At 37.5% G+C, this 144,179-nt stretch overlaps 3 protein-coding genes across 3 annotated transcripts; 1 reads left to right on the forward strand and 2 right to left on the reverse strand.

The window, feature by feature from the left end:
* Window positions 1–17,112: 17,112 nt before the first annotated feature.
* Window positions 17,113–70,372, reverse strand: LOC140158621 (dolichol kinase-like). Its single transcript, XM_072181782.1, has 11 exons — window positions 70,307–70,372; window positions 68,870–69,006; window positions 67,983–68,064; window positions 66,608–66,930; window positions 65,500–65,654; window positions 22,461–22,594; window positions 20,871–21,036; window positions 19,917–20,114; window positions 19,042–19,210; window positions 18,120–18,218; window positions 17,113–17,444 (listed from the first exon to the last, which is right to left on the reverse strand). The coding sequence occupies exons 2-11, from the start codon at window positions 68,979–68,981 to the stop codon at window positions 17,230–17,232; spliced, it is 1,653 nt and encodes a 550-aa protein (XP_072037883.1). The 5' UTR covers window positions 68,982–69,006; window positions 70,307–70,372; the 3' UTR covers window positions 17,113–17,229.
* A 217-nt stretch (window positions 70,373–70,589) lies between these two features.
* LOC140158622 (probable UDP-sugar transporter protein SLC35A4) lies at window positions 70,590–85,218 on the forward strand. Its single transcript, XM_072181783.1, has 8 exons — window positions 70,590–70,669; window positions 74,573–74,751; window positions 76,048–76,153; window positions 76,548–76,727; window positions 77,922–78,043; window positions 78,571–78,715; window positions 79,763–79,927; window positions 80,919–85,218. Exons 1-8 carry the CDS (start codon window positions 70,634–70,636, stop codon window positions 81,105–81,107), a joined length of 1,122 nt encoding a protein of 373 aa, XP_072037884.1. The 5' UTR covers window positions 70,590–70,633; the 3' UTR covers window positions 81,108–85,218.
* Window positions 85,219–112,760: 27,542 nt separating this feature from the next.
* LOC140158623 (uncharacterized) lies at window positions 112,761–138,544 on the reverse strand. Its single transcript, XM_072181784.1, has 2 exons — window positions 138,394–138,544; window positions 112,761–118,995 (listed from the first exon to the last, which is right to left on the reverse strand). Exon 2 carries the CDS (start codon window positions 118,993–118,995, stop codon window positions 116,497–116,499), a length of 2,499 nt encoding a protein of 832 aa, XP_072037885.1. The 5' UTR covers window positions 138,394–138,544; the 3' UTR covers window positions 112,761–116,496.
* Between the last annotated feature and the right edge of the window lie 5,635 nt (window positions 138,545–144,179).

Here is a 144,179-nt window from a genome sequence, read left to right on the forward strand (position 1 = left end):
TACCAGGTGCATTTGAATGGAAAAAAAAGTTTGAAATGAAGGTTGATGTGCCTATTTTTTGGTGATAGTTGTGCTCTTTGGATGTTTTTCTTATCATCCAAACATAAAATAATAAAAAATATTACAATTCTGACATTTTAGGAAGATTTTTTTAGTTCCATGCACCAAATGACGTCACAGCATAGAGGCGCTGATATGTAGGCTTTGGTATGGTTTACATCATGTGCAATGCACCACTGCGAAAAATCGAGCCACTCAACTACCAAAATAATGGTGGTTTTAGGGTAGAATATATCTCAATCTTCTAGAATTTTTTTGTTTTGAATGCCCTAGCACGTTCTAACCATGAGAAAATGACGATTTCTTAGGTACCTCTTAACACATAAAAGAATAGGAACTTGATTTAGTGGTGTGACCCCTTAAGACCGAGTTCGGTTAGGCCTGGCAGTTGCAGTAACGTCTGATTTCAATTTTGTGGGTTTTTTTTTTCAGTTGTGTGACCATCATGGTATCATGGATGGAGTAAAAGAAGGCACCATTCAAGCATTTATGACTATTTACAAGCAAGATTAATCAAGAAAACAGCAAACAAGAAAATCCTTTTAAAATGGATGCTGGGTTTCATTTAGTAATTTCAACTATACATGGCATTGCCTACTTGACAATAGATCTGGATATATAAGCATTTGTCTCAACTTTTACATGTGTCCTGTGACTAAATTAAAAACATCTGAAAGGTTGAGAAGCAAAAACTTAAACCCTGCCTGATTATCATATCTTAATGTTGCTATCTTCAGTAGATAGCGCATGATTAGCAATGCACATACTGCATTAATTTGACTCAGAATTATATTTAAACTTGAATTATTTCACTTTTAACTGATCAAGATATGCTAAGAAAGACTGAATATCATGTAAAATGGTCTTTTTAAACAATTTCTGCTCCCTTAAGAGATCACACCACTAAATCAGGTCCAACCTTATCTGACTGAAGAAATAACAACCGGTGTTTTTATTCGCTGACCATACCAGGTGCATTTGTTGAAATGAAGGTTGATGTGCCTATTTTTTGGTGATAGTTGTGGTCTTTGGATGTTTTTCTTATCATCCAAACATAAAATAATAAAAAATATTACAATTCTGACATTTTAGGAAGATTTTTTAGTTCCATGCACCAAATGACGTCACAGCATAGAGGCGCTGATATGTAGGCTTTGGTATGGTTTACATCATGTTCAATGCACCACTGCGAAAAATCGAGCCACTCAATTACCAAAATAATGGTGGTTTTAGGGTAGAATATATCTCAATCTTCTAGAATTTTTTTGTTATGAATGCCCTAGCACGTTCTAACCATGAGAAAATGACGATTTCTTAGGTACCTCTTAACACATCAAAGAATAGGAACTTGATTTAGTGGTGTGACCCCTTAAGACCGAGTTCGGTTAGGCCTGGCAGTTGCAGTAACGTCTGATTTCAATTTTGTGGTTTTTTTTTTCAGTTGTGTGACCATCATGGTATCATGGATGGAGTAAAAGAAGGCACCATTCAAGCATTTTTGACTATTTACAAGCAAGATTAATCAAGAAAACAGCAAACAAGAAAATCCTTTAAAAATGGATGCTGGGTTTCATTTAGTAATTTCAACTATACATGGCATTGCCTACTTGACAATAGATCTGGATATATAAGCATTTGTCTCAACTTTTACATGTGTCCTGTGACTAAATTAAAAACATCTGAAAAGTTGAGAAGCAAAAACTTAGGCCCTGCCTGATTATCATATCTTAATGTTGCTATCTTCAGTAGATAGCGCATGATTAGCAATGCACATACTGCATTAATTTGACTCAGAATTATATTTAAACTTGAATTATTTCACTTTTAATTGATCAAGATATGCTAAGAAAGACTGAATATCATTTTAAATGGCCTTTTTAAACAATTTCTGCTCCCTTAAGAGATCACACCACTAAATCAGGTCCAACCTTATCTGACTGAAGAAATAACAACCGGTGTTTTTATTCGCTGACCATACCAGGTGCATTTGAATGGAAAAAAAAGTTTGAAATGAAGGTTGATGTGCCTATTTTTTTTTTTTTTTTTTTTTTTTTGGATGTTTTTCTTATCATCCAAACATAAAATAATAAAAATATTACAATTCTGACATTTTAGGAAGATTTTTTTAGTTCCATGCACCAAATGACGTCACAGCATAGAGGCGCTGATATGTAGGCTTTGGTATGGTTTACATCATGTTCAATGCACCACTGCGAAAAATCGAGCCACTCAACTACCAAAATAATGGTGGTTTTAGGGTAGAATATATCTCAATCTTCTAGAATGTTTTTGTTTTGAATGCCCTAGCACGTTCTAACCATGAGAAAATGACGATTTCTTAGGTACCTCTTAACACATAAAAGAATAGGAACTTGATTTAGTGGTGTGACCCCTTAAGACCGAGTTCGGTTAGGCCTGGCAGTTGCAGTAACGTCTGATGTCAATTTTGTGGGTGTTTTTTTCAGTTGTGTGACCATCATGGTATCATGGATGGAGTAAAAGAAGGCACCATTCAAGCATTTTTGACTATTTACAAGCAAGATTAATCAAGAAAACAGCAAACAAGAAAATCCTTTAAAAAGGGATGCTGGGTTTCATTTAGTAATTTCAACTATACATGGCATTGCCTACTTGACAATAGATCTGGATATATAAGCATTTGTCTCAACTTTTACATGTGTCCTGTGACTAAATTAAAAACATCTGAAAGGTTGAGAAGCAAAAACTTAGGCCCTGCCTGATTATCATATCTTAATGTTGCTATCTTCAGTAGATAGCGCATGATTTGCAAATGCACATACTGCATTAATTTGACTCAGAATTATATTTAAACTTGAATTATTTCACTTTTAATTGATCAAGATATGCTAAGAAAGACTGAATATCATTTTAAATGGTCTTTTTAAACAATTTCTGCTCCCTTAAGAGATCACACCACTAAATCAGGTCCAACCTTATCTGACTGAAGAAATAACAACCGGTGTTTTTATTCGCTGACCATACCAGGTGCATTTGAATGGAAAAAAAAAGTTTGAAATGAAGGTTGGTATGCCTATTTTTTGGTGATAGTTGTGCTCTTTGGATGTTTTTCTTATCATCCAAACATAAAATAATAAAAAATATTACAATTCTGACATTTTAGGAAGATTTTTTTAGTTCCATGCACTAAATGACGTCACAGCATAGAGGCGCTGATATGTAGGCTTTGGTATGGTTTACATCATGTTCAATGCACCACTGCGAAAAATCGAGCCACTCAACTACCAAAATAATGGTGGTTTTAGGGTAGAATATATCTCAATCTTCTAGAATGTTTTTGTTTTGAATGCCCTAGCACGTTCTAACCATGAGAAAATGACGATTTCTTAGGTACCTCTTAACACATAAAAGAATAGGAACTTGATTTAGTGGTGTGACCCCTTAAGACCGAGTTCGGTTAGGCCTGGCAGTTGCAGTAACGTCTGATTTTAATTTTGTGGGTGTTTTTTTTCAGTTGTGTGACCATCATGGTATCATGGATGGAGTAAAAGAAGGCACCATTCAAGCATTTTTGACTATTAACAAGCAAGATTAATCAAGAAAACAGCAAACAAGAAAATCCTTTAAAAAGGGATGCTGGGTTTCATTTAGTAATTTCAACTATACATGGCATTGCCTACTTGACAATAGATCTGGATAATGCATTTGCAACCTGTCTTTGAATGGGTCTACTTTTCCTGATGCATGGAAGAAGGCTAAAGTAACTCCAATATTTAAATCGGGTGATAAAACTCATGTTAGTAACTATACACCTATCTCTGTATTACCAATTGTATCAAAGATCATTGAAAGAGCTGTCCATGATCAATTATATGAATATATGAGTAATGTAGGACTGTTATCAAATGCTCAATCAGGATTTCGTCCGAATCATTCCACAACAACAACAACCCTTCTAGATGTGCAAGATTACATATTAAAGAATATGGATACAGGTTATGCTACAGGTGTTTTATTTATAGACTTAAAGAAAGCATTTGATACTGTAAATCATGATATTCTGATTAGGAAACTTAAACAATATGGGGTATATGGGGATGAATTATTATGGTTTAAATCATACTTAAACAACAGAGAACAAACTGTTAATGTTAACTCAACTCTTTCTGACTTTAGGCCAATTGATATTGGTATTCCTCAGGGCTCAATTTTAGGTCCTTTACTGTTTATCATTTTTGTTAACTGTTTACCTAATGCTGTGTCTGAATGTAAACTGTAATGTATGCTGATGATACCTCTTTAATGTGTAAAGCTAAAAATGAATCTGATCTTAAAATTCAAATGGAGTCATGTCTAAGTAGGGTAGCTGAATGGTTCAAAGTAAACAAACTCACTTTAAATGTTGAAAAGACTAAGTTTATGATCTTTGGTACAAACAAAATGCTTGAAAAGTTCAACAATGTACATTTATTATATAACAACAATGATATTGAAAGAGTAGATGAGTTTAAATATCTAGGTGTAAAATTTGATAGCAAGATGTCTTGGTCAGCTCATGTTGATAATGTTAGTAAAACTATTTCCAAAATAACTGGCATAATAAAACGTATAAAATATTTCCTTCCACACAAAACCACTGTAATGTTATCCAATGCTCTTGTTATTCCCCACTTTGATTATGGCAGCATGGTCTGGTCAAATTTTAGTGTAGAGTACCATAATAGGCTTCAGGTACTTCATAATGATTTAGCTAGAATAATTCTCTCAGCAGATATAAGGACACCAACTAATGATTTAATGAATACTTTGCAGTGGGTTAAACTTGATCAAAGATGGCATAATACTCTATTAATGACTGTTTTCAAATGTTTAAAGAATGAATATCCATCATACTTATCTTCTCAATTTGATTTTGTTCATGATAACCATAATCATATAACTAGAAATCATACTTCTAATACATTGATTGTTCCAAAATTTAAATCAAATTCAGGTCAACGTACTTTTCACGTCAGGGCAGCCTATGCATGGAATTCTTTGCCACCGACAGTAAGAGCGCAGATGGAAAATATGACTTTAGGCCAATTTCAGTCAAAAATTAAAGAAATTTAGGCCTGTCTTTATCTACATTTTGTTCATTTGCTTGCTTATTTTTGTATAAATATAATTATTGTATTTCTGTATTTTGAATCATGGTACTTATAATTTTCTTGTATTTGATGATACCATTATACTTATTTGTAATACTAGTATATTATGTATGCTATTTTTGTAAATATTGTGTATCGTAATATATTTTGTTGCTATAACATGTATACAATGAGGGCCTGCTTGAAAAGCAGTGCTTGTCACTGAAGCAGTATTACCCTCAATAAAGAAAGAATAAATAAATAAAATAAATATAAGCATTTGTCTCAACTTTTACATGTGTCCTGTGACTAAATTAAAAACATCTGAAAGGTTGAGAAGCAAAACCTTAGGCCCTGCCTGATTATCATATCTTAATGTTGCTATCTTCAGTAGATAGCGCATGATTAGCAATGCACATACTGCATTAATTTGACTCAGAATTATATTTAAACTTGAATTATTTCACTTTTAATTGGTCAAGATATGCTAAGAAAGACTGAATATCATGTAAAATGGTCTTTTTAAACAATTTCTGCTCCCTTAAGCGATCACACGACTAAATCAGGTCCAACCCTATCTGACTGAAGAAATAACAACCGGTGTTTTTATTCGCTGAGCATACCAGGTGCATTTTAATGGAAAAAAAAAGTTTGAAATGAAGGTTGATGTGCCTATTTTTTGGTGATAGTTGTGCTCTTTGGATGTTTTTCTTATCATTCAAACATAAAATAATAAAAAATATTACAATTCTGACATTTTAGGAAGATTCTTTTAGTTCCATGCACCAAATGACGTCACAGCATAGAGGCGCTGATATGTAGGCTTTGGTATGGTTTACATCATGTTCAATGCACCACTGCGAAAAATCGAGCCACTCAACTACCAAAATAATGGTGGTTTTAGGGTAGAATATATCACAATCTTTTAGAATTTTTTTGTTTTGAATGCCCTAGCACGTTCTAACCATGATAAAATGACGATTTCCTAGGTACCTCTTAACACATAAAAGAATAGGAACTTGATTTAGTGGTGTGACCCCTTAAGACCGACTTCGGTTAGGCCTGGCAGTTGCAGTAACGTCTGATTTCAATTTTGTGGTGTTTTTGTCAGTTGTGTGACCATCATGGTATCATGGATGGAGTAAAAGAAGGCACCATTCAAGCATTTTTGACTATTTACAAGCAAGATTAATCAAGAAAACAGCAAACAAGAAAATCCTTTTAAAATGGATGCTGGGTTTCATTTAGTAATTTCAACTATACATGGCATTGCCTACTTGACAATAAATCTGGATATATAAGCATTTGTCTCAACTTTTACATGTGTCCTGTGACTAAATTAAAAACATCTGAAAGGTTGAGAAGCAAAACCTTAGGCCCTGCCTGATTATCATATCTTAATGTTGCTATCTTCAGTAGATAGCGCATGATTAGCAATGCACATACTGCATTAATTTGACTCAGAATTATATTTAAACTTGAATTATTTCACTTTTAATTGGTCAAGATATGCTAAGAAAGACTGAATATCATGTAAAATGGTCTTTTAAAATAATTTCTGCTCCCTTAAGCGATCACACGACTAAATCAGGTCCAACCCTATCTGACTGAAGAAATAACAACCGGTGTTTTTATTCGCTGACCATACCAGGTGCATTTTAATGGAAAAAAAAAGTTTGAAATGAAGGTTGATGTGCCTATTTTTTGGTGATAGTTGTGCTCTTTGGATGTTTTTCTTATCATCCAAACATAAAATAATAAAAAATATTACAATTCTGACATTTTAGGAAGATTTTTTTAGTTCCATGCACCAAATGACGTCACAGCATAGAGGCGCTGATATGTAGGCTTTGGTATGGTTTACATCATGTTCAATGCACCACTGCGAAAAATCGAGCCACTCAACTACCAAAATAATGGTGGTTTTAGGGTAGAATATATCACAATCTTTTAGAATTGTTTTGTTTTGAATGCCCTAGCACGTTCTAACCATGAGAAAATGACGATTTCCTAGTTACCTCTTAACACATAAAATAATAGGAACTTGATTTAGTGGTGTGACCCGTTAAGACCGAGTTCGGTTAGGCCTGGCAGTTGCAGTAACGTCTGATTTCAATTTTGTGGTGTTTTTTTCAGTTGTGTGACCATCATGGTATCATGGATGGAGTAAAAGAAGGCACCATTCAAGCATTTTTGCCTGAAGAAATAACAACCGGTGTTTTTATTCGCTGACCATACCAGGTGCATTTTAATGGAAAAAAAAGTTTGAAATGAAGGTTGATGTGCCTATTTTTTGGTGATAGTTGTGCTCTTTGGATGTTTTTCTTATCATCCAAACATAAAATAATAAAAAAATATTACAATTCTGACATTTTAGGAAGATTTTTTTAGTTCCATGCACCAAATGCCGTCACAGCATAGAGGCGCTGATATGTAGGCTTTGGTATGGTTTACATCATGTTCAATGCACCACTGCGAAAAATCGAGCCACTCAACTACCAAAATAATGGCGGTTTTAGGGTAGAATATATCACAATCTTTTAGAATTTTTTGTTTTGAATGCCCTAGCACGTTCTAACCATGAGCAAATGACGATTTCATAGGTACCTCTTAACACATAAAAGAATAGGAACTTGATTTAGTGGTGTGACCCCTTAAGACCGAGTTCGGTTAGGCCTGGCAGTTGCAGTAACGTCTGATTTCAATTTTGTGGTGTTTTTTTCAGTTGTGTGACCATCATGGTATCATGGATGGAGTAAAAGAAGGCACCATTCAAGCATTTTTGACTATTTACAAGCAAGATTAATCAAGAAAACAGCAAACAAGAAAATCCTTTAAAAAGGGATGCTGGGTTTCATTTAGTAATTTCAACTATACATGGCATTGCCAACTTGACAATAGATCTGGATATATAAGCATTTGTCTCAACTTTTACATGTGTCCTGTGACTAAATTAAAAACATCTGAAAGGTTGAGAAGCAAAAACTTAGGCCCTGCCTGATTATCATATCTTAATGTTGCTATCTTCAGTAGATAGCGCATGATTAACAATGCACATACTGCATTAATTTGACTCAGAATTATATTTAAACTTGAATTATTTCACTTTTAATTGGTCAAGATATGCTAAAAAAGACTGAATATCAAGTAAAATGGTCTTTTTAAACAATTTCTGCTCCCTTAAGAGATCACACCACTAAATCAGGTCCAACCCTATCTGACTGAAGAAATAACAACCGGTGTTTTTATTCGCTGACCATCCCAGGTGTATTTTAATGGAAAAAAAAGTTTGAAATGAAGGTTGATGTGCCTATTTTTTGGTGATAGTTGTGCTCTTTGGATGTTTTTCTTATCATCCAAACATAAAATAATAAAAATATATTACAATTCTGACATTTTAGGAAGATTTTTTTAGTTCCATGCACCAAATGCCGTCACAGCATAGAGGCGCTGATATGTAGGCTTTGGTATGGTTTACATCATGTTCAATGCACCACTGCGAAAAATCGAGCCACTCAACTACCAAAATAATGGCGGTTTTAGGGTAGAATATATCACAATCTTTTAGAATTTTTTTGTTTTGAATGCCCTAGCACGATCTAACCATGATAAAATGACGATTTCCTAGGTACCTCTTAACACATAAAAGAATAGGAACTTGATTTAGTGGTGTGACCCCTTAAGACCGAGTTCGGTTAGGCCTGGCAGTTGCAGTAACGTCTGATTTCAATTTTGTGGTGTTTTTTCAGTTGTGTGACCATCATGGTATCATGGATGGAGTAAAAGAAGGCACCATTCAAGCATTTTTGACTATTTACAAGCAAGATTAATCAAGAAAACAGCAAACAAGAAAATCCTTTAAAAGGGATGCTGGGTTTCATTTAGTAATTTCAACTATACATGGCATTGCCTACTTGACAATAAATCTGGATATATAAGCATTTGTCTCAACTTTTACATGTGTCCTGTGACTAAATTAAAAACATCTGAAAGGTTGAGAAGCAAAAACTTAGGCCCTGCCTAATTATCATATCTTAATGTTGCTATCTTCAGTAGATAGCGCATGATTAGCAATGCACATACTGCATTAATTTGACTCAGAATTATATTTAAACTTGAATTATTTCACTTTTAATTGGTCAAGATATGCTAAGAAAGACTGAATATCATGTAAAATGGTCTTTTTAAACAATTTCTGCTCCCTTAAGCGATCACACGACTAAATCAGGTCCAACCCTATCTGACTGAAGAAATAACAACCGGTGTTTTTATTCGCTGACCATACCAGGTGCATTTTAATGGAAAAAAAAGTTTGAAATGAAGGTTGATGTGCCTATTTTTTGGTGATAGTTGTGCTCTTTGGATGTTTTTCTTATCATCCAAACATAAAATAATAAAAATATTACAATTCTGACATTTTAGGAAGATTTTTTTTTTCCATGCACCAAATGACGTCACAGCATAGATGCGCTGATATGTAGGCTTTGGTATGGTTTACATCATGTTCAATGCACCACTGCGAAAAATCGAGCCACTCAACTACCAAAATAATGGTGCTTTTAGGGTGGAATATATCACAATCTTTTAGAATTTTTTGTTTTGAATGCCCTAGCACGTTCTAACCATGAGCAAATGACGATTTCATAGGTACCTCTTAACACATAAAAGAATAGGAACTTGATTTAGTGGTGTGACCCCTTAAGACCGAGTTCGGTTAGGCCTGGCAGTTGCAGTAACGTCTGATTTCAATTTTGTGGTGTTTTTTTCAGTTGTGTGACCATCATGGTATCATGGATGGAGTAAAAGAAGGCACCATTCAAGCATTTTTGACTATTTACAAGCAAGATTAATCAAGAAAACAGCAAACAAGAAAATCCTTTAAAAATGGATGCTGGGTTTCATTTAGTAATTTCAACTATACATGGCATTGCCAACTTGACAATAGATCTGGATATATAAGCATTTGTCTCAACTTTTACATGTGTCCTGTGACTAAATTAAAAACATCTGAAAGGTTGAGAAGCAAAAACTTAGGCCCTGCCTGATTATCATATCTTAATGTTGCTATCTTCAGTAGATAGCGCATGATTAGCAATGCACATACTGCATTAATTTGACTCAGAATTATATTTAAACTTGAATTATTTCACTTTTAATTGGTCAAGATATGCTAAAAAAGACTGAATATCAAGTAAAATGGTCTTTTAAACAATTTCTGCTCCCTTAAGAGATCACACCACTAAATCAGGTCCAACCCTATCTGACTGAAGAAATAACAACCGTGTTTTTATTCGCTGACCATCCCAGGTGTATTTTAATGGAAAAAAAGTTTGAAATGAAGGTTGATGTGCCTATTTTTGGTGATAGTTGTGCTCTTTGGATGTTTTTCTTATCATCCAAACATAAAATAATAAAAAAATATTACAATTCTGACATTTTAGGAAGATTTTTTAGTTTCCATGCACCAAATGACGTCACAGCATAGAGGCGCTGAGATGTAGGCTTTGGTATGGTTTACATCATGTTCAATGCACCACTGCGAAAAATCGAGCCACTCAACTACCAAAATAATGGTGGTTTTAGGGTAGAATATATCACAATCTTTTAGAATGTTTTTGTTTTGAATGCCCTAGCACGTTCTAACCATGAGAAAATGACGATTTCCTAGGAAACTCTTAACACATAAAAGAATAGGAACTTGATTTAGTGGTGTGACCCCTTAAGACCGAGTTCGGTTAGGCATGGCAGTTGCAGTAACGTCTGTTTGTTTGTTTGTTTACCCAAAAACAAAAACAAACAAAACAACATAATTCATAGGCCTACCCACTCAAAAATAGTAAGTTTAAAGTTGACTAGATTTATATAGTTCAATTGTTTACTACCTGGATGAATGACAGGCCTAATCTTAGGGACCATTCAAAAACAATTGTTAGGGGGGACCTGATGTAAAAAAAATTCATCACAAATTTTTTTTTGCCCCCCCCCCTTTTTCAGATCTCAAAAATTTCAGGCTCCCCTCCTTTTTGACATGAACATTATGGGTCAACCCCATAGAATAGCATATAAACTCAATTTTCCCAGGAAAACCCACAAAAAAAGAAGGAAAAACAACAACAACAATAAACTCTTAGTAATGGAGTGTTCAGAAATACTTTGGGGGGGGGGGGGGGGCTGGTAAAAAGGGAGGGGGCCGAAAGGTTTTGGACCTTAAAAGAGAGGGGACCAAAAAAGTTTTAGGTGGTAGGAAAGGGGGGCAAAATGTTTTCCGCTTCAAAACCCAAAATTGTCGCGCGCTTTGTGCGCATTAGGTCCCTCTATATCACTTTTAACATGGGCAAGTTTTGGTTTTCAGTGCTTTTGTTTGAAAAAATGATGGCACTTAGCTTATACATATCTATTAATTAATATAACATTCAAGATGATCAGCAACATGTAACATCTGGGTTGGTCTAAGAAATACAGTTTTTATCATAGAATTTTATATCTCTTCAAAGTAGGCTACAAATATGATTATGTACCAATCTCATCAAAATACAACTAAATCAAGAAAATATTGCAAATAAATTGGATTTCTTTGCATGTTAACTGCACACTTCAGTTTACTATTTCTCATTGCAAATAATTATTTTGTATACATAGGCCCATGGGTAGATTTACCATAGGGCAGAGTGGGCACAGGCCCAGGTACCACAGTCTTTGGGGGCCAAAACTGATACCTGTGTACATTTGCGTGACCAAATTAATCTCATATTTGACTATTTTAGCTTTTTGCATAAATTAGTTCCAATTTTAACAATATTTGACCATTCAAGCTTCAATATGGCCAAATTTTGTATGCGATTCGCGCGCATTTGTACTATCATAATAGCCACAGATCCAAATTATGCTGATGTGCCTATGAACCTCCAAATAAATCCTCTATTTCATTTATCCCTGTAAAATCAGATAAACACCCTGATTTGGGACAAATCTAAATTAAGTATAAAATGAAAATTTCCTTGTGCTTGTATTTAATGCACAATTGTCCCACTGGGAATGTTTCAAACATTTGCCTCCCTCAATGACATGTGACCCAGATACCACACCACTAGAAACAACACTATTAAGTATGTTTGTTATCACGATAATGGGGGGGGTCAAAAGTTTTGTCTGGGAAAAGAGGGGGTCAAAAAGTTTAGCGGTCCATTGAGGGGGGGGGGTTAAAAAGTTTTCGAGCGAAAAATTGGAGGAAGACCAGCCCCCCTACCAAAGTATTAATGAACACTCCCTAAGTTAGGTCATTTTGAATGAAGTTGTTTATTTTTTAAGTCATCTTCCTTTTCTTTTAGGGGTGGTGCAAGGGAATTTCCCCAGGTAAATCAAACTAGGCGCTGTGCAATCAGGAGGAATGGAGGAAGGACAAAAACATTTTGGGCAGGCAAAAGGGGGCAAGCAATGTTTGGTACACATTCATGGGGCGCCTATGCTTAAAATATGTGCTCTAGATTTGCAAATTGGTATCCCAATAATTTGTCATGTGCAAACAAGGGGGGAGGGGGCAAAGATTTTTCAGCAGGCGGGGGGCGGGGCATTTTTGGCTGGCCGAGGTGGGGGAACATTTTTTGGCACACCACTGACCACTGTAATTTACCCCAGGGGTTTCATAATTATTGCCTGACTTCCAGGCCCATAGTGGCTCATAGCCCTCTCAGCAAAACTTTTCTGAAACCTCTAATATGCAGTGGCGTAGCGTCATAGGGGCACATGCCCCCCATCGATCTGAAATTTTAAAAAATCCCATAGGAAAATTGCCGAAAAAACAGCTTGTGCCCCCCATCAGACCCGGTGCCCCCCAAATCATGGTTGGTGCCCCCCATGTGATGACCCACGCTACGCCACTGCTAATATGGTATGCAATCTATTATAAATGATAAATGACAACTTTAAAGTAATTATTGTAAAATCATAAGTGTATCATATGTATAGTTTATTCAATCTATACACTGTAGCTCATTGTAACACAAGTACCCAGTGGGCACATAACGCAATGTATATTTGATCATATACTTTGGTTCCCATCAAGTTTGTTAGTGATGTCAATGCTTTTTCACGGTTGTGCAGCAACAAACCATCGTATGCTCTGCACAATAACTTTACATGCGCTATTTGATATTGTTTCCACTACCAAACTTGAGGTGAATCAAAGTATAGAAGCCATTTAGTAACTGGTCATTTTGTTCTCTTTGGTCAAAATATGTTTAAAGACATTTTAAAACAATTATTTCGGGTGATAAACAACTTTTGGAATCAAAGATTGTGGTATCATACATGTTCAAAACAACCAATATGGTTATAACCTTATACATATCTTGCCTACATTCTTTTCACTTCATCAAGATATGTATAAAGTGATTTTTTTCAAGTTTCTGAAATACTTCAAATAAAGCCTCCAAATTGAAAACTTTATTTAATGCCCAGTACCCAGAGACGATATCTTATACTTCCCACAATGCATTACTTCCATTTGAATTTACTGTACTGATTTGGTATCTAGTGCATCATAGTTCGATAGTAATAAAAATTACCTCAATGAACAGAGCACATCCATGTCTTGGAAAATGGGCTTATTTCTTGACTATCTATATACCCAAGTTTAGCCAGTCTTTTCTCAACATGAAAACAAAGGAAACCAGTACTATAATCAAAGTAACAGGAGTGTCCTTAGATTATTAATACACAGATTGGAATTTTCCATGCCTGTGCCCTCTAAGCGTACTCGAATTCAGCTGACGCCGGTACAGCGTACAGACCTGGCGACATCGCTTATCTTACTGCCAAGTTTCTTTTTAGTGTACGCTTTCGCTGTTTTGCGCTTATTTTTGAGTTTGCTCACGCGGTACCTGACTTAGCGTCGATCCCCTGAGGCAACATGCCATGTTTCCGCGGTATGGGAGTGTCATTTGATGTAGTGAGGTGATGCATCACATTGCAAAGGATTCTGGGAAGGGTAAGACATCTTCCATGACCAGTGCCTATATAATTAGAAACTAATATATTGTTGCTAAACATGTTTTACTCAGATGTATCTACATAAGAACCCTGACGACATCATGCACATTTTATAGGAGCAGAGGTGGATTTCACTAACATTAATTTAACCCATCATATTTGATAAAGTTATTGGGCTATTTGCTAGACCAGCTCACCCCAAAATTCCAAAATTATTGCCTTTTTGTGAATAAGCATGTGTTAATAAGCTGAACAAATGGCAGTGATGGCAACCTGATGAAGACAGAATCTGACATCAAACTGAAATCGTCATTCAGACGAGATTCAAAATTCTCAAACCGTGGCTAGCACACCTACGTATTTGAGCAGTTGTGGTTATTTGCACATACAGAGCAAAATATTTGCAATATTGTATCAAATGAGCCCATTTATGATTGTAGCTCATTTTGTGGAGCAGTTCTAAAGTTCATACAGAAAATCTCTGATAATCTCTACCTAAGGAACTCATTAATTTAACTCTTTACCTATAATTGCAATTTCTTATGCCAATGCCAACTTTTTCACATATCCCAAGTAGTAGAAGTGGCATAGAAAATCACAAAGCTCAAATAATTAATAAAGATGACCTTCTGTTACATATATGTATTACTTTAAAGCCATAATGTACGATCTTATAATATGAAATTGGTTAATTTTTTTCAAATCTGATTTTTTTGCATATTTGTAATGTTTACACAGGTCCCAACTTGCACCTAAATGGTATCGGCCAAATTTTTGTAGGTCAACAGAGCAAAATTCGACATATTATCATAATTTATAAATTATGATAATATGTCCTCTCATAGAACTATGTGTTAAATGGCCAAAATAACCAGTGGGGTTTCTTTCACTTTACCTTGTTATTTCAACCTAAAATGGACAGCAACCCTTCCCGTCAGTTATTACTATTATTATTTCAACATTTTGAATAAAGAATAACAAAATCAAAATTTGACGGAAATCGTACATTAAGGGAACTGGAATGAGCGTTTTGAGCATTTCGACAGTATTTTTTGTGGGACATGAGAGCACATCAGATATATATCGAATTGCATTCTGAATACGAAGAATGTCTTTCTGATATAAAATAATTTTATGAAATTTACGATATAATACAAATTTTATGACAAATTGATCAAATTTGATATTTTTCACATTTTTGAGATATAACAGTCCTCGAAGTAAATTTTTATAACTTTAATGATATATTCTTAAAGTGTATGTAGCTGGGAGGAAAAGCCGACGATCGATTGACAATTTTGACCTTTCATATTGAAGATATGGATTTTTTTTCCCAAAAGACCTTTTTTTTTTGGTGTTTTGGGAAAAAAAATCCATATCTTCAATACGAAAGGTCAAAATTTTCATTTGATCGTCGGCCTTTCATCCCACCTACATAATACTTCAAATATAAATCATCAGATTTACAAAGTTTACTTCGAGTACTGTTAAATATCAAAAATATCAATTTTTAATGATTTGCTATAAAATGTGTATTACATTGCGAATTTCAAAAAATCAAAATTATTTGATACAAGAAGGACATTCTCCATATTCAGAATGCAATTCGATATGTCTGATGTGCTCTAAAGTCCCACAATAAATACTGCCCAAACGTTCATACCCCTTCCCTTAAGGCTTTAATGATGCACCATATAATTCCATCTACAAGCAATACCTCTAAACATTACAATAGATTGGTCATATAATAATCCATGTTTGTGAAGCTGCGTGTATCAGTAATACTTGCTCAAACTCCAAATAATGTTTTTGTGTCGAGGTGTCTGCCTTTCGTCTCTTCCATCCAAATAAACCCTAAACCCCTCATTTAGAATTATACTTGTTGTAGATGAGATTCTCTCATGGTATAGCAACTGTAACTCTCATTGGCAAACTTAAATTAATAAACATATGATGGATGTGGGAACTTAAATAAATTTCAGCATCTGTGATGCATATCAATGTTAGTGAAATCCACTCAAGGTCCCGTAATTTAAAACCTAGCACTTCCCTGAGATTTCATTCATAATCAACATTAAATTGGTGCAAATTATTAAATGCAAAATACAATACAATAAAAACGTAGATCTTTTATATAATATTTATCTTAATCTTATACAAATGTGTGCATTGTTGGTATCATAAAGGAACATAAAAATACATAAAAATGAGTGTCTACCATCCACAGCTATGAGTGCCATTCCACAGGTAATGGTTGACCTTTTAACATAATGAATATAAAAGCCTGGTAGGGTGCATTCTTTCAACCCAGTTGAGTTTCAATGATGACATGCAGAATATTATAAGCTCATCAGGAGTTCATTATACAGAGAAGAACGGCAGCCCTTGCTCAGATTGTCACAAGCACCCTGTTAATGAGCAACATATGTGGAGCTTTGCAAGAGTGCCGATCTGCGCCGACCAACGTAATCAGCCAATCAGTTTATCGGTCTGTTGTTATGATTGTCAGACGATTGAATCAGCCAATCAGAACACCACTTCTGTGTTTGTGCTGTGCACGCTCTCAAAGTGTAAACAACTGCCGTTCTGGTATGAACATTCCTGATGAACATCTTCAAGAACTGCCGTTCTTCTCTACCACAAACTGTAGGTCAGCATAGAGTCTTATCTCTTTCAGGCTTTTTTTATTAATATAGTCTTGAAATCCAGCTTCTATCTACTGATCTCTTTCCATTTTATTATGGTATTAAGGACTTTCCAAATTTAAATCATTGACATTAACGCTCCTTTCAAATCTTTTTGGAATGTTTGAATGATTTTCATATGCATGAATCAATGCAAGAAACTGATGGAATGGATAAAATCTAGATATTCATAATTATGTGACATGATCTGATGCAATCAAACCAAAGTCTGCAATAATGAAACTGAGATGTAGGCAAAAATAATAAGCAAAATGAGGATTTGAACATCAGTAAGTGCAGGACAGAAAGATACAATGGTAATAACCTAGTTTTCAAAATGTCTGACTTTGGTCTGAGTGGATAGATCAAGTCACATATTACAATAAAGTTCATGTTACAAGTAAACAGTACATAAACAGAGGTAGCACCAAGTTGTCTATTTGTAATGTGAATGCTTCCAGCAATGATGTGAGGACGATAGCCCATGAGATAGAGAAGAAGTGAGATGCCATAGATGGGAGGATACCGATGTATGACAGCAAGTAACAGGCTGGAATCTGAAACAGGATGGCTGACACGGTCCCTAAGATTGTCTTTTTGGTTCCTGCAAAAAATAACACAAAGCACAAGTAAGTATTATGTGAATCAGGAAACCACAATTTTAAAACATAAGTAGGCCATGGTATTATTAAGTTGAAAATCACTTCAAATTGTCCTAATGATGATACAAGATATGCACCATTTTTCTGTCAATTTTAACAACCAACCCATTTTAGCCTTTTTGATTACATTAAACATATGCAGTTATATAATACACCAGCAATGTGTTCCGAATACAAGCATATCTTGCATATTATTATTATTATTATAATGCTTCATTCTTAGGTTAACTTGATTTAGAAGCCTAGGCCCTGTACTATGACCAAGATTTGCCTGTTAATCCTTTGATGTCATGCAAACAAATTGCCTGCCATGATACAGTATTTAAAACAGCAGATGAACAGCATCTATAAAGCAAACTGAGAGATATCTTATCAAAGCTTGTTTGTTTGTTTGTTTTTTACATGCAAAGTCCTTGTCACATACATGGGCAGGGTTTCACATGCCAAGGGTTTAGGTTTTCAGTTACCCAGACTGATACCCTGACTCAAACAGAAGACACACCATGTAACAAATGATGTAAACGTCTCCCCACTGGGTGTGACTACCCCAGCTGGTCGATAAAAGTGGAGGTATGTGGTGCCCTTTTGTGATGCCACTGAATGATTGTCTGACTTACCAGGCCATTTGATAACACCATATTTTGAGCCAATCACTGATGCAGCTGTATCTCCTATTCCTACAGATAGTACACCACTAAATAAGGGTAGGGTGGATTCTGTTGGAAAATTAAATATACATTAGTACATGTCTGAATTTATGATTTCATTACTGACAATAACTTCAAATAATTTCAAATAATTATGTTTATCTTGCAGTATATAGAGAATCTTCCAAGAAACAAATAAAGCAAAAACATAACCTTGCAAAAAACATAGCTTTCAGCATGTTATAAGATGCAGTTTTACTAGCTGCAAATTCTGTGCAGTGTGCAACCACAACATATAAGTACTTGCCAAACCAAAATATGCCATAAAGGACGACTAACACCTTTCTTTTGACCCATCTCAATCCGGGGATACTCAAGTTTGATTTTGGTAGGGGTGTGCTGCTGAGAATTTGAAAGTGGACCCATAAATATACCAAATTTTTAAGATATTGGGACCCATTGATATACCAAACTTCACAATATTTGGCCGAATTTAACCATATTGTCTTAGTTTTTACAAATTTTCCAGAATTTTTTTTGGATAATTTCGAAATTTTGGCTAGATTGAGGCAAAATTGGGCTATTTTTTGAGAAAGTTGAAAAAAAAAAAAAAAAAGGACCCATTCATATACCAAAATTGGCTTAGAAAAAGGGGTCATTGATATACCAAAAGGCCGAAAATGCTACCCATATTTGCGGCACGTCCCCGAATGGTCATTTGTACTACGTATCCCCCCTGGGATCTCAATATTACCTTATATTTAACAGTATACATATCAACTGAGTGACATGCACAGGTTTTCAAAAGTGGGGGGGGGGGGGGCTATGCTGGTTACTGGAAATCCTGCCCACGTCCCAACTCAAAGTATGACGGTCTTTATTGCATACATACCTATATGATATCCATGTACTCCTGTGTATAACCAAACGGGTACTGCCAAGCCGAGTAACAAATATAAATGAGACAGAAATATGACCCCAGTATCCTGGGCATCACCTAATGTTTGTGACGCTGACTGAAGAGCCTCTCCTAATGGCCACACTTGATGGATTCTGAAAAACTGGAAAAATAAATAATGCAAAAGGTTACATCACAAAAATAATTATTCTAAATGAATAATTTGTCAATCTCATATCCAATAATTTGGTTTTAGCAGCGCATATGAAAAAGTGTACCGCTGTGCATGTTGCAGCAGATAGTAGTGTTATTTGACTTGAATAACATGGCCAAAGACCAACAAAATTGCAATAAGCTTCTCAAATTTCAATAAAAAAGAAAGAATGCAAATATACTTTTCTTATTGAAAAATCAATGTCAAATCATGTTTGCATTTAGAATGAGAGATATTCAGTCTTGAACTCAATTATTTACTTATTCAAAGATCCTGAACAGAAATTGTATCTTAGAAACTCTGGATATATATTTGAGAAAGAGTTGGCTATCTCACACTCTACGCATGTTTATTCAATACCTGCATTGATAATGAAAAAGAAATGTCTGGAAATAAATGGTGATTGTATCATTTCGAGTGATTTTGCATAAGTCAAAGTATCATCATATTTATAGTATCACCTTGTTTTATGATTTGAATTCAGAAGTCTATTCTAACTTACAAAAGAATTATAACAATGTCCCAAGAAAACTAGTTATGCATCACAAAGTAATTATTAAGAGCAAATCAGTTATAACTATACTGCATCACAAAGTTAGTTTGCAAATTGTCATCATATTTAATAACTGAAAGTCATGAAAATAAATATACTTACTTCCAACAGAATTGCAATAAAGAATGTGCCAGCTGTCGCTAAGAAAACTAGTTCCACATCAAAATATATTCCAGGTAGAAATGCCGCTACTGTAAACAGGTGGAAGTACTTTCTAGTCACTGTGGATGAGGTTTGCAGCCAGAATACCATGGTGATTGCTGTAGAGATGAGACCTGCCCAGATAAACACTAAACACGTCTGTTAAAATGTAAACAGGGGAAACAAGAATTAACCAATTGATTAACAAATTTGACCTTACAAACATTAATCATTAAAATTAAGTTTTTCAGGGGCTATAAAGACAGATAATCCAGCATAATCCAATCATATTTTCTTTCATATAAGGCCAAAAAAAATGGTTTGTCTCAAAGCTTTGAAAACAAATGCGAAATGCGATTTTTTTTATTTTTATTCCCAACTTTTTTCATGGTATTTGGAGAAAAAATCGAATTTTGCGAAAAAATTAAAAAATTCCGATTTCTTTTTTTTCCAAATCTCACGATTTTACAAATCTTGATGCTGAGCTTTGAGACAAACCTTTTTTTTTTTGGCCTAAGAATATATGTTTACAGCATATGAAATTTATTTTGACTAAATCTGAGTCTAAAACATGGAGGAGGAAACCACATGGATTTCATAATCTGTGCAACCTTTGAGACATATATTTTTGCCTAAATTATGAGTAATATATCATGCATTTAACACAACAGCTAACATCTTTATACTAGCAGATAAATAGATAAATCCCACATATATATCCAAGATGGTTGAAATCATCCAAAGGTAAAGTGCTCAACCAAAATGGGAACTAAATAATTAATTAATTTGGACTTGATACAGCTACATTACTTTGCAGATCTGTTTCGTACGGCCACAGAGCATCACTCATCAGAAACACATAACTATATACCGGCAGATATGTCTGTTTTTTTTGCACCCGTAACATATCCTTACCCTTTTTTCAGAGGTCATCAATGTAAATTTGAGTCCAAATAAGAGTGGCCATGATTTGATCATGATTCCTAGCCATGGTAACAATATACATATAATAGAAGCTGCTATTGCTATATAAAAGAATGCAGTAAGCTTCCACGAGAACGGACGAGGAATGTCTTGAATTCTGGAAAATAAATGATATATATTGTAAGAGGCAAGAAATTAATATCACGATCTGGGAATCCTTTTTTGAAGTGTTGTGCCATCTTGTGTTTCTCACCATGCACTATGATGGATTACTCAGGAGATCAAGTTCTTTTCTTTATATTGCTACCCTGTTTGACTTTGGTTATAGGTATTGGTTGGGAATAAAGATGTGATGATGTGCAAGAATATAATTAATTTCACATTGTTGGTGATGTCATATCTCAATTAAAACATTATCTATATTTATGAACTACATGCAAGTTGAAACCTTTTAGTAAACAGTCTATTTTAACCTTTTTTTACCAATTCGTCGGCTGTATTCCATAGTGGCGTATAGTGATTTTTGGTTATTTTTTTGAAAATTGGCATATATGTTTTTAATGATGTTCTCTTTCATTTTTCTAAGTCTCATCAGTCAAAATTAGTTAATTAATTAGTAATTAATTAATTAAATGTGGCGTATAGTTACAAAGTGAAATTTTGTGTTTTCCATAGTGGCGTATCGACCATACGCCACTTTTTATACATATTTTATAATTATGAAATATCAGCAAAAATGAAAAACATTGTATGTCATAGTGGCGTACATGTATCGGACCTATACGCCACTATGGAATACAGCCGACAAAAAGTAACGCCATAGGGATTACACGACGACCGAGGTGGCGTATGGTTAACGTTAGGTTAGGGTATTGCGTTTTGCATGTTTTCCATAGTGACGTATAGTTTTGTGCCTTTTGTTTTCAGTTTGCCAGCAATATTATGTATTTATTTCTTTTGAAAAATATATAAAAATAAAATCTATTTAGTTTACTACAGAAATTTCACATCATTTACAAAATATAATGAATGTCTGATTTACACAACTCGATTTTAAATTGGCATTCCTTCAAACCCAATTTTCTCGAAAAGTTGTTTATTCGCGGCGCCCCACTATACGCCACTATGGAATACAGCCGACGAATTTGGCTATATTGCTATTTTATTAAAAGCCATAAAAGTTCTGATTTTACACAATTGTAATGTACTTTACTAACATACCCTGTAAAAATCAAGGCTTTAGGTGCTATATTTGTGACAAAATCTGAGATTTTGAATAAAAGACAGAGTACAATGTATGTTACAGTTGTTATAATCAAAATAATAGTCTAACATGCACAAAATGTTTCTAAAAAAGGACTGAGCTCAGTCATGATGGATTGAGTGACACGCATTGGCAAGATATGCGCTGGAATTAATTTGCCTAACCTGTTTGGTTCAAAATTCAAAGGAGATATATCTTGAAAAAAAAAACCCAATTCTATTTCTTATGGAAATGTTGCAATATGGCTTTATAATAATATCTAAGTTACGGTATTTTTTTCTAATTATGTGAATGAGAATGTTAATTGAGTAACCTACCTATTTGAGTGATTGGCTCCATTGCCCTGTTGTTTATGCTTTCCTCTAGAAACATTTATTGAATATATTGTTGGCATCTTCTGTAGTACTGGTTTCATTGTTAAACCAATAATTATACCCCCTAAAATTAAAACCTGGAGGTACAAAACAAACAATGATTATGTATCATTAGTTATAATTGCCGAGATTAACAATCTTGACACAGTATGTTCTTATCATCAATGGTCACCTACCATAAGAATGATTACATCTAGATTACAGATTACCCAAGGCTCAGCGGCACAAAGACACATGTCCATTAGCTACCATAAGAATGATTACATCTAGATTACCTAAGGCTCAGCGGCACAAAGACACATGTCCATTAGCTACCATAAGAATGATTACATCTAGATTACCCAAGGCTCAGCGGCACAAAGACACAAGTCCATTAGCTACCATAAGAATGATTATATCTAGATTACCCAAGGCTCAGCGGCACAAAGACACATGTCCATTAGCTACCATACGAATGATTACATCTAGATTACCCAAGGCTCAGCGGCACAAAGATACAAGTCCATTAGCTACAATAAGAATGATAACATCTAGATTACCCAAGGCTCAGCAGCACAAAGACACATGTCCATTAGCTACCATGAGAATGATTACATCTAGATTACCCAAGGCTCAGCGGCACAAAGACACATGTCCATAAGCTACCATGAGAATGATTACATCTAGATTGCCCAAGGCTCATCGGCACAAAGACACATGTCCATTAGCTACCATAAGAATGATTACATCTAGATTACCCAAGGCTCAGCGGCACAAAGACACATGTCTATTAGCTACCATAAGAATGATTACATCTAGATTGCCCAAGGCTCAGCGGCACAAAGACACAAGTCCATTAGCTACCATAAGAATGATTACATCTACATTGCCCAAGGCTCAGTGGTACAAAGACACATGTCCATTAGCTACCATAAGAATGATAACATCTAGATTACCCAAGGCTCAGCGGCACAAAGACACATGTCCATTAGCTACCATAAGAATGATAACATCTAGATTACCCAAGGCTCAGCAGCACAAAGATATATGTCCATTAGCTACCATAAGAATAATTACATCAGATTACCCAAGGCTCAGCGGCACAAAGGCACATGTCCATTAGCTACCATAAGAATGATTACATCTAGATTACCCAAGGCTCAGCGGCACAAAGACACATGTCAATTAGCTACCATAAGAATGATTACATCTAGATTACCCAAGGCTCAGCGACAAAAAGACACATGTCCATTAGCTACCATAAGAATGATTACATCTAGATTACCCAAGGCTCAGTGGCACAAAGACACATGTCCATTAGCTACCATAAGAATGATTACATCTAGATTACCCAAGACTCATCGGCACAAAGACACATGTCCATTAGCTACCATAAGAACGATTATATCTAGATTACCCAAGGCTCAGCGGCACAAAGACACATGTCCATTAGCTACCATAAGAATGATTACATCTAGATTACCCAAGGCTCAGCTGCACAAAGACACATGTCTATTAGCTACCATAAGAATGATAACATCTAGATTACCCAAGGCTCAGCGGCACAAAGACACATGTCCATTAGCTACCATAAGAATGATTACATCTAGATTGCCTAAGGCTCAGCGCACAAAGACACATGTCCATTAGCTACCATAAGAATGATTACATCTAGATTACCCAAGGCTCAGCAGGACAAAGACACATGTCCATTAGCTACCATAAGAATGATTATATCTCGATTACCCAAGGCTCAGCGGCACAAAGACACATGTCCATTAGCTACCATAAGAATGATTACATCTAGATTACCCAAGGCTCAGCTGCACAAAGACACATGTCCATTAGCTACCATAAGAATGATTACATCTAGATTGATTACCCAAGGCTCAGTGGCACAAAGACACATGTCCATTAGCTACCATATGAATGATTGCATCTAGATTGCCCACGGCTTAGCGGTACAAAGACATACATGTATGTATGTCCATTAGCTACCATAAGAATGATTATATCTAGATTACCTAAGGCTCAGCTGCACAAAGACACATGTCCATTAGCTACCATATGAATGATTGCATCTAGATTGCCCACGGCTCAGCGGCACAAAGACACATGTCCATTAGCTACCATAAGAATGATTATATCTAGATTGCCCACGGCTCAGCTGCACAAAGACACATGTCCATTAGCTACCATATGAATGATTACATCTAGATTGCCGACGGCTCAGCGCACAAAGACACATGTCCATTAGCTACCATAAGAATGATTACATCTAGATTACCCAAGGCTCAGCTGCACAAAGACACATGTCCATTAGCTACCATAAGAATGATTACATCTATATTACCCAAGGCTCAGCGGCACAAAGACACATGTCCATTAGCTACCATAAGAATGATTATATCTAGATTACCCAAGGCTCAGCGGCACAAAGACACATGTCCATTAGCTGGCATAAGAATGATTACATCTAGATTACCCAAAGCTCAGCGGCACAAAGACACATGTCCATTAGCTACCATAAGAATGATTACATCTAGATTACCCAAAGCTCAGCGGCACAAAGACACATGTCCATTAGCTACCATATGAATGATTGCATCTAGATTGCCCACGGCTCAGCGGTACAAAGACATATGTCCATTAGCTACCATAAGAATGATTACATCTAGATTGATTACCCAAGGCTCAGCGGCACAAAGACACATGTCAATTAGCTACCATAAGAATGATTACATCTAGATTACCCAAGGCTCAGCGACACAAAGACACATGTCCATAAGCTACCATGAGAATGATTACATCTAGATTGCCCAAGGCTCATCGGCACAAAGACACATGTCCATTAGCTACCATAAGAATGATTACATCTAGATTACCCAAGGCTCAGCGGCACAAAGACACATGTCCATTAGCTACCATAAGAATGATTACATCTAGATTACCCAAGGCTCAGCTGCACAAAGACACATGTCTATTAGCTACCATAAGAATGATAACATCTAGATTACCCAAGGCTTAGCGGCACAAAGACACATGTCCATTAGCTACCATAAGAATGATTACATCTAGATTGCCTAAGGCTCTGCGGCACAAAGACACATGTCCATTAGCTACCATAAGAATGATTACATCTAGATTACCCAAGGCTCAGCAGGACAAAGACACATGTCCATTAGCTACCATAAGAATGATTATATCTCGATTACCCAAGGCTCAGCGGCACAAAGACACATGTCTATTAGCTACCATAAGAATGATTACATCTAGATTGCCCAAGGCTCAGCGGCACAAAGACACAAGTCCATTAGCTACCATAAGAATGATTACATCTACATTGCCCCAAGGCTCAGTGGTACAAAGACACATGTCCATTAGCTACCATAAGAATGATAACATCTAGATTACCCAAGGCTCAGCGGCACAAAGACACATGTCCATTAGCTACCATAAGAATGATAACATCTAGATTACCCAAGGCTCAGCGGCACAAAGATATATGTCCATTAGCTACCATAAGAATAATTACATCAGATTACCCAAGGCTCAGCGGCACAAAGGCACATGTCCATTAGCTACCATAAGAATGATTACATCTAGATTACCCAAGGCTCAGCGGCACAAAGACACATGTCCATTAGCTACCATAAGAATGATTACATCTAGATTACCCAAGGCTCAGCGACACAAAGACACATGTCCATTAGCTACCATAAGAATGATTACATCTAGATTACCCAAGGCTCAGCGCACAAAGACACATGTCCATTAGCTACCATAAGAATGATTACATCTAGATTACCCAAGACTCATCGGCACAAAGACACATGTCCATTAGCTACCATAAGAACGATTATATCTAGATTACCCAAGGCTCAGCGGCACAAAGACACATGTCCATTAGCTACCATAAGAATGATTACATCTAGATTACCCAAGGCTCAGCTGCACAAAGACACATGTCTATTAGCTACCATAAGAATGATAACATCTAGATTACCCAAGGCTCAGCGGCACAAAGACACATGTCCATTAGCTACCATAAGAATGATTACATCTAGATTGCCTAAGGCTCTGCGGCACAAAGACACATGTCCATTAGCTACCATAAGAATGATTACATCTAGATTACCCAAGGCTCAGCAGGACAAAGACACATGTCCATTAGCTACCATAAGAATGATTATATCTCGATTACCCAAGGCTCAGCGGCACAAAGACACATGTCCATTAGCTACCATAAGAATGATTACATCTAGATTACCCAAGGCTCAGCTGCACAAAGACACATGTCCATTAGCTACCATAAGAATGATTACATCTAGATTGATTACCCAAGGCTCAGTGGCACAAAGACACATGTCCATTAGCTACCATATGAATGATTGCATCTAGATTGCCCACGGCTTAGCGGTACAAAGATATACATGTATGTCCATTAGCTACCATAAGAATGATTATATCTAGATTACCTAAGGCTCAGCTGCACAAAGACACATGTCCATTAGCTACCATATGAATGATTGCATCTAGATTGCCCACGGCTCAGCGGCACAAAGACACATGTCCATTAGCTACCATAAGAATGATTATATCTAGATTGCCCACGGCTCAGCTGCACAAAGACACATGTCCATTAGCTACCATATGAATGATTACATCTAGATTGCCGACGGCTCAGCGGCACAAAGACACATGTCCATTAGCTACCATAAGAATGATTACATCTAGATTACCCAAGGCTCAGCTGCACAAAGACACATGTCCATTAGCTACCATAAGAATGATTACATCTATATTACCCAAGGCTCAGCGGCACAAAGACACATGTCCATTAGCTACCATAAGAATGATTATATCTAGATTACCCAAGGCTCAGCGGCACAAAGACACATGTCCATTAGCTGGCATAAGAATGATTACATCTAGATTACCCAAAGCTCAGCGGCACAAAGACACATGTCCATTAGCTACCATAAGAATGATTACATCTAGATTACCCAAAGCTCAGCGGCACAAAGACACATGTCCATTAGCTACCATATGAATGATTGCATCTAGATTGCCCACGGCTCAGCGGTACAAAGACATATGTCCATTAGCTACCATAAGAATGATTACATCTAGATTGATTACCCAAGGCTCAGCGGCACAAAGACACATGTCAATTAGCTACCATAAGAATGATTACATCTAGATTACCCAAGGCTCAGCGACACAAAGACACATGTCCATAAGCTACCATGAGAATGATTACATCTAGATTGCCCAAGGCTCATCGGCACAAAGACACATGTCCATTAGCTACCATAAGAATGATTACATCTAGATTACCCAAGGCTCAGCGGCACAAAGACACATGTCCATTAGCTACCATAAGAATGATTACATCTAGATTACCCAAGGCTCAGCTGCACAAAGACACATGTCTATTAGCTACCATAAGAATGATAACATCTAGATTACCCAAGGCTTAGCGGCACAAAGACACATGTCCATTAGCTACCATAAGAATGATTACATCTAGATTGCCTAAGGCTCAGCGGCACAAAGACACATGTCCATTAGCTACCATAAGAATGATTACATCTAGATTACCCAAGGCTCAGCAGGACAAAGACACATGTCCATTAGCTACCATAAGAATGATTATATCTCGATTACCCAAGGCTCAGCGGCACAAAGACACATGTCCATTAGCTACCATAAGAATGATTACATCTAGATTACCCAAGGCTCAGCTGCACAAAGACACATGTCCATTAGCTACCATAAGAATGATTACATCTAGATTGATTACCCAAGGCTCAGTGGCACAAAGACACATGTCCATTAGCTACCATATGAATGATTGCATCTAGATTGCCCACGGCTTAGCGGTACAAAGACATACATGTATGTCCATTAGCTACCATAAGAATGATTATATCTAGATTACCTAAGGCTCAGCTGCACAAAGACACATGTCCATTAGCTACCATATGAATGATTGCATCTAGATTGCCCACGGCTCAGCGGCACAAAGACACATGTCCATTAGCTACCATAAGAATGATTATATCTAGATTGCCCACGGCTCAGCTGCACAAAGACACATGTCCATTAGCTACCATATGAATGATTACATCTAGATTGCCGACGGCTCAGCGGCACAAAGACACATGTCCATTAGCTACCATAAGAATGATTACATCTAGATTACCCAAGGCTCAGCTGCACAAAGACACATGTCCATTAGCTACCATAAGAATGATTACATCTATATTACCCAAGGCTCAGCGGCACAAAGACACATGTCCATTAGCTACCATAAGAATGATTATATCTAGATTACCCAAGGCTCAGCGGCACAAAGACACATGTCCATTAGCTGGCATAAGAATGATTACATCTAGATTACCCAACGCTCAGCGACACAAAGACACACGTCCATTAGCTACCATAAGAATGATTACATCTAGATTACCCAAGGCTCAGCGCACAAAGACACATGTCCATTAGCTACCATATGAATGATTGCATCTAGATTGCCCACGGCTCAGCGGTACAAAGACATATGTCCATTAGCTACCATAAGAATGATTACATCTAGATTGATTACCCAAGGCTCAGTGGCACAAAGACACATGTCAATTAGCTACCATAAGAATGATTACATCTAGATTACCCAAGGCTCAGCGACACAAAGACACATGTCCATAAGCTACCATGAGAATGATTACATCTAGATTGCCCAAGGCTCATCGGCACAAAGACACATGTCCATTAGCTACCATAAGAATGATTACATCTAGATTACCCAAGGCTCAGCGGCACAAAGACACATGTCTATTAGCTACCATAAGAATGATTACATCTAGATTGCCCAAGGCTCAGCGGCACAAAGACACAAGTCCATTAGCTACCATAAGAATGATTACATCTACATTGCCCAAGGCTCAGTGGTACAAAGACACATGTCCATTAGCTACCATAAGAATGATAACATCTAGATTACCCAAGGCTCAGCGGCACAAAGACACATGTCCATTAGCTACCATAAGAATGATAACATCTAGATTACCCAAGGCTCAGCGGCACAAAGATATATGTCCATTAGCTACCATAAGAATAATTACATCTAGATTACCCAAGGCTCAGCGGCACAAAGGCACATGTCCATTAGCTACCATAAGAATGATTACATCTAGATTACCCAAGGCTCAGCGGCACAAAGACACATGTCAATTAGCTACCATAAGAATGATTACATCTAGATTACCCAAGGCTCAGCGACACAAAGACACATGTCCATTAGCTACCATAAGAATGATTACATCTAGATTACCCAAGGCTCAGTGGCACAAAGACACATGTCCATTAGCTACCATAAGAATGATTACATCTAGATTACCCAAGACTCATCGGCACAAAGACACATGTCCATTAGCTACCATAAGAACGATTATATCTAGATTACCCAAGGCTCAGCGGCACAAAGACACATGTCCATTAGCTACCATAAGAATGATTACATCTAGATTACCCAAGGCTCAGCTGCACAAAGACACATGTCTATTATCTACCATAAGAATGATAACATCTAGATTACCCAAGGCTCAGCGGCACAAAGACACATGTCCATTAGCTACCATAAGAATGATTACATCTAGATTGCCTAAGGCTCTGCGGCACAAAGACACATGTCCATTAGCTACCATAAGAATGATTACATCTAGATTACCCAAGGCTCAGCAGGACAAAGACACATGTCCAATTGTCCATTAGCTACCATAAGAATGATTATATCTCGATTACCCAAGGCTCAGCGGCACAAAGACACATGTCCATTAGCTACCATAAGAATGATTACATCTAGATTACCCAAGGCTCAGCTGCACAAAGACACATGTCCATTAGCTACCATAAGAATGATTACATCTAGATTGATTACCCAAGGCTCAGTGGCACAAAGACACATGTCCATTAGCTACCATATGAATGATTGCATCTAGATTGCCCACGGCTTAGCGGTACAAAGACATACATGTATGTCCATTAGCTACCATAAGAATGATTATATCTAGATTACCTAAGGCTCAGCTGCACAAAGACACATGTCCATTAGCTACCATATGAATGATTGCATCTAGATTGCCCACGGCTCAGCGGCACAAAGACACATGTCCATTAGCTACCATAAGAATGATTATATCTAGATTGCCCACGGCTCAGCTGCACAAAGACACATGTCCATTAGCTACCATATGAATGATTACATCTAGATTGCCGACGGCTCAGCGGCACAAAGACACATGTCCATTAGCTACCATAAGAATGATTACATCTAGATTACCCAAGGCTCAGCTGCACAAAGACACATGTCCATTAGCTACCATAAGAATGATTACATCTATATTACCCAAGGCTCAGCGGCACAAAGACACATGTCCATTAGCTACCATAAGAATGATTATATCTAGATTACCCAAGGCTCAGCGGCACAAAGACACATGTCCATTAGCTGGCATAAGAATGATTACATCTAGATTACCCAAAGCTCAGCGGCACAAAGACACATGTCCATTAGCTACCATAAGAATGATTACATCTAGATTACCCAAAGCTCAGCGGCACAAAGACACATGTCCATTAGCTACCATATGAATGATTGCATCTAGATTGCCCACGGCTCAGCGGTACAAAGACATATGTCCATTAGCTACCATAAGAATGATTACATCTAGATTGATTACCCAAGGCTCAGAGGCACAAAGACACATGTCAATTAGCTACCATAAGAATGATTACATCTAGATTACCCAAGGCTCAGCGACACAAAGACACATGTCCATTAGCTACCATAAGAATGATTACATCTAGATTACCCAAGGCTCAGCAGCACAGAGACACATGTCAATTAGCTACCATAAGAATGATTACATTTAGATTACCCAAGGCTCAGTGGCACAAAGACACATGTCCATTAGCTACCATAAGAATGATTACATCTAGATTACCCAAGGCTCATCGGCACAAAGACACATGTCCATTAGCTACCATAAGAACGATTATATCTAGATTACCCAAGGCTCAGCGGCACAAAGACACATGTCCATTAGCTACCATAAGAATGATTACATCTAGATTACCCAAGGCTCAGCTGCACAAAGACACATGTCTATTAGCTACCATAAGAATGATAACATCTAGATTACCCAAGGCTCAGCGGCACAAAGACACATGCCCATTAGCTACCATAAGAATGATTACATCTAGAATGCCTAAGGCTCAGCGGCACAAAGACACATGTCCATTAGCTACCATAAGAATGATAACATCTAGATTACCCAAGGCTCAGCGGCACAAAAGATTGCATCTAGATTGCCCACGGCTTAGCGGTACAAAGACATATGTCCATTAGCTACCATAAGAATGATTATATCTAGATTACCCAAGGCTCAGCGGCACAAAGACACATGTCCATTATCTACCATAAGAATGATAACATCTAGATTACCCAAGGCTCAGCGGCACAAAGACACAAGTCCATTAGCTACCATAAGAATGATTACATCTAGATTACCCAAGGCTCAGCGGCACAAAGACACATGTCCATTAGCTACCATAAGAATGATTACATTTAGATTACCCAAGGCTCAGCTGCACAAAGACACATGTCCATTAGCTACCATAAGAATGATTACATCTAGATTACCTAAGGCTCAGCGGCACAAAGACACATGTCCATTAGCTACCATAAGAATGATAACATCTAGATTACCCAAGGCTCAGCGACACAAAGACACATGTCCATTAGCTACCATAAGAATGATTACATCTAGATTACCCAAGGCTCAGCGGCACAAAGACACATGTCCATTAGCTACCATAAGAATGATTACATCTAGAATGCCTAAGGCTCAGCGGCACAAAGACACATGTCCATTAGCTACCATAAGAATGACAACATCTAGATTACCCAAGGCTCAGCGGCACAAAGACACAAGTCCATTAGCTACCATAAGAATGATTACATCTAGATTACCCAAGGCTCAGCTGCACAAAGACACATGTCCATTAGCTACCATAAGAATGATTATATCTAGATTACCCAAGGCTCAGCGGCACAAAGACACATGTCCATTAGCTACCATAAGAATGATTACATCTAGATTACCCAAGGCTCAGCGGCACAAAGACACATGTCCATTAGCTACCATAAGAATGATTACATCTAGATTACCCAAGGCTCAGCTGCACAAAGACACATGTCCATTAGCTACCATAAGAATGATTACATCTAGATTACCCAAAGCTCAGCGGCACAAAGACACAAGTCCATTAGCTACCATAAGAATGATTACATTTAGATTACCCAAGGCTCAGCTGCACAAAGACACATGTTCATTAGCTACCATAAGAATGATTACATCTAGATTATCTAAGGCTCAGCGGCACAAAGACACATGTCCATTAGCTACCATAAGAATGATAACATCTAGATTACCCAAGGCTCAGCGACACAAAGACACATGTCCATTAGCTACCATAAGAATGATTACATCTAGATTACCCAAGGCTCAGCGCACAAAGACACAAGTCCATAAGCTACCATAAGAATGATTACATCTAGATTACCCAAGGCTCAGCTGCACAAAGACACATGTCCATTAGCTACCATAAGAATGATTATATCTAGATTACCCAAGGCTCAGCGGCACAAAGACACATGTCCATTAGCTACCATAAGAATGATTACATCTAGATTACCCAAGGCTCATCGGCACAAAGACACATGTCCATTAGCTACCATAAGAATGATTACATCTAGATTACCCAAGGCTCAGCTGCACAAAGACACATGTCCATTAGCTACCATAAGAATGATTAAATCTAGATTACCCAAAGCTCAGCGGCACAAAGACACAAGTCCATTAGCTACCATAAGAATGATTACATCTAGATTGATTACCCAAGGCTCAGCGGCACAAAGACACATGTCCATTAGCTACCATATGAATGATTGCATCTAGATTGCCCACGGCTCAGCGGTACAAAGACATATGTCCATTAGCTACCATAAGAATGATAACATCTAGATTACCCAAGGCTCAGCGGCACAAAGACACAAGTCCATTAGCTCCCATAAGAATGATTACATCTAGATTACCCAAGGCTCAGCTGCACAAAGACACATGTCCATTAGCTACCTTAAGAATGATTACATCTAGATTACCCAAGGCTCAGCGGCACAAAGACACATGTCCATTAGCTACCATAAGAATGATTATATCTAGATTACCCAAGGTTCAGCGGCACAAAGACACATGTCCATTAGCTACCATAAGAATGATTACATCTAGATTACCCAAAGCTCAGCGGCACAAAGACACATGTCCATTAACTACCATATGAATGATTGCATCTAGATTGCCCACGGCTCAGCGGTACAAAGACATATGTCCATTAGCTACCATACGAATGATTGCATCTAGATTACCCAAGGCTCAGCTGCACAAAGACACATGTCCATTAGCTACCATAAGAATGATTATATCTAGATTACCCAAGGCTCAGCGGCACAAAGACACATGTCCATTAGCTACCATAAGAATGATTACATCTAGATTACCCAAGGCTCAGCGGCACAAAGACACATGTCCATTAGCTACCATAAGAATGATTATATCTAGATTACCCAAGGCTCAGCGGCACAAAGGCACATGTCCATTAGCTACCATAAGAATGATTACATCTAGATTACCCAAAGCTCAGCGGCACAAAGACACATGTCCATTAGCTACCATATGAATGATTGCATCTAGATTGCCCACGGCTCAGCGGTACAAAGACATATGTCCATTAGCTACCATAAGAATGATTGCATCTAGATTACCCAAGGCTCAGCGGCACAAAGACACAAGTCCATTAGCTACCATAAGAATGATTACATCTAGATTACCCAAGGCTCAGCTGCACATAGACACATGTCCATTAGCTACCATAAGAATGATTATATCTAGATTACCCAAGGCTCAGCGGCACAAAGACACATGTCCATTAGCTACCATAAGAATGATTACATCTAGATTACCCAAGGCTCAGCGGCACAAAGACACATGTCCATTAGCTACCATAAGAATGATTACATCTAGATTACCCAAAGCTCAGCGGCACAAAGACACAAGTCCATTAGCTACCATAAGAATGATTACATCTAGATTGATTACCCAAGGCTCAGCGGCACAAAGACACATGTCCATTAGCTACCATATGAATGATTGCATCTAGATTGCCCACGGCTCAGCGGTACAAGGACATATGTCCATTAGCTACCATAAGAATGATAACATCTAGATTACCCAAGGCTCAGCGGCACAAAGACACAAGTCCATTAGCTACCATAAGAATGATTACATCTAGATTACCCAAGGCTCAGCGGCACAAAGACACATGTCCATTAGCTACCATAAGAATGATTACATCTAGATTACCTAAGGCTCAGCGGCACAAAGACACATGTCCATTAGCTACCATAAGAATGATAACATCTAGATTACCCAAGGCTCAGCGACACAAAGACACATGTCCATTAGCTACCATAAGAATGATTACATCTAGATTACCCAAGGCTCAGCGCACAAAGACACATGTCCATTAGCTACCATAAGAATGATTACATCTAGAATGCCTAAGGCTCAGCGCACAAAGACACATGTCCATTAGCTACCATAAGAATGACAACATCTAGATTACCCAAGGCTCAGCGGCACAAAGACACAAGTCCATTAGCTACCATAAGAATGATTACATCTAGATTACCCAAGGCTCAGCTGCACAAAGACACATGTCCATTAGCTACCATAAGAATGATTATATCTAGATTACCCAAGGCTCAGCGGCACAAAGACACATGTCCATTAGCTACCATAAGAATGATTACATCTAGATTACCCAAGGCTCAGCGGCACAAAGACACATGTCCATTAGCTACCATAAGAATGATTACATCTAGATTACCCAAGGCTCAGCTGCACAAAGACACATGTCCATTAGCTACCATAAGAATGATTACATCTAGATTACCCAAAGCTCAGCGGCACAAAGACACAAGTCCATTAGCTACCATAAGAATGATTACATTTAGATTACCCAAGGCTCAGCTGCACAAAGACACATGTTCATTAGCTACCATAAGAATGATTACATCTAGATTATCTAAGGCTCAGCGGCACAAAGACACATGTCCATTAGCTACCATAAGAATGATAACATCTAGATTACCCAAGGCTCAGCGACACAAAGACACATGTCCATTAGCTACCATAAGAATGATTACATCTAGATTACCCAAGGCTCAGCGGCACAAAGACACAAGTCCATAAGCTACCATAAGAATGATTACATCTAGATTACCCAAGGCTCAGCTGCACAAAGACACATGTCCATTAGCTACCATAAGAATGATTATATCTAGATTACCCAAGGCTCAGCGGCACAAAGACACATGTCCATTAGCTACCATAAGAATGATTACATCTAGATTACCCAAGGCTCATCGGCACAAAGACACATGTCCATTAGCTACCATAAGAATGATTACATCTAGATTACCCAAGGCTCAGCTGCACAAAGACACATGTCCATTAGCTACCATAAGAATGATTAAATCTAGATTACCCAAAGCTCAGCGGCACAAAGACACAAGTCCATTAGCTACCATAAGAATGATTACATCTAGATTGATTACCCAAGGCTCAGCGGCACAAAGACACATGTCCATTAGCTACCATATGAATGATTGCATCTAGATTGCCCACGGCTCAGCGGTACAAAGACATATGTCCATTAGCTACCATAAGAATGATAACATCTAGATTACCCAAGGCTCAGCGGCACAAAGACACAAGTCCATTAGCTCCCATAAGAATGATTACATCTAGATTACCCAAGGCTCAGCTGCACAAAGACACATGTCCATTAGCTACCTTAAGAATGATTACATCTAGATTACCCAAGGCTCAGCGGCACAAAGACACATGTCCATTAGCTACCATAAGAATGATTATATCTAGATTACCCAAGGTTCAGCGGCACAAAGACACATGTCCATTAGCTACCATAAGAATGATTACATCTAGAATGCCTAAGGCTCAGCGGCACAAAGACACATGTCCATTAGCTACCATAAGAATGACAACATCTAGATTACCCAAGGCTCAGCGGCACAAAGACACAAGTCCATTAGCTACCATAAGAATGATTACATCTAGATTACCCAAGGCTCAGCTGCACAAAGACACATGTCCATTAGCTACCATAAGAATGATTATATCTAGATTACCCAAGGCTCAGCGGCACAAAGACACATGTCCATTAGCTACCATAAGAATGATTACATCTAGATTACCCAAGGCTCAGCGGCACAAAGACACATGTCCATTAGCTACCATAAGAATGATTACATCTAGATTACCCAAGGCTCAGCTGCACAAAGACACATGTCCATTAGCTACCATAAGAATGATTACATCTAGATTACCCAAAGCTCAGCGGCACAAAGACACAAGTCCATTAGCTACCATAAGAATGATTACATTTAGATTACCCAAGGCTCAGCTGCACAAAGACACATGTTCATTAGCTACCATAAGAATGATTACATCTAGATTATCTAAGGCTCAGCGGCACAAAGACACATGTCCATTAGCTACCATAAGAATGATAACATCTAGATTACCCAAGGCTCAGCGACACAAAGACACATGTCCATTAGCTACCATAAGAATGATTACATCTAGATTACCCAAGGCTCAGCGGCACAAAGACACAAGTCCATAAGCTACCATAAGAATGATTACATCTAGATTACCCAAGGCTCAGCTGCACAAAGACACATGTCCATTAGCTACCATAAGAATGATTATATCTAGATTACCCAAGGCTCAGCGGCACAAAGACACATGTCCATTAGCTACCATAAGAATGATTACATCTAGATTACCCAAGGCTCATCGGCACAAAGACACATGTCCATTAGCTACCATAAGAATGATTACATCTAGATTACCCAAGGCTCAGCTGCACAAAGACACATGTCCATTAGCTACCATAAGAATGATTAAATCTAGATTACCCAAAGCTCAGCGGCACAAAGACACAAGTCCATTAGCTACCATAAGAATGATTACATCTAGATTGATTACCCAAGGCTCAGCGGCACAAAGACACATGTCCATTAGCTACCATATGAATGATTGCATCTAGATTGCCCACGGCTCAGCGGTACAAAGACATATGTCCATTAGCTACCATAAGAATGATAACATCTAGATTACCCAAGGCTCAGCGGCACAAAGACACAAGTCCATTAGCTCCCATAAGAATGATTACATCTAGATTACCCAAGGCTCAGCTGCACAAAGACACATGTCCATTAGCTACCTTAAGAATGATTACATCTAGATTACCCAAGGCTCAGCGGCACAAAGACACATGTCCATTAGCTACCATAAGAATGATTATATCTAGATTACCCAAGGTTCAGCGGCACAAAGACACATGTCCATTAGCTACCATAAGAATGATTACATCTAGATTACCCAAAGCTCAGCGGCACAAAGACACATGTCCATTAACTACCATATGAATGATTGCATCTAGATTGCCCACGGCTCAGCGGTACAAAGACATATGTCCATTAGCTACCATATGAATGATTGCATCTAGATTACCCAAGGCTCAGCTGCACAAAGACACATGTCCATTAGCTACCATAAGAATGATTATATCTAGATTACCCAAGGCTCAGCGGCACAAAGACACATGTCCATTAGCTACCATAAGAATGATTACATCTAGATTACCTAAGGCTCAGCGGCACAAAGACACATGTCCATTAGCTACCATAAGAATGATTATATCTAGATTACCCAAGGCTCAGCGGCACAAAGACACATGTCCATTAGCTACCATAAGAATGATTACATCTAGATTACCCAAAGCTCAGCGGCACAAAGACACATGTCCATTAGCTACCATATGAATGATTGCATCTAGATTGCCCACGGCTCAGCGGTACAAAGACATATGTCCATTAGCTACCATAAGAATGATTGCATCTAGATTACCCAAGGCTCAGCGGCACAAAGACACAAGTCCATTAGCTACCATAAGAATGATTACATCTAGATTACCCAAGGCTCAGCTGCACATAGACACATGTCCATTAGCTACCATAAGAATGATTATATCTAGATTACCCAAGGCTCAGCGGCACAAAGACACATGTCCATTAGCTACCATAAGAATGATTACATCTAGATTACCCAAGGCTCAGCGGCACAAAGACACATGTCCATTAGCTACCATAAGAATGATTACATCTAGATTACCCAAAGCTCAGCGGCACAAAGACACAAGTCCATTAGCTACCATAAGAATGATTACATCTAGATTGATTACCCAAGGCTCAGCGGCACAAAGACACATGTCCATTAGCTACCATATGAATGATTGCATCTAGATTGCCCACGGCTCAGCGGTACAAGGACATATGTCCATTAGCTACCATAAGAATGATAACATCTAGATTACCCAAGGCTCAGCGGCACAAAGACACAAGTCCATTAGCTACCATAAGAATGATTACATCTAGATTACCCAAGGCTCAGCGGCACAAAGACACATGTCCATTAGCTACCATAAGAATGATTACATCTAGATTACCTAAGGCTCAGCGGCACAAAGACACATGTCCATTAGCTACCATAAGAATGATAACATCTAGATTACCCAAGGCTCAGCGACACAAAGACACATGTCCATTAGCTACCATAAGAATGATTACATCTAGATTACCCAAGGCTCAGCGGCACAAAGACACATGTCCATTAGCTACCATAAGAATGATTACATCTAGAATGCCTAAGGCTCAGCGGCACAAAGACACATGTCCATTAGCTACCATAAGAATGACAACATCTAGATTACCCAAGGCTCAGCGGCACAAAGACACAAGTCCATTAGCTACCATAAGAATGATTACATCTAGATTACCCAAGGCTCAGCTGCACAAAGACACATGTCCATTAGCTACCATAAGAATGATTATATCTAGATTACCCAAGGCTCAGCGGCACAAAGACACATGTCCATTAGCTACCATAAGAATGATTACATCTAGATTACCCAAGGCTCAGCGGCACAAAGACACATGTCCATTAGCTACCATAAGAATGATTACATCTAGATTACCCAAGGCTCAGCTGCACAAAGACACATGTCCATTAGCTACCATAAGAATGATTACATCTAGATTACCCAAAGCTCAGCGGCACAAAGACACAAGTCCATTAGCTACCATAAGAATGATTACATTTAGATTACCCAAGGCTCAGCTGCACAAAGACACATGTTCATTAGCTACCATAAGAATGATTACATCTAGATTATCTAAGGCTCAGCGGCACAAAGACACATGTCCATTAGCTACCATAAGAATGATAACATCTAGATTACCCAAGGCTCAGCGACACAAAGACACATGTCCATTAGCTACCATAAGAATGATTACATCTAGATTACCCAAGGCTCAGCGGCACAAAGACACAAGTCCATAAGCTACCATAAGAATGATTACATCTAGATTACCCAAGGCTCAGCTGCACAAAGACACATGTCCATTAGCTACCATAAGAATGATTATATCTAGATTACCCAAGGCTCAGCGGCACAAAGACACATGTCCATTAGCTACCATAAGAATGATTACATCTAGATTACCCAAGGCTCATCGGCACAAAGACACATGTCCATTAGCTACCATAAGAATGATTACATCTAGATTACCCAAGGCTCAGCTGCACAAAGACACATGTCCATTAGCTACCATAAGAATGATTAAATCTAGATTACCCAAAGCTCAGCGGCACAAAGACACAAGTCCATTAGCTACCATAAGAATGATTACATCTAGATTGATTACCCAAGGCTCAGCGGCACAAAGACACATGTCCATTAGCTACCATATGAATGATTGCATCTAGATTGCCCACGGCTCAGCGGTACAAAGACATATGTCCATTAGCTACCATAAGAATGATAACATCTAGATTACCCAAGGCTCAGCGGCACAAAGACACAAGTCCATTAGCTCCCATAAGAATGATTACATCTAGATTACCCAAGGCTCAGCTGCACAAAGACACATGTCCATTAGCTACCTTAAGAATGATTACATCTAGATTACCCAAGGCTCAGCGGCACAAAGACACATGTCCATTAGCTACCATAAGAATGATTATATCTAGATTACCCAAGGTTCAGCGGCACAAAGACACATGTCCATTAGCTACCATAAGAATGATTACATCTAGATTACCCAAAGCTCAGCGGCACAAAGACACATGTCCATTAACTACCATATGAATGATTGCATCTAGATTGCCCACGCTCAGCGGTACAAAGACATATGTCCATTAGCTACCATATGAATGATTGCATCTAGATTACCCAAGGCTCAGCTGCACAAAGACACATGTCCATTAGCTACCATAAGAATGATTATATCTAGATTACCCAAGGCTCAGCGGCACAAAGACACATGTCCATTAGCTACCATAAGAATGATTACATCTAGATTACCCAAGGCTCAGCGCACAAAGACACATGTCCATTAGCTACCATAAGAATGATTATATCTAGATTACCCAAGGCTCAGCGGCACAAAGACACATGTCCATTAGCTACCATAAGAATGATTACATCTAGATTACCCAAAGCTCAGCTGCACAAAGACACATGTCCATTAGCTACCATATGAATGATTGCATCTAGATTGCCCACGGCTCAAAGCGGTACAAAGACATATGTCCATTAGCTACCATAAGAATGATTGCATCTAGATTACCCAAGGCTCAGCGGCACAAAGACACAAGTCCATTAGCTACCATAAGAATGATTACATCTAGATTACCCAAGGCTCAGCTGCACATAGACACATGTCCATTAGCTACCATAAGAATGATTATATCTAGATTACCCAAGGCTCAGCGGCACAAAGACACATGTCCATTAGCTACCATAAGAATGATTACATCTAGATTACCCAAGGCTCAGCGGCACAAAGACACATGTCCATTAGCTACCATAAGAATGATTACATCTAGATTACCCAAAGCTCAGCGGCACAAAGACACAAGTCCATTAGCTACCATAAGAATGATTACATCTAGATTGATTACCCAAGGCTCAGCGGCACAAAGACACATGTCCATTAGCTACCATATGAATGATTGCATCTAGATTGCCCACGGCTCAGCGGTACAAAGACATATGTCCATTAGCTACCATAAGAATGATAACATCTAGATTACCCAAGGCTCAGCGGCACAAAGACACAAGTCCATTAGCTCCCATAAGAATGATTACATCTAGATTACCCAAGGCTCAGCTGCACAAAGACACATGCCCATTAGCTACCTTAAGAATGATTACATCTAGATTACCCAAGGCTCAGCGGCACAAAGACACATGTCCATTAGCTACCATAAGAATGATTATATCTAGATTACCCAAGGTTCAGCGGCACAAAGACACATGTCCATTAGCTACCATAAGAATGATTACATCTAGATTACCCAAAGCTCAGCGGCACAAAGACACATGTCCATTAACTACCATATGAATGATTGCATCTAGATTGCCCACGGCTCAGCGGTACAAAGACATATGTCCATTAGCTACCATATGAATGATTGCATCTAGATTACCCAAGGCTCAGCTGCACAAAGACACATGTCCATTAGCTACCATAAGAATGATTATATCTAGATTACCCAAGGCTCAGCGCACAAAGACACATGTCCATTAGCTACCATAAGAATGATTACATCTAGATTACCCAAGGCTCAGCGCACAAAGACACATGTCCATTAGCTACCATAAGAATGATTATATCTAGATTACCCAAGGCTCAGCGGCACAAAGACACATGTCCATTAGCTACCATAAGAATGATTACATCTAGATTACCCAAAGCTCAGCGGCACAAAGACACATGTCCATTAGCTACCATATGAATGATTGCATCTAGATTGCCCACGGCTCAGCGGTACAAAGACATATGTCCATTAGCTACCATAAGAATGATTGCATCTAGATTACCCAAGGCTCAGCGGCACAAAGACACAAGTCCATTAGCTACCATAAGAATGATTACATCTAGATTACCCAAGGCTCAGCTGCACAAAGACACATGTTCATTAGCTACCATAAGAATGATTACATCTAGATTATCTAAGGCTCAGCGGCACAAAGACACATGTCCATTAGCTACCATAAGAATGATAACATCTAGATTACCCAAGGCTCAGCGACACAAAGACACATGTCCATTAGCTACCATAAGAATGATTACATCTAGATTACCCAAGGCTCAGCGGCACAAAGACACAAGTCCATAAGCTACCATAAGAATGATTACATCTAGATTACCCAAGGCTCAGCTGCACAAAGACACATGTCCATTAGCTACCATAAGAATGATTATATCTAGATTACCCAAGGCTCAGCGGCACAAAGACACATGTCCATTAGCTACCATAAGAATGATTACATCTAGATTACCCAAGGCTCATCGGCACAAAGACACATGTCCATTAGCTACCATAAGAATGATTACATCTAGATTACCCAAGGCTCAGCTGCACAAAGACACATGTCCATTAGCTACCATAAGAATGATTAAATCTAGATTACCCAAAGCTCAGCGGCACAAAGACACAAGTCCATTAGCTACCATAAGAATGATTACATCTAGATTGATTACCCAAGGCTCAGCGGCACAAAGACACATGTCCATTAGCTACCATATGAATGATTGCATCTAGATTGCCCACGGCTCAGCGGTACAAAGACATATGTCCATTAGCTACCATAAGAATGATAACATCTAGATTACCCAAGGCTCAGCGGCACAAAGACACAAGTCCATTAGCTCCCATAAGAATGATTACATCTAGATTACCCAAGGCTCAGCTGCACAAAGACACATGTCCATTAGCTACCTTAAGAATGATTACATCTAGATTACCCAAGGCTCAGCGGCACAAAGACACATGTCCATTAGCTACCATAAGAATGATTATATCTAGATTACCCAAGGTTCAGCGGCACAAAGACACATGTCCATTAGCTACCATAAGAATGATTACATCTAGATTACCCAAAGCTCAGCGGCACAAAGACACATGTCCATTAACTACCATATGAATGATTGCATCTAGATTGCCCACGGCTCAGCGGTACAAAGACATATGTCCATTAGCTACCATATGAATGATTGCATCTAGATTACCCAAGGCTCAGCTGCACAAATACACATGTCCATTAGCTACCATAAGAATGATTATATCTAGATTACCCAAGGCTCAGCGGCACAAAGACACATGTCCATTAGCTACCATAAGAATGATTACATCTAGATTACCTAAGGCTCGGCTCAGCTGCACAAAGACACATGTCCATTAGCTACCATAAGAATGATTATATCTAGATTACCCAAGGCTCAGCGGCACAAAGACACATGTCCATTAGCTACCATAAGAATGATTACATCTAGATTACCCAAAGCTCAGCGGCACAAAGACACATGTCCATTAGCTACCATATGAATGATTGCATCTAGATTGCCCACGGCTCAGCGGTACAAAGACATATGTCCATTAGCTACCATAAGAATGATTGCATCTAGATTACCCAAGGCTCAGCGGCACAAAGACACAAGTCCATTAGCTACCATAAGAATGATTACATCTAGATTACCCAAGGCTCAGCTGCACATAGACACATGTCCATTAGCTACCATAAGAATGATTATATCTAGATTACCCAAGGCTCAGCGGCACAAAGACACATGTCCATTAGCTACCATAAGAATGATTACATCTAGATTACCCAAGGCTCAGCGGCACAAAGACACATGTCCATTAGCTACCATAAGAATGATTACATCTAGATTACCCAAAGCTCAGCGGCACAAAGACACAAGTCCATTAGCTACCATAAGAATGATTACATCTAGATTGATTACCCAAGGCTCAGCGGCACAAAGACACATGTCCATTAGCTACCATATGAATGATTGCATCTAGATTGCCCACGGCTCAGCGGTACAAGGACATATGTCCATTAGCTACCATAAGAATGATAACATCTAGATTACCCAAGGCTCAGCGGCACAAAGACACAAGTCCATTAGCTACCATAAGAATGATTACATCTAGATTACCCAAGGCTCAGCGGCACAAAGACACATGTCCATTAGCTACCATAAGAATGATTACATCTAGATTACCTAAGGCTCAGCGCACAAAGACACATGTCCATTAGCTACCATAAGAATGATAACATCTAGATTACCCAAGGCTCAGCGACACAAAGACACATGTCCATTAGCTACCATAAGAATGATTACATCTAGATTACCCAAGGCTCAGCGGCACAAAGACACATGTCCATTAGCTACCATAAGAATGATTACATCTAGAATGCCTAAGGCTCAGCGGCACAAAGACACATGTCCATTAGCTACCATAAGAATGACAACATCTAGATTACCCAAGGCTCAGAGCACAAAGACACAAGTCCATTAGCTACCATAAGAATGATTACATCTAGATTACCCAAGGCTCAGCTGCACAAAGACACATGTCCATTAGCTACCATAAGAATGATTATATCTAGATTACCCAAGGCTCAGCGGCACAAAGACACATGTCCATTAGCTACCATAAGAATGATTACATCTAGATTACCCAAGGCTCAGCGGCACAAAGACACATGTCCATTAGCTACCATAAGAATGATTACATCTAGATTACCCAAGGCTCAGCTGCACAAAGACACATGTCCATTAGCTACCATAAGAATGATTACATCTAGATTACCCAAAGCTCAGCGGCACAAAGACACAAGTCCATTAGCTACCATAAGAATGATTACATTTAGATTACCCAAGGCTCAGCTGCACAAAGACACATGTTCATTAGCTACCATAAGAATGATTACATCTAGATTATCTAAGTCTCAGCGCACAAAGACACATGTCCATTAGCTACCATAAGAATGATAACATCTAGATTACCCAAGGCTCAGCGACACAAAGACACATGTCCATTAGCTACCATAAGAATGATTACATCTAGATTACCCAAGGCTCAGCGGCACAAAGACACAAGTCCATAAGCTACCATAAGAATGATTACATCTAGATTACCCAAGGCTCAGCTGCACAAAGACACATGTCCATTAGCTACCATAAGAATGATTATATCTAGATTACCCAAGGCTCAGCGGCACAAAGACACATGTCCATTAGCTACCATAAGAATGATTACATCTAGATTACCCAAGGCTCATCGGCACAAAGACACATGTCCATTAGCTACCATAAGAATGATTACATCTAGATTACCCAAGGCTCAGCTGCACAAAGACACATGTCCATTAGCTACCATAAGAATGATTAAATCTAGATTACCCAAAGCTCAGCGGCACAAAGACACAAGTCCATTAGCTACCATAAGAATGATTACATCTAGATTGATTACCCAAGGCTCAGCGGCACAAAGACACATGTCCATTAGCTACCATATGAATGATTGCATCTAGATTGCCCACGGCTCAGCGGTACAAAGACATATGTCCATTAGCTACCATAAGAATGATAACATCTAGATTACCCAACGCTCAGCGGTACAAAGAGACATGTCCATTAGCACCCATAAGAATGATTACATCTAGATTACCCAAGGCTCAGCTGCACAAAGACACATGTCCATTAGCTACCTTAAGAATGATTACATCTAGATTACCCAAGGCTCAGCGGCACAAAGACACATGTCCATTAGCTACCATAAGAATGATTATATCTAGATTACCCAAGGTTCAGCGGCACAAAGACACATGTCCATTAGCTACCATAAGAATGATTACATCTAGATTACCCAAAGCTCAGCGGCACAAAGACACATGTCCATTAACTACCATATGAATGATTGCATCTAGATTGCCCACGGCTCAGCGGTACAAAGACATATGTCCATTAGCTACCATATGAATGATTGCATCTAGATTAACCAAGGCTCAGCTGCACAAAGACACATGTCCATTAGCTACCATAAGAATGATTATATCTAGATTACCCAAGGCTCAGCGCACAAAGACACATGTCCATTAGCTACCATAAGAATGATTACATCTAGATTACCCAAGGCTCAGCGGCACAAAGACACATGTCCATTAGCTACCATAAGAATGATTATATCTAGATTACCCAAGGCTCAGCGGCACAAAGACACATGTCCATTAGCTACCATAAGAATGATTACATCTAGATTACCCAAAGCTCAGCGGCACAAAGACACATGTCCATTAGCTACCATATGAATGATTGCATCTAGATTGCCCACGGCTCAGCGGTACAAAGACATATGTCCATTAGCTACCATAAGAATGATTGCATCTAGATTACCCAAGGCTCAGCGGCACAAAGACACAAGTCCATTAGCTACCATAAGAATGATTACATCTAGATTACCCAAGGCTCAGCTGCACATAGACACATGTCCATTAGCTACCATAAGAATGATTATATCTAGATTACCCAAGGCTCAGCGGCACAAAGACACATGTCCATTAGCTACCATAAGAATGATTACATCTAGATTACCCAAGGCTCAGCGGCACAAAGACACATGTCCATTAGCTACCATAAGAATGATTACATCTAGATTACCCAAAGCTCAGCGGCACAAAGACACAAGTCCATTAGCTACCATAAGAATGATTACATCTAGATTGATTACCCAAGGCTCAGCGGCACAAAGACACATGTCCATTAGCTACCATATGAATGATTGCATCTAGATTGCCCACGGCTCAGCGGTACAAGGACATATGTCCATTAGCTACCATAAGAATGATAACATCTAGATTACCCAAGGCTCAGCGGCACAAAGACACAAGTCCATTAGCTACCATAAGAATGATTACATCTAGATTACCCAAGGCTCAGCGGCACAAAGACACATGTCCATTAGCTACCATAAGAATGATTACATCTAGATTACCCAAGGCTCAGCAGGACAAAGACACATGTCCATTAGCTACCATAAGAATGATTAAATCTAGATTACCCAAAGCTCAGCGGCACAAAGACACAAGTCCATTAGCTACCATAAGAATGATTACATCTAGATTGATTACCCAAGGCTCAGCGGCACAAAGACACATGTCCATTAGCTACCATATGAATGATTGCATCTAGATTGCCCACGGCTCAGCGGTACAAAGACATATGTCCATTAGCTACCATAAGAATGATAACATCTAGATTACCCAAGGCTCAGCGCACAAAGACACAAGTCCATTAGCTCCCATAAGAATGATTACATCTAGATTACCCAAGGCTCAGCTGCACAAAGACACATGTCCATTAGCTACCTTAAGAATGATTACATCTAGATTACCCAAGGCTCAGCGCACAAAGACACATGTCCATTAGCTACCATAAGAATGATTATATCTAGATTACCCAAGGTTCAGCGGCACAAAGACACATGTCCATTAGCTACCATAAGAATGATTACATCTAGATTACCCAAAGCTCAGCGGCACAAAGACACATGTCCATTAACTACCATATGAATGATTGCATCTAGATTGCCCACGGCTCAGCGGTACAAAGACATATGTCCATTAGCTACCATATGAATGATTGCATCTAGATTACCAAAGGCTCAGCTGCACAAAGACACATGTCCATTAGCTACCATAAGAATGATTATATCTAGATTACCCAAGGCTCAGCGGCACAAAGACACATGTCCATTAGCTACCATAAGAATGATTACATCTAGATTACCCAAGGCTCAGCGGCACAAAGACACATGTCCATTAGCTACCATAAGAATGATTATATCTAGATTACCCAAGGCTCAGCGGCACAAAGACACATGTCCATTAGCTACCATAAGAATGATTACATCTAGATTACCCAAAGCTCAGCGGCACAAAGACACATGTCCATTAGCTACCATATGAATGATTGCATCTAGATTGCCCACGGCTCAGCGGTACAAAGACATATGTCCATTAGCTACCATAAGAATGATTGCATCTAGATTACCCAAGGCTCAGCGGCACAAAGACACAAGTCCATTAGCTACCATAAGAATGATTACATCTAGATTACCCAAGGCTCAGCTGCACATAGACACATGTCCATTAGCTACCATAAGAATGATTATATCTAGATTACCCAAGGCTCAGCGGCACAAAGACACATGTCCATTAGCTACCATAAGAATGATTACATCTAGATTACCCAAGGCTCAGCGGCACAAAGACACATGTCCATTAGCTACCATAAGAATGATTACATCTAGATTACCCAAAGCTCAGCGGCACAAAGACACAAGTCCATTAGCTACCATAAGAATGATTACATCTAGATTGATTACCCAAGGCTCAGCGGCACAAAGACACATGTCCATTAGCTACCATATGAATGATTGCATCTAGATTGCCCACGGCTCAGCGGTACAAGGACATATGTCCATTAGCTACCATAAGAATGATAACATCTAGATTACCCAAGGCTCAGCGGCACAAAGACACAAGTCCATTAGCTACCATAAGAATGATTACATCTAGATTACCCAAGGCTCAGCGGCACAAAGACACATGTCCATTAGCTACCATAAGAATGATTACATCTAGATTACCCAAGGCTCAGCAGGACAAAGACACATGTCCATTAGCTACCATAAGAATGATTATATCTCGATTACCCAAGGCTCAGCGGCACAAAGACACATGTCCATTAGCTACCATAAGAATGATTACATCTAGATTACCCAAGGCTCAGCGGCACAAAGACACATGTCCATTAGCTACCATAAGAATGATTACATCTAGATTACCCAAAGCTCAGCGGCACAAAGACACAAGTCCATTAGCTACCATAAGAATGATTACATCTAGATTACCTAAGGCTCAGCGGCACAAAGACACAAGTCCATTAGCTACCATAAGAATGATTACATCTAGATTACCCAAGGCTCAGCGGCACAAAGACACATGTAGACACATGTCCATTAGCTACCATAAGAACGATTATATCTAGATTGCCCAAGGCTCAGCGGCACAAAGACATATGTCCATTAGCTACCATAAGAATGATTACATCTAGATTACCTAAGGCTCAGCGGCACAAAGACACATGTCCATTAGCTACCATAAGAATGATTATATCTAGATTACCCAAGGCTCAGCTGCACAAAGACACATGTCCATTAGCTACCATAAGAATGATTACATCTAGATTGCCCACGGCTTAGCGGTACAAAGACACATGTCCATTAGCTACCATAAGAATGATTACATCTAGATTACCCAAGGCTCAACGGCACAAAGACACATGTCCATTAGCTACCATAAGAATGATTACATCTAGATTACCCAAGGCTCAACGACACAAAGACACATGTCCATTAGCTACCATAAGAATGATTACATCTAGATTACCCAAGGCTCAGCAGCACAGAGACACATGTCAATTAGCTACCATAAGAATGATTACATCTAGATTACCCAAGGCTCAGCTGCACAAAGACACATGTCTATTAGCTACCATAAGAATGATAACATCTAGATTACCCAAGGCTCAGCGGCACAAAGACACATGTCCATTAGCTACCATAAGAATGATTACATCTAGAATGCCTAAGGCTCAGCGGCACAAAGACACATGTCCATTAGCTACCATAAGAATGATAACATCTAGATTACCCAAGGCTCAGCGGCACAAAGACACAAGTCCATTAGCTACCATAAGAATGATTACATCTAGATTACCCAAGGCTCAGCTGCACAAAGACACATGTCCATTAGCTACCATAAGAATGATTATATCTAGATTACCCAAGGCTCAGCGGCACAAAGACACATGTCCATTAGCTACAATAAGAATGATTACATCTAGATTACCCAAGGCTCAGCGGCACAAAGACACATGTCCATTAGCTACCATAAGAATGATTACATCTAGATTACCCAAGGCTCAGCTCCACAAAGACACATGTCCATTAGCTACCATAAGAATGATTACATCTAGATTACCCAAAGCTCAGCGGCACAAAGACACATGTCCATTAACTACCATATGAATGATTGCATCTAGATTGCCCACGGCTCAGCGGTACAAAGACATATGTCCATTAGCTACCATATGAATGATTGCATCTAGATTACCCAAGGCTCAGCTGCACAAAGACACATGTCCATTAGCTACCATAAGAATGATTATATCTAGATTACCCAAGGCTCAGCGGCACAAAGACACATGTCCATTAGCTACCATAAGAATGATTACATCTAGATTACCCAAGGCTCAGCGGCACAAAGACACATGTCCATTAGCTACCATAAGAATGATTATATCTAGATTACCCAAGGCTCAGTGGCACAAAGACACATGTCCATTAGCTACCATAAGAATGATTACATCTAGATTACCCAAAGCTCAGCGCACAAAGACACATGTCCATTAGCTACCATATGAATGATTGCATCTAGATTGCCCACGGCTCAGCGGTACAAAGACATATGTCCATTAGCTACCATAAGAATGATTGCATCTAGATTACCCACGGCTCAGCGGTACAAAGACACATGTCCATTAGCTACCATAAGAATGATTACATCTAGATTACCCAAGGCTCAGCTGCACATAGACACATGTCCATTAGCTACCATAAGAATGATTATATCTAGATTACCCAAGGCTCAGCGCACAAAGACACATGTCCATTAGCTACCATAAGAATGATTACATCTAGATTACCCAAGGCTCAGCGCACAAAGACACATGTCCATTAGCTACCATAAGAATGATTACATCTAGATTACCCAAAGCTCAGCGGCACAAAGACACAAGTCCATTAGCTACCATAAGAATGATTACATCTAGATTGATTACCCAAGGCTCAGCGGCACAAAGACACATGTCCATTAGCTACCATATGAATGATTGCATCTAGATTGCCCACGGCTCAGCGGTACAAGGACATATGTCCATTAGCTACCATAAGAATGATAACATCTAGATTACCCAAGGCTCAGCGGCACAAAGACACAAGTCCATTAGCTACCATAAGAATGATTACATCTAGATTACCCAAGGCTCAGCGGCACAAAGACACATGTCCATTAGCTACCATAAGAATGATTACATCTAGATTACCCAAGGCTCAGCAGGACAAAGACACATGTCCATTAGCTACCATAAGAATGATTATATCTCGATTACCCAAGGCTCAGCGGCACAAAGACACATGTCCATTAGCTACCATAAGAATGATTACATCTAGATTACCCAAGGCTCAGTGGCACAAAGACACATGTCCATTAGCTACCATAAGAATGATTACATCTAGATTACCCAAAGCTCAGCGGCACAAAGACACAAGTCCATTAGCTACCATAAGAATGATTACATCTAGATTACCTAAGGCTCAGCGGCACAAAGACACAAGTCCATTAGCTACCATAAGAATGATTACATCTAGATTACCCAAGGCTCAGCGGCACAAAGACACATGTAGACACATGTCCATTAGCTACCATAAGAACGATTATATCTAGATTGCCCAAGGCTCAGCGGCACAAAGACATATGTCCATTAGCTACCATAAGAATGATTACATCTAGATTACCTAAGGCTCAGCGGCACAAAGACACATGTCCATTAGCTACCATAAGAATGATTATATCTAGATTACCCAAGGCTCAGCTGCACAAAGACACATGTCCATTAGCTACCATAAGAATGATTACATCTAGATTGCCCACGGCTTAGCGGTACAAAGACACATGTCCATTAGCTACCATAAGAATGATTACATCTAGATTACCCAAGGCTCAACGGCACAAAGACACATGTCCATTAGCTACCATAAGAATGATTACATCTAGATTACCCAAGGCTCAACGACACAAAGACACATGTCCATTAGCTACCATAAGAATGATTACATCTAGATTACCCAAGGCTCAGCAGCACAGAGACACATGTCAATTAGCTACCATAAGAATGATTACATCTAGATTACCCAAGGCTCAGCTGCACAAAGACACATGTCTATTAGCTACCATAAGAATGATAACATCTAGATTACCCAAGGCTCAGCGGCACAAAGACACATGTCCATTAGCTACCATAAGAATGATTACATCTAGAATGCCTAAGGCTCAGCGGCACAAAGACACATGTCCATTAGCTACCATAAGAATGATAACATCTAGATTACCCAAGGCTCAGCGGCACAAAGACACAAGTCCATTAGCTACCATAAGAATGATTACATCTAGATTACCCAAGGCTCAGCTGCACAAAGACACATGTCCATTAGCTACCATAAGAATGATTATATCTAGATTACCCAAGGCTCAGCGGCACAAAGACACATGTCCATTAGCTACAATAAGAATGATTACATCTAGATTACCCAAGGCTCAGCGGCACAAAGACACATGTCCATTAGCTACCATAAGAATGATTACATCTAGATTACCCAAGGCTCAGCTCCACAAAGACACATGTCCATTAGCTACCATAAGAATGATTACATCTAGATTACCCAAGGCTCAGCGCACAAAGACACATGTCCATTAACTACCATATGAATGATTGCATCTAGATTGCCCACGGCTCAGCGGTACAAAGACATATGTCCATTAGCTACCATATGAATGATTGCATCTAGATTACCCAAGGCTCAGCTGCACAAAGACACATGTCCATTAGCTACCATAAGAATGATTATATCTAGATTACCCAAGGCTCAGCGGCACAAAGACACATGTCCATTAGCTACCATAAGAATGATTACATCTAGATTACCCAAGGCTCAGCGGCACAAAGACACATGTCCATTAGCTACCATAAGAATGATTATATCTAGATTACCCAAGGCTCAGTGGCACAAAGACACATGTCCATTAGCTACCATAAGAATGATTACATCTAGATTACCCAAAGCTCAGCGGCACAAAGACACATGTCCATTAGCTACCATATGAATGATTGCATCTAGATTGCCCACGGCTCAGCGGTACAAAGACATATGTCCATTAGCTACCATAAGAATGATTGCATCTAGATTACCCAAGGCTCAGCGGCACAAAGACACAAGTCCATTAGCTACCATAAGAATGATTACATCTAGATTACCCAAGGCTCAGCTGCACATAGACACATGTCCATTAGCTACCATAAGAATGATTATATCTAGATTACCCAAGGCTCAGCGGCACAAAGACACATGTCCATTAGCTACCATAAGAATGATTACATCTAGATTACCCAAGGCTCAGCGGCACAAAGACACATGTCCATTAGCTACCATAAGAATGATTACATCTAGATTACCCAAAGCTCAGCGGCACAAAGACACAAGTCCATTAGCTACCATAAGAATGATTACATCTAGATTGATTACCCAAGGCTCAGCGGCACAAAGACACATGTCCATTAGCTACCATATGAATGATTGCATCTAGATTGCCCACGGCTCAGCGGTACAAGGACATATGTCCATTAGCTACCATAAGAATGATAACATCTAGATTACCCAAGGCTCAGCGCACAAAGACACAAGTCCATTAGCTACCATAAGAATGATTACATCTAGATTACCCAAGGCTCAGCGGCACAAAGACACATGTCCATTAGCTACCATAAGAATGATTACATCTAGATTACCCAAGGCTCAGCAGGACAAAGACACATGTCCATTAGCTACCATAAGAATGATTATATCTCGATTACCCAAGGCTCAGCGGCACAAAGACACATGTCCATTAGCTACCATAAGAATGATTACATCTAGATTACCCAAGGCTCAGTGGCACAAAGACACATGTCCATTAGCTACCATAAGAATGATTACATCTAGATTACCCAAAGCTCAGCGGCACAAAGACACAAGTCCATTAGCTACCATAAGAATGATTACATCTAGATTACCTAAGGCTCAGCGGCACAAAGACACAAGTCCATTAGCTACCATAAGAATGATTACATCTAGATTACCCAAGGCTCAGCGGCACAAAGACACATGTAGACACATGTCCATTAGCTACCATAAGAACGATTATATCTAGATTGCCCAAGGCTCAGCGGCACAAAGACATATGTCCATTAGCTACCATAAGAATGATTACATCTAGATTACCTAAGGCTCAGCGGCACAAAGACACATGTCCATTAGCTACCATAAGAATGATTATATCTAGATTACCCAAGGCTCAGCTGCACAAAGACACATGTCCATTAGCTACCATAAGAATGATTACATCTAGATTGCCCACGGCTTAGCGGTACAAAGACACATGTCCATTAGCTACCATAAGAATGATTACATCTAGATTACCCAAGGCTCAACGGCACAAAGACACATGTCCATTAGCTACCATAAGAATGATTACATCTAGATTACCCAAGGCTCAGCGACACAAAGACACATGTCCATTAGCTACCATAAGAATGATTACATCTAGATTACCCAAGGCTCAGCAGCACAGAGACACATGTCAATTAGCTACCATAAGAATGATTACATCTAGATTACCCAAGGCTCAGCTGCACAAAGACACATGTCTATTAGCTACCATAATAATGATAACATCTAGATTACCCAAGGCTCAGCGGCACAAAGACACATGTCCATTAGCTACCATAAGAATGATTACATCTAGAATGCCTAAGGCTCAGCGGCACAAAGACACATGTCCATTAGCTACCATAAGAATGATAACATCTAGATTACCCAAGGCTCAGCGCACAAAGACACAAGTCCATTAGCTACCATAAGAATGATTACATCTAGATTACCCAAGGCTCAGCTGCACAAAGACACATGTCCATTAGCTACCATAAGAATGATTATATCTAAATTACCCAAGGCTCAGCGGCACAAAGACACATGTCCATTAGCTACCATAAGAATGATTACATCTAGATTACCCAAGGCTCAGCGGCACAAAGACACATGTCCATTAGCTACCATAAGAATGATTACATCTAGATTACCCAAGGCTCAGCTCCACAAAGACACATGTCCATTAGCTACCATAAGAATGATTACATCTAGATTACCCAAAGCTCAGCGGCACAAAGACACAAGTCCATTAGCTACCATAAGAATGATTACATCTAGATTGATTACCCAAGGCTCAGCGGCACAAAGACACATGTCCATTAGCTACCATATGAATGATTGCATCTAGATTGCCCACGGCTCAGCGGTACAAAGACATATGTCCATTAGCTACCATCAGAATGATAACATCTAGATTACCCAAGGCTCAGCGGCACAAAGACACAAGTCCATTAGCTACCATAAGAATGATTACATCTAGATTACCCAAGGCTCAGCTGCACAAAGACACATGTCCATTAGCTACCTTAAGAATGATTACATCTAGATTACCCAAGGCTCAGCGGCACAAAGACACATGTCCATTAGCTACCATAAGAATGATTATATCTAGATTACCCAAGGCTCAGCGGCACAAAGACACATGTCCATTAGCTACCATAAGAATGATTACATCTAGATTGATTACCCAAGGCTCAGTGGCACAAAGACACATGTCCATTAGCTACCATATGAATGATTGCATCTAGATTACCCAAGGCTCAGCTGCACAAAGACACATGTCCATTAGCTACCTTAAGAATGATTACATCTAGATTACCCAAGGCTCAGCGGCACAAAGACACATGTCCATTAGCTACCATAAGAATGATTATATCTAGATTACCCAAGGCTCAGCTCCACAAAGACACATGTCCATTAGCTACCATAAGAATGATTACATCTAGATTACCCAAAGCTCAGCGGCACAAAGACACAAGTCCATTAGCTACCATAAGAATGATTACATCTAGATTGATTACCCAAGGCTCAGCGGCACAAAGACACATGTCCATTAGCTACCATATGAATGATTGCATCTAGATTGCCCACGGCTCAGCGGTACAAAGACATATGTCCATTAGCTACCATCAGAATGATAACATCTAGATTACCCAAGGCTCAGCGCCACAAAGACACAAGTCCATTAGCTACCATAAGAATGATTACATCTAGATTACCCAAGGCTCAGCTGCACAAAGACACATGTCCATTAGCTACCTTAAGAATGATTACATCTAGATTACCCAAGGCTCAGTGGCACAAAGACACATGTCCATTAGCTACCATAAGAATGATTATATCTAGATTACCCAAGGCTCAGCGGCACAAAGACACATGTCCATTAGCTACCATAAGAATGATTACATCTAGATTGATTACCCAAGGCTCAGTGGCACAAAGACACATGTCCATTAGCTACCATATGAATGATTGCATCTAGATTACCCAAGGCTCAGCTGCACAAAGACACATGTCCATTAGCTACCTTAAGAATGATTACATCTAGATTACCCAAGGCTCAGCGGCACAAAGACACATGTCCATTAGCTACCATAAGAATGATTATATCTAGATTACCCAAGGTTCAGCGGCACAAAGACACATGTCCATTAGCTACCATAAGAATGATTACATCTAGATTACCCAAAGCTCAGCGGCACAAAGACACATGTCCATTAACTACCATATGAATGATTGCATCTAGATTGCCCACGGCTCAGCGGTACAAAGACATATGTCCATTAGCTACCATATGAATGATTGCATCTAGATTACCCAAGGCTCAGCTGCACAAAGACACATGTCCATTAGCTACCATAAGAATGATTATATCTAGATTACCCAAGGCTCAGCGGCACAAAGACACATGTCCATTAGCTACCATAAGAATGATTACATCTAGATTACCCAAGGCTCAGCGGCACAAAGACACATGTCCATTAGCTACCATAAGAATGATTATATCTAGATTACCCAAGGCTCAGCGGCACAAAGACACATGTCCATTAGCTACCATAAGAATGATTACATCTAGATTACCCAAAGCTCAGCGGCACAAAGACACATGTCCATTAGCTACCATATGAATGATTGCATCTAGATTGCCCACGGCTCAGCGGTACAAAGACATATGTCCATTAGCTACCATAAGAATGATTGCATCTAGATTACCCAAGGCTCAGCGGCACAAAGACACAAGTCCATTAGCTACCATAAGAATGATTACATCTAGATTACCCAAGGCTCAGCTGCACAAAGACACATGTCCATTAGCTACCATAAGAATGATTATATCTAGATTACCCAAGGCTCAGCGGCACAAAGACACATGTCCATTAGCTACCATAAGAATGATTACATCTAGATTACCCAAGGCTCAGCGGCACAAAGACACATGTCCATTAGCTACCATAAGAATGATTACATCTAGATTACCCAAAGCTCAGCGGCACAAAGACACAAGTCCATTAGCTACCATAAGAATGATTACATCTAGATTGATTACCCAAGGCTCAGCGGCACAAAGACACATGTCCATTAGCTACCATATGAATGATTGCATCTAGATTGCCCACGGCTCAGCGGTACAAGGACATATGTCCATTAGCTACCATAAGAATGATAACATCTAGATTACCCAAGGCTCAGCGGCACAAAGACACAAGTCCATTAGCTACCATAAGAATGATTACATCTAGTTTACCCAAGGCTCAGCGGCACAAAGACACATGTCCATTAGCTACCATAAGAATGATTACATCTAGATTACCCAAGGCTCAGCAGGACAAAGACACATGTCCATTAGCTACCATAAGAATGATTATATCTCGATTACCCAAGGCTCAGCGGCACAAAGACACATGTCCATTAGCTACCATAAGAATGATTACATCTAGATTACCCAAGGCTCAGCGGCACAAAGACACATGTCCATTAGCTACCATAAGAATGATTACATCTAGATTACCCAAAGCTCAGCGGCACAAAGACACAAGTCCATTAGCTACCATAAGAATGATTACATCTAGATTACCTAAGGCTCAGCGCACAAAGACACAAGTCCATTAGCTACCATAAGAATGATTACATCTAGATTACCCAAGGCTCAGCGGCACAAAGACACATGTAGACACATGTCCATTAGCTACCATAAGAACGATTATATCTAGATTGCCCAAGGCTCAGCGGCACAAAGACATATGTCCATTAGCTACCATAAGAATGATTACATCTAGATTACCTAAGGCTCAGCGGCACAAAGACACATGTCCATTAGCTACCATAAGAATGATTATATCTAGATTACCCAAGGCTCAGCTGCACAAAGACACACATGTCCATTAGCTACCATAAGAATGATTACATCTAGATTGCCCACGGCTTAGCGGTACAAAGACACATGTCCATTAGCTACCATAAGAATGATTACATCTAGATTACCCAAGGCTCAACGGCACAAAGACACATGTCCATTAGCTACCATAAGAATGATTACATCTAGATTACCCAAGGCTCAGCGACACAAAGACACATGTCCATTAGCTACCATAAGAATGATTACATCTAGATTACCCAAGGCTCAGCAGCACAGAGACACATGTCAATTAGCTACCATAAGAATGATTACATTTAGATTACCCAAGGCTCGGTGGCACAAAGACACATGTCCATTAGCTACCATAAGAATGATTACATCTAAATTACCCAAGGCTCATCGGCACAAAGACACATGTCCATTAGCTACCATAAGAACGATTATATCTAGATTACCCAAGGCTCAGCGGCACAAAGACACATGTCCATTAGCTACCATAAGAATGATTACATCTAGATTACCCAAGGCTCAGCTGCACAAAGACACATGTCTATTAGCTACCATAAGAATGATAACATCTAGATTACCCAAGGCTCAGCGGCACAAAGACACATGTCCATTAGCTACCATAAGAATGATTACATCTAGAATGCCTAAGGCTCAGCGGCACAAAGACACATGTCCATTAGCTACCATAAGAATGATAACATCTAGATTACCCAAGGCTCAGCGGCACAAAGACACAAGTCCATTAGCTACCATAAGAATGATTACATCTAGATTACCCAAGGCTCAGCTGCACAAAGACACATGTCCATTAGCTACCATAAGAATGATTATATCTAGATTACCCAAGGCTCAGCGGCACAAAGACACATGTCCATTAGCTACAATAAGAATGATTACATCTAGATTACCCAAGGCTCAGCGGCACAAAGACACATGTCCATTAGCTACCATAAGAATGATTACATCTAGATTACCCAAGGCTCAGCTCCACAAAGACACATGTCCATTAGCTACCATAAGAATGATTACATCTAGATTACCCAAAGCTCAGCGGCACAAAGACACAAGTCCATTAGCTACCATAAGAATGATTACATCTAGATTGATTACCCAAGGCTCAGCGGCACAAAGACACATGTCCATTAGCTACCATATGAATGATTGCATCTAGATTGCCCACGGCTCAGCGGTACAAAGACATATGTCCATTAGCTACCATCAGAATGATAACATCTAGATTACCCAAGGCTCAGCGGCACAAAGACACAAGTCCATTAGCTACCATAAGAATGATTACATCTAGATTACCCAAGGCTCAGCTGCACAAAGACACATGTCTATTAGCTACCATAAGAATGATTATATCTAGATTACCCAAGGCTCAGCGGCACAAAGACACATGTCCATTAGCTACCATAAGAATGATTACATCTAGATTACCCAAGGCTCAGCTGCACAAAGACACATGTCCATTAGCTACCATAAGAATGATTACATCTAGATTGATTACCCAAGGCTCAGTGGCACAAAGACACATGTCCATTAGCTACCATATGAATGATTGCATCTAGATTGCCCACGGCTTAGCGGTACAAAGACATACATGTATGTCCATTAGCTACCATAAGAATGATTATATCTAGATTACCTAAGGCTCAGCTGCACAAAGACACATGTCCATTAGCTACCATATGAATGATTGCATCTAGATTGCCCACGGCTCAGCGGCACAAAGACACATGTCCATTAGCTACCATAAGAATGATTATATCTAGATTGCCCACGGCTCAGCTGCACAAAGACACATGTCCATTAGCTACCATATGAATGATTACATCTAGATTGCCGACGGCTCAGCGGCACAAAGACACATGTCCATTAGCTACCATAAGAATGATTACATCTAGATTACCCAAGGCTCAGCTGCACAAAGACACATGTCCATTAGCTACCATAAGAATGATTACATCTATATTACCCAAGGCTCAGCTGCACAAAGACACATGTCCATTAGCTACCATAAGAATGATTATATCTAGATTACCCAAGGCTCAGCGGCACAAAGACACATGTCCATTAGCTGGCATAAGAATGATTACATCTAGATTACCCAAAGCTCAGCGGCACAAAGACACATGTCCATTAGCTACCATAAGAATGATTACATCTAGATTACCCAAAGCTCAGCGGCACAAAGACACATGTCCATTAGCTACCATATGAATGATTGCATCTAGATTGCCCACGGCTCAGCGGTACAAAGACATATGTCCATTAGCTACCATAAGAATGATTACATCTAGATTGATTACCCAAGGCTCAGCGGCACAAAGACACATGTCCATTAGCTACCATAAGAATGATTACATCTAGATTACCCAAGGCTCAGCGACACAAAGACACATGTCCATTAGCTACCATAAGAATGATTACATCTAGATTACCCAAGGCTCAGCAGCACAGAGACACATGTCAATTAGCTACCATAAGAATGATTACATTTAGATTACCCAAGGCTCAGTGGCACAAAGACACATGTCCATTAGCTACCATAAGAATGATTACATCTAGATTACCCAAGGCTCATCGGCACAAAGACACATGTCCATTAGCTACCATAAGAACGATTATATCTAGATTACCCAAGGCTCAGCGGCACAAAGACACATGTCCATTAGCTACCATAAGAATGATTACATCTAGATTACCCAAGGCTCAGCTGCACAAAGACACATGTCTATTAGCTACCATAAGAATGATAACATCTAGATTACCCAAGGCTCAGCGGCACAAAGACACATGTCCATTAGCTACCATAAGAATGATTACATCTAGAATGCCTAAGGCTCAGCGGCACAAAGACACATGTCCATTAGCTACCATAAGAATGATAACATCTAGATTACCCAAGGCTCAGCGGCACAAAAGATTGCATCTAGATTGCCCACGGCTTAGCGGTACAAAGACATATGTCCATTAGCTACCATAAGAATGATTATATCTAGATTACCCAAGGCTCAGCGGCACAAAGACACATGTCCATTATCTACCATAAGAATGATAACATCTAGATTACCCAAGGCTCAGCGGCACAAAGACACAAGTCCATTAGCTACCATAAGAATGATTACATCTAGATTACCCAAGGCTCAGCGGCACAAAGACACATGTCCATTAGCTACCATAAGAATGATTACATTTAGATTACCCAAGGCTCAGCTGCACAAAGACACATGTCCATTAGCTACCATAAGAATGATTACATCTAGATTACCTAAGGCTCAGCGGCACAAAGACACATGTCCATTAGCTACCATAAGAATGATAACATCTAGATTACCCAAGGCTCAGCGACACAAAGACACATGTCCATTAGCTACCATAAGAATGATTACATCTAGATTACCCAAGGCTCAGCGGCACAAAGACACATGTCCATTAGCTACCATAAGAATGATTACATCTAGAATGCCTAAGGCTCAGCGGCACAAAGACACATGTCCATTAGCTACCATAAGAATGACAACATCTAGATTACCCAAGGCTCAGCGGCACAAAGACACAAGTCCATTAGCTACCATAAGAATGATTACATCTAGATTACCCAAGGCTCAGCTGCACAAAGACACATGTCCATTAGCTACCATAAGAATGATTATATCTAGATTACCCAAGGCTCAGCGGCACAAAGACACATGTCCATTAGCTACCATAAGAATGATTACATCTAGATTACCCAAGGCTCAGCGGCACAAAGACACATGTCCATTAGCTACCATAAGAATGATTACATCTAGATTACCCAAGGCTCAGCTGCACAAAGACACATGTCCATTAGCTACCATAAGAATGATTACATCTAGATTACCCAAAGCTCAGCGGCACAAAGACACAAGTCCATTAGCTACCATAAGAATGATTACATTTAGATTACCCAAGGCTCAGCTGCACAAAGACACATGTTCATTAGCTACCATAAGAATGATTACATCTAGATTATCTAAGGCTCAGCGGCACAAAGACACATGTCCATTAGCTACCATAAGAATGATAACATCTAGATTACCCAAGGCTCAGCGACACAAAGACACATGTCCATTAGCTACCATAAGAATGATTACATCTAGATTACCCAAGGCTCAGCGGCACAAAGACACAAGTCCATTAGCTACCATAAGAATGATTACATCTAGATTACCCAAGGCTCAGCTGCACAAAGACACATGTCCATTAGCTACCATAAGAATGATTATATCTAGATTACCCAAGGCTCAGCGGCACAAAGACACATGTCCATTAGCTACCATAAGAATGATTACATCTAGATTACCCAAGGCTCATCGGCACAAAGACACATGTCCATTAGCTACCATAAGAATGATTACATCTAGATTACCCAAGGCTCAGCTGCACAAAGACACATGTCCATTAGCTACCATAAGAATGATTAAATCTAGATTACCCAAAGCTCAGCGGCACAAAGACACAAGTCCATTAGCTACCATAAGAATGATTACATCTAGATTGATTACCCAAGGCTCAGCGGCACAAAGACACATGTCCATTAGCTACCATATGAATGATTGCATCTAGATTGCCCACGGCTCAGCGGTACAAAGACATATGTCCATTAGCTACCATAAGAATGATAACATCTAGATTACCCAAGGCTCAGCGGCACAAAGACACAAGTCCATTAGCTCCCATAAGAATGATTACATCTAGATTACCCAAGGCTCAGCTGCACAAAGACACATGTCCATTAGCTACCTTAAGAATGATTACATCTAGATTACCCAAGGCTCAGCGGCACAAAGACACATGTCCATTAGCTACCATAAGAATGATTATATCTAGATTACCCAAGGTTCAGCGGCACAAAGACACATGTCCATTAGCTACCATAAGAATGATTACATCTAGATTACCCAAAGCTCAGCGGCACAAAGACACATGTCCATTAACTACCATATGAATGATTGCATCTAGATTGCCCACGGCTCAGCGGTACAAAGACATATGTCCATTAGCTACCATATGAATGATTGCATCTAGATTACCCAAGGCTCAGCTGCACAAAGACACATGTCCATTAGCTACCATAAGAATGATTATATCTAGATTACCCAAGGCTCAGCGGCACAAAGACACATGTCCATTAGCTACCATAAGAATGATTACATCTAGATTACCCAAGGCTCAGCTGCACAAAGACACATGTCCATTAGCTACCATAAGAATGATTATATCTAGATTACCCAAGGCTCAGCGGCACAAAGACACATGTCCATTAGCTACCATAAGAATGATTACATCTAGATTACCCAAAGCTCAGCGGCACAAAGACACATGTCCATTAGCTACCATATGAATGATTGCATCTTGATTGCCCACGGCTCAGCGGTACAAAGACATATGTCCATTAGCTACCATAAGAATGATTGCATCTAGATTTCCCAAGGCTCAGCGGCACAAAGACACAAGTCCATTAGCTACCATAAGAATGATTACATCTAGATTACCCAAGGCTCAGCTGCACATAGACACATGTCCATTAGCTACCATAAGAATGATTATATCTAGATTACCCAAAGGCTCAGCGGCACAAAGACACATGTCCATTAGCTACCATAAGAATGATTACATCTAGATTACCCAAGGCTCAGCGGCACAAAGACACATGTCCATTAGCTACCATAAGAATGATTACATCTAGATTACCCAAAGCTCAGCGGCACAAAGACACAAGTCCATTAGCTACCATAAGAATGATTACATCTAGATTGATTACCCAAGGCTCAGTGGTACAAAGACATATGTCCATTAGCTACCATATGAATGATTCCATCTAGATTGCCCACGGCTCAGCGGTACAAAGACATATGTCCATTAGCTACCATATGAATGATTTCATCTAGATTGCCCATGGCTCAGCGGTACAAAGACATATGTCCATTAGCTACCGTATGAATGATTGCATCTAGATTGCCTAAGGCGCAGTGGTACAAAGACATATGTCCATTAGCTACCATAAGAATGATTGCATTATGAATGATTACATCTAGAGTACCTAAGGCTCAGCGGCACAAAGACACAAGTCCATTAGCTACCATAAGAATGATTACATCTAGATTGATTACCCAAGGCTCAGTGGTACAAAGACATATGTCCATTAGCTACCATATGAATGATTGCATCTAGATTGCCCACGGCTCAGCGGTACAAAGACATATGTCCATTAGCTACCATATGAATGATTTCATCTAGATTGCCCATGGCTCAACGGTACAAAGACATATGTCCATTAGCTACCGTATGAATGAGTTCATCTATATTGCCCAAGGCTCAGCGGTACAAAGACATCTAGATCCAATCATTATTATACAAACTAATGGACATGTGTAATACATCTTTCAGCTGCTGAGCTGATAATGATTGGTAGTTGAAATCAAAACTCATCCATTCTGATGTTGGAGCAACATATGAGGGACTCTTTGACTTCCCACTATGTAGACTTACTTCTATTTTGGTTGGAAGAGGTCAATAAAATGTTATTATTTCCCTTACTTACAAATGATGGTCAAGGTCCAATGCTCTTTAACCTTTTCCAAATTGGGCTGCAATATGGTAAAATAATACATACCTGAAGACAAGCTATAAGCTCTCTGCCTGTATGATATACTGTTGTGTTGACTGCCTCTAATGTTAGCAAGGTAAGACCTTGTGCTACAACCATAGCTTCTCCTATTGTAAAACTTTCCTCCAAAACATACAGAAGACCTAGTAGAAACCAAACACCTGCACACACAATGAAAAGTAATCCATATACTAGTTTGGAGCACTTTGTAACGTGTGTGTAATGTGTATGTCTGTCCAATGAGGTCATCGCTCAGAATAGAGGAAAGGCAAGAATCTGTGCCAAGGCAAGAATCTGTGCCAAGATTCAAGTTTATATTAGGAGCACTGCCAAGAATCTGGGGCAGGTTTAGACCTGTCTACTGGAGAAAGATTGAGTGAGTATAAAATTAATTGGCAGTTTTTGACATAATTGCTATTTATAAATGAAATCCAATGTATCCCTATGGTCATATTTACAAAACATCATTAAGGGAGGGGAAGTCCACTGTGGTATCCCTAGGTCAAAGGTCAGGTCAAATTAAAAGTTGCTCCGTTTGGGCTGTAACTCGGGGAAAACAATCTCCGGCACTTGGGGAGTATGAAAACGCAAAGGTCATCTGAGGTCAAAGGTCAGGTCAAATTTAAAGTTGCTCCGAATGGGCTGTAACTCAGGGAAAACAATCTCCGGCACTGGGGGAGTATGAAACTGCAAATTCAATGGGGTTTTCAGCAAAATGCAGCTTTGTAAATGATTTTTACTATCCTATAAGAAATTGAAAATTTAATATTTCCGAGTTCCGACTGATTTTGCTTGATCGCATCACATATGTCAGACATCCACACTAATTTGACAAATGAAGCAATTTGTAGGTCACAACACATAGTGGCGTACGTCAGAAGGACAAAATGTGTTTGAAAGATATGTTACTTTAACAGAGTCGATACTCCTCCACTGTTATCTCTCAGTGACCCGATTCCATTTGAAATTGAGTTAAAGGTTGAAACTATTAAACTGTATCTTTAATAGTTAAAAAAGGAATAACTATTATAGGATATAGCTTGTTCTAAGCCTTGAAAATGTGTAAAAATTACTCTACACAACTATGTGTTGCGACCAAGAATTGTATACTTACATGTAACTGATCCTCCAAAGGAAACTGCTAGAGCTACAACACCTTGCAATGGTACCTTATGAAGTATGACCATCACTGCAACCCAGGACACAACCCATCTAACTGATATGAGTCTCTCAAGTACTGTCACTGACATCTTACACCTTGTAAGCCACACACACAGTAGACAGGCAATGCTGAATACCAGGCAAGATGCTGCTAGGTTATTCCCATCATCATCTGTGAGATGTATTGATGATGAGTTATATTGAGATGACTGGGTAGAGATGATGACTAGTGGTAGGAGGACACTTCCAAGTAAAATACCACTACTGGAAGATGGTCTGCATGGAGCAAGAACAATGCAATCTATATGGGTTAAGGCAAGCAGATGGCAGTTGCAATATTTGAGTGCTAGCACCGATAGGTCATGGCTACCATATGACCCACCTTAATACAATTATGCATTATGCTTCTAAATTGTATCCATCTGATAATCAAACAATCAAGTTATTTTAAAGCCATAATGTAAGATCTTGTAATATGAAATTGGTTAATATTTTTTCAAACCTGTTTTTGTGCTCTATCTGTAATGTTTACGCATGTCCCAACTTACACATAACTGAAATCAGCCAAATTTGTTGTGACTGTAGGTCAATATTCAAGTTCCTCATAGAAGGAACTTCCTCACAGAGCGCCAAAATAGCCAGTAGGGTTTCTTTCACTTTACCTCATATTTCTGTTTAAAAATAAAATGCACAGAACCCCTTCCTAGTAATAGTTAGCTGATGTATGTGCACGTCGCACGATTGCTTGGGATGTACATAATTCACCAAGAATATATTGTACTCATGCACCTATCCAGGTAAAATGCATTGAGTGAGCTAATAATGCATATCATAAGCAATCATACACACATCAGCTAATGGAGATATGTCTTTCTGTCGCTGAGCCATGTATTTCTTTTGATATCACCATTCTTTATGTACATGATTGATGAGCACTTACTACTACTACTACAAAGTTCTTAGGGCGCAATTAGCAAAGAAAGCATGATTGCGCTTACAATAAAAAAACAAATACATAAGAAAACCAGTTCAGAATAAAACAGTTCAGAATAAATAAGTTTTGAGTCTCTGTTTGAAAAGAGTGACCGATGGCGAAAGTCTGATTTCTGTTGGTAATGAGTTCCAGCGCTTAACACCAGCTACAGGGAAACGCATTTATCACCGGCGACACTGATGGATCTATCAGCCAGGAGACGCGTGGTGTCATTACTTGATCTGAGAGTCCTTTGAGGAATATAAGGAGTCAGTTTGTTGGAGATGTACTTCGGAGCAAGGTTGTTGAGAGACTTGTAGATATACAGAAGAATTTTGAAACTGATGAAACTTACCTAAGAATGAGGTCATAGCAATAAGAGATTTCTTCTGTTGCTTCCCTCCATGTTAGTTGTATAAACAAAGCTAACATATAAACTGTAAAATACAAATAAATCATGTGAAAATTTACAGTGTGGAAATTCTGTATTATTTTAAATGCCAAATGTATTGTTAAGTAGAAGTTTCATTTTGAATTCTGGATTGGAAAAAAATCTATTCGCATCAGTCTTTTCACTTTTCAAGCAAATCTTTTCCATTAAATAAGTAGCTAGGTAGGATTAACCAACATAATAAAAAAAATAGAACTTATAGTCCTAATTTCTCTTAGTTTTTGATCTTATGAAATAGTATATATTGAACTCTAAAATAACATGCTAGCACATTGGTAGGAATTTAATAATGAAAAAGAAATGAAGATTAAGATTGAATTTAAATCTGGTCAACCAGACATACTTATTTTTTATTTGCCGAGTGAACCGACATTGCGACTGACCCGTCTTCAGCTGGGTTGTAATGCAAATGACCTTGAGCAGCTTCCAGTATAGATGACAATCAGCGAGGGAATGTCCTTTATGATTCATAAAGGACATTCCTCACTGATTGTCATCTATACCGGAAGCTGCTCAAGGTCATTTGCATCAGACTAGCTGAAAACTGCAGGTTTCAGACGCAAGGTTGGTTCGTCCTGTCAAAAACACAATAGTTTGTCTGGTTGACTGGATTTAAATTATATCTTAATTTCAACATATACCCAGATGAATGAGTCTACACAGTTTGAAATATACGAAGAGTTCCAAGAGATTTTTACTGATTAAAATCTTAGCACAATGAATCCCTTCTCATTACGAGTTACAGGTACCAGTAAGTCTTACAAATCTATGATGGAAGGCATCATCCATACCTATAATAAGACCTACAGATGAAGTCAGATCATTAATGCTGCATATTACTGTAGTCACCCCAGCACCTATGATGACAGCCTCCACAATATCTGTATTGAATTGACCACCCATATCTTGTGTGTCTGGTAAACATCAGCTGAAAGACAAATTACACAATAAATTTGGTCATGTACATCGATAAATTCTTGCCAATTTTTACTTATTTAGGGGTTCATTCATATATTTTCATGACTAATGCTTGTTCAATATGCCCTCGGGACGGACATAAACAAGCGTTCATACATACGCGCTATATAACACCATGCGCGAGTGATGTCCAAACACCATGGAATGAGTAAGTAAACATTTTTTCACAATTAGTGATGGAAAAACTTTAAAAAAGGATAATAAACTGGTAGTTTTAAGTCAAAAATGACAGTATTTTTAGTTGTGGAATAATATGACAGCACACAGAATGTTACGCATATAACCGGTGTTCATCATATATTTTCATGACTAAACGTTGCTTATGCCCTCTGGCTAAAGCTCTCGGCATAAACAATCCCCGGAAACAATCGTTTAGTCATGAAAATATATTAATGAACCCCTAATTTAATCATGAAAATATATGAATGTGTGGATTCTTTAATATTTCATCAAAATAAGAATATCAATTTCGGAAAATGGATATTTCCAGAGTAAATTGTTATGTAGTAAATTGCTATTCCTTAAATTACAAGAGCATAGGCCTACTTTACTGTGTTAAATGCACTTGTCTCTGATTGGCTGCTGACACGATATGCTGTGGTTGAGTCAATGATATACATATTAGTGTGTAGTAACGTGACGAGAGCATTGTGAGTATGTTTAATTTCTAAAAGGAACTATATAGACAACACGTACATTATAGCATTTAAACTATCAAAAGAATAAGCAAAGTACACAAACGAAAAGAAAAATACATTCAAAAACAAATATTATTTAAGTAATACAGTTATACAGTTAATCTTTGGTGAACATAAAAATCTATTTCTATAATTAATAGAAATTTTGAGAGCGATGGGCAAATGGCCAATTTTGTGATGCATCGCTTGTCGCTTACATTTTTTACATTTACACTTTAAATCACGGAGAATGCGATTCGCACTGACTGATCGTGTTTAATATTTAAGAACTAGTTACTATAGTTTCCGGGACTAGTTTACACGAGGTGCGTCACACGATTCCAATGTGATATCGACATGTACAAGTGTTGTATATCTGCATGATTCAATTTAGCCAATATCATCAGAATTGGATAGTGCAAAAAGTCTTTGCCACTTTGGCACACGTCACATGCACATTATTAGTGAGTACATTTAAGCTTTCATGAATCATGGAATAAGCTTTCATTTCTACAATAAGTCATGCTGCATGATGACTGCATGATACAAAATTTACTGGTAGAACATGATTACCATGACAACAGCTTCATCAAGGTGAATCTCTACTAGCATTCTTCATGGATGAAACAAACACAGTCACAGTTAATATTGTATCAGCTGAGATTGTTTACTTGTTTACCTTATCTGCTGCCCCCTATTTCGACCACTTAACATTTCAATTTTAAAGTGATATTCTGTAATTTTGCCAATATATTAGATATAAAAGCAAACATAAAACTTTTAATGACCATACATAATTACCATTACATCGTTAAAAATAGTTATTTCAACCATATAATGGGTAGAAATTGTAATTTAATGATGATGACAATTTGACGTAACCTTTGACATCACATCAAAATGGATGCGCCCATGGACTCAGAAGATGAAGAAACGGTGGGTAAAAATGTTCAAATTAGACACTTTGAGAAACAATTGCATGCAATTTTTTGCTTCCAAATGTATTCCACATATTTATAGTCAACGATAACTGAACTTGCATAGTTTCTATTCAATTTGCGAAAGGATAAAACTTTGGTAAGCTTAAATTTAGTACACTGTAGCCCTGTAGGTATGCTAGGTGAATTCAAATTTGCCATCAAACTGCATCATTTTACATATCAAATTAAAGCCATTGAGTAAAGAAAGCCAAAACTGAAAACATTTTTGTCATAGCACTTTCCGTAACAAAGTTACCTCTTGTCAAAGATTGACTTTCATCAAAAAGATTCTGCTAGTAAAATTCCCCAAAACGGCATTTAGGGGTGTTTCTAGATCTTAGTCTCATGGCGATAGCAGCTTTTTTTAATGGAACTGCTATCAAAATCCTCTAAAATTCCATGTGCGACTTTGATTATCACCATAAAAATCATATATTTGGGTCAAGTGAAGTATAGAAAACATAAATGTAGGTTTCCTTCACCGCCTATTCTCGAAAAAAAATTCAAATTTCTATGTAAATATGCATTGTGTTTGGGCCCCGGTCTCGGCGAATTTCGCTGACTAGCAAATGTGTTAACTAATACCCCGTTTACATTGAGCAAAAGTCGTAATCGAATTCACTAAAGTCGTAATCGACTTAAGTCGTATCATAAGTGTAAACAGGTACAGTCGTATTAGTCGTAATTCAAAAGTCGTAATTCCAATGATGACTTGTATCATCATTCATTTCAAGTGAATTCGAATAAGTCGTCATTAATTACGACTTTTCGCTAATGTAAACGAACACGTTGTTGAATTCAGTATTTACCTGCCGTAACCATTGGTTACAAACGAATTCGATATTCGTGAATGCGAATTTGAAATCGAATTAAGTCGATGCAGTGTAAACACCCACCAAACGAATTAATCTGCTGTCGTAATTCAAAATACGGCTTAAGTCGATTACGACTTTTGCTCAATGTAAACGGGGTATAAGGTTTGCCTGGGATACCTATACACTGTACAGCCTACAGGCGTGACTAGTGTAAATGAACTCATACGGGAGCTAGATTGGGACATGTTATCAACAAGGAGGAAGATTAATCGCTTATGCATTCTACAAAAAGCCATGGGGGACATCTAGCGCTGCCAGTCCAAAACTACCTGCACCCGCCCCAGAGGACCCCCAGAAGATCAAGTTCATCATCATACATTGAGTACCACACACGATCGACCCATTCAAATTTTCATTTGTGCCAAGAACAATTAAGGATTGGAACGATCTACCACCAGATATTACAAGCATTACAAACCCCAACCAGTTCAAAACAGCAACAAGCAACCTAATTAAAGCACAAGACTCCAACATCAAGGACTAAGTCTAAGCACAGCACACGCCAAGCACACCATTATTTCCTGCTCGCTAGTTCCATAAGGAACGCTGTGCAGTATCACAAAGAAGAAGAAGACAGGGATCTATACCTGATACGGTGACTTTTATTTTGGGTGGATCACCGTTTAGGCATTTTACATTGAAAATACATGTCACCCATGCACCCCGCAATTGAATAGCAGCCCGATACTGCACAGGTTCGCTGTTTACCAGTTGCTCTCTTCTAATGTAATCGGCAAGCGCAGGGCCTAAAAAATGTGGCGCACATATCATGACATCGGGAATTGATGCAAATTTTACAGTAAAAGCAGTCATGAGTTTGATAATTAATGAGTTTGACAAAATATCATCACAGCATCACCATCTGCTGAAGACGCTAGTCGAACTAGTGAAAACGTCTGGACCAGGTGAGCGAAAAATAGTGTAGTGTTGAAGTTCAACTCTTTAATCAAGGTTAAACATCTGTGAATTTTGTTCATTTTGAACAATTCCAAGTCAAAACGAAGTTGTCCTTAACAAGGACGAGGGGGCCTACTCACTCAACAACATCTTTGACCAACTCATCACGCCTTCTACGGTGCAAATAAAAGCAAGCAGTCAGATGTGATGAGTTGCCAGTCTGATGAAGCCACTAGTGTAGTGGTGAAACGTCACTAAAACGTGAGTAAACCAACTTCGTTTTGACTTGGAATTGTTCAAAATGAACAAAATTCACAGTTGATATCAACATTCCTAATGAACTTGTTCAAAGACAAGGTTAAACATGTTTTCAGCTGTACAAACATACCTTTTATTCCATTGAACAAGCTTTATTAATGTTCCAAAAGCTATTTTTGACGTTTAAAGAGCTGGTAACAAAATCGGTGATGCCAGCTCCGAAGTTTTTGCGTAGCACAAGCGCTTGTTGTACGCTCGTTTTGACAGTAATTTACGCTAGCGTATCATGCATTTTCAAGCGCGTTTGACATCGTTTTATTGCGTGACACAATTCTGCATTTATTCAAGATGGCAAATTTCTCTAAAAACGTAATGTATTTTCCTCCGTAATTTCCCTCATTACTCAAAGCGATGCCCTCTTTCACAATATTTAGCTTCTTGGATATCTGGTTGCTACTGCGTAAACACCTGGTAGGTTATCTCACACAGAATTTAGCGCGTCAAGGAGTCGGAGGGCTAATTTTTGCTACTCGGTCGTTTGTGCAGTTTGTCAATGTCGATGGTCTGTAGCTGGTCCTTGAAGTTTTGTAGTGTTGGGGTGCATCTTAGGTGGTCGGGTAAAACATTCCAGGTGGGTATAGTTCTTGGGTATAGTGATCTAAGGTAGCAGTTCTTGTTTGCAGAAACATGGGTGTAGATGAAGTTTCCAGCACTTTGTCGAGTCTTCGGTCTGGATGTCTGGTCTTGGGTTTTGAGTAGTGCCGTACTATTACGCTGACTTTCGTATTCGACGAGGAGGACGATTTCGACCTCCTGGTTTGTTTACAAACAGAGAGGTAGACAAAAGACCGCTCCGCTTGTCCAAACACTCAAGTATCAGAAGGATGGTCCACAATAGCGTGATTCACGTAACATGAATAGGGATTAAAAAGCTGTCACGTAGAACCATGTGCTTCTATTGTCCAATTTGCCATCAAGATTTCATATGGAAACAGTTCAGACCCAGTACACGATCATGTCAGAAATTAATATTTTGTTCTGGGTCTGATTATTCGGCTAGGTTTTGAGGAGATGACTAATGTTGTTTGGTACAAGTCCATGAGTTTCTTTATACACAAGCTGAAGACGGGCTCTGGTGCGACGATTTAGTTTCAAGGCTATCCCAGTCAAGTTTGCCAGGCATATTTGAGACGCTTGAGTGGCGACTGTAGTCATTAAACACGAACCTGGTTGCTCGTCTTTGAACTTTGTCAATGGTATCTTTATTTGTTTGTTGATAAGGATATCATCATCGGAAACATAGATTAGTAAGGAGCTGTGCAATAATTATGAGCCCGGGGGGGGGTAAAATTTCCGAACGGCCCGCCAAAAATCGATTGCCCCCCCTCTCGGCCTGCCAAAAATTGCTTGCCCCCCTCTCAGCCCGCCAAAAAGTCTTTGCCCCCTGCACATGCCAGATTGTTGGGATCCCAAAGGTCAGGTGGGTTTAAAAAAAAAACACCCTTAAGCGGTCTGCCAATTTGGCGCAGTTTATGGTGTATACAGAAGTGGGGTTCTGAATTGGCTAATTGAATCACTTTATCATCACATCGTCATCGGCACTTCATTTGCTGGTCCAGCTGCGTAGCAATGCATGACCTTGTACACAGTCTTCATAATATAGTCATCAACAATGAATTATTTTATACTAATTATAACACCATGCTATAGCTGGATCAACTTGTAGCTATTTAACTTGCCGATGATGTCAGAATCATGCACTTATGTGCTTCAAAAATGATTTGATAATAATGACAATAATGCATGTTTCCAATTTTTGTTTGTTTCAGACCAACCTCCTACCACTTTTTTTGATGCCACATAGAGAAAAACAACACCGCAAATCTCGACTGAAAACCTATGACAGCAAGAAACGAGGATCGCTTCAGAAGCGCCATCATCCTGATGTCATAGAGACCGCCTTAGAGAGACTAGCCTCTCTCTTATGGCCTGTCTTGTTAATAACAGCGTGAGTTTAAGTTATAATTATTTAAGGTGTCTAGTTCTTTACTATATCTGGCCAAAAGACAATGTGAGAAAACTTCCTATTAATTTTGTCATCATTATGCATGGAGTCTTCTGAAGAGTGAGGGCCTAACAGCCTTTACGAAACAGATCTGTCAAGACATGTAGTAGTACAAGTCCAAAATTTATGTTTTTATAAAGTTACGTCTACAAGCAGACTTTTTTTCTTTGGTGAAATCAATGTGATATACTCTTGCAAACATTGCTATAGTCTATATACCTTCCTCGAGTCAGTAAAGTAACACCTAATTTTGAGATTTTCTCAAAAACTGTTAATTTTTGCAGGAATCTGTTATGCTAGTTGGATTCCTTGCATCATTTCCTTTCAGAAAATGTATACTTTTATGTAATTCTCATCATTACATTTAGAGATACAATGAAAAACAATATCTAAATTACTGACTCGAGGAAGGTACATTATACAGACTATATAATGGGTAAAGAGACATGGATGCAACCAGGATAAGTTAAACTCAGGCCATTAACCAAATTTGAATTTAACTGCATAGGCTAATTTTGTGGATAAGCTGTTTCAAATAGCTCCTTTTGACTAGGATAAGTTAAGGTAAAACCACCATTGGTTTATTTTTGTTTTGTTTTGTTTGCATCTGTTGGCATGAACAAATATTACCCGATTAGTTAAAAGTAAATTGTCAGCAAACACCATACTATACTTACAATTCCAGAAACATACAGTACTCATTTTTTTGGATTGAAATAATATTATCCTATTTTGCCAACTGAAACATAACTTGATCCTTCAGTTGGAACTAACTGGCAATAAAGTGAAATGTACATAACTTATGCAGAGATACTATAATAATGAGATAAGACACTCTCTACAAACTGCCTATACCATGCTATACCACTGTTGAAGACAGGCAATTCGCAAGCGTCGTCGCCGGCCAAGTCTTACTACAAACGTGTAATGAGAAGATACCATAGAGTCCTACATAGAGGTCTGGGGAAGAGACGGTCCGAATTGACCTACTGTACCTTGACCTATAATTAATCAGAGAATCACATTTTTGTACCGCTCACAAAACAAAGAGTATAAGTCCGCCCACCGCTGTCAATCATTCTAATGAACAAATAAACAAGCTCTGGCAATGACGTAATCCTAATTATAAATGAGAAAATCACATTGTACATGTACTGTCTGCTGTACTAGATGTCTTCCAACAAGTGCCGGAGTGTCGCGGTCCTGACTTATGTAACTTTGTGTGATTTCTTTCTACAGGGTTCTTGTGTATGGCTCCCATTCTGTGTTAATCAATTTAAGCAAACGATATGGTAGAATTCAGTACAGCTCTGCTTCAGTAGTATTTATGATTGAAGTAACAAAGGTAAGAAACATAAAACCTCACTGACTATTCTTTCAACTCTTTCAGAAAATACATACACAAGTGTATAAAAGGCACTTTCCGGATATGTAGTGAAGATTTGCTTAAAGTGACATTTTAATTTTTGTTTCTAAGTTTTAAGAGTTACGCCATGTTGGATTTGCAGTGGCAGATTTGATTCAGTGCATTTACGTGATTGCTTTGCCAGGGCGTGAGCAAATCGCCATTCTACATGCCTCCACAGGGTTAGGTTGTGCGCGCAATCTAATCTACCACTGCAAAATCCAACCTGCCGTTATTCTCAACTTGAGACAAGACAGACTATAGTCCTTGTGGCTTATTGTAGTCAGTAACAAAAAGCACTAAATCTATGTTTATTTTGCTTTTATCTCCATAGCTTGTTGCTTCAGTAATTTTATGGATTTCCCAGCCAATAAATGAATGGTCTCTCGCAGGATTCCGTCGTCACATATCGTTAAAGAAAAGCTTGCCATTTGCTGTCCCAGCTGTGCTCTATGCATTAAATAATAACATTGTAGTACATATACAAATGTACATGGATCCTGCCAGTTTCCAGGTAAATAAAATGAAAGAATAGATTCCTCAATTATTTTCAGATTTAGTTGATCTCCTGGGACTAAATTCCACTTAGACCAGGTCTAACTTTAGACCCAGACTCGTTTGGGCATACAGGCCAATAAGTCTATTTTAATACCTTCACAGCATAAGTATTAAATAGAACATAAAACTGATCAACTGGATTCACAGCATAAGCTTGTACCCATTACACTTTGAAGGAATCAAGATTAAACACTAAATTGGATTTTCCAGTTGAAATATGTATACACCCCCAATGAAGGACATGACCTTAATCGTAGAGTTCAAATAGAGTCACTCATTCAGGTAACCCCATTTGAAATTCACACTCCCTGTGTAGAAGATTAAGGTTGTGTCTTCCATAGGGATTTCAACTGGAATAGCCCAATATTATGTGAAAACCAAAGGAGCAGTATAATATATTTAAAAAATGTGTATACTACTAAGACACATTAAGAGCTGCATACTTATATCAGCAATAAATAAGAAACATTTTATATTAATATGTTAGGAACTGGTAATGTAATGGACAAAAATATTTGTGGGAAATCAGTGTCATGTGCCAAATGACTCATCTACACTGGGTTTCAGAGAAGAACAGTAGTCCCTTGCTCAGGTTGACGCGAGTGCTCTGTTAATGAGCGACATACGCCGAGCTTTGCGTTCACTTCAAGGGTGCTGATCTGCGCCGACCAACGATTTGACGCACAATCGACCAATCAGATTATCGGTCTATTGCTATGATTGTCAGACGATTGATTCAGCCAATCAGAACCCAACTTCTGTGTTTGCGCTCTGCACACTCTCAAAATGTAAACAAGTGCCGTTCTTCTCTGGCAAAAACTGTAGCTTGGTTGTGGATTGTTTCAGATTATTAAAAAAATCACAAATATTTACTCACTTTTCTGAGCTTTTGATGACAGCTTATATCATCTTTATCGCATATGTTTTCCAAGGTTAATGTCTCTCTGCTCAAACAGTAAACCATGGGAAAGAGACTGCCAAGTCCCTCAAGAAGTGCAGTGACCTCGAAACATTGAAAGCTCAGAAAGCAAATAGAATTATTGGCTTTGCCTGGCCAAAAAATATCCCAAATTTGCCAAAGCAAGGCATTCTATGTTTTGTGTAAATGTTTTATATATATTATAATTTCATTCTCTTTTCTTTTCTATAGATGCTGAGTAACCTTAAGATTGTATCTACAGCATTTTTATATAGATTAATCATCAAGAGACGGCTGACCAGCGTCCAGTGGTTTGCTATTTTATTGCTCATTATGGCAGGAGCAAGTAACAGGTAAAGCAAAATCTGGGAAATTTTGAATTTTAGTGCATTATGGTGGTGTTTTTTTTCATATTTCGTGGATGTTAGTTGAAATGTTTAAATTTTATAGTTGTCAGGGGAAAAAGTTAGTGGCCAGAAAAAAGTTGACCAAAAATGCAATTTACTGATCTTGTTGGGGTGCTTATTTATTAGTAATGATGATAATAATACAAAGTACTTTATAGCGCATTACAACAGAAAAGCTCTCAATGCACTTTACGAACATCTTAAAAATACAACATAAAGCATGCAAGTGAAAATATACATGATAGCAGCAACTTTAAAAACCACCAGCATAATCAAATACAAAGTATCATATTTAAGCATGCAAGGCAAAACATGTAGATAGAATCTTATAACACGAAATGAGAATTATTACGCATACAAGGCAAAATATACATAGCATTCGTAACAATAATATCAACTTAAATTTGATTAGTGGAGGGTGCATATTAAGTCGATTACAGTAGATAATATCTGGAGTTATTTTCTTATTTCAGTTATGGAAGCTTAAATCCGTCTAATATGTATGAAGAGTCTACTGTTTATGTTACTACATCAGGGCTGATACTGATGACTATATACTGTACTATATCTGGTCTAGCTGGAGTCTTCACAGAATATATACTTAAAAGGCATCATAAAGTAAGTTCAGTTTTACTCTGCTTTACATGGTTTGTGGGAGGGTGCCATCAGTGGGTTAGATTTCTTTTTGACATTGGGGGATGGGGTTGGAAAAAATTTCTTGTACATGTAGTATAGTGAATCCAGCACCTTTGGGCGACAGAATAAGTTATTAGTACAAATGCACACAAAGTGCACAAAACATTTTGAAGCTAAACTGATGAAATATGTTGCAATAGTGGAATAAATTTGTGCAAAGCATGCAAAATGTGCACTTTTGGGGCTAAAATGACCAAATATGAGGTTAATTTGGTCAGAAACCCACATACTGGCTTCAACATTAGATGATTGTATGGACCATCCCCCTGGTAGACTTTGGACTTTCAATTTTAAATGGGATTTTGAACGGGCAAAGTCCCTAACACTCACACTGTCAATCATACTTGTTTATCAATCAAATTTAACCGCATAAGCAAATACAAGACGCCACTCATGCACTCACTGACGTTCATGCAATTACACAACACAAAAGCCGCATACTTGTGTACCATGTAGTTATTAATGGTAATGACAGGTACCCAGAGAATTTAAACCATAACGAGATCTGGGCGACCAATCACAAGCCAGATCCATTTAAAGATGCATTACATCATGGCCAATTTTAGTAGGCCAGATTTCCGACAATCTCATCCATAGAAGCTCATAGACAGCCGTGTTAAGCATGAAAACCACAATCCAAAGTCAGTAGTCCACTTGGGAAGCTAACAAACAGAGGGAGTAGGGTGACTGAAAAGATCAGATGTGAAAATCTATCAATTGTGAACACATTAATTAAATCAGAGTTTTAAGCTTAAATACAATATCCAGAGTATGCACAATGGGCAAGTGGACTACGGGGTAGTCTATCCCCCTGGCAAAATATTGGAAGGGAATTTATCCCCCATCCCCTGGGATCTACGCCTATGCCTGCTGTAATGGCTTCTGGGAAGGGCCTGATTTCTTCTCCTATCTTAACCATCCTAAAGGATTGTTTCACAATAATGAACTGAATTTTATGTTTTATTTCAGACACCATTATCGGTTCAAAACTTTTTACTTTACTCGTATGGAATCCCATTAAATTTGTTGGCGTATTTGGTATCATCGCGGGCTAGCATGGAAGATGCCGATGATGAAGCTCAAGGATTATTTGAAGGATATAATACATGGACAGTAATTATTATTATAACACAGGTGAGATTGTGAACAAAGTAAGAGATGGAGGTTACATATTTGCATCCAGATGAATTTACACTCAGTGGCTGAGTGACAAGTGTCTTGTGATTACTACCAATCCATTTCTAGACCAGTAAAAAGTACTCTTCCACATTGGTCAAACAACAGTGACTTGTAGCTGCTCAGCTAATGAGTGTAAAGTCAGCTTAAGATTCATTATCGTCCATTATCGTCAAATGCATTTTCCAGTCCCAAGAGCAAACTCCCCATTCAAAATGATGGGCAGGTGTGTGGCTAGCTAGGGCACTGTTATTATCTTACATGGGTTAGGTGGGAGAAGACTTCCTGTGAATCGTAATCTGAAAATCCAAGTTGATTGCATTCACTTGCCTGTCTCCCCCAAGATATGTATACAGTCAGTCAGTTGTGTCATTTGCTTACAACGCCTAAATAAAGTTTGTATTGTCCTTCAAGCACCAATGTTAGGATTGGTTAATCAGTTTACTGTGTTATATTTACCACATACAATATTAAAACATGCAAATTTGTGCAGAATGAATTACAAACAGACCAAAACATTTTGCAAATTTTATACCAAATATATATAGGAATTCAAATATGAAAAAATGTTCAGCCCATTTCACAGGTGAAATGTCGCACAAATTTTCAAAAATCTTCTCAAAATATGACTTTTCAGAAATCAATTTTAGAGGGCATTGTGAGACAAAGTTGGTTTGAAATTGTATTATTTTCTGTGAATTATATTCATCTTCAAAAACTTCTTAATTTGTTGTTTTTGAAGCAAAAGTCATTGAAAATGGGCTAATGTAACACAAAAGTTTCTAAATTGCGGGGGCCATTGTCAAGTTGTGGGACAATAGTTCAAAGTCTAATTGGGCTACTAACTCTCAAGGTTGGCAACCCTATCTGCCCATGAGCCAAACAAAAGTGTTTATTTTAACTTTTTTTCTTACCTTTGAGCTAAATATTGATTTTGTTTTGTTTGCAGGCTCTAAATGGTCTGATCATGTCAGCAGTAATGAAGCATGCCAGTAACATCACCAGATTATTCATCATCTCATGTGCAATGGTAGTCACAACTCTCCTATCTGTGGAACTATTAGAACTAGAACTCAATACTTATTTCTGCTCGGCTTTTGCTTTAGTATTTTTTGCTCTGCTTTTGTACAATTCATGATTGTAAGTCAATATTAGTAGAATTTTATTTAAATTTTAATGCATTTGGAAAAATTTTCCTGGAGCTGTATTCCCTGAAATACAGATTAACTTATACCTCTTGGTGTTTATTTGTTTTACAATGCATTGCACGGTCACTCAGAACATAATTGAGGTAGCTTGAGTTTTTCCTGGACAAAGTGCTAGTATTTAAAACTTAAGAAGCTGATTTTTCTCAAATGTGATGCGATCAAGCAAAATCAGTCGGAACGCGGAAATATTATATTTTCAGTTTCTTATAGGATAGTAAAAAGCATTTACAAATCTGGATTTTGAAGAAAACCCCATTGAAATTGAACAGGTTCCAAAGATATGAGTAATTAAAGATTTTCCAAAACAGCAGGAAACAAAAAGGAACAATTTCCTTTGTATGGCTATATCTCAAAATCAATATTTCCAAGTTCCAACTGATTTTCCTTGATCGCATCACAAATATAAAGTGCAATTGTGACTAATAGCCCAACGTACATTAACAAGGTCAATGAACAGAATGATTATGGAATCAAACTGGTTAACTCTTAAGAAGAGCTCTATAATGGGCCAATCAAATGAAACAATGGGTTCCAAAATTGGCCTTTAATGGGACTAAACAATGGTGGAAATTACCTTTAACAGGGCCCAAATGTGATAAAAGAGACAAATTTCATAAACTTTCTGGAACTTTTGCAGAAAGAAATTGGTTTTTTTTAGTCTGTAACTTGCATTATAAGTTTGATACCTATATCTTTGACAAACACAGCAAATTTGATATCTTTCCAGGACTTAGTCCCACACTAATTTATGACCATGATGTGAAACCTGACCCCAAGTGCAAGATCCTCTGGATGTGTTCTTACAACTCAGTAGCAGTTAATCTAAATATAGTGTCTTGAGAGTGGCAAAGCTTAACCTTTTGAAATATGTATCAGGTTTGATGATCAACAATTTATATAAACTTGAGACTGATAGGTCAAACTATAAATTTTCTGGAATTGTATTTGACCCAATCTACCACTCAACTCTGGGGACTGTTATATATCAACTTTGATTCGATCATATAACTCAGTAGTACTATGAATAATCTATATCTAGTGAGTTGAGTGTCCCAAAGCTTAACCTTTAAAATATGAATGAAATGGCAGATATCAGGTTTGATGATCAACAATTTATGTAAACTATAGTCCTCACCAGGTAAAGAATTATTTTGTGCAGGCAGTAAACAACCAATAGAAATTTGACTTGAATCAAGGCATGTGTCTTTATAAACTTCCCCGCCAGCTGCTAAGAGTAGCTGCTGTTACAAACTTATAATGCGGGCACGGTGTGTGATTGGTTTTTCTGATGAATGGCAGTGCCACATTCGTAATGGGAAAGAAACATACCTTTTTATTGTACAGGTAATGTGCTTAGCCTGAGTCGCTTGCCTATCTCAAACAAAATCGCCATGCATAGCTGTTGAAGAACTAGTTGATTCGCTCTACTATCATGGCAATTTTTGACACAAAGATATGGGGATGATGATGGCATGATGATGCTGTGTATAGGGATTTTGCAAGGTTATTCAAACTTGAAACTGAACAAGTAGCATCTTGCAAGTCATCTATCTAAATAAATTATAAAAAGTAATGCACTTTGTTCTAACCTTGGGCACCACAATGCAATATTCATTATATATCAAATTAAAATTTTGCTTTCTTGTTATGTATTAATTCAGATTTATTAAAAGCATGTTATTTCTACTAAAAATATAACAAAAATACTTGAAGGTTAAAATGATAATAGCATTATGCCATGCATGTCATCACTTTAGTATATTAATTAGTTTAACTGTAAGTGGTGCCTGCTCTGGCTGGTAGATTATTAGAGTTTCATCAAAATTCAAGATGTCAAATCAAATTTGATGTAAAAATGTGGCAGATATTACCTAATTACTTCAAGGTGGAAATGATATACATGTAATAGGATTATGCATTGTCATTAATAACAGCATTATCTTATTATCATAGGTCAATTACCTTCGTTCTTTATTAAATGTCCTGGGGGCATTGCATTTTTGAAAATGGGATATATTAGAAGTGAATTTTCAATGAAAAAATTTCATTTTATGATTTCTGGTTTGAAATCATACATAGTGGCACCTATACAGGGACCACATACATGTATGTGATGTGATCAAGCAAAATGAGTTGGATATCTGGAATCTTGATTCTGAGTTATAGGCAATAATAGTATTCAACTTCCTTTGTATTTTATTGTTCTGAGCAACATTAAAATGGCCATATCTCTGGAACTGTAGGTCTAATGAGTATAATGGGGTTTCAGCAAAATAAAACTCAGTGAATGGCTCATGTAATGAAATTGAAAACTAAATTTGATTTTGATGGACATCGGACTCATTTAGCTTGATCGCATCACATATTATTGGAAATACTAAAGAATTAGATCTGTACGTATTTGTTTAGTTAAAAATATGAACATTCTACTATGACGTGGCGATGAATTGGATGGAAGTGTAAGTTAGAATAGGATTTGTCCATGCAATTGTGCAATCATGACATGCCAGTTTTCAGCTTACTTACAATACTTACATGCTATAGCATGGAAATTTCTGCATTTCACATTAGGTTTCACTGCCTGAACGGAATTGATCATGTCTCACCTCCTTTTTCAACCATATCGACAGTAATAATAAGGGATCAACATTTAACCACAAATTGCCCCAGGCAAAACTCACTTCCTGGGAACTAAATACCACACAAGATCATTTTTATGTAATTCACAGGCCCATTTGTGCCATATACTGCCTCTACCTATAATGACAGCCTGGTGATCTGGTCAATTTATTAACTGATACTAACCTCAGCAGGGAATTCAATTTTGATCAATTCTCTTCAGGTAATGAAACGTAATGAGTCACTTTTTCTTTGAAAACAGATGGGGCATTTGATAGAGTAAATATAGTATTTGATAGAATCATGTTGGCACTAAGACAAGCACAGACTACAACAGACTAACCGCAAACAGTCAAAAGTCTCAGCATAATCTTATAATAATCAAGGCCGATCATTAGCTATCCTTCCATGAAGTGTGACAGGTGAGAATTCCCATCATGCAAAGTACGGGGACTTTGACTGTTGATGGATAGTGTGTATTAGTGTGTGTAGACAAGGCACTTAACTGCCATTGTTTCTACCCCTAGGTGTATAAGAGAGTATGATCTTAATAATTATAGTGCTGTGAAGGTCAAACAGACTCATTATGTGTGAGGAGTAGTGAACCCCTTACAACATGAACAGCTCATAATAAGTTGATTCTTGTGGAGTCTGGCTTAAAGATGGGTAACCTGATCAATAGCCTCATCCCCGACTTTTTTCCTATCAAAATGGAGATTTGGCTTCAGAAGAAAGCTCATATTTTTCTCATAATCCCAATGAAATTTTAGGCCCAAAATAATCCGTTTAGATGTTATGAATGAAAAATTGATAGCCTCATCCCCAATTGTGGTATACCGCACATACTGTTCTATGGGCCATTGTGAAACATGTTTTTACTTCTTATATCAAAATGGCCAGTGCAATTTACCTCAAAGGGGAATTTGATTATTTTGGTACAGGCCTCAATGTGACGTACAAAACACAATACGAAAAAAATGTGATCACCTACCTTTAAATACCAAACCTAGAAAAAAATATGGTTACTTCAGCCTTTCACTTGATATATATTTACAAATATTGATATGTAAATGACTTGTGTGTCTCATGTTGAAATGAAAGAGACATGTGCTCTTTACATGCAAGGTGAGACTATAATAGTGGTGTGCTTCAAATTAACAGTATTGATGGATGGACTGCTTACAAATTATGATGCCATATTGTAAAAATATCTTTAGAAAAAAAGGTGCAACTTAGAGCCTATTTCGTCCAGCATATAACACAGCAAGGTTCTATAATGAACCTTAGAGTGGTATATAGAACCTTAACCAATTAAATAGGCCATATGGGACTTTCTCATTTATTAATTCAAGGACTCATCGCAAAGTTTTAAAAAAGTGAAAGAGTATGAACCGTTTTTGTTCTACAAAATCATTTTCTTGGCTAAAGGGTTATAATTTCCTACAAAGAACCAGTTTCTTGACGGAAAGAACTTTTTCTGGTTCTCTATGGGGTTCTTTGTAGAACCATGGAGGTATATAAATAAATGGAGAATGATCTAGCCAAGCATCTTTTGTACTACGTTGGTTATGACCAATTATTGTTGAATAGGCAATTTCAGGGGATATTGATTATGCTAAGCTGATTACATTGTTAAGTCTGTTTCACTGGTCATTTATTTCAATGGGGTGCAAAATGCAGTTACTTATAATGTTTATTGGAAAGTGCTCATGTTTCAGAGAATTTAATATCAAAATGTCATTTTCGCCAAAAAATGCATTGAAATCAGTCTTTTGAATAAAATAAACACCCTATCTGTAGGCCTATATCTGTGGTCATATTGTGACCCCCTACATTTTGGTCATGATTCTTGAAAAATTAAATTAGGCTATGACCCCCTATTTTTCTTTCCAAAAAGTTATGACCCCCCGGTATAGGCCTATTTGGAACCCCTCCAAAGAAAATGATGGCCCCTAATAATATTAATAATCATTTAGGCCTAAATACTGATAATTATTTATTATAAAATGATAAGTTTAATGATGATGAAAAGATTTTAGCTGAATTCCGAAGTACTTCCGGTAAATTTTTACTCGCTCTTAACTCAATTGGCCCAAGTTGGCCCAACATAATTTTTTCACAATCGGAAGGTAAAAACGTTTTGCTTTCATTTGCACTATATTTGAACTCCCTCAGACCCCTTAAAAGCTTAATATATGAACATGAAAACTAAGTATATTTGTCAAGTTACGGCACAACTAGTGTTGAAAACAGTTTCATAACTTGAGAACAGAACATCCAAATTTCATCGGGTTTTCGCACAATCATACATTGAAACTATAAGCTATCAAAACTGGCGACTTTGAACAGCTAATTGACTAGCTGACGTCATTATACAGTCTCTTTTACAAGCCTTCCGATGCGGGTCAATGTAGGGTCAATTCCTATGAGGAAATTTTGGGAGTGACGATCAATGAACCATGGTAGAGTCTCATAACCATCGTGGAGATCAATAGCTTGGCTGAAGTGGCTAGTCATTCAAGTTTGGTGACTCAATGAATAGAGGTAATCGGATAATCTCCACTTAAGAGATTAGAATTCTGGCGATCATTCTCCATTTATTTATATACCTCCATGGTAGAACCAACTAAAAAAAGTTCTTTAACCAAGAAAAGGGTTCTTTGTAGAACCTTAAGCTTGAAGAACCCTTCAAGGGTTCGTAGTAGAACGGAAAAAAGTGTTCTTTAGCCAAGAAAATGGTTTTCACTTTTCTTAATTTTGTGATGAGTCCCTGAATTAATGAATTAGAAAGTTCCTAGGCCTATTTAAATCTTTAAGGTTCTTGATAGAACTTTTTAAAGGTTATTTGTAGAACATTTGGGTGCTATATACAGGACAAAAAAGGTTCTAAGTTGCACCTTTGTTTTTAACAGTGTAGGAGCTGTGCAATAATTATGAGCCCTGGGGGCATGGTTTTGGCACAAATTCATGGGGCAGCTTTTAATTAAAACTCTAAAAAGATTAGGAAAACGGTATGGAATGCTTAAACATGCAAACTTTCCTGCTTGTTGCGCTCACATTTATATATCTATACCATTTGTAGACCGATAACATAGAAATGATGCTGTAATCTTTTAGATCTATACCATTTTTATTAAAGAAAGGGGGTCGTGTTGAATATCTCCAAGTTTGAAAAATGGGATTCCAAAAATGTGGCTTGTGCAAAGGGGTTGCTTGGCAGACCGAGGGGGCAAGCAAGTTTTGGTGTACCATTTGGACATTTTACCTACCCTGGCTCATAATTATTGCACAGCCCCTTACTCGTTTAAGTTTAGAGATAGTATATGTATTGGAGTTGTAGTAGGATCAAGTCAGAGTAAGAGACTAGTGTAGGATCAAGTCAGAGTAAGAGATTAGTAATTAGAATTATGTACTCTCCACATTGCAGATGTCGCAGCTGTAATGAAATTGGAGACAGATTTTTACAACTTCTGTGACACCTGACAGTACTTGCACTCCCAACATAAACTTAGTTTAATACTAAAAAGCCCGGCAGCATCATGGATTCAGTGGTGTAGCCAGGGGGCAAAGGCTGCCCCCCAGAAGTCTTGCCCCCTGTGGGATGCTGGCCGCCCTGATATATAAGATTTTGTAGCTCTTTTTTGTACTTTTTGCCCCTCTTTGCCCACCCTCTGAAAAAGTACTGGCTATGCCACTGCATATGATAGACAAACTACACACAGTTTTATAGGCACAACACTTCAGACATTGTTAATGCTGCATGGTTTGAGTGCAAGATGGGACTTATTAATGTGCACACCAACAACATCAAATAAGTGTAGCATATGTAGTGTTGAACTAAGTATATAGGGATGCTTCATTTTTTTGCTCTGAATACAAGTAATCTTGCATTAAATAGAGGCAAAAAGCTTTAAAAGTACTTCTCTAGTAAAACTCTCCGTATCCGTTTTTTTAACGGTTTATACAGTATTGAATTTTATAATCATATTTATGAAGTGTAACCTGTTTTCATATTTATTATCGTATTAAAGTCTTACATTTTGTTTACCCTATCATTGTGTCAGTTTCCACAAGCTTTTACTTACAGCTATTACGTCTTCCAGACATAAATTTCAGTAAATTTTACATACTGAATTCTAACAATGTGTTTCCTTGTTATAGATGTCGCTTGTTGGAGACTCCAACCCTGCTATATTTCATTCAACTTATAGTAGACAATACTCACAATGTGGCTTGACGTGAATACAATATTTAATACAACACAAACATGTAATTGTAAGCCAAGTGTACTTTGTGTGACCATGGTGACGGATGTGCGCTTTTGTGGCATCACAAGAACATAAATGTTAGGACTTGGTTGATAAAATGCCAATTACTACTGAACAAAGTATTATAGTAGTGAAGTATTTTGAACTACGTAAGTGCAAAATTGTGCATAGTAATGATGATAGTGTAGTAGGGTATAGGGTAGGAAATAGGTGTTGTGGTTAGAGGTCATTTGGTTCCTTTTGGCATGTTTGGAGCAAGACCTTGTTTCTTGAAAATCAGCCCACTCATACCCATGTCAAAATTGTGTTACAAGTCCTCTCTTCCTCTCTTAAGCTGACTTTATACCACATCGCTGAGCGATAGCGATTTTTAGTTAACTATTTGTTGCGTTGGGAAAGCAAATAAAAATCGCTTGTCGCTCAGCGATGGGAGTATAAACACTGCTTTTGGCACTAGTTACTTCATCATCAATGCTATCAGCAGTACACAGTTAATTCGTCAACCCTTCTATCAGTACTAGTTACTTCATCAACAATGCTATATATCAGCAGTAGATAGTTACTTCATTAACCCTGCTATCAACACTAGCTTCTTCATCAACGCTGCTATCAGCGGTAGATAGCTACTTCATCAACTCTGCTTTAGTTACTTCATCAAAACTGCTTTCTGCACTAGTTACTTCAATAACACTGCTATTAGCAGTTGATGGTTACTTCATCAACCCCGCTTTCTGCACTATTTCATCATCAACCCTGCTATCAGCAGTAGATGGTTACGTCATCAACACTGCTATCAGCACTAGTTACTTCATCAACACTGCTATCAGCAGTAGATAGCTACTTCACCAACCCTGCTATCATCGCTAGCTACCTTATCTACACTGCTATCAGCACTAGTTACTTCATCAACACTGCTATCAGAACTAGCTACTTCATCAACCCTGCTATCATCGCTAGCTACTTTATCAACGCTGCAATCAGCACTAGTTACTTCATCGACACTGCTATCAGCAGTAGATGGTTTCTTCATCAACACTGCTATCAGCAGTAGATGGCTACTTCATCAAACCTGCTATCAGCGATGGAGTATAAATTCAGTTTTAGTCCCATACCAACACTTTTGAACTTTTGATCCCATTTTGGGGTTGTAACCCACGGGTTTTCATATGCACAGTGGGGTAACGGAGTATGCTGAATAAACACCCAAACACTAACCTTCTCCTATTCTCTTTTATTTCTAACTCTAACCCTAACCTATATAACAGCATATGGTTACCCCACTGCATAGTAATATCTGTAACCAACTGGTTGGATATACCTCAATGTCCAAAATATACAGGGATCCAAGTTCAATTTCCCCAAGTAAGGCCACAAAAAAAAAAGTATATAGAAAAAAAGATTCTCTCTATTTGGCCAAAATGCTATTTGCTACATGATTTTTGTAAGTAACGCGTCATGGGGTGTATATCCATTTTCTTATATATTGTATTCTTTTCTTTCTTGTTTTGTTTTTTCTCTTATTAAACTTCATGGCCAAAAATAGTATTTTTTGACAATATAGAAGCTGTATCAAAATGATTGGTACCCATCAGTTTTCATTGATAATGGATGAGCCTGACACATCAAAATTCAACATAAGATCCAAATAATTTGTAGATAAATTGTAAAACATGTCATAAACTATACATTCTGGACATTTCAAGACTATCCAATGCTGTATTTGGTAGAGGCAGGCTTTTCAATAAACATCTAAATTGACGGGTACCAATCATTTTGATACACCCTGTAGCCACATTGGAAATCATACTTGTCAGGAAATTATTTTTACAACAAAATGCATTAAAATTTGTTTGTCGACAATTGTCAAGTTTTGCATTGCCCATTGTGGATTAGTACTGAAATTATATTAAAATAATTTTAGCAGTTACAATGTCATCCTTTTCTCAAAGGGGCTCCTAGACCCTCAAATTAGATGTTTCCGTCTGGAATCTGATGAATGGTCGAATATCAGAGGAAACGGGGAAGCAACTCTGATAGAATTTAGCTTCCTGAAAAGCGTAGAGCTAAACTCATTGTTCCTCATGATTATTATTGTTTGGAAGCAAAAATGTGATTGATATGTTTCAAGGACAACTTCATGTTCGGTTAATAGCTTGAGTGACTGATATAAAACCTTTTTATAAATTCAAGTATAGCTTTAAATGATGATGATGACAGTAAAAAAAGCCAAGAAAAAGAATAATTATCATGATAATAATAATAATGATAATAACAGCAACAATATTGTCATCATCATCATGCATCATCATGATAATGGAACTTTATTTTCAAATTTTTTACAGAACAATATACCTAAAAACGAACATAAGCATTTAATCATGGATAGTATAATGTATGATAAGGATAATGAACTGAGTGCAATGCATTCGTCAAGATAATCGCACGCGCCGTGGAGGGATTGCATTTAGCTTGAGAGCCGATAGGCTCGAAAGCTAAATGCAATAACTCCATGGCAAGTGCAATTATCTTGACGAATGCATTTGCACGAGTACATTATCCGTCATACACTTTGAGTGTAGGCCTATTAAAACAATAGGCAATATTAATTGCTGCATTCATTATATTAGTTTTAATATTAGGAAAATATCTTACATTTTAAAAACACCGTCAGGACATTGACCAGCTACGTAGCATTTAACTGGTAAAGAAAATCAATCCCTGTAATCAATGGTATCGATTGCGCCATACGTCATACTTAGGTAACTTATTCACGCATGGTTTAATTGACTTGACTTTATGTTGTGATCATTTAATATCGTGGTTTCGAACACAGAGAGCACTGAACCAGTTGGAAACGATCGATTTAGATGTCAGACTAGTACTACGGTGAATATCAACTGGACTTTATAGCTCTATAATTTGAACTACTTATATTAAAACACACGACATTGGGATTTAACAATTTGTTCAGTCTTATCATAGGCCTTCAAACACATGTGTTTGAAGGCCTATGGTATTATAAAGCATGATCATGATATTATGCGCTAGTGTGTGTTTCCCGGGCCCGGCTATGTTATTTTAGATATAGGCCTACATGTATTTCATTTGTAAAATGCTGAATATTTTGCAATGGTGTCATCTTGTATAATTATGATCCACCTGTTTTTGGCCCTTTTTAATTAATAGAAGCTCGATTATTCTCATTTGATGTTTGATTTATTTGAGGTCATTAATCATAATTTATGACAATGATATTTGCAAGGGTGCAACTCTACTAGTCTTATTACAAGACTGCCCTATCCCAACCCTAAACCCTAATCCTAAACTCCGTAAACGAGGACTGGACTCAAGTCTAGCGAGTTGCACCTTATTCGGTAATTGTACACTATTATAGAACACCGTTTGTAACTATACCATTTTAACACCACATAATGTATATTCGTACTTTTTGTTGTTGGTATATATATCGAACAGACAATTATATAGTTATGTGATCTCTGTGTCTAAAGCGCCACCTAACTCTACTTTATGGTTATGTGAAAGTAGTATTTCTAGTATTTGAGCGTGCACGTATTATCTAGAATCTATTGTTTAGCGTGCAGGTTTTAGATAATGCATTGTTTAGCGTGCAGGTTTATATAATTTGGGCTGTGAAGGGTAGTTCGCGAAAATAATGCACGGGAGAAGAATACATAACGATGAATAGAAACGGGCACTAGAAGTGTATCAATAGATAAGATCTTGTTTTTAAACAAAATACACCTCATTAATCAATGTATTGAAAGTGGTTTCATTTTTTAAAGAAAACGATTCTTCACAAAAATTATTGTAATAGCCACTACAGCAAATTGCTTTTATAAAGTTGTCAATTTATAAAAGCTATTTGCTCCATTGGATGATTGGACTGTTATTTGAATTAAAGTAGAAAAGGTTCTTTTTCAGATCCAATTATGCTAGTACTTACTCAGAAATATTCCAATTCCTATCAAGAATCCTGATCACTCTGTTGTGGTGTTTGTAGATGTTTGAAACGCTTATTTGCTTTGCTTTGCTTAGCTTATTTGTTATTTGCTTTACTTTGCTTATTTGTTATTTGCTTTTCTTTGCTTATTTGTTATTTGCTTTTCTTTGCTTATTTGTTATTTGCTTTTCTTTGCTTCTTTGTTATTTGCTTTGCTTTGCTTATTTGTTACTTGCTTTGTGTGATTAGATCCTGCATTTGAAAGGAACCGCCTTATTATATTTCAGGGAAAGGCATTTCTGAGCCCTATTGACCTTCCTGACTTTTCCGCCATATATATCTCTTTTGTGTTTTGCATTTTATTGCAATTGATATATATATATCATCAAGAAATAAATGAATGATTCAATGTTTAAAAACAGATAGCAATTTCATCAACCATGCTATCAGCACTAGCTACTTTACCAACCCTGCTATCAGCACTAGCTACTTCATCAACCCTGCTATCAGCAGTAGATGGTTACTTCATCAACACTGCTATCAGCACTAGCTACTTCATCAACACTGCTATCAGCAGTAGATGGTTACTTCATCAACACTGCTATCAGCAGTAGATGGTTACTTCATCAACCCTGCTATCAGCAGTAGATGGTTATATATCATCAAGAAATAAATGAATGATTCAATGTTTAAAAACAGATAGCAATTTCATCAACCATGCTATCAGCACTAGCTACTTTACCAACCCTGCTATCAGCACTAGCTACTTCATCAACCCTGCTATCAGCAGTAGGTGGTTACTTCATCAACACTGCTATCAGCACTAGCTACTAGTACTTCATCAACCCTGCTATCAGCAGTAGATGGTTACTTCATCAACACTGCTATCAGCACTAGCTACTTCATCAACACTGCTATCAGTTTCAGTTTCAGTTTCAGTTTTATTTACCATATAAGTTTATCATATAAATCGAAACAAACGCAATTAATGGAGGGATGACCAAAAAAGAGCACAAGGCTCGTACAAGTTTGGCCACCCTGAAAGAAATTTATGAGAGAGCTAACTTAAATACTACGTGCAGAGACAAGAGACATTATAAAGCGACAAAACTACAATGTGCAAAACGAGACAGGACAACACAGGTGAGACAGACAAGTATGTTGGCAATGGCAGTATAATCATGATAATAAATAATGGTTTTACGAGACACAAGTCAAGAAAATATTTATTGGAAATCAACATGATCAATAGATAAATCCCGAAGCAATCTAATTACAACTCATATTGTGATACAAGATAATCTTTATACAGGTTACTAAAACATTTAACGGTGTTACAGTTACGAATATTGAGATCAATTACATTCCAACTTAATGGACCCTGTCTTTTAATTGTGTTATTTGCAAGATCTGTTCTGAAGTTGTGAGGTCTAATACAGTTCAGCTGACCTGGTTCCATAAGAATGGAAGGTATTACTCTTCTTAAAATAATCAGTGAAAATATTTGGGAGTAAGCCACTTTTGAACTTATACATAAAGAAGGAAATTTGATATTTGTAAATATCAAAGACTGTAAGTGTATTTAATCTCTTAAACAAAGGTTGTGTGTGTGCAAGGTAATGTGAGTTGGTCATAAACGGACAATTTTCTTTTGTTTGAGATAAATAGATTGTAAATTGCAATTATTCTTGTCGGCCCAAATGATATTACAATATTGAATATGTGGTAAAACCAAACTAGAATAAAGAGAAAATAGCGTTGAGCCAGAAAGTATGTGTTTAAGACGATAAAGGATACCTGAATACTTCGAAACAATATTTGTAATATAAGTGTTATGTTGATGCCATGTTAGAGAATCATCAAGAATTATCCCGAGAAATTTTGTGTGAGAGACCCTTGAGAAAGGTTTGTTTTCAATATTTATTGAAATGGTGTCTGGATACGTTAAGCGCGTGTTGTGTTTGTTTTTAAATAACATATACGTGGTCTTTTTAATATTAAGGGAAAGTTTGTTTACTTTGAGTCATGTGGAAATTTTTGTAAGTTCGATATTAGCTGAATGTATGAGGTGATGGAGATTTTTATGTGAAGCCAATAAATTAGTGTCATCAGCATAGATGACAAATGAGAAGAATTTACTTGTAAACACAATGTCATTTATATATAAAATGAATAATAAGGGCCTAAGATCGAGCCCTGTGGAACTCCACAACTTGTATTCAAATGAATTGATTTACGATGATTAAAGTTAACGAACTGGGACCTATCAGTAAGGTAACTCCTGAACCAATCGAAGGCATTCCCACGAATACCGTAATGAGCGAAAAAAAAAAAAAGAATATCATGGTTAACCGTGTCGAATGCCTTCGAGAGGTCCAGGAAGATACCAAGGGCGTGATTTTTGTTATCGAGATCGTTAACAATTTTATTGTAGACTTCCATGATGGCCATAGATGTGGAACGGTTAGAACGAAAACCAAATTGGGAGTTATGAAGTAGATTAAATCGGGAAATAAAATTGTACAACCTCTTGTGGACCAGACGCTCAAGAAATTAAAAAAAAAGCAGGAAGAACTGAAATTGGTCTATAATTGGAAGAATCGTGGCGATCACCATCTTTAAAAATGGGAACAACTTTAGCGATCTTGAGTTGGTGGGGAACAAAACCAGAAGACAGGGATAAATTAAAAATGTGGAAAAGTGGGGTTGCGATTAAGGTGCTGACTGCTTTAATAACCTCGGGTTTGATTTCATCATGACCACAGCTTGCACCAGGCTTCAGTGCCATACAAAGATTGACTACTTCATTGAAGTTGGTGGGTGAAAAAAAGAGTGAGTTAACAGGAGAATGAGCATTAATTAAAAATTCACGAAAATCAGTATTTGGTTGTTGAATTTTGCTAGCTAATTTAGATCCAATATTAACAAAATATGAATTGAAATGACCTGCAATATGCTGAGAATCCGAAGTTGAAACGTTATTGATGTTAAACATGGTTGGAAGATCAAGCCTATGTTGGCGACCTAGAATGGAATTTAAAATATTCCAAGTCCGCTTTGAGTTATTTTTACAATTCTCTAGTTTCTCAGCGTAGTAGTCTTTTTGGAAGACCTAATGATAGAAGTCAGTCGATTGCGATAAACATGATAATTCGTTTTATTAGACTCTGTTGGATGACCGACATACTTTCTGTAAAGTTTTTCCTTTCGAACAATAGATTTAAGGAAAGCTGTTGTAATCCACGGTTTGCGAGGAGTTCGACGACTACTGGAACTACTAGAGCGAGACGATTTCAAGGGAAAATGAATGTTATATAAATCAGAAAATGTATTAAGAAAAGCCATGTAGGCAGGCTCACAAGAACCTATGTTTTCAACAAAATTCCAATCAACCAGTTTTAAATGATTCTGAAAATTTCGGATTCTATTTTGATTAATTAATCGATATGTAGTATGCTGATGGTAGCGTGGGCGTGTAAGCAGTAGATGGTTACTTCATCAACACTGCTATCAGCAGTAGATGGTTACTTTGTCAACACTGCTATCAGCTTTAGCTACTTCATCAACACTCCTATCAGCAGTATGTGGTTACTTCATCAACAATGCTATCAGCACTAGCTACTTCATCAACACTGCTATCAGCAGTAGATGGTTACTTCATCAACACTGCTATCAGCAGTAGATGGTTACTTCATCAACACTGCTATCAGCAGTAGATGGTTACTTCATCAACCCTGCTATCAGCACTAGCTACTTCATCAACACTGCTATCAGCAGTAGATGGTTACTTCATCAACACTGCTATCAGCACTAGCTACTTCATCAACACTGCTATCAGCAGTATATGGTTACTTCATCAACAATGCTATCAGCACTAGCTACTTCATCAACACTGCTATCAGCAGTAGATGGTTACTTCATCAACACTGCTATCAGCAGTAGATGCTTACTTCATCAACCCTGCTATCAGCACTAGCTACTTCATCAACACTCCTATCAGCAGTAGATGGTTACTTCATCAACACTGCTATCAGCACTAGCTACTTCATCAACACTGCTATCAGCACTAGCTACTTCATCAACACTGCTGTCAGCTGTAGGTGGTTACTTCATCAACACTGCTATCAGCACTATCTACTTCATCAACACTGCTATCAGCACTAGCTACTTTATCAACCCTGCTATCAGCACTAGCTACTTCATCAACACTGTTATCAGCAGTAGCTACTCCATCAACACTGCTATCAGCAGTAGCTGGTTACTACATCAACCCTGCTATCAACACTAGCTACTTCATCAACCCGGCTATCAGCAGTAGATAGCTACTTCATCAACACTGCTATCAGCAGTAGATAGCTACTTCATCAACACTGCTATCAGCACTAGCTACTTCATCAACACTGCTATCAGCAGTATATGGTTACTTCTTCAACCCTGCTATCATCGCTAGCTACTTTATCAACCCTGCTATCAGCACTAGATACTTCATCAACCCTGCTATCAGCAGTAGATAGCTACTTCATCAACACTGCTATCAGCACTAGCTACTTCATCAACGCTGTTATCAGCAGTAGATAGTTACTTCATCAACACTGCTATGCAGCACTAGCTACTTCATCAACACTGTTATCAGCAGTAGATACTTCATCAACACTGCTATCAGCAGTAGCTACTTCATCAACACTGCTATCAGAAGTCAATCGTGTTGTATTGGGATGGTTTTACAAAATTGCTATATCGAGTGAGTTTAATATTGTTAATGCACAACGTCTAAAAAATTGAGCTCTAATGTGCCGATTAGCTTTACGACCACATCAACCACTGATTTGTTGATCTTGATGGTGGTTGGCGTTGGTAGTGGTGTTGGTGGTAGTGATGATGCTCTTGTTGCAGCTTATTGATGTCGATGTTGATGTCGCTGTCGTCGCTTTGTCCTTGCTGCCACTGATGATAGCTCTTGTCATTGCTGTGGTTTCAATTCGTCGATCAATTTTAGCTAATTTTCATCAATCTTTGTATACAAAATGAAGTTAAGAAAACAGACGCCATTCATATACCTCAGCAAATTTATTTTGCTGTTTGTACCATTAAACATGTTAAACAAATTATATGATGAGCAATGGTTTTCGCACTGGCATTTGATAGGCTACATTTGTGTTCATCTTGTTTGGTAACCGGGTCATTTTATTAAATTATTTTGTATTTCGGCCTACTTCACTGTTGAAGATGTCTTTTTCATTCATAGGGTATTTCTTCTTCATGTACTAATTGCGCCTTTAAAATACCCTTTTGGGGTCATCAAAATATTTAAAAATATACGAAATCAGCATTTTGAAACCAAAACCCATGATGTAACACTAGTGCTATTGTTTCCAAGTTTGTCATTTAACACTCGTGTGAAGAAATGGTCTATTCTTTTCGAAACCAGTGAACCAAATCTGGTGCAATTTTTGCACAAAGTAACAGAATAAATGGACCTTCAACTTCTGTAAAAAGAAATCATTCATGGGTGAGTTTTTGTTATTTCAATTTGGCCTCTACTCTGAGATGAATATTTTTGTATTGAGACACGCTGTATTAAAGGAGTGCGCATAGATGGAATTCAAGCGGTTGAAATGGATTTTACTTCAATCGGCAGCAGTTATGAAAACATCAGGGGCAGCTGGGTGAGACAAGGCTAGCTGTCGAGACAAATTGGTTGGTTTTTATCATCAGAAAACTTGAAGATGGGGAAAACAAGATACTCATGACTGTCACGCGAGACTTTGCTGCATTGACAATGTTGGTTAGACTATCGTAAAATGACATGTCATTCCGCTCCAATGTTGGTATATTCTTGAATCATCCAGTCATAGAGTCAATATTAGAAAAAAATACATGTATAGATTATGAACTTTTCATAGAAACTTAAGGATGTTTGTTCCTTCCTCTCTTCCTTCCTTCCTTCATTCATTCAGTCAATCAGGATCAGCAACCAATAATTCATTCGTAAAGGAATTCCAGCTAAATTCTACCTTAGATTTTGGGTTTTTCGTCATCAACTACGATATCCTCTATAAGGGAGGGTCATTTTTTCTGGAATAGCCCATATAATGATTTAATAATATAATTATTTGTTGAAACATTTTCGGGCCAATATTCTGTGGTGTTTAAATTAATCTACGTTCATGTTTCTTGACGTTTCCCATATCGGATTTTTACCTCAATTCTGTTTTTTTTTTAAAGAAGGAAGAGAAAGTGAGTGTGAGTAAAATGCTTGAAAAGGTAAGTAGGCCTAACACCTTTAAAGTGAAAATGAGCAGAAATCCAATTGAATAAGTTATCTGTATAAAAGCTACCTGTGAATACAAAGTAAGGCCCGGTCATACTTTTTATTCGGCGTCGAATATTCGATGCAACAAGTAGGCCTAGGCCATATTCGTAAAATCGATACCAGAAATTCGATGCCAAATATAATTCAATTTTCGTCAACAAACATTCGTTAGAAGATGAATAGGAATTGAAACAGATTGAATAACGAATACTTGATGCACGAATATCCGACGTCGAATAACGAATACTTGATGCACGAATATCCGACGTCGAATAACGAATACTTGATGCACGAATATCCGACGTCGATGCAGTATGAATCAGCCCTAATTCAGTAAATGTTAAATAAATCACTATTTGTCATCATTTTGAAATCAAACTGAATACCATGAATATCTGATTAATTTCCCGTGTGATGTAAGTCGGCAGGGTGTTAAATGTGAATATTACTTGTACCGGTGTAATCTAGCATAGTAGATATACGTCTAATTCTCATGTTTTTACCTCAATCTATATTCAATCAACTTGCATGTTTATAGATGATTTACATCGACAAGTAAACAGATTTATCGCAAATGCATTATTTTATGTGACTTGTTCTAATTCGTCTCAGACATATATGTTATTTGAATTCGTACAATGAGTTGGTTCAAATTTTTTAGAATTCGTAACAAATGACTAACCCCCCAGCACTGAAAACGAAACTTGGGGTGACTAACTAAGGAAAAGTTAGTTAAAACAATGTCAAGTACGACTAACCTGTAACTAATACGGCTGGACTGGACTAAACTATATGTTAGTAGGTCAGGATACACTAGGGACTTAACTATCAAAATACTATAGTTCAACCTTGACCTACTAATATAATAAATTAGTTCAACTAGACCTACTAGAGCTTACTAGGGACTCTACTAATATATTGGGGTGTTCTACTAATGGGCTCTACTATCAAAAACGATGTCAAGTACGACTATTTTTTTAATTTTAATAGGGCATTCTGTACTAATGTTCGACTAGTTCAGCTGACTGAACTAGTCTGACTGTGGAACTAGCCCAATTCTAGCCCGGTAGAAGTGGTCGAAGATATGGAAACTTACGTTTTATTGACCTTTTTTCCCAACCTTGTATTTTTTAATAACTTACAACCCGTTTTAGCATGGTTAGAATTTGAAAAATAGATTTGGGCCCGTTTTTCGAGCCCTGTTTTCTACTATACACGCCGGGTACACACGGCATGATGAAGGTTTCCACGAATTCGGCAACCATGGCAGCCTCAACCATGCATGCACAAACCCACGGTCCATGATCATGACATTTGTGTTCCGATTTACAATCTCATTTCAAATTCTAACGGTTTGTAAGTTATTCAAAAACAAGCTTGGGAAAAATGTCAATAAAACATACCTTTCCATTTCTTCGACCATTTCTAACGGGCTATAGAATCGGGGCTAAAATGTCCATCTCAAGACGCTAGATGTGATATGTCTACAGCTGCATCAGACTAGCTCTACTAGCTTTATTTGTCATAAGAGTCATGTCATGTGATCAAAAGGGCGGTAAATTCAACTTTAGTACAACCCTTGGTACGGTCCACAACCATGATTCGTTCTACCAATTCGTAAAGCCAGAAAAGTTAGTTGGACCGACTTTTGCGGTGCAACTAATTTTCACTTATTAGTAAAGTACCATAATTTGGCATAGTTCGGCATGTCCGTACTAACAATTTCCCTCACTGCATGCTGTACTAGCCAAGCATACTAGATGGACGTTTAGTCCGACATTAAAAACTAGTTTACCAGGGGAAACTAGTGGTCCTACTAAACAAAAACTTAGTTCAGCTTAAATAATACGAGTTTTTGTTTTCAGTGAGGGCTAACCCCAAAATATTCGAATATTATTTGAATGTGTTACATCTCAGAGTAGAGTTGTTTTTCCTTGACCTGTGTAGCCTATAAAATTCATTTGAATGTGTTACATCTGAGATAATGTTGTTTTCCCTGATCTGGGTGACCTATAAGAATCATTTGAATGTGTTACATCTCAGAGTACGAGGGTTGGTCAATAATATCCCGCAACCATTATTTATCTCCGCTCATGCATGACTTAGATGAATGTTACTTACGATCAATAAAGTTTGTTCCTTTGTCTTTCAAAACGCACAACAATTAGTATTGAGTACCTTTAATTACGTAATCTCATAAAGTCATTGCTATATGTACACTGACAATTGTCAACATTGGCGAGAAATTTGAATTGGCTTTGAGGAACGTGTAATAAAAAGAAGCAGAAGTAAGGACCAAAGCAGTTTACAAGCCTTATTTTTGGTATGAGGTAATCTTAGTATATTCAATTGATAATTGTGAAAAAAGAAATGTATCCGTCAACAGATGAGGAAAGGGACCGTCTTTGAACTTCACCAAAAATAGGCCTATAACAACAAGCAAAAATGGTGTGAAAATCGCGAAAAAGAGCCCACACGGCAGAAGAAAGAATCCAAATTATCTCCAAAATAAAACAAAACCAAATATGGTTATTGGTATGGTATTAGAGATCATAGTCAGGACAATAGAATTTGTTGCAACAAAATAGAAATATGCGCATGCGTTGATGGTATGCATGATTGAAAGTACCAAAATGTATGAAAAAGTAAAATCATCAAAAACGCGCTAACAATATGACTAATACAAGGTTTGCGGAACAGTAGCTGTGTCAGTGAATTGCTATACCAAGTCTTATGCTAAAATTAGACACACCTTTCGAAATTCAAATTTCTTATTCAATCCAGAGCCTCTCTATGGTGTGCTACTATAATTACAAAAACAAGACCTTTTGAAATTAAGAGTTCATTAAGAAAGAAATGTTTATGGTTTCACCACTGGGACCTCCCTTTTTTATAATCAGTAGATACCCAATCAAACCAGGTACCATTGGTTAAATTTTATCATCGATTAATCTTTCTATCTCTTATTATGTAAAGAATAATGGGTGATAAAGCCTACTCAAAATTGGAGATATTCAACACGATTTCTTTTCTTTAATAAAAATGGTATATGTCTAAAAAGAGTCCAGCATCATGCCTATATATGTTATCGGTCTATAAAGCTGCAAAAACCGTGCCAGATTCTATACTTTTATTCTCGAGATATTTGGAATTATGTAACAATACCTCAATTTGGCGCGAGATTTTCTTGACTACTTTTCACCATAAATCAGGCAGTGCCCATACGCTATTGTGTTTATGCTAATGTCATTACGTAATCAAGCATTCAGCATCGCTAATACCAGAGAAGATGTGGCTAATACATATTCGTTTTGAAAGACAAAAGTACAAACTTGAATTTAGCGTAAGTAAAGCGCGCTTCAGACTCCATATTGTACGTACAATATTGTATGTACAATACTTTTCGTGACGTCAAAAAGTATTACACGTGCAATAAATAGTATGTACCGGGAAAATATATATTTTGCTACAATCATAGGTTGCTTAATTGATACGGAGTTGCCAAATTTCTAAGAGTTCTAAATTTAGTGAGTGCACGGAATGATGAACATCTTTTAATGTCTTCTTGTATTCAACCATGGTAGGTATCATAATACCTACCATGATTCAACTGTAGGGCCTACTTGAATTATTATATAATCAATGGGCACCTTTTTAAAGTTAATAATACGTCGTAATAATATTAAAATTGTAATAATAATATAAATGGCACATTCAGATCTTATTTATTTATTTATATAGATTTATCTATTTAGGCCTATTTATTTATTTATTTATAGATTTATCTATTTAGGCCTATTTATTTATTTATTTATTTATTTATTTATTTATTTATTTATTTATTTATTTATTTATTTATTTATTTATTTATTTATTGATTTATTGATTTATTGATTGATTGATTGATAACTGATTGATTAATTGATTTAGAGATTCATTTATACTGATATTTAGTCATATATTGATTTAGAAAGTTTAAAAGTATTATTTGTAGGTCTTTGTATTTATTCTGGTTCTGATTTTATTGATACTGATATTTTTGTTAATTTTTTTTAAAGTTTTGGCATAGCATTCGTTACATTATAACACGCTGTGTTATGAATTTGCAACACCTTGTTACATATTGATATCGTTGAGGCATGTTATGATAGGCCTACTTATGATCATCACAATACATCCATAAACTTTTTAAACGTGTTAATGCAGTAACCCCGTAGTGTTAGGGGAACGGAAGCCCCCCATTGATCTGAAATATTAGAAAATCCCATAGGAAAACTGCCGAAAACGGCTTGTGTCCCTCCCCCCTCATCAGAACCGGATGCAACGCCTTCTATACTTTTTCATTCATTAATTATAAGCGTAATAATAGTAATGCGTTGAGTTTTTAAAAGTAATATCCGCCTTTTTTCTTTCTTTTGAAATGACATACGGTACTTGTTACAAAAACAAATTAGCATGAAAAACATTTTTTTTTCGTCCGAGGCAGATATTTGGCCTATTCAGTGTCATAAAGCTACAAAATAGACGATCTTTTAAAATCATTTTAAATGGCTATTTATTTTCAACCTTATTGTTTGTATTTGTAATGTTCACACAATCTGAACATGTGCTTGTAGGACAACGATTTTGAATTAAACATGTTAATTGTGATATTTTAATTCCCCTAGAACACCACAGTTAAGCGTCCAAAATTGTAAGTGGGTTTTCTTTTTATTTAACCTCATTATTTCGCTAAAATTACTCGAAAACCGCCCTAAGAGTTGTTGTTACTAATAAACATTTCATAATTTTGGGCAAAGGATAGCCAAATAGTTGACCGAAATCGTATATTTGCACCAATATTTGACTAAAATCGTATATTAACATTACCGCCCTTCGTGGCTTTATTGCAAGCCAAAGTGTGAAACGAGATTACTTGAAATATTTCAGAGAGGAAAGAGTTTCAAGCCTACGAATATATTTCTGAAACATGTCTCTCTGATTGGTTGATGGTCAAGAGGATTACGGCATCCTCAAAGCCTCTTGCTGTAATTCTCTAATCGATATCTATTATATAGGACCGATCTTCTTAAATCCATACAACCGTGTCAAATGAAATAGTCTCGAATCATAATTCGTGCACGATACAACGATACGTCAGATTTCGGAATTTTATTAAAAATAGGCATAAATCACATTGAACAGGTTGAATGCAGGCAATAGTAGATAAAATAACTATGGGTCGAATTTACATTAATCTGTGTCCCGGGCAGACTTGTAACGAGTCATGACTCGAGACTCGACTCTTCAAAAATGAAATGACTCGACTCGGATTTTCAAATTTTCCCCATAGAGATTGTACAGTGACTCGAGTCATTTGACTCGACTCGACTCGAGATATTGCAAGAAATGACTCGACTCGACCATGAAATGATGTGACTCGTTACAACTCTGGTCCCGGGGCCAGGATAACATTTAGGACTCCTTCGAATTCTAAAACAATACTTCGCCAAATGTCCTTGCTTTCATTTTCTCATTTAATTTGTTTTAATTTTAATTAATTTCTTTATCCACTGGCTCTCTGGTAAATCCGGTATTGCCAATATTTCTTGTCCATACCCGTGTTAATCTATTTATTAATTAAAATGAACCATCTATTAAAGTCCTATAATACAATGTATAGGCCTAGTGTATTTGATAACAAATTTGTTTTTATTTTTGATTGGAATTTGGGTTCCATTACACGATTTCATAATAAGATATGTTTGGGCATGGCGGAATTAGTATATTATTAAAAATAGACATACTCTTAGGCCCCCTTTTTTAATGTTTGTAGGCCTACATTATTGATAACAATATTTATGTACAAAATGCAAAAGAATGTATATATATTTGATTGTTTTGTAAACATTAAATTTGATGTTTACTCATAATTATGTCTGGAAAGTCAGGGAAAAACTAAGGAGTATCGGTATTTAGTTTCCCGGGAAAGTGGATCAGATGAGCAGTGAGTAAAAACATTTGCCCTAAATCTTTATTTGATTTTTATTGTTTTATGAATTTATTAGGGCTACTGGTAAAGTGCAGAAAAAACCTCCAAATGCACTCTAGGATTTTTCATCAGCAGCAGTAGAAATTTCTCTTGCATAGATTTTCTGGTGACCTCGCTTGGATTTAGCAAACAATGAACCGTCAGGGTTATAGCGTGTTATTTAATCTGATTCAACTCGTCGTGGCACGTATATTTATTGCACGTGTAATACTTTTTGACGTCACGAAAAGTATTGTACATACAATATTGTACGTACAATACGGAGTCTGAAGCTAGCCTAACAGCCATCCAAGTCATGCATGAGCGGAGATACACCATAGTTGCGGGAACTTATTGACCAGCCCTCGTAGTGTTGTTTTTCCTTAAGGGGGTACTACATCCCTGTGGTAAATTCGTGACTATTTTTGCATTTTCTCAAAAAATAATATTACACTGGTAACAAAAGTTATGTATATTATTGGGGCAAAGAATCCAATTACTACACTGAAATTTCAGTGACTCGAGACAAGCGGTTCAGTATATATGATAGGAAACGAGGTACATTCTAGCGGTACCTCTTTTCTTATCATAAATAATAAACCGCTTGTCTTGGGTCACTGAAATTCCAGTGTAGTAAATGGATTCCTTGCCCCAATAATATACATAACTTTTGTTACCACTGTGTTAATAGTTTTTGATAAAATGCAAAAATAGTCACGAATTTATCGAGGGGTGTAGTACCCCCTTAACCTGGGTGACCTATAAGAATCATTTGAATGTGTTACATCACAGAGTAGTGTTGTTTTTCCTTGACCGGGGTGACCTATAAGAATCATTTGAATGTGTTACATCTCAGAGTAGTGTTGTTTTTCTTGACCTGGGTGACCTATAAGAATTATTTGAATGTGTTACATCTCAGAGTAATGTTGTTTTTCCTTGACCTGGGCGCCTATAAGAATCATTTGAATGTGTTACATCTCAGAGTAGAGTTGTTTTTCCTTGACCTGGGTGACCTATAAGAATCATTTGAATGTGTTACATCTCAGAGTAGTGTTGTTTTTCTTGACCTGGGTGACCTATAAGAATCATTTGAATGTGTTACATCTCGGAGTAGTGTCGTTTTTCCTTGACCTGGGTGACCTATAAGAATCATTTGAATGTGTTACATCTCAGAGCAGTGTTGTTTTTCCGTGACCTGGATGACCTATAAGAATTAGTTGAATGTGTTACATCTCAGAGTAGTGTTGTTTTTCCTGAACCTGGGTGACCTATAAGAATTATTTGAATGTGTTACACCTCAGAGTAGTGTTGTTTTTCCTGAACCTGGGTGACCTATAAGAATTATTTGAATGTGTTACAACTCAGAGTAGTGTTGTTTTTCCTGAACCTGGGTGACCTATAAGTATTATTTGAATGTGTTACACCATAGAGTAGTGTTGTTTTTCCTGAACCTGGGTGACCTATAAGAATTATTTGAATGTGTTACATCTCAGAGTAGTGTTGTTTTTCCTGAACCTGGGTGACCTATAAGAATTATTTGAATGTGTTACACCTCAGAGTAGTGTTGTTTTTCCTTAACCTGGATGACCTATAAGAATTATTTGAATGTGTTACACCTCAGAGTAGTGTTGTTTTTCCTTAACCTGGGTGACCTATAAGAATTATTTGAATGTGTTACATCTCAGAGTAGTGTTGTTTTTCCTGAACCTGGGTGACCTATAAGAATTATTTGAATGTGTTACATCTCAGAGTAGTGTTGTTTTTCCTGAACCTGGGTGACCTATAAGAATTATTTGAATGTGTTACACCTCAGAGTAGTGTTGTTTTTCCTTAACCTGGGTGACCTATAAGAATTATTTGAATGTGTTACACCTCAGAGTAGTGTTGTTTTTCCTTAACCTGGGTGACCTATAAGAATCATTTGAATGTGTTACACCTCAGAGTAGTGTTGTTTTTCCTTGACCTGGGTGACCTATAAGACTTATTTGAATGTGTTACATCTCAGAGTAGTGTTGTTTTTCTTGACCTGGGTGACCTATAAGAATCATTTGAATGTGTTACATCTCGGAGTAGTGTCGTTTTTCCTTGACCTGGGTGACCTATAAGAATCATTTGAATGTGTTACACCTCAGAGTAGTGTTGTTTTTCCTTAACCTGGGTGACCTATAAGAATTATTTGAATGTGTTACACCTCAGAGTAGTGTTGTTTTCCTTAACCTGGGTGACCTATAAGAATTATTTGAATGTGTTACACCTCAGAGTAGTGTTGTTTTTCCTTAACCTGGGTGACCTATAAGAATCATTTGAATGTGTTACACCTCAGAGTAGTGTTGTTTTTCCTTGACCTGGGTGACCTATAAGAATTATTTGAATGTGTTACACCTCAGAGTAGTGTTGTTTTTCCTTAACCTGGGTGACCTATAAGAATTATTTGAATGTGTTACACCTCAGAGTAGTGTTGTTTTTCCTTAACCTGGGTGACCTATAAGAATTATTTGAATGTGTTACACCTCAGAGTAGTGTTGTTTTTCCTTAACCTGGGTGACCTATAAGAATCATTTGAATGTGTTACACCTCAGAGTAGTGTTGTTTTTCCTTGACCTGGGTGACCTATAAGACTTATTTGAATGTGTTACATCACAGAGTAATGTCGTTTTTCCTTGACCTGGGTGAACTATAAGAATCAATTCATTTCAATGTGTTACATCTCAGTGAGATTCAACTACAGCGTGGTTTCCGTGGCCTGAGTGACCATTAAGCACACCATAAGCACATGATTGAGAACACACTTCATAAACCGTCACAGACCAGTGCTGTTTCCTCGAGCTGAATTTGCACATTGTGTAATATGCTTCTATTAATACTTGGTTCTTTATCAGAATACATGCAGTCAATTTGTTGTTTTACGTATGGATGACCAATATAAGAAAATATGTTATTTTTCCTGTCTTTTTGATGCGAGTTCAGACTGGTTTATTCCAATAATTGAATACGTGCACAATTTACATCCCAGACTAGTGTTGTATTTATAGCCTGGATGTTCAAAATAACCTTGGGAAAAGAACATTTATAATATTACTGACTATACATATTACTTGTGTTTTTCCTAGACCTAGTTGATCAATAAAATAATTTCAATGTGTAATATCATAGACTAGTGTTGTTTTTCCTGCAACATGATTGACAAAAAAATATTTTAATGTGCATGTAACATTGCAGACAAGTGTTGTTTTTCCTACACCTGGGTGACAAGAAATTATTTTAATGTTAAACATTGTAGTATATTAAAGGGGCATTTCGTGATCCACAGCCTCATCCCCCACTTTTCTCAAAAAAAAGTTGAGATTTTTATATCACTGGAAACCTCTGGCTACATAATGTTTATGTACAAAATATTTCTTGCAGATTAATTCGTTTAGCAAAGATATCGTGAAATCTAAATTTCGTTCTGGTGCACCAGAACGAAATTACAACGCATTGTCTATGGAGCAGTGTAATACACATAATCATGCATAACTCGCGAACGCAAAATCGGAAGCAACTGAAATTTTCGGAATAGGTTTTTTTCGTGGATATCTAATGAAAAATGACATAAATAGAGGATGCTCGGATCACGAAATACTCCTTTAATATAGTGTTGTTTTCCTATAGAGATGTGTGTTCCAAACAAAATCATTTGAATGTGTAACATCAACAATGATTATATATAGCGTTATTTTCCCCGATATTTTCTCTGTTGAGAATCTTTTGATCAATTTTTATTTTAACCAACAGCACTTATTCTAATTTGGAAACAAACAAGCCACTATTTATATAACTATAATTTGCTAATGTATCTAGCAATAATATACACTAGGTGGTAACCAGTCTTTCGCGGTTTGTAAAAACAGAAGAATTCTTGGTTTGGGTGGTTTGTGGAATTAAGTTTTCAGTCAGTGTAAATTAGAATCTCGCTCTTTCCCACCAAAATTCATGAACCTGCCCAAATATATGGCGATTCGAACCCCGGATGTAGTGTTGTTTTTCATTGACTTGAGTGATAAGAATCATTTGAATGTGTTACATCTCAGAGTAGTGTTGTTTTTCCTTGACCTGGGCGACCTATAAGAATCATTTGAATGTGTTACATCTTAGAGTAATGTTGTTTTTCCTTGACCTGGGTGACCTATAAGAATCATTTGAATGTGTTACATCACAGAGTAGTGTTGTTTTTTCTTGACCTGGGTGACCTATAAGAATCATTTGAATGTGTTACATCTTAGAGTAATGTTGTTTTTCCTTGACCTGGGTGACCTATAAGAATCATTTGAATGTGTTACATCACAGAGTAGTGTTGTTTTTTCTTGACCTGGGTGACCTATAAGAATCATTTGAATATGTTGCATCTCAGAGTAGTGTTGTTTTCCTTGACCCGGGTGACCTACAAGAATTATTTGAATGTGTTGCATCTCAGAGTAGTGTTGTTTTTTCTTGACCTGGGTGACCTATAAGAATCATTTGAATGTGTTACATCTCAGAGTGTTGTTTTTCCTTGACCTGGGTGACCTATAAGAATCATTTGAATGTGTAACATCTCAAGAGTAATGTCGTTTTTCCTTGACCTGGGTGACCTATAAGAATCATTTGAATGTGTTACATCATAGAGTAGTGTTGTTTTTCCTTGACCCGGGTGACCTATAAGAATCATTTGAATGTGTTGCATCTCAGAGTAGTGTCGTTTTTCCTTGACCTAGGTGACCTACAAGAATTATTTGAATGTGTTACATCTCAGAGTAGTGTCGTTTTTCCTTGACCTGGGTGACGTATAAGAATCATCTGAATGTGTTACATCACAGAGTAGTGTTGTTTTTTCTTGACCTGGGTGACCTATAAGAATCATTTGAATGTGTTACATCTCAGAGTAGTGTCGTTTTTCCTTGACCTGGGTGACCTATAAGAATCATTTGAATGTGTTACATCACAGAGTAGTGTTGTTTTTTCTTGACCTGGGTGACCTATAAGAATCATTTGAATGTGTTACATCTCAGAGAAGTGTTGTTTTTCCTTGACCTGGGTGACCTATAAGAATCATTTGAATGTGTTGCATCTCAGAGTAGTGTTGTTTTTTGTTGACTTGGGTGACAAGGCCAAACAAATTGATTTGTCACATGTCCCCGCGCGCGCATTGGATTTCTGATGGTGAAAACGTTCAAAAATAAAATTCTATTTCACATTTATTCATTTTCACAACATTGCCATTGGCAAAACACAATGAGCCAAAACCGGCGAGTTTTCAAGGGGGTGACCCCCTCTCCCCGAATTTATTGATAAAATAAAAAATAAAAAACGCATACCGCATTAGATTTCAAACTCACATGGGACATGAGACAAATCTTCTTTTTTTTTTTTTTTGCCTAAGAATCATATAAATGTGTTACATCTCAGAGTACATGTAGTGCTGTTTTCGTTGGCTTGAGTGACCTCTAATAATCATTTCAATGTGTTACATCTCAGAGTAGTGTTGTTTTTTCTTGACCTGGGCAGCCTAAGAATCATTTCAATGTGTAGTGTTGTTTTTCGTTGACTTTAGCATAGACCGTGAAGACATGGACGGTCATCTGCAGCATATCCTTTGAAGCCATGATCGTCTCGCCTGAACACAAAGACAAGATAGTCTTCAAAACTGCCATCGAATCGATTTACGGTATGTTGTGCTCTGAGCATTGGGCTGAAAATCAAATAAAACTGGTAAATTTGAGCAACAACAAAAATGAAGCTGAAATCCGCTAAAAAGCTGACGTTTCAGGTCTGAATTTCAAGTGAAAAGGATATCAATTGGTTCAAGTTCAGTGGCGTACCGTGGCCGCCCCAACCCCGGGGGGCTGAAGAAGAAACAATTTTGCCGCCCCTTCTTTAACAGCCCGAAAAGGTTGACCCAATTTTTTCACGGTCGTTTGAAAAAGTGAAGAGCAAAAAAAAAAAAAAAAAAAAAAAAAAAAATTTTAGGCGCTAGCGCCCTAAAAGCAACCATTTTTAAAATTTTAAAGCTTTTCCAATTTTTTGCGCCTTTTTATTTGCTAATTCGTTTTGCCGCCCTCTTCGTTTTTGCCGCCACTGTTTTTGCCGCCTTCTTCTTCCGCCGCCCTTCGTTTTTGCCGCCCCTACTTTGACCCGGGGCTAGGCGCCCAAAGCCCCCCCAAAACACGCCAAGCATGAAGTTGGTGCTTGCTTGTAAGCATATTTGCCCCACCATAGGCCTATAGCCTACCACAAATGACGGGGGAAAGAAACAAGATATTGGAGCTTTACAATCATATCAGGTGTGCCAAAAGAGATTAACAAGGTTACTATATAATTTATAGTCTAATCATGAAAATGATTACCTCTTAGAATTGATAGAATCAAAAACCCTTTTCAATAATGACAAATTGGCAATATTTAATGCAGAGGAAATTTCTCTTTTCTACACACAAAGAACACTTTATTACAGTGTTAGGTAATCTACCATCTACTTAAGGGGGTACTACACCCCTTCCCAATTTTGTGCCTATTTTTGCATTTTCCCCAAAAATTATAGAGCATTGAGTACAAGTAAGATATGTAAATTATAGGGGCAAGAATTACAACTACTGCACTGGAAAATTTATTTCAGCGCAGACAACAGTTGTGGAGTTACAGTCAAAAATGAGGGAAACCCAATATTTGATCAATAACTACTTGCCTTGAGTTCCTGAATTTTCAGTTCAGTAGTTGTAGTCCTTGCCCCTATAATATAAATAAATCTTAATTGTCACCAATGAGAAAAATGCAAAAACAGGCACAACATTTGCCAGGGGTGCAGTACCCCATTAAAGTCAAATATGATTGCTTCCTTCTATTTGTATGGACAAAATATAGACAAAATAATGAAAATATGGTGTGTGATCAAGCAAAATCAGTCTGAAGTCGGGCATATTCAATTTACAGTTTTTTACGTGATCGTATATAGCAATTGCAAAGCTACATTTTGCAAAAACCCCATGTTGAAATTGAACATTTAGTTCCAAAGATATGAACAGTTGAAGTGTTTCCAAAACAATATGCAGCAAGAGAAATTATTGTCTTTGTTTGGCTATATCTAAATATCAATATATCCGACTCCCGACGGATTTTGCTAGATCACCTCGCATAATATTGTTGTAAGCTGTTGTAGCCTAATGCATTTCAAACTAAGTGTGACATTTATTAATGGAGTTAAATCCAGTTGAAAGCACTTAGAGGCACAGATAGCTATATTTTTTCTTTTCACCATTGCATTAGCTATTAGTACTTCTAATCAAAACCGGCTATTCCTATACACCCCTATGGAAAACATGACCTTAATCTTCCTCATCTAGCAACTGCTGCGACTCAGCTTGCCAAAAATTTCTCCCCCCTTCCCGCAATTTTACCCTCCCACCAGGGCTCACAATTATTACACAGCCCTTTATTATAATAGGACCTAGATCAGCGGTAAGCGGGTCAACTTGCAACTGCCGAGACTCCATTTTAACGGATTTGCAGAGATTTTCTGTGCAAAAAGGTCATTTTTGCCCAACTGAAACACACGACCAAAAGTTATGTACTGGCTGATTTGATCATATAATAAGGCCAACTGAAAGTGTATTTTGCATGCGCCTCAAATGCCTACCGGTATTTCATGAAGCATAGAGCATGTAACGCGACAAACAAAATAATGGAAAAAAAATCACATTTTTTTTCTTTACATGAACATTTTAATACTATAATAAACATTTTCTCCTCAACATCACACAAGGCTTTTCCTTTTAGTAATATTAGTACAATACATAATACATAGATCAGTTTTACTCTATAATACAATGTATACCTACATAAGACCTCCAAAAATGTTGACTTGTCCTCCAAACGAGATCGGCCTGTTATTCCGAAGAGGCGTTATACCGAATTGAAAAAAAAAAAAACTCGCAAAAAAAAAAAAAAAAAAAAACCAAGAAAACAAACAAAGCAAAACCCAAAAGCGGGTGTTATTCAAAATTTGGGTTAGGGTAGATATAGTTAAAGAACGTTGTTTGGGTTAGCGCTCAATTCGGAATAGCAGCCGGGTCTTTTTTTTAAAAGATCATATCCAAAACCTACATATAATTAGCTTTAAATAAAAAGGCCTATATCAGGGGCGTAGCCAGCTTTCTTGGTCGCGGGGGGGCAAAGTAAAATTTCGGGGCACAGACGGAAAAAATTAGTCAAAAAAAAGCTTTAACGGGACAATGTGCGTGTGTAGCGCGCCAAAATTTTGTATTCGACACTATTTTGGCCCATTATCTGGGTCGATTTTGGTGGAAACGGGCTCCCTGCCCTTTTCCTTTGCCCTCCAGATTTTCCCCAATTTTTTTTGTCAGAGGGGAACTTTTGTCTTTCATTTTTTGTCAGGGGGGCACTCTGCCCCCCCCCCCTGGCTACGCTACTGGCCTATATGTGATTTTGGATATTTCACTTAGCTGAGTTACTTCATAAATGCTTTAATAGTTACAAAATGTGACGTAACTAATGAAAAGCCTATATGAATAATTCAAAATGTCAAATTTATGAAAAAAAGGGGAAAAATCAATTTCCGAAATTTGGGTCTGTATTCTTTTGAACAATAAACATTTCCCCCATACTTTCTAGATTCGGCCAGTGGAGGTCAAGCAAACATCTTTTTAGGGTACCCATAACACATTACATGTATACCTACACACAGAATCAGAAAAAAGTTTGAAAACAATCACTTATGATTTCTACAGCCCTTTGCAAACATTCATATGAAATCCACACAAAACTATTCTTATGTTATAAATACTATGAAGATTACATACCTACAGATTATAAATGCCATCAATATTACTCAAATTAAGGGGCTATCATTTTCTTCGCATAGGGGGATCCTAAATGTCGGTGATCGAGTCAATTCCCCACTGAGGGCTAATTTTTTTATACGACCCCCCATCTGGGGTCGAATATTTTTATGACCCCCCCCCACACCGTACTCGGGCCAAATTATTCATTGCCGGAACAAAGGCGCAGAGCGCACCAAAACTTAGAAGTACTTTTGACAAAGTTTTAATTTTGATTGTAAGTGTAAAGAAGGCGCGCAAATATTAGTGTAAAGAAGGCGCGCAAATATTGTGCATTATATAACGAAAGATTGTGCGCACATTTAAATTGCTAAGTTGAAGAGTGCGCGAGTACTGCGCGAAAATTGAGTCAGCCTTTAATAATTCTATAACCGCACCCCCCCATTTTGGGTGTTAAAATTATAACACCATATGTTTGGTCTAAAAATTCTATGACCTCTACCCCCCCCTCCGAAGAAAATGATGGCCCCTCAAGTTATTTCTTTCAAAATTAATATATGTCCTTTGAGATTAAAAATCCCAGAATTTGATTTTATCCATTTGCTTCGTCAAGACTGTTTTCATGACGTAAAACTAGAACACAAACAAGACACTGACTAAACACACTGTTTGGATCAAAATTAACTCAATTTTCTTGACAAGCCAATACCAATACTAGCTGTCACATCGTGTCAATCTGACTTCCATCAGGCGCGTTGAATAACTCCAAATAAATATCATATAGGCCTAACTTTGCATAATACGATACTTGTCATAAAACAAACGGTAAAATTCTGCTCACAAATAATTGTGACGTGGTATGTCAAGAGGAAGTACTTTCGAGATGGGTCAATTATTTTAAAAATAAGAGATAATTCAACACTGCTTTTGGTTACGGAATTCCAAAGTCGGAGTATCTTAAAAATGAGATATCGTCCTTTAAAGTTCATGTTTTGTGGAAAAGTGATCAAAGTTTACATCTAAAAATGTAAAAAAAATTGAAGTTGCGGAGGAAGTTTCTGAAACACTCAATATTCTAAAAAAATGGATGGATGGTGTTGTTGCTGTTTTTCCATTCACGGTCGTGTCCACAAGTGCCTCTCTTTGACATACCACGGAACAATTTAGTGACAAAAACTTCCAATAACACTTACCGGTAGGCTTATGTCCAAACACATAAAATACAATGAATTATAAGCTAAATTTTAAGGGGCATTTCATGATCCAGTGTCTCATCCTCCACTTTTTTATACCATCGGAAACCCTCCTTGTTTATGTTCTGTAAACATAACGAAATTACAACAAAGTGGTCTATGGAGCCTATGTAATGCACATAATGGCATAACTCGCAAACGCATAATCGGAATCAACTGACATTTTTGGAAAAAGCTTTTTTTCTTGGATGATAGAATCATGAAAATGAACAAAAATTTATGCAGGTCTTATCATACTTGCGACTCACTACACTGTAAATCCAAGTGTGTAGGGTTTCTGTAACAAACACTGCAAGGTGTTTGATTTTTCATTTATACAGTAAAGGTATAGGACACCTAAACACCAAAGTAAACACATAAACACAAAGAACAAACACATGAGAGTATTTAGATTCTAAACATTTCAAAATGTTTAATTTTATGTTGTTTAGAAAGTAAATGCACATGTGTTTACTTTTGTAAATTAAAAATTAAATACCTTGCAGTGTTTGAAAAGTGTTACAGACACCTAAACACCAAAGTAAACACATAAACACAAAGAACAAACACATGAGAGTATTTAGATTCTAAACATTTCAAAATGTTTAATTTTATATTGTTTAGAAAGTAAATGCACATGTGTTTATTTTTGTAAATGAAAAATTAAATACCTTGTAATGTTAGTGTTTGAAAAGTGTTACAGAAACCCTAAACACTTGGATTTACATTGTATGCAAGGGATGCTAGTAGTAGGCTTACATAGTGAATAAACAATATCCAGCTAAGCAATTTTCACACCGCGTTATCTTAATCAATTTTGCAAATTTTCAAAACGCACCAATTTTTACAAAATTGTTAAAACCTGGACGATTTGAAATTTGTTTCACCAGAGACTAAGCTAAGCATATTGTCAGAAAGACTCTGGTCTCAAATAGTGTTTCTTTTAATCAAAGGGTATCATTTCACCTGTTTATTGTCTCGTATATACTCTAGGGTCACTTTCAGGCTCGGGAGCTTGATCACCTATAGCCACTTAAGTAAAAGTCCCCTCCCCACCCTGATGGGTTTTTTTTTATAACATTACATAGTTCCACGGTTATAGGTTGACCTACATTACACCTACTGATTTACACATATTCAAAACAAAACAAAACAACATAAATGATCAGAATAAGAAATTATCTGATATCGAGGAAATGTCCGATGTATTGCAACTTGCAACTGAATCTTTGGTCTAAAACCAGTGGCGGCGGAAGCCTTAAAATTTAGGGGGGTGGCATATTTTGTTCTGGTTTTACTGAGACATTTGTGGGAGAAATATGTTCAATTACATGCTATTTTAGCCCAAAATAAAGATTTTTGCAATTTGATGGGATTTTGCAATTTTTTGCATATTTTGACCCAAAACACAGTGTTTGGGGGGTAATTATTGTTCTTTTGGTTTTTTTCATTCATTTGGAATTTTAGGGGAATGCCCCCATAGAAAAATTTAGGGGGACGTGCCCCTCACGTGCTTCCGCCGCCCATCAATATGAAAAGGGAGCATATTCGCTGTCGTAGTGCACATCAGTAACCATTGGTTACTGGTTCAAGCCTGGGCTCATACACCTGTTCCGAATTATGATATGCCATATGCTTCGAGTTGTGATCATTTCGATCAGTGGTTCGTAACAAAGAAAATGTGAGCCAGTTGACCTAGCAATGGTTATATTCTAACGTGCACTACGTCAGCAAATATAGGCCCAGATATAACACTTGATATTATGATCATCACAAATGAAAGCGATTTGAACTATCCAGTATCCAAAGGTTAAAGCATTAGGATAAAGCACACAACTTTTAGAATGGGAAGTCAAAGAGTGCTAATTTGTATTTTCTTTGTCAAAGTTAAATCACTCCTTGCTTCAGAAGGATGATGTCGCAAACTTTATGACCAGGCACAATTTTGTTGACTTGTGGCGCATGATTAATTTCATAAAGACCGTGACTACTTGCATGGTTTGCTAATAGTATGCATGGGTTACAGGTCTTTACGAAATTGGGACATAGAGAGAAACCCTGATTGTGTCATTACCTCTCATCCATCATGCATGAAATGTGTTATATTTACCGTCCATTTACTTGTACTGTCTTTTTTCCAGCTGCAATGCCACCATTCATACGCGAGTCGCCTTCAAGTTGTGCCAATGCAGAACCGATACAAGATCCCTCATCTGGAACACTAGAATTGGTTAGGGAACCTGCAAAGCTTAACTGCGAGTTGTTGTTAGATGCGTTGGATTGCGCACTACTGCTGTCTTGGCTGTTTTCGTTGCTCGCCGACATACCGGCATCGCTGCTAGCTTGGCTGGCACCGTCAACAGATGCAGGCGTTGTTGCTTTTTTAACCGGTGCTTTGGACTTGGTCTGGACTGGCTCAGCTTCATCGTCACTTAAGATGACAATTTCTTCTGCTTCTTGCGCTTTGTCTGTTTCTTTTTCTTTGGCTGGGTAGATCATTCTCTGGAAAGACATGAAGGAAATGCCACCAGTGCAGGCTGATGCCACATGCCATGCCATCATGCTAGGGACTTTGGTGACGAATTTACAGCGCTTGCACGTCAACACCACACGTCCATTTTTGCGAACCACTTTGTTGATAGGATGGGTGGTTGGTGGTTTTCGCGCCGAATGGAATACAATCATGTGATTGGCGTACGTTTCTCCACAGAATGTAACAAACTTACACTTGGTACACTGCATGTGTTTCTTGAAATGGACTTTGGGATCAAGTACTCTAGCACCACACTCACAGCACCACACTGGACCACTTGGTTTGACCAGATCATATGGGCGGAATAGTTTTTCATATTCCGTAAATTGTGCCTGAGGAGTTGCTGATTTCTTGCTGAAGGCTGGCATTCTTACAGTCAATGTTCTACCTGCTGTCGACCCTGCTGTAGTACTTGCTGTTGCTGTTGATGTGCTTGCTGTAGCACCTGCTGCAGGTTGGTTGCCTGAAGGAATGGTCATGGTCTTGGATGCATTCTTTGGTGGGATGCCATCCTTCTTGCTTTTGGCAAATCGGACGTGATCTTTGTCGGCATGTTCTTTTAGCTCACTATATGACAAGAACATCAGCTTGCAAGACTTGCATCTGTGACTTCCATTGCGAATGGAAATCGTAAGATGCTTGAGACAATGTCTGGAGAAATCTTTAGCAGTCTTCAGGATACGCAGGCAAAAGTGGCACATAAGTGACTTGCTTCCAAGATGAGTTTTAGAGTAGTGAACGATTATGTCATCGTAGATGGATGTCTTGTATTCGCAGATCTTGCAGATGTATGGCATTTGTAGAGATGGATGTTTCTCTTCCAGATGCTGAACGAGGACCTTACTGTTTTCAAAGGAAAGCTCGCATACTCCACAAACGTGGTCAGTTTTCATGTGGAATTTCTCAATGTGGCATTGTCGTTCAAAAGGGGTCCTGAACCTCTTGTAACAATGTTCGCAATTGATCATATCATTCAGTGAGAAGGTGTGCTGTCGCTCTTTTTCCAAGTGATTTTTAATATGCTGCATGAACCTGATGTTAGAATTAATGCGTCTGTTGCAGTGATGACATGAAAACTTCGGCTGAGAAGTGGTGTCATCGTCATACTTCTTTTTGCCTTTCTTGAACCCATAGTGTTCATTTTCCTTCTGGCTATCTCTGAAGTCTGGCCTCTGTCGCTTAGCAGCAGGTGAGATTATAGTATTAGTTGCTGGGCGTTTTGCTGCCTGAGATTGAACAACCGTCCTCGGTTGATAGGTAGTAGCTTGCTTCTGCTGCTGTAACTGTCTTTGTACTGTAACTGCTGGTTGACTTTGCACAGCTTGTGGGGTAGGTGGCTGAATCACTCGCTGTCCTGTTGTTGTGTACATAATTCTAGGTCCTGAGGTGTTGTTTGCTCGGGCCATTACTGGTGCCATGTTCCTCACTGTTGTACCACCTGATGAAAATACAATCCTGGCACCTGACTGAATTTGAGACTGCATTTGAGGCGTCACAAGCAACCTGATTTGCTGACCGTTGACATTGATCATTTGTGGCATGGCACCTTGCACATTAGCAATGCTGTTAACTGGCATCTGCACAGCGTTCATCTGCTGCTGTGCTTGTGGGTTCAGAGAGGTAACTGACGAGATCATTGGAGTGGATGTGAACATGCGATTAGGAACACCATTAGGGACACTGGGCCTGGCTGGTTGGGATCCTGCAACATTGATGATCCGAGGCATGGGCTGTGCTGACTTTACAGCTTGTACTGGTGACACTTGTCTTGCAGCAACATTCATGCCATTAACAACAGGGGGTGCAGGTGCAGGGACAACTGGTCCAGGAGCACCGGTAGAAGACAGAGTCACATTTTGAGGATAAGTTTTGTTCGGATCGTAGTAAATTTTGTAGTATTCATCAGTGTTCTTCTTATGTTTGAGTTTGACTGCTTCAAAGTCTTTGAATAGTTGCAGCTGGGCTTGTGATAGAGGCTCATCATCGCAGATCATGAAACATTCTGGGCCAGATGATCGGGCATTGGCTGACTTGGCTCTGGTCCTGTCACTCATGATTGGAGAGTCGGGCATCTGCAGCAAAAGCAAAGGTTTGTCATTAATGGAAATAACAACATAGTCGCATGCGGATGTTTTTATATTACGCTATATACCGTAACCACCCGGGTATAAGCCCACCTTCGGCTGTAAGCCCATCCCCTATTTTTCAAAACATTTGGGAACAAGGGTGCACTCGGGTATAAGACCAGTACTAAATTTTGGCAAGGTTCTTAAATCAAATCAATGCTTTGCTCTCATATTTAAGAACAATATAGAAAAATATCAGTTAATAATTAACATTACACTTACAATTTTAAGAAATAGACATAAGATAGAAATTGACTTTTCTTATTTCTAAATTCAAGTACTAGCCCCTCCCCCGTTATAAGCCCACCCTTTTTTGATGTGAAATCTGCCATCTAGGGTGGTGGGCTTATACCCGAGTGGTTACGGTATTACGATATAAAACACATTTTATAGCAAATCATCAAAAATTGATCTTTTTTTCATTTTTCATATATTTAACAGTTACAGTCATAGGCGTAGATCCCGGGGGGATGGGGGATTTATCCCCCCCACCAATATTTTGCCAGAGGGGGATGGTCCATACAATCATCCCCTCAATGTTGACGCCTGATAATGGGTTTCTGACAAAATTAACCCCATAGTTGCCCATTTTAGCCCCAAAAGTGCAAATTTTCGCACACTTCTATTCCACTTTTACACCATATTTCATCAGTTTAGATTCAAAATAGTAAAAAATTTTGTACCAAAAACTTATTCTGTCGTAAAAAGGTGCTGGATTGACTATACTTGAAGAATTTTTTTCCAACTCCATCCCCCCCAATGTCAAAAAGAAATCTACGCCACTGGTTACAGTCCTCAAAGTAAAATGATAAATCTACTGATGTACTTGGTTTACTTTTAAAAGTGTATGTAGCTGGGAGGAAAACTTTAAAAGCTGATGATCATTTGAAAATTTTGTGTTGAAAATACACCCCTCATACCTAAATTTGCGATAATACAAATTTGATAATGGCAAATTATTAAAAATTTCATCACAGTCCTCAAAGCAAACTTTATAAATCTAATTGTTTGTTTGTTTGTTTGTTTGTTTGTTAAATCTAATAATATTTACTTAAGGCCATGCGTTTTGAACTCGCAACCCAAAAGTGGTGTTACGTATTTTCAAATTATGATATGTTCAGTTCTTCATACCTCGGCTAAACAAAAAGATCATGTCATGGTTTTGGTCTCATTTGAAAGCGAAATGATACCACTAAATAATCTGTAAACATGAAGAATATAGCTTCTCAACTAACGAAGCTGCGGTTGATTGAATTGTGAGCAGTCAGGGTCAAGGTCTTAGCCAGCCATGGGCGATTCTAATTTGAGACAGGTGGATTTAAGGCCAAGTAAAAAATAAAACATGTTTCACGTCCGGGTTTTCAAAAAAAAGGAGGAGGAGGGGGCTTTTTATTTTCTATTTTTTATCGCAAAATTGGTGTAAATATCCATACTTAGAGCTGTTTTAGCGTATACAATAATGCCTGGAAAAAGGAGGAGGCCCTTTTTTATTTGTTGTTCTGAGAGTTACACCCCCTCTAATGATCACAAAACCTTCTTAAAGTGTTTCTTGTATCTTAACAAGGCTATAGAAAGCATTTCAACTTCCTACACATATTTTTTTTAAAGTTATAACTGAATTTCAAAAAATAAAAATATATTTGAGGAAACCTCAAAAAAGGAAGCGGGAGGGGACGTGAAACATGTTTATTTTTTTATTTTGCCTAATGGATTTTACAGATCTATGTGATAGCTCTAAAACAGATGATTTTAAGGTTATATGAACTTGAGACTAATTCAGAGTGACATGTAAAGGCCAAATCAGGACATATTTGACCCCAGTGACCCTTCCATGGGTATAGATAAGTTGTTTTATATTTGAGGGTCAAATTTTGGTATCTGTTGGACGGGTGGTTTCTGATTTCTGGCTAAGACTCTGGTCGGGGTGGTGGAAGGGGGAAGAGGAGGGGAAGCGGTACACACAAACTATGGGAATGTGACGTTTCATGTGTGTAACTTGAAAATTCACTAGGGGCTATAAACTTGGTTTTGGTCTTAATTTACAGCTAAACAATTCTGCTAATTGTTTTTAATCATTTTGAACTCTTTATGATTGATTTAGTCTATAAATTTCAAACTTTTACGTACAAAACCACCCGTTTTCATATTAAACACTGTAGTAAGTAATGCGGGTGTCTTCCAAATCTAAGTTGCTGTAAAAATTTTATTACTTGCCCTATCATAGTCAAAGTATACATTTTCTGATAGTAGTGATAGGCTGTACAGCCCCAAAAAAAGGGTGATGTTTCAAAAAGCTTAGGGTACCAGCTGAATTGAAGCAGCTAATCCTCCTGAGCATTTTGACACCTTTTAAAAAAATCGGTTGAAAAAATGAGACAGTGCGGGCCAAAAAACTACCCATAAGGGGGACTTCTTGGGACCCCCCTATTTTTCACTATTTTGACAATGATGGGCAATTTCTTTGCTGTTTGTTGGATTCTAATGATTATTTACATGATTTTGGGTCCCTGGATACATTTATGCAATTTTACACAAATCGTATGTTTTGATGCACGTTTAAGAGCCAATTTAGGATGTGAGGGCGCTGTTCAGCCTAATAGCTGTTACGTATCCCCCCTACTAAAATTTTATCATTTCTTATTATCAAATCAAAGTTACTGATAAATAACATCTTCTCTCCAAATTTGAACTAGCTCAACCTTATTTCACTTGTGCGTGGTACCCATTTGAATATGTGTAGAGACGCTTCCATTGACTTACATATGATACAAAGTTCGTTGACCCCTGTATATTGCTATGGGCAGGTTACCCTGTATTAAAAATTAGTGCCACGGCCACACCAAATGTGATAAATGGCTGAAAATTTCAGAATATGGATGATTGATGATTATCTCGAGTATGATTAACTTAAAAATCAAAAATGGTTGCGAAATGGGTCGCTAAAAGGTAAAGCGCCCTCACGGCCTAATTTTACCCAAAACCATTAATTTTTAAGGACTCTAAAAGATTTCATTTGACACAAAGTGCATAAATGACCTTCCTGGACCTAAAACTATGTAAGTAGATACCAAAAATGTATTACATAATCCTTAAGGGATCTAAAATGAGCGTTTATTGCGTTTCGACAGTATTTTTTGTGGGACATGAGAGCACCTGAGACCTATCGAATTGCATTCTGAATACGAAGCATGTCTTTCTGATATCAAATAATTTACATTTTTGAAAATCACAATATAATACAAATTTTATGACAAATTATAAAAATTTGATATTTTTCAAATTTTGATATATATATAACAGTCCTCGAAGTAAATTATATAAATCTAATGATATATTCTTAAAGTATATGTAGCAGGGAGGAAAAGCCGACGGTCAATTGAAAATTTTGACCTTTCATATTGAAGATATGGATTTTTTTGCCAAAAGACCTAATTTTTTTTGGTGTTTTGGGAAAAAAATCCATATCTTCAATACAAAAGGTCAAAATTTTCAATTGATCGTCGGCTTTTCATCCCACCTTCATACACTTTAAGTATAAATCATCAGATTTATACAGTTTACTTCAAGTACTGTTAAATATCACAAATATCAATTTTAATGATTTGCCATAAAATGTGTATTAAATTGCAATTTCAAAAATCAAAATTATTTGATATCAGAATGACATTCTTCGATTCAGAATGCAATTGATATGTCTGATGTGCTCTAATGTCCCTAAATAAATACTGTCCGAACGTTCATACCCCAGCCCTTAATGTGATAAAATTCCCTTAAAACTAGAAAATAAGGGACACATCAGCCCCCCCCCCCTTGTGTGTCATTATTTGGCCGGCACTGTCTCAATTTTTGGCTGATTTCAATGAAATTGGTGTCAAATTACTCAGAACAACAAGCTGCATCAAATAAGCTGGTACCCTAAGCTGTTTGCAACTACACCCTTATACAGCCTATCACTACTGATAGGAAATTTGATGAGGAATCTAAATATTGACTTACCTTTTCTGTATGGGTTAGGGCCGGGTAAAATGTTTCAGTTCAAAATATGATGAATTGTAAAAAAATTCAAACATACTTTCACTTTGGGACACCCTGTATTCCGAGATTACCAAACAACTGATTTTTTTTCTCTGTAGGCTACCCCTATCCTCTCGATGTTTACTTTCAGTTTATTACTGCAAGTTAGTACCCTTACCATAAATGAAGGCCTTCTGTTTGAAAGCCTTCACTGAACACGTAATTTAGCCTTCAGATAGTAGCTGTTACTTGGCATGTACTAAGCCTTCAAAATGATGAATTATGTAAATTAGGTACAGCTAGTGACAGCCTTCACTAGCTGTTCAATAATAGCCTTCACTAGCTGTTCAATAATAGCCTTCACTAGCTGTTCGATGATTATAGCCTTCACTTAGCATGTACTAAGCCTGCAAAATGATGAATTAGGTAAATTAGGTACAGCTAGTGACAGCCTTCACTAGCTGTTCAATAATAGCCTTCACTGGCTGTTCAATAATAGCCTTCACTAGCTGTTCGATGATTATAGCCTTCACTTTATAGCAGCCTGCAAAATTTAAGCTTAACTATACTTACATTATCCATGAAGCGGCATATATTATTGCACACAAAGATAACTACATGTATTACATATGATATTGTCCACATAACATGCATCTCATGTAAAAAGTGAAAAACAAGGCCTATAAATAAAGCTGGAAACATATCCAAAGGATTAAGATTCCATCTGCATTCATCCACACCAGTTCAAAATGGCAGTTAGAAATATATTCCCATCTTTTATTGGGTCAACCACTGAGGAAGTGAAGGCTATAACTGGCTAACAGCTATAATCCAAGTTCAAAAATCGAACAGCTATAGCTAAACTAGCTGTTCAAAAATGTGAAGGCTAAATTATAGCTGTTCAAAAATGTGACGGCTATAATTATAGCTGTTCAAAAATGTGGCTGAATTATAGCTGTTCCAAGCATGTAGCAGCTAAGCTACTGGCTGTTCAAACTTACAACTGCTGAGTAACAGCCTAGTGAAGGCTTAATTAGCTGTTCACTTTGGTAAGGGTAATAAGCAATGCATTAAGTAACCCTAAACCGGAATTTTTTTATTCCACCCTGTATAATTTCAAGGTCACCCTGTATTATATAATGAGTTGAAATATTCCTTGTGCCTTCAGCTTTCCAAAAATGTATACTTTTGCTAGTTTAGGGTTGATAATTGTGGAGATATTTTAATTTGATGGTGTAAAAATTCATATATGGTCATTTTCACAGTAAAGGGTGTAACTTTTGATTTTTACGGTCAAAATTTCAAACCACTTAAATATGTTTCTGTTTACTGTAATCATGCATAGAAGCAACGTAAATTCCAGTAAAATAATGTTTCAAGGCTTAAACCTTTTGACTTCTGATAAAAAATTTGACATTTCCATAACATTTTGGTTAAAATCTAAGAAAAATGTATTTTACATAAGCTCAGAAAATTATGACATGAAAGCTGGAATACATGTGAAATCTCATTCCAAAGTAAGTCAACAGATATAAGTTAAATTTTATACCATGTTTTGCTATGTTTGTAATTGCAATTTTGAAAATTTTTAACATCAAGGGTCATTTGCAATGGAAATTTCCCAACCTTAAACATATTTTTAAGTTTTAATTGGGTTCCTAAAATAATTTGAATGTCTAACTTCATGTACAAATACTACTTGATGAAAGGAACCTCCCAGCCAAGTTTCACAGAAATTGGAGTTATTTTCTAGAATTGGCAATTCAAGCGATCTGTGTTTCGAGGCTTCAGTTAACAACACAGGTGAGATAAAAGTAAAATATTTGGCTAACTACTACAAGTTGACATGAAAAAATAGGTAAAAATATCACAATTACCAATTTTCATGCATTGCTTCTAAGTATTGAATTTCAGTTGTGACATAACTTAAATTATCACAGCAAGTCATTTTTTTTTGTTTCGGAGGCTTCATGTTAACAATGGGTAAACATTGCAGAAGTAGTTTTTTTGAAAACAGCACTGTTGGGATCATCTAAGCTGTTATTTTCTTGTGTGTATTGAATCAATGATTCTATCGGCAGATATTGTAGATTTATAACATGGTAATTTTTTCACCCATTTGTTAAGTATGGTGTTATTTGCATGTGAAGCCTCCGAAACGGACTTTCTTGGGTATCAGTATATTTTTCAAACATTAACCATAATATCAAATTTTTTTTAAATTTATGACATTCTGCACATATCATGTAACAATTACAATGCAGATATCAATATGGAACACACCAATTTAGATATGCATAGATGATAATTAAGCTAACTGTTGTTTCGGAGGCTTCATTTGTTTCGGAGGCTTCAATTGTTAACGGAAAGTTTGTATTGGGTCCCATTTTCAAACGGTGATATATATCTCCATGATTTAAAAACAAGTGACTTGAGGATCTACTTTGCTACATTTTGATAAATAGATTGGATGAGCTCTTTTATTTATATTTGCCCAAGCTTGCTGAACAGTTTGTTTCGAGGCTTCAAAAAGTTAACGGAAAAATGGCTCTTTGAAGTCAAGATTTTATAAAAATTTTAAAAGCTTGCAAATCGACTAATTTTTGTTACCCATTTCAAGTTAAGATATCAACTGTTATGAATCAAGAAGAAGTGAAGAAATAACCAAGAATTATGAACCAAAGCTATACCCACAAAGTTTGTTAACAATTGTTAACGGAAAATGAAGCCTCCGAATCGACAAATCTCTAAGTCCGGTTCTCAAAAATACAGGGCTGTTCACAATTAAATCTAATGTGGCAGTGTTTACTGAACATATGACCGTACTTTCAGGATAAGAAAAATTATCCATGAACTAACTGAAGAAAACACAGGGTTTTACAAAAATGTTACTGTTTTTTATAGTTTTTCAAAATGGCAATATTAGGTACATTTAAGCCTGCTAAAACTGAACGCAGTAACTCCCGAAGATGATTATGCTACCCAAGGTAGCTGCTAACTAGATGACTTATGTGGCCAAAAATCATGGAATTTTGTGGCTTTATTAGAACACTACGGATCAAAATGTTAAAAATCCAAAGTTACACCCTTTACCGTGAAAATGACCATATGCTATGGGTGGCGAATTCAAAACACATGGCCTTAATAAAAGTGTATAGCTGGGAATTTTCGTAATAAACATATGGGGAAAATATAGGCCTAATATGACAATTCAAAATTTTCCCTGAAAATTAACATTTCAGTGAATCTGAAAACCATACTTTAAACATCACAATTAAAATTCGATAGAGTTAAGATAAAGAAGGCTCTTATCAAGTTATCATTTAGGACTGTGTTTAGTTCTGGTCAAGAGGTCATGTTCTTGAATCAAATACTCATGAAATGAAACATCACCAATTTCATTACACAAAATATATACGACTTTCAAAAATGAAAATGAATCCAAGTGATGAAATGAAACAGCACAAATTTCCGAACGCAATTAACAAATAATAGAATCAATATATGATAGTTCATCACTTTTTAATAGTGGCAATTAAAAACGTGTTTGTTTTTAAGCACCAATAAGTAAGGATATTGAATACTATATTTTGAAACTTTAGGGGGTGTATCTTCAATTCAAATTTTCAAATGATGGACGGCTTTCCCTCCCAGCTACACACACTTCAAGTAGGCCTACATCTACATGTTAAATTTATAAAGCCGAGGACTGTTAATATCAACAATATCAGTTTTTAATAATTTTCCATAAAATGTGTATTACCAGTACCCTGCAGTACACTGTATAAATTGTGAATTTCAAAAAGTCGAAGTTATTTGATACCAAAAGGACATTCAAAATTATAAATTTAAATTCTTTAAATTATTCCTCTGGTCATTTAAAGGAATCCAAAAATTCCCTAAATGCGACCTTTGGACAGAAATGTGACAAAGGTCAACACACTTTTGGCTGAGTGCAATTTTACTAATATGGTTAAGGTGGTACTACACCCCTTGATAAATGTGTGACTATTTTTGCATTTTTCTCAAAAAATATTAACACACTGGTAACAAAAGTTATGTATATTATAGGGGCAAGGAATTTAGTTACTACACTGTAATTTCAGTTTTAATTACCAGTGTGTAGTTATTCTTTGCGAAAAATGCAAAATTAGTCACAAAACTTATCAGCACCACCTTAAGAGTGTCCAATTTAATGATTTTGGTGTCTAGTTTTATGTTTTCTTACCCTTTCTTTTCACCCTTGGATTCTAAAAAATGTTCAATTTTCATTTAAAGTTACTATACAAATTAAGAGCCAGTCTCCCTAATTATGTACGGATTTGCAATACAAAAAAAATAGAATTCTCTCTAAAAAATTATTTTGGTACATATTAACACCAACAATGCACATGTACAATTTGAGCGTGCACAGCGCCCTCATTCAGCTTAAAAAAATTCTTGAAATTTCACCCTCTGAGCCTTACTTGCAAATAGTAAACTTTGGAGGTGCATAATATTGTGCGCCATCATTATCCCAACCTGCATTTTGCATTTTTTTGCATTTTGCAAGTACCAAATGGTTATACATGTATTACAAAAACCAAGAAAAAAATTTGGGATCTTGATGCAAACTTCAAAGCATAACAGGCTGCGCCATCAAGATCCCAAGTCCGAACAAGTTTGAAATTAAAGACCTCAATGGTAAGTTTCATTTTTCAGCAAAAAGTTTTGGAATTTCGATGGCGCACATAGTTATCAGAGGTCAAAGGTCAAAATTTCCTATTTTTTACATTTTTACATACCTGTATTAGTGCGCGCCAACGTCACCCGACTCTCCGAATTTAGCATTTCATCAAAGAGGTAATTCTCTGCAACTACTCAAAAAATTAGCTTGGGATCTCTTATCGATCTTCATTATTTTTTAGAGAAAATTCTATGTTTTTTTGTATCACAACCCCCCTTATTTATGTACATAATTAGGGAGACTGGTTCTTAATATTAAAGCACTGAAATATCAAGAGGCACACCATTTGCTTTAGTTTGGTGAAAAATTGGAATTTGAATGCATTTTGATATCAGAGTAGGCCTATGACATGAATACAAATTATCAATTTTCAATAAAAACATAAAACATCGTGCAATTTTTTTTTTTTTTAGGTCAACCATGAATTACACCACATTTCGCCTAAGGTGCATTTTAGAAACGCTTGCTGTTAGAATAAGAAAAATTTTAATTGTAATTATTGCACAGGTCACGGCGACCCTGTGACCTTTCCGGAAAAAGCCGAGTGGCAGGTTTTTCAAATAAATATTTTCTGTGTAAAAACTGTACCATCAGATAGGTAATGGAATATATGAATATTAACTGTACATCTATCACAAAAATTTTTGATAACAACTTGCGTCACAATTGATCTAGTATAGAAGGTAGAGAATTTATTTCAATCTTATATACGCCATTTTTTTTTTGGAATTAAGTGAAAATTAATTCTGTAAAAACTGTAATTATTTCATGTAATTTTCACATTAGACCCGACAAAAGATTACCGTTTTGTTGTTATGATAATCTAATCTTTTGATTTCGTAAATAAAATTAGGGGTCTAATGTGGATTTAGGATGCAAACTGGAACAATCCAATGCCTTGTCAAAAACATTTGCTTCAAAATGGAGTTCGGATGCACTTCAGTAATACAACTTCCGCCATCATGGGAAACCACATGCACAGCAGAGCACGTGGCGATATCAAAATCGATTTTATGTATTGTGTATGTATGTATATATAGCCCTCGTATTAATTGTCTCTATGCGCTTGAGAATTCAACAATATAAATAATGGTAGCTTTATTATAATACACATTAATGTTTTAAGCAGATAAAATTCCAAAATATGATGTAGTATAATGAAGTTGCGATTTATTAATATTATATGTTTAAATTTTCATGATGACACTATCAAGTCCTTCGTGGTCGAGCGGTCTAAGGCGCTGGTCATTATAATACGTGATAGCGGCGCAATGCAGCGTGGGTTCGAGCCCCGCCTCTGCCTATAAATTAAATTTCCTTCTTTTTTAAATTTCATATTATGTTAGGGAAATGTGGCTGGGAGAATGTATGTATGGCGAAGAGTGGTGTGACCATGAATGATCCTAGGGTTACTCCATATGAAATCAAGGAGTCGCCCCACATGACCCCTTCAGATTTGCTTTATATTTTAGTCGTATGTTGTACCTGTAAAATATTTAAAACCTGCAAATTTGAGGCTTGTAGCTCTTACGGATTTTCGGTGGCAGCCATTTAAAGTTGGAGTAGGGGGGTCTAAATTTGGACCCAAAAGTTGGCCTTTAAATAAATTTCATCTTTGGGAGTCTGTGCCTTCTTTATAAAAAGAAAAGAGAGGTCTGAAACTTTGTATACACACTAACTGCATGCCCAATTTGTCAAAAAATAAAAAACAAAAAATTCTGTAATTTAGCGTTGTGTCACGGGGTCATTAAATATGCAAGAAAAAATGTAATGTTTTGTAAACTGGCAAGTTTAGCCCCCTAAATTTACATTTTTGTCAGATTAATTATTTTTGTTATCACTGATGCTATATATAGGATAAATACAATGCATATCCAAAAAATTGAGGTCACAACTCATTTACATTTCGAACAGCGCCCTCACGAAGATGACATTTATTGTAAATTCAACATTTTCAGGGGGCCCAAAGTCGATGTGGTCCACTTTCAAAATTTATAAAACATCACTTTTATATAACTACTAGTCTTAAATTACAACTTTGCAAAGTCCCAGTAATTGTACAGGTTGACTTCATATAAAATGACAAGCCCAAAGTTGACCATTTTCTTATGATTGCATGTAGTGCAAATGTGCAATTCGGAAGGCTTGAAAGTCAAATTGGCCCCAATATTGAAAATAAAATGGAAATAAAAGTAAATAGGGCCAATAACTATGCATCTAGTCATTTATTTTCAATATTGTTGCCATTTTGACTTTTAAACCTTCCGAATTCGGCACATTTGCAGTACATGCAATCATAAGAAAATGGTCAACTTTGGGCTTGTCTTTTTATATGAAGTCAATCTATAAAATTATTGGGTTTGAGGAAAGTTGTAATTTAAGACTAGTAGTCATATAAAAGTGATGTTTTATAAATTTTGTAGGTTGACCACATCGACTTTGGGCCCTAGACGTTCGCTTTTCGTATCTCTTTCCTTGTTGGAAAGGTATAACGTTGAGGAGATAGGAACATGTACCGTCATCCGGGACCTACTCTGCCATGTTTGGCTGAGTAACGGTACATGAACACGGTCTTTTGTGCCTATGTAAATTAGTCATTGTGTAAAGCTGTGTTTACACCCATGGGTTGCTCATCATCAGACTGAATCCTTGACCGACAGCATGACAGAGGGTGTCAATATAGGCCTACGTGTCGCTTTTGAAAAACAGCGATTCATGCGCATGCTCAGCAGCCAAATACGACGGCGATTTACTACACTGATCATGCGTGCGATTCAGATTTCTGCAAAAGCGATTGAGTATAAATGCGTCTTTAGAAATGACTGGCGATTGTGTGTTCTCAAGTGGGTTTTATCATGTTAATTAGTGACCTGACACACATTTGTATTGGTTCGATCAAGCATTGATTTTTTGTACTGGATCGTCCCAAGCATCTCCAACAATTTTTTCAATGTAAGTGCCTCTGGCCCTAGTGGAAGTAAAAACGGATACTATGGCCAGAGTTCTAGGGCTATTGGGCCCCCTGAAATGGCTACCGTAGAAAATCTGTATATATTGAAAATGAAATGGAAATAAAAGTAAATAGGACCAATAACTACTCATCTAGTCATTTATTTTTTTAATATTGTGGCCAATATTGGCGCTATTTACTTTTATTTCCATTTTATTTTCAATATAGAATAATTTGACTTTCAAGCCTTCCGAATTGCACATTTGCACTACATGCAATCATAAGAAAATGGTCAACTTTGGGCTTGTCATTTTATATGAAGTAAACCTATACAATTACTGGGACTTACCAAAGTTGTAATTTAAGACTAGTAGTTATATAAAAGTGATGTTTTATAAATTTTGAAGGTGGACCACATCGACTTTGGGCCCCCTGAAAATGTTGAATTTGCAATAAATTTCATCTTCGTGAGGGCGCTGTTCGAAATGTAAATGAGTTGTGACCTCAATTTTTTGGATATGCATTGTATTTATCCTATACATAGCATCAGTGATAACAAAAAATAATTAATCTGACAAACAGTGTGAATTTAGGGGGGCTAAACTTGCCAGTTTACAAAATATTACATTTTTCTTGCATATTTAATGACCCCGTGACACAACGCATAATTACAGAATTTTTTATTTTTTATTTTTTGACAAATTGGGCATGCAGTTAGTGTGTATACAAAGTTTCAGACCTCTCTTTCTTTTTTATAAAGAAGGCACAGACTCCCAAAGATGAAATTTATTTAAAGGGCAACTTTTGGGTCCAAATTTAGACCCCCTACTCCAACTTTAAATGGCTGCCACAGAAAATCCATAAGAGCTACAGACCTCAAATTTGCAGGTTTTAAATATTTTTACAGGTACAACATATGACTACAATATAAAGCAAATCTGAAGGGGTCAGGTGGGACGTCTCCTTGATTTCATATGGAATGACCCCCTAGCATTTAGGTCTAGGTCCAGGGACACTACAAAATTTCGGGCACCCGGGCAGGGTATTTTCTGCCCGAGTAATGTAATCTTGGGTGGGTATCCGCGAGCCCGCCCGAAAATCCATGGCTTATTTTGTATACATTTTCAGTGGTGTAGCGTCACAGGGGCATGTGCCCCCCCCCCCCCCAATCGATTGCAAAATTGAGAAAATCCCATAGGAAAACCCGGTGCCCCCCCTCATATGATGATCCAAGCTACACCACTGAATATTTTGTGTTTCAGTTCATCAATTTCAATTTTTTTAATGTATCTAGTACTATTACCGTAAACGTTCGCCTAATGGCGCACCTGGACTCCTTTGCCTTGGGGTAAATTTCATGTACAAATAGATAGCTCCCTCCTCTGAAATCCCAGCAAGAATTAAGGTTCCGTGCCCTTATTTGCTGGTGGGAATTTTACGGGAGGCCACTATTAGGTTGTGCCTAAAATTACACTTATGTCAAGGGAGCACATAGTGCCATTAGGGGATGTCATTTTCTCGGAAGGGGTGGGTCATGAATATGTCGGTGACCGGAGTAAATTTTTTATGGCCCCCCCCCATCGCGGGATCAATTTTTTTACGACCCCCTCTATCTCGGGTCAAAAATTTTTATGACACCCCCTTCCGCCTACACAGACTGACAACAAATTATTCATCGGAGGAACTAAGGCGTGAAGTGAAGGTCGCAAAAAACTTTTAATGCAAAGAAAGTATGGGTAGCGTGTTAAAATTTTGATTGTAATGTAAGTGTAAAGAAGATTGTGCGTTCATTTTGATCGTTAAGTTAAAAGAATGCGCGTGCAGTGCGCGAAAATGTTGGTTCACCAGCCATTAATAATTCTATAACTCCCCTAATTTTGGTGTTAAAAAATTACAACCCCCCTATTTTTTGTCTAAAAATTCTATGACCCCCAGTATTTTCATGACCAACCGCCTTCCGAAGAAAATGACAGCCCCCCCAGGCGAACATTTATGGTATTTTAAATATTTTGTGATGTTTTGTTTCCTCACTTTCATAAGTATAATTCTTGTATATATTCTATTATTTTATGACGAAAATGTGCGGTTTTATTATATCATTTCATTTTTTTAAAATCTTTACATTCTATTTAATTGTGTGATTCATCATTCATCACTATTGTATTCCAAGTTATTTTATGATTGAATTTGTGATATTTTGTACACTACTTTCTAACTAGAATTACGCGGTTCGTAATTAAGGTGGCCCCACACAAAGGTGTGTAAACAACAAAGGTTTGTATACAAATAATATGGGCAATTCCATGTTACTCGCGTTACATTTTTGATAAAATCAGCACATTCAATGTCATATAAATACAATTGAACAAGGAGTTGGTTTATTCATCTTCTCTCCACATGTACTTACTGACCCAATGTAACAAATCACATAAACTTTAATTTTGTAAATAACTAGAAGAAACATTTATATAGCAAAAAATGTGATTGTGACTCAGCGTTAAAAATTACACCTTCAAAATTAGGCTTTTACTTGTTCAATATTTCTCCTCAAACAAACAGCTGCAGACAAAAGTTTATACCACTAAGTAATTACCTGATATCTCAGCTGTATTACAGAAACAAACACCAAGTATATTTGAGATTGGTATTTTTAAAATGGCCAACTTTAGCTAAATTGGTGCGTGACTCGCGTTACGTGACTCGCGTTACGCTCACTATTTTGATTACATGGTCCCACTTTGAAAGCTTTAAACACGCTCAATTTCATTTCCATTGTGGTCAGTTTTACTTTAGCACTATAAAAATACTGTAATTCAGCATTAAAAAGGACCCTCTCTGGGGTGGGGTGGTGGTGTGGTGGTAATGGGGGGCTAATGATGGAAATTTAAAAAAACTGGCAATTTGAATAAGAATACAATTTTCATATACATTTATTACATACAATGCATTGAAAAACTGTATGGAAACATTCATATACACCAGGCACAAAAAGAAACTTGTCAGTTATAGTCATCCTTGCTGTTCAACAACCTGATCATTTTGGATTATTCTGAAATATGCATTTTGTTAATTGGACTTTCCTTTCTCACTTGACACCCTGTTCGTAAAAATTGAACAAGAATTGACCACGACATGCGCCTCCAAACTCTCAAACCCCAAAATTAAAAGTTGTAATTTCAACGATTTTCAATGGGATGCATCGTTGTGTTGTACACAAGCACCACGGGCCGATCATTATAAAGCACACAGGGTAACAGGCACAATTGAATCGTTAAAATTGCAACTTTCGATTTTGGGGTTTGGAGGCACAAATCTTGGTCAATTCTTGCTCGATTTTCATGAACAGGATGTCAAACGAGAAAGCAAAATCCAACTAACAAAATGTATATTTCAGAATAATGCAAAATTATCAAGTTGCTGAACAGCAAGGGTGACTATAACTGACGAGTTTTTTGTGCCTGGTGTATATGCAAAACTGATATAGACCATTTAAGGTTTGCAAAATGGGTTCCCAAAAATTGTCCATATGTGCAAAGAGGGGTAAGGATTTTTTGGCAGGCTGAGAAGAGGATCAAGCAATTTATGGCAGGCTGAGAGGGGAGGTCTGCTTATTGCAGAGCCCCTAGTAGCAAAATATAAAGGCTGCCGCTGATCAATGTGGAACACATTCCTCAGACTTGATTTATTCATCTTCTCTTTACATGTATCAAATCACGTAAACTTGTAATTTGTGAATAACTCTATGTAACGATGTAACATTTATTGACAAAAATGTGGTTGTGATTTTTGTTATTAAAATTACCCCTTCCAAATTGAGCTTTTACTCTTCAATATTTCTCCTCAAACAAGAAGCTGCACACAAAAGTTGATACCACTAGGTAATTACCTTTTACTTCAGCTATACTACAGAAACAAACATTAAGTACATTTGAGTTTGGTATTTTTAAAATGGCCAACTTAGTGTGTGACTCACGTTACGTTACATGACTGTTACACTCACTATTTGATAACACAGCCCAATTTGAAAGCTCTAAACATGCTCTATTTAATTAATATTGTGGAATTCAACTTTAAACATGACCTTCTGTTCTGGGGTTAGGTGGAGAAACTGGGGTGGAATGGTGGCAGTGGGCGTTTATAATGGGTGTTTATAATGGAAAGTCAAATTGTAGATTTGAATTCACAGATGGGGACAAAAACGATTTCCAGTCCTGCAATTTGTTAAGTGATGTACAAATGTACAATAATTATGAGTCTTGGGGAGGGTAAAAGTGGGAGGGAGAAGTTTTAGTGATTATTTATGGATTATTTTCTAGCCCTACTGTATAGAGCTCTGTATAATATGTGTGACTCGCGTTACAATATCGTGACTCGCGTTACATTGTGACTCGTATTACCATTTTGAATAGTCTGTCTCTGGTGGTACAATTGTAGCAAACCAAAAACCTTATGAAATAATAATGAGTTACGACCCAAACCAGGAGGAAAATGAAATGAAACATTTATAACCCTTTAGATTTTTTACTGCATTAAAAAGTTGTTCTTTTTGTGACTCGCGTTACATGCTTTAAACATTATACAACTTGCCGTGCCATCCTGACCATTACCAACACAGCTTCCTAATTTTTTTTTTTATTTTGACAAATTATGTATCAAACAACACTATCACAAAAAAGAATTGTTTTTGTTCCATATATTAATGAGAAAAAAAATTAATTACTTTTGACTATCTGCTATTAACAAAATGTAGGAAAATACATTAAATCCTTCAACTCAATGGCAAAAAAATACTGCAGCTGATATTCATTTGAAAATTTCTTTTTTGTTAACTTTAAAGGGTGTATATAATCAAAATATATCATCAATCATTGCCAATTGCAAAGTTCATATTTTTGAAAAAATGTCATTTTAACATGGAATTGCCCATATGCAATATGTTAATTAAGCTCATTAATATTCATTTTTTTATATATGCATTATGCAAATAACATGACACAAAACTATCCAGCACATCAGGCCACCATATACAATCACTAGACCATGTTAAGGGGGTACTACACCCTGTGGTAAATTTGTGACTATTTTCGCATTTTTCTCAAAAAATAATAACACACTGGTAACAACATTTATGTATATTATTGGGGCAAGTAATCCAATTACTGTTTCCTGTAGACCCCTAGTTTTTCAATCTAGCGCTACCGTAGACATACTATAATTTATGCTGCATTTGGGCAATTCTGACTCACCAAACTGTGCTACGGACCCCCTAGTTTTTAATTTTCTGCAAGTTCAAAGGTCCCTGCGGACTCTGGAGTGTTTTGATCTTGCACTACCCCTGCATTCAAATATATGCAAAATTTCCTACTCGCTGCGCTCGCAGCTCGCACTATAGTACAATTTAAGGTTTTAAATACGGGTTTTCCACAAAATTGGTCGATTTTTCCCCTAGCCCCTGAAATTCACTTTGCCCCCACGAAAAAAATTGTGGTGCTGCCGCGGGTGTGGGGGTGTGTGTGTGGGTGTGTATTTATGTACATGTGTTCAAATATTTTTTACTACCTCCCATAGGCGTAGATCCCGGGGATGGGGTATAAATCACCCCAATATTTGGCGAGGGGGGGATGGTCCATATAAGGGGCTGTGCAATAATTATGAGCCAGGGGGAGGGTAAAATTGAGGGGGGGAAAGAAATTTTTGGTGGGCCGAAAGGGGGGGGGCAAGCAATTTTTGGCCAGCTGCTGAGAGGGGGGGCAAGTGATTTTGGCACACATTCATGGGTGCCTTTTAAATAAAACGCTCTAAAAAGGCTTAGGAAAACAGTACGAAACGCTATGCAAATTTTCCTGCTCGCTACGCTCGCAACATATATAGACCATTTAAGGTTTGCAAATTTGGATCCCAAAAATTTGGCATGTGTAAGGGAGGGGCAAAGAATTTTTGGTGGGCCGAGAGGGGGGGTGGCAAGCGATTCTTGGCAGGCCCAGAGGGTGGGGGGGCAAGCAATTTATGGCGAGCCGTTCGAAATTTCACCCCGGGGTGGGGGAAGTGCTGATAATTATTGTGCACAGCCCCTAATCATCCCCAATGTTGACACCTGTAGGCCTATGGCTATATGTGGGTTTTTAAGGGCTGGGGTATGAACGTTTGGACAGTATTTATTTTGGGACATTAGAGCACATCAGACATATCGAATTGCATTCTGAATACGAAGAAAGTCATTCTGATATCAAATAATTTTGATTTTTTGAAATTCGCAATTTAATACACATTTTATGGCAAATCATTACAAATTGATATTTTTGATATTTAACAGTACTTGAAGTAAACTTTATAAATCTGATGATTTATACTTAATGTATGTATGTAGGTGGGATGAAAAGCCGACGATCAATTGAAAATTTTGACCTTTCCTATATGGATTTTTTCCCCTAAAACACCAAAAAAAATTAGGTCTTTTTGGGAAAAAAATCCATATATCTTCAATATGAAAGGTCAAAATTTTCAATTGACCGTCGGCATTTCTCCCTGCTACATACACTTTAAGAATATATCATTAGATTTATATAATTTACCGAGGACTGTTATATATCAAAAATTTGAAAAATATCAATTTTAATAATTTGTCATAAAATTTGTATTAAATCGTGAATTTCAAAAAATGAAAATTATTTGATATCAGAAAGACATGCTTCGTATTCAAAATGAAATTCGATAGGTCTGAGGTGCTCTCATGTCGCACAAAAAATACTGTCGAAACACAATAAACGCTCATTTTAGATCCCTTAAACAAATTAATTCATTTGGGCATTTACTATTAGCCCCAAAGGCAAAATTGTTTTATGCTAGCTACATGCAAATTTATTCCACTTTTGCACTATATTTTATCAGTTTAGCTTTAAATTGGCAAAAATTGGCGCGCGTACCGTATAAATCCTATTCTGTTGCCAAAAAGTGCCGGATTCACTATACTTCAAACAATTTTTTCTAATCACATACACCCCCCACCCCCACCCCCCCATGTCAACCTCCTATAAATCTAATATCTATGCAGAAGAATGATCGAAATTTTCAGACCCTGGAAATTATGATAAATTCTATTGCGAAAATTACGATGTTTCATTTCATTTCGTCGCTTTGAAGTTCGAAACAATTTTCGGGACGGGACACCCCGGCGGGACACATGTCGATCTTCTCGGTCCTCGACACCAGCTACATGTTGCAATGCTATTATCGGGAAAGACCCGCATACGAACTGCTGTACTACTGCCCTCTACAAACTCCGCTCCCATGTACATGTTTTTATCAAAATAACCGTGAGTACAATAACAAAAGAGCCCAAATCATAAAAAGGTTCCAATACCAATGCAAATCAATTACGGCAAAATAAATTATCCTGTTATTATTAACAATGCCATAATCTTCTTTTATGAAACAACGAAGCACATTTTCGTTATTATGTGGTGGTCGTAATCACGCGGCCGCGGCTTGTAGTTTTGCCAGATCATCGATCAGTCCATCATACATGTACAATGTATACCGCTTTGATAGCGCTGTGTGCACTGCGCTATCATAAACCCATACGACCGGCGATAAACACTAAAATCCTTGCCATTGGTGCAGATTCTGTACAAAACATCATCAAAATTATACTTACTGAAATCAGTTGATCTTCTTAAAAGTAAATAAATCTTGGTAAGACGACTACTGCCTTTCCGTATCGTTACAAAAGGAGCGATGTCTTCGCCGTCGATGAAGATTGACGAAGGTGCTTGGATGTGGACTACAGCCACGTACAGCGAGATCTCGAACGAACCGCAGTACACACCTAATTTGCATAGAAGGGACTATTTTTCTGCGTTCGTTATAAGAACGGGGACGAGGGAGGCTTGGTCAATCGCGGTATGGTGGTATTGGAACGAGATATTTTGTGGAAGTGCGACGGTTTGGTGTTTTGTGACTGTGTGATTTTTTTCAGGCTTTTTATTTTTGATTGCTAGGTGCGCAATTTTTATGGCTACGATTTAATTTTGTTAGCAGAGAAGATATGTTTATTAAATACGGTAATAGAACTATAAATACATGTAAAAGCTAAACAGGAAAATGATTTTGCTTAATGCGATGATTTTTTTTTTAATAGATTTAAATTTTGAGGGATAACTGGATTGATTTTTAACTTTAATTAAGTTGAACTGAAATCTTCAAAAAAAATTCAAAACATGTTTGCAAAGTTTGTTCACATTTTTGTGTAATAGGGTTATTTAGCCTCTTCCCCCCCCCAAAAAAAAACATAAACAAAATGAAATCCCAACCACTCGTTCTACTTGGAAAGTCCAGCACCCTAGGCCCGTCCGCCCATGATATACATTTTTGTCAATTTAAATGTTTCCCGTTTTTCATAATTTAACACAGAATAGGCCTAAAGCAAAATTCAATGAAAAAAAATTATCATATGTGTTACAAATATGATTATGCGAACAAAAATTGAAAGCCTCAAGGAAGAACAACAAAGCTTCATATCCTATCCTTAAGTCCGCCAGCCCGTCAGGGTGTTTTTTTCGTCACCTTTCACACCCCTGCCTTTGACGATGATGATAATGTTTCATAATTTAATACTAGTACGACTCGGCAAGCTTCAATATTTTTTATGGGTTTGCTTCTGTTGGCAGAAGAGGTAGGGTAAATCGGGGCCTAGAAGTTCTTGACTAAGAACTTTCAACAAATTACAAACTTAATGAATTTTGATTTAAAAAAAAATGTTCTTAATTATATTAAAAAATATGATGCGGTCGGCCCTGATCTAAAGAAGCCTAAATTAACACTCGATTATGTTCTCTGGCCCACGGTGAATTTTGATCCCGGATTTTAATATTCACGCAAATATTATCTAACCTAGCATATTGAATTACATAATTATCATGTACATCCATATACCTTGTTCTTACTAGTAACCTAGGGTTTAAAAAAACCCAAAACACATCCGAATACGTGAATACTAAATAGGGAAAGGAAATTATAGTATAGCCTATGTAGAGTCAAATGATAAATCTCCGTAAATTTCATGTAGGTTCAGATATTAAAGTCAAAAGCAAGGGCATTTTTTTTTCACACGTGTTCAATTTAATTTGACACAGATACTATAAAATTGTCTGGATGTTTTAAAATACATCGGGTAAAACACGCCGCGGCCCTTTCAAAGCTTCAGTGCAAAATCATTTACATTTCAAAAGCTCTGCATGATCTCGGGCAGCAAAACACGACTGTATGCAAATTATGCGTATTGATATAAGCCCGCTTGTCTTTGTTGTCCGCCTTTTCCTTGAGAACCGGTTGAATCCAGTTTGAGTGTGTGACGTCACTTAGTGCGGGACTGCACGGATAGTAGTGTGCTGCTGTGGATAAATCAATAGCGCTCAACCGCACTGTACTTGTATTCTGACTGTGCATGTGCAGACGCCATGCATGCCGAACCTATTTTAATTCGAGACTTCGAGTTGGCAAATAAATAATACGACCATGCACTCGATGTTGCCAGATCCGTGATTTTGAGAGTCGGTAGAACTACATGACTGTATATAAAGCTCATGTAGTAGAGAAAATAATGATTTCTTTTTATTCGGGAGAAGAGTTTCCAGGAACCCTTAATGCCCTGCTTTAATGGACTAGGAAAATTGAAATGGGACCCGAGATCCATTGTACATCTGCGATAATAAATTCAATGATATGAAAATAAAAGTGATCGAATTATAACTAAATAAAAATTTAAAAAAAAAATGTTTGTGGCCTATACTTTGAAAATATCAATGAGCTAGCTAGAGCGGTATGCGCATTGAGATCCACGGGGCATTCCTTAAAAAAAAATAAATAAAAAAATTGGGTTTTCTCGGCCGGAAGCCCCCTCCCCAACGTAAAAAAAAGGATCGAAAATCCCATTTGGAAGGGGGAATGTCATAATTTTGTAAGCATAGGGCCTACGATATTAACGATCGCCGGGTCTGAGCGACCGCGACGATCGAGTCACACGGGGTCGGGTTTCGGCTGCATGATGATCGGGATGATGATATGTAGCCTACGGTGGTTAAATTTATCTGTAGGCTAATTCTAGTAATGTCTAATTTCAGAGCTATTTTAGCTTCATACTTTTATTCAGTTTCGATATTTCAAGGTTTTGTGTGACCGTTTCATAGTTGGCTACACATTCAAAATGGCGGCCACGGGGCCACATGCCATATGCCACAGTCTTTGAAACTTAAAGTTGGATGTATCGTTATCCGGCGAAATTCGATGTTTTTTAACTCAGCCATATCCATTATAACATGCCTAGGACCCTTTTGACATTGATTCAACATAATATTGTAAGAACGTTTTGACGCATGACGGGCGTACACCGCGCCATTGGGGCTTTTATAGCCTCCCACACAATGCATGTTTGTACTGTTAATACTGCAGTCTCGACTACATAATCTCAACATCATTTCCTGTGCACGGTCTTGTGTACACTAAATGGTGCGCGGTGCATGTACAGCATGGAACACGAGGGTCTCATGTGGGCATGCCATGCTAGCGAGTGAGGAAGCAATAGCTAGCAATCAATGGCATCGCGAAACAGCGCAATGGCTATGGATCTCCGGGATCTGCTTCAACAACGTCTGCGCGGTATTGCCATGTCGCCTATAACCTCGCTATTCACTATTCACAATCACAAAGGTCATAGAAATTATGTGTCACGTGACGTGACTCATTTGGACAGGCGGTCAGCAGCCGGACAGTTGCATCTATGGTTGCATACGGGTAGCAACATCGCGCAACTCATATTTTTTTTTTCAAGTTGGCCAATAAACAAGACGAATTTGGTTACAGTAGCCTAAACTGTGCCATTTTTCTTTCACAAAATCAGGTGACTGCAGGGTAAACAAAACAAAATAACAATTTTTTGAAAATCCCAAAACACAAAAAATGGGTGGTCAGGCCCATACAACATGTTTTTTGTTTGTTTTGTCTTTGTCGCACCGACCGCCAATTTCTCAGAAGTGAAGTGAGTATCACATTATTATTATTATTTATTATTATTATTATTATTATTATTATTATTATTATTATTATTATTTAATATTATTATTATTATTATTATTATTAAAATTATTATATTAGGCCAAATAAAAAAATAAACATGTTTCACGTCCCCTCCCGCTTCCTTTTTTGAGGTTTCTTCAATTTTATTTTTATTTTTTGAAAATCGGTTATAACTTTTCAAAAAATATGTCTAGGAAGAGATGCTTTCTATAGCCTTGCTTATAGGCTAATGAAAGTCAATGTTATGTTTAGCGTAACATTTTTTTCAAACCACAATGAGGCAACTTTTTCATTATTCATTATTCATTATTTTGCAACGTTTCATTAATTACAAAATAGCAGCCACTTCATCAACACTTGTCGCACTATATACCCTCCAATATTCTATTAAAACAACTCTAATCAACAGTAGGCCTTTTTTGAAGGCATATGAACCAACACATTTGTATTAAAAATATTTTTCACCATCCAGTTAATAAAAATTCCCTTTAAAAGGAAAGCCAGCCTCAATGTAGAAGAGGTCTTGTAATTAGTTTTGGTCAATGTGAAAGGCATTTTTAGGATCACGCTTACATCTACATGACAGTCCACCAAACCATCAACGATGAGAACATGCACACTGAAACAGCAGAAAACATTAATTCCTAATCTCATGTCAACTCTTTTAATTCATTACATGTACTCCAAATTGTTCTGGTCTGTTTGTTTTGTTGTTGTTGTTGTTGTTGTTGTTGTCGTTGGTTTTTTGTCTTTTCAGCTTTTTACCCACGATATCTCAATTTCCAATTTTGTAATACCAGAACTTACGAACTCAATATCTTCGCTTAGGAATGTCCGATTTCACTGCTTTCGATATATACACTGCCGGTTTGAGTTAACTTACATGTACATTTTATTTTAAAATAACTTAATTAATTCGCAATGTATAGTTTAAGCCTACTATATTATAATAGATAGTGGCCAGCACATTTATAAAGGACTGGTTACTCACTACAATCTTCACTCTTAAACTGTGTTTTTCTGAATGTGCTGATCATGTTGATTGCTAGTCGGAAACTCCTGCGAAGCTATGGACATGGCATCTTACATACTCCATTCTATAACAGTCTGCCTAGTGCCTTGTGTGTTTTCTCTTCAATCATTTTGTTGAATGTAATTTTATGAATCAAATAGTTATGTGTCATTTTATTTATAATAAAGAAGTTATTAAATTAATAAAGTAAGACAATTTATTTATCTATATGTGTGCATGTCAAATGGGGTACATTGTTCAATACTATATGCATAAATTATGCCCATATTATAGCTAGGCCCTAAAAACTTTATTTTGCATCGGATTTTTCCCGTTGAAAAGACAAAACTGATGTTTATGATAGCAACCATTTCATCAATAACATTTTGAGTCATTTTTATCCATAAAACGACACAGGATATGATAGATAACTACTTTCACATCAATATGGTCCATAATGATCACAGATTGTTGAGAATCTGTGATATGATCCGGGGATATGATGAAGATTTTGATTCTATAGATATGTTATCAACATGATATCACGCTGTTCAGTAGTCAAGGAATAAGGACCCACGGTCAAGGACACTGATATGACATCATAGGTGATGTCAGATTTTCTTCTGCTGACCATATGATGCTATATATATTAACTATTATTGTTACATTTAGGCCTTTAAACTTTTAAAGTCATAATTAATTAGTTCAAACATAACTTTGGTAATACTCACTCGTTTTCGTTCGTTGAAACGGCAAAACATACTTACTTTTCCTAACAAATCGAATTAAAATATTTAAAAAAATTTAACCACAAAAAGTAAAAAAAAAATCATTCCAATACCACTAAAATATAATCTCTTGAGTAAACTGACCCCAAACCTGAAACAGGTACCAGCCCCGAATGGGCTGGCGAAAAGCCATAAATTGTTATTGACTGTCCACATTATTGGTCCCAAACCAGCCCTCCTTGGGGTAATGGCCAATTATAGTTCAATTTGATAACAGAATCTTGTTTTAGTTCTTTTTATGTTGGAATAGGTTGATTTATCATTGGCATTTGTGCTTGTGTCCCCACTGGAAACTAATTGTGTACAAAATACAAAATAATGAACTGTTTTGGGATTTTGGCATCACAAACGCGGCCAGAAAATCCAAACGCGGGCGGGTGACGCTAAACATAACATTGACTTTCATTAGCCAATTATACAGGAATCACTTTTATAAGGTTTTGTGATACTGGTAGTTAGAGCAAAGTATTCTAGAATACTTTGGTTAGGGACCGATCGTTATTTACGGCAGGGGGGGTAATGGGCGTTTTGGAAAAATATCGACAAAAATTTCGCGTTCCCCCTCGCGTC

Source organism: Amphiura filiformis, chromosome 8 (assembly GCF_039555335.1).
Source record: "Amphiura filiformis chromosome 8, Afil_fr2py, whole genome shotgun sequence".
NCBI classification, from domain to species: domain Eukaryota; kingdom Metazoa; phylum Echinodermata; class Ophiuroidea; order Amphilepidida; family Amphiuridae; genus Amphiura; species Amphiura filiformis.

Excerpts from the sequence above, each read along its gene's own strand:
- LOC140158622 (XM_072181783.1), top strand. The coding sequence starts at position 70,634 with ATGGATGCGCCCATGGACTCAGAAGATGAAGAAACG. Across the intron at positions 78,044-78,570 it reads ATGGCAGGAGCAAGTAACAG|TTATGGAAGCTTAAATCCGT; the intron begins GTAAAGCAAAAT and ends TTCTTATTTCAG. Across the intron at positions 78,716-79,762 it reads TACTTAAAAGGCATCATAAA|ACACCATTATCGGTTCAAAA; the intron begins GTAAGTTCAGTT and ends GTTTTATTTCAG.
- LOC140158623 (XM_072181784.1), bottom strand. The coding sequence starts at position 118,995 with ATGCCCGACTCTCCAATCATGAGTGACAGGACCAGAGCCAAGTCAGCC.
- LOC140158621 (XM_072181782.1), bottom strand. The coding sequence starts at position 68,981 with ATGGGTGGTCAATTCAATACAGATATTGTGGAGGCTGTCATCATAGGT. Across the intron at positions 65,655-66,607 it reads CTTTGGAGGATCAGTTACAT|GTGTTTGGTTTCTACTAGGT; the intron begins GTAAGTATACAA and ends TTGTGTGTGCAG. Across the intron at positions 20,115-20,870 it reads TGATGACCTCTGAAAAAAGG|ACGTGTTTAGTGTTTATCTG; the intron begins GTAAGGATATGT and ends ACATTTTAACAG.